At 37.1% G+C, this 144,179-nt stretch overlaps 1 protein-coding gene across 1 annotated transcript; it reads right to left on the reverse strand.

Moving 5' to 3' along the window:
* Positions 1–10,119: 10,119 nt before the first annotated feature.
* LOC131153583 (myosin-1) lies at positions 10,120–111,467 on the reverse strand. Its single transcript, XM_058105993.1, has 23 exons — positions 110,149–111,467; positions 101,919–102,020; positions 101,686–101,829; positions 101,437–101,587; positions 100,770–100,797; positions 76,832–76,997; positions 76,623–76,686; positions 76,492–76,505; positions 76,324–76,408; positions 71,194–71,297; positions 70,930–71,068; positions 60,550–60,668; positions 47,556–47,708; positions 47,381–47,470; positions 32,054–32,131; positions 20,150–20,308; positions 19,525–19,731; positions 14,355–14,560; positions 14,104–14,239; positions 12,964–13,093; positions 12,700–12,846; positions 12,221–12,288; positions 10,120–11,062 (listed from the first exon to the last, which is right to left on the reverse strand). The coding sequence occupies exons 1-23, from the start codon at positions 110,518–110,520 to the stop codon at positions 10,403–10,405; spliced, it is 3,522 nt and encodes a 1,173-aa protein (XP_057961976.1). The 5' UTR covers positions 110,521–111,467; the 3' UTR covers positions 10,120–10,402.
* Positions 111,468–144,179: the final 32,712 nt, after the last annotated feature.

Consider the following 144,179-nt stretch of genomic DNA (forward strand, 5'->3'; position numbering starts at 1 on the left):
ATTTCTTAAATTGGTTCCACTTGTTCTTGAAACAAAAAAGCCAAAGGGTTTATATTATAATTAGTATTTATTCATTGATTGTAATTGGGTTGTAGAAAAGTTTGAATTTAAAAAATTAGTCATAAATCAAAAACAAAAATTGAGGGAAAACGTGTTTAATGACTTGTATTCTTTATGTGTATATTTTAAGAAATTTTGTAACAGCCTGTATTCCTAGAATTAGGGTGATTTAGTTAGTTTCTTATTATGTTAGAATATCCGATAAATCATGGGATCTGATATAACCTAGTTAATTTTCCGCTGCTAGGGTTGATGTATATAGCTAACATTTTGTGTATTATTTGAATTAGTGAAGAAAATTCTTCCACGAAGTGTTTCTTAGTTTGTGTCATGGTATCAGAGCCTAAAGCTCTTTTCTAGAATTAAAAACCTCTTCACACGAGCCTTCATTGCCGAGACCATACTGTTGCTTCTTTGTACCTATTTTTTAGTTCAAAAACAAAGCATTTTTGCACTTTTTCTGTTCAACCTTCATTGTTGAAATTTCTTAGAGCAGTTTCTGCTCTTATTTCTACCTTTGCCAACCTTCATTTCTAGTGGTTTCTATTTTAAGTGATTGGCTTTAATCACCAGAAGATCATTGTTTGTGAAAAATGTCAGAGATTGTAGAGATGACCGCTACAACACAATCCAAGGAGATTGTTTGATCCCAACAACCCAGGGAATTGCAAAATATCGAGGCAGCATATAGGCTGAATGGAAAAAACTGCCTCAAATGGTCTCAACTTGTTCGTGTCGTGCTGAAGGGAAAGGGAAAGATAAGCCATCTCATGGGTACGAGGCCAAAACCAAGAGAATCTCATTTTGAAGCATGGGATGAAGAAGATTCCATGATTATGGTGTGGTTGTGGAATTCTATGATTCTTGAGATTAGTGACGCATGTATGTTCTTGGCTACTGCCAAGGATATTTGGATGCGATTCAATAGATAATGAAGTTTCTTAGAGCACAGTTAGTGGTTTCTATTTCGAGTGATTGGCCTTAATTGCCAAAAGATCATTGTTCGTGAAGAATTTCAGAGGTTGTAGATACAACCACTACAAGACAATCGAAGGAGATTGTTCGATCCCAACAACTTGGGGAATTGCAAAATATCCAGGTAGCATATAGGTTGAATGGAAAAATCTACCTCAATTGGTCTCAACTTGTTCTCGTCGTTCTGAAGGGAAAGGGAAAGATCAGCCATCTTATGGGTATGGGGCCAAAACCAGGGGATCCTCGTTTTGAAGCATGGGATGAAGAAGATTCCGTGATTATGGCATGGCTGTGGAGTTCTATGATTCTTAAGATTAGTGACACATGTATGTTCTTGGCCACTGCCAAGGATATTTGGGATGTGATTCAACAAACATACTCAAAAGCTAGAGATGTGGCTCAAGTATATGAGGTGAAGGTGAAGACGATTGTAACAAAATAAGGGAGTAAATATGTTATTGAATATGCCAACCAATTGAAATCTTTGTGGCAAGAACTTGATCATTATAGTGTGATAAAAACTGAGTGTCCTGAAGATGCCACTATTTTAAAGGATTTCATCGAGCAAGATAGAGTCTGTGATTTTTTTGTTGGACTTAATCCATAATTTGATCAAGTTAGGATTCAAATTCTCAGCAAACGGGAAGTTCCATGTTTTAATGAGGTGGTGGCATTGATTTGAGGCGAGGAAAGCAGAAGAGGTCTGATGCTTGAACCACAGAACATGGACAGCTCGACTATGGTGGGTAGTGGTGGCAATAATTCAGTCACAAATGTGGAATGAGCACTAGTTTTTGAAAATGGGAGACCTGGTTAACCAAAGGCCTAGAATCGTGATTACAAGGACAACTTGTGGTGCAATTATTGTAAGAAGGCACGCCATACTCAAGAATAGTGTTGGAAACTTCATGGAAAACCTCCAAGCTGGGAGTGGTGATAGAAAGGAGAGCAGCCAAGGAACAATGGCCAAGCTCATGTTGTTGCAGTACAACAAAATGAAGCAACACCACAAGAGTTAGGCAGTCTCAACCAAGAAGAGGTCGAGAGGGCGAGATCTCTTATTGGCAATCTTGACAAACCTTCATGTACTTGTTCGTTGGCATATTCAGGTGATTTTCCTACCTCTATTGGATTAAATGTCTCCTGTGAAACCTTTGCCAACTCTTGGGTCATGGACTCAGGAGTTACCAACCATATGACCCACTCACCGAATGGTTTTTCACATATTTGCCATGCCCAAGTAGTAAGAAAATAGCCATAGCTGATGGTTCCTTGACCACTGTAGTAGGTGTAGGAGATGTTAAAATAAGCCCATCACTGATTTTAAAAAATGTTATCCATGTTCCTAGATTATCCACAAACCGTGTCTTTATTCGAAAACTCACTCAAGATTTACGTTGCAATGTGGTTTTTCATCATAATTATTGTGTATTTTAGGACGAGGATTCCGGGAGGATGATTGGACAAGCTAAATTATGGGATGGACTCTACTACCTCGTAGCACCTAGTTAGTCAAGCATTACCAAGGGAAAATTATCTCACTCTTTTGTTTCTGAGCTTTTTTCGTCCAATAAAGAGAAATTTGGCTACACCATCGCTGACTTGGACATCCATTATTTAGAGTCATTAAAATTATGTTTCCTCCTTTATTTAAAGGTTTAAATGTTGAGAATTTTCATTGTAAAGTGTGTGAACTTGCTAAACGCAAATGTGTATCTTTTCCAGTCAGTAATAAAAAGAAGTTTTAATCCTTTTTATCTCATTCACAGTGATATTTGGGGTCCTTCTAATATTCCTAATGTTTCTAGGGCATGATGGTTTGTGTCATTAATTTATGAATGTACTCATATTACTTGTCTTTTCTTGCTCAAACATAAATATGATGTAAATACTGTTCTTCCAAATTTGTGTTCTATGGTTAAAAATCAATTTGGGGTCGATATCAAAAGGTTTAGATCGAATAATACTAAGGATGATTTCAATCAAGTCCTAACTCCATACTTTCATAAGGAAGGGATAGTACACAAGTCATCTTGTGTCAACACCCCATAGAAAAATGGTGTAGCAGAAAGGAAAAATGGTCACCTTCTTGAGTCAACCCAAGCTTTCATGTTCTAGAAAAATATGCCTAAATCCTTTTGGGGGAAGTAGTTCTTATAGTCGCTCATCTTATAAGTAATTTGCCTTACGGAGTCTTGGAATTCAAAAGTCTAATGGAAATGCTCTTAACATTGCAAATAATCTTGTCCCTAGGATATTCGGGTGTGTGTCATTTGTTCATATATATAGTCAAAGTAGGGGAAAGCTAGATCTGAGGGTGTTGAAATGTTTCTTTGTGGGTTATTCTTCAACTAAGAAGGGGTATAAATATTATCATCCTCCATCTAAGAAGTTCTATGTCTCATTGGATGTTACTTTCAATGAACAAGAGTACTATTTCACCACTCCTTTTTCTTCAGGGGGAGAGTTCAACAATGGAAGATAAGAATAAGGAGGATAGGGATGTTTTACTTGATCTGTTGTCACTTCCCATATCTAAACCAGTTTCTTGTTTCCTATGCCAAACCTTGTGTCTGAGTCTGTGTTTAAGTTTGTACCAAATCCTGTGCCAAATCATATGTCCAAACTTGTGCCCAAAATTGCCCAGAAAAAAACTGATTCTGCTCTTGAGAATGTGAGATTTGGCAAAGTGTTTTCAAGGAGGAAGGTGGCTATCCTTGAATCTGTGCAAGTCCAAGACTCCAAATCAATCCTGAGAATAAGGTAACAATTTCTCACCCTTGATTGTAAGCTAAAATCGAACCTCAGATTAATGACCAAGATCTTCCCATTGCTGTTAGAAAAGGAACTAGAAAGTGCACAAAAGGACCTTTATATCCTCTCTCAAATTTCTTGTACTTCAAAAATTTTTCACCATCCCATAGATCATTGCTTGTTAGCTTAAACACCATTGTCAACCCTACCACCTTATATGAGGCTTTATCCAATGAGAAATGGAAACAAGCTATGAATGTGGAGATGGAGGCATTGGAAAAAAAACAAAACATGGGAGTTGGTTAAATTACCGGTAGGAAAGAAACCCTTGGGGTGTAAATGGGTTTACACTGTGAAGTATAGAGCAGGTGGATCAATAGAGAGATACAAGGCAAGGTTAGTGGCGAAGGGTTATACTCAAACCTATGGAATTGACTACTTAGAGACTTTTGCTCCAATTACGAAGATGAACACTATTAGAATCTTATAGTCTCTAACAGCTAATTATGGTTGGGACTTGCAGCAATTTGATGTCAAGAATGCATTTTTGCATGGAGAGCTATAGGAAAATATATACATGGAAGTCCCACCAAGTTATGGGAATAATTTGGCTGCTCATACTGTGTGCAACCTGAAGAAAGCCTTGTATAGTCTTAAACAATCGCCACGGGCATGGTTTAGAAGGTTTGCAAGAGTTAAGATGGCCATGGGACATAGACAGAGCCAAGGGGAAAATACAATGTTCATTAAACACTCACCTTCTTCAGGGGGAGTCATAGCCCTCTTGGTATATGTCGATGATAAAATAGTGACAGAGGATGATGATAAGAAGCGACAGATTTTGAGTCAGTGTTTGGGTAAGGAGTTTAAGATCAATGCGTTAAGGAGGTTGAAATATTTTCTTGGGATCGAGGTGGCTCACTCTAGATAGGGCTTTTTTATATCTCAGCAGAAGTATGTTACGGATCTCCTCAAAGAAACTGGCAAGAAGGTGTGCAAACCAGCAAGTACTCCAAAAGATCCTAACCTTAGACTTGGAAAGGCAGAGGAGGATGCTGCAGTAGATAGAGAAATGTACCAATGCCATGTAGGAAGACTCGTTTATATGTCTCACACACGACTGGATATAGCTTATGTAATGTGTGATTAGTCAATTTATGCATAGCTCGAAGGAAGTCTGTTGATGTTCATTGAACTTGAACACGCGCAGCGGAAGCACACAATCACACATGAACGAATCAACAACCACTAATGCAATCACTCAAGGATGAAATATACTCAAGAAGCAAGCAAACAATAATAATAAGAATAAAAAACACAACTAGAACACATAAGATTTATGTGGTTCGACAATAGCCTACGTCCATGGGAGCAGACCTCAGTTTCGCTATGATCTTTTTTAAAAGTTACAATCTTTGAAGCTTACTTGAAGCTTAATCTATCTAAGGTTACATAATGATGTTTATATAAACATCTAATGCCTATAGAATAGTTCTAGTAAACCTAAACTACATCTATAGTTATCCCCCGGAGGAAAATCCTCTATATAAGCCCAATTTACAAGACCGCGATTTCAAAATACGTGATTTGTGCCGACGAAAAGCGTCAATGGTTTTGTGCCGATCAAAGGTCCTCCTGCATACTTCCTGAAACCTCTTCTCATGCAATTGTCTCTCGCATCACGTTGCTTTCTCTAGCACATGTGATCCACTCTGAATATGAGCCACATCCCCAACAATCTCCACCTCGGCGAATATTCACCACCTTGGAAATCTGAAAGCATAACCGCTGCTCCACTCGGGCCTGTAGATTGCTTCCCCTCTAATACTTGGAGACGAAAACCAAGTCCAAGCCATGCTTGAACTTGACTGTGGTAACAGGAACTTCAGCCTCAGTTAAGTACTCTGATTTAGTTGTAACTAGCGCACCCTGACATTGTACCCCGTACTTGCAAGAATTAGGTCTTCCCACAACATACCCCATTGCAAGGCTCCTATCTTCCAAGCTCCCTGTGCAGTATACATCTGAGAACCTCACAACTGACGGAACTCTCTGTTGTCTGCCAATGTACCCAGCTGTACTGGCGTAGGAAACCTTTGACATGACTCGAACATCACCATTCGTCCTCGAGTACTGAGCGGTAGACTGTTTACTTAGATTTGCCAATGGTGTACCGGTGACAGGTTTAACATCAATCATGCTAAACCTCACCAACACCTGATCCCCAAAACCATCCTAAGATAACCACAATTTCCATGTAGTTTTGTCCATACAGCCACCCTGAGATAACATCAATATCCCCATAGCTACAAAGTCACTCTGAGATAATCCCAATCTCCTATAACTTTAACCTTGCGAATCTCCAACCCAAGAACACTCTTGGCAGCACTCAACACTTTCGTATCTACTTCCTTTCTCAATAGAGTCCCCGACTAATTTACCTCCGTCAGAACCTTTCAAACAATCAGCATGTCACTCACATAAAACCATATAATTATTGCCCACTTGCATACTGTAGAGACTCGAAGAATTATAGTAATTAAATAATAAAAGAAATGGAAGAAAAAAGAATTTTTATAAGAGGGTGCAGTAAGGCCTTGTCGACGAGTGTAGAAGTGCTCGTCGACGAGCAGACTCTTGGGCTCGTCAACAAGAATTTACTGAGAGACCTATTCTAGGGTCTAAAATTCATCGACGAGGAGACGGTGTTTGCCGACGAGATTCCTTCATTGACTCGTTGATGAGTCTATGTGGACATCACTCTATATATATATATATATATATATATATATATATATATATATATATAGCCAAAATGGATTTTCAGCAAAAAAAATTCTCTCTCTCTCTCTCTCTCTCTCTCTCATTTTATCTCTCTGGAAACGAGTTTCTCTCTCTTCTCTTTAGTTTTCCGACTCCATCTCTCCCTGGTTTGACGATCGGAAACTACCACGGTGATCCTAAGGAGATTCTCTACAACATAGGCGAAGCGAAATGTTAATTTGAGAAGTTTGGGAACTATCCCAAAACTAAGATAAGTGGATTATTTGAGTATTTCTAATATTATCAAGTTCATTTGAGCTTAAATTTTGTATTATATGATAATATACTAGAGTTTTGTGAAGTAAAAACAGGATATTATATTTTCAGGAATAGAGTGCTTTGGGACCCTACAGGAATGGGTTGAGGACCCCAGTGAAAATTTCTAGGAGCCCTGGTAAATTATAGATCAAAAAATTACGAGTATGTATGTTCGAAGAAATATAATTGATTTATTGGAAATATGTATATATGTATTATTTTAGGATTTTGGAAATAGTACGTCGTGAGCGTGACGTTAAAATGGGAGGCAAGCCTCCCAGTCAGTAGGTAAGGGAAATATGCTATGCTAGATAAAGTAGAATTTTTATCGGTAAATATAGTATAAGATTATGGGTGTTTTTCCATAGTAGATACTATATAGTTTTACAAATTATATGCAATGAGTTATTAATAGTTGTGTGGCATGAGTAATATGAATACAGTACTAAAGTTATACAATTCTTTCAGAATCATGAATAAGTATATAGTTTTATAAAATCATGGTATACAGAGCATACAACTATTTACTGAGCAGATTATACCGTATTTATTTCAGAGTTATAGCTATCAAGTATTCTACAGAATAATGTATTTACACAGCTTAACACAGTTTAATAGAAAGCATAGTATACAATCTCACAGTGAGCATGTTATATATAGTTTTATAGAAATCAGTTGAATAGTTTTCAAAATATAATGATATACAGATCACAGAGCCATAACAAATAGTTATACAGTGTTACATATCAGTTATTACAGTATATGTTCAAAACAGATAGTACAGTTTATACAGAATAATTATTACAGTGTTATGGCTATTACAGCAGAAACAGAATCATGGTAAACAGTAAAATACATATATATACTAGAGTATTATATATAGTATCAGACCCTGATGGAACATTACAGATCATATTATAGAACATGGTACTGTAGCTATACAGTGGAGAGAGTGCAACCACACATCTTAGGTAAAGTGTGGCATTTTATGGTCGATTGTGCTGATAGAGAGATTGCAGACTCCCTGGTGTGCTGATCCAGGTGGAGGGGAGAGAGTGCAGTGCTCCCTGGACAAACCCAGGTCGAGGGGCCAATCGTACCTTTAGTGGACTTGCCTCCCCCACCATCCCGATTACCCTTCGCCACGAGCCCTTCACCATGTGAACCCTCGTCGCTGGCCTTCTTTCTTTGATGGAACCCTAGCAATGCACTCATGATGTTCTCTAAATCTAGGGTTTCTTTCTCCCAAGTCAATGTTGTAACCAGATTCTCGTATATAGGTGACGTAGGTAGGGAATTCAACAGCATCAACGCTTTTTCCTCCTCCTCGAACTTCACATCAACTTGCCCCAAATCACTAATGATCTTATTAAAAGTGTTGATGTGCTGAGTCAAGTCTGAACCCTCCGTCATCTTAAGCCAATAAAGTTTTTTTCTTAAGACACAATTTGTTTGAAATCGACTTGGACATGTATCGGTGCTCTAGTTTCAACCAAATTGCCACCGGCGAGTCCTCATCCATGACGTGATACAATACGTCATCAGCCAGACGTAACTTGATCACGAAAACCGCCTTTGCTTCAAGCTCCTTCCAACTTGCATCGTTCACGTCATCCGATTTCTTTCTGTATAATGCCTTCACCATCCCTTGCTGCACTAGTAGATCTTTCACCTTTCATTGTTAAAGCCCGAAATTACCAGTTCCATGGAACTTGTTCACATCGAACTTAATCAAAGAGACCCCAGCCATTGTTGAACCAATAGCTCTGATACCACTTGGTGACATTCGTTCAACTTGAACATGCGCAGTGAAAGCACACAATCAAACACGAAACAATCAACAACCACTAATGCACTCACTTGATGATGTAATATACTCAAGAAATAATCAAATAATAATAAGAAAAATTAAAAACACAACTAGAACGCACAAGATTTACGTGGTTTGGCAATAGCCTACGTCCACAGGAGCAGTAACCTCAGTTTAACTATAATCTTTTTTCAAAGTTACAATCTTTGAAGCTTAATCTATCTAAGGCTATATAATGATGTTTATATAACCATCTAATGCTTATAGAAGAGTTCTAATAAACCTAAATTACATCTATAGTTATCCCTCAGAGGAAAATCCTCTCGATAAGCCCAATCTACAAGCCCTCGATTTCAAAATACGTGATCTACGCCAACGGAAGTCGTTGACCATTTGGTCAAACCGTCGACGATTTTGTGCTGATCAAAGGTCCTCCTGCATGCTGTCTGGAACCTCTTCTCATGCAATTGTCCTTCAAATCACATAGCTTTCTCTGGTACATGTGATTCGCTCTAAATATAAGCTACATCCTCAACAAAGTCCAACTACAGGCAAGAAAAGGTATTCTATTTAAAAGGAACGGAAGATTAGTTCTTGAGGCATACACAGAAGTCGATTATGCTAGGTCGATTGTCGATAGGAGGTTGACTTTTGGATATTGCACCTTTCTTGGCGAAAATCTTATGACGTGGAGTAAGAAACAAAATGTGGTGGCTTGGTCTAGTGCGGAGGCAGAATTCCGAGCAATGGCTCAGGATATATGTGAACTACTACTTTGGTTGAAGATTATCTTAGAAGACATGAAGATTAAGTGCAATGGTTCGATGAGATTCTATCGTGATAATAAGTCTGCAATCAGCATAGCTCATAATCCGGTACAACATGACCGAACATAGCACATTGAAATTGATATACACTTCATCAAAGAAAAGTTGGAGAGCAGATTGATTTGTACACCTTATGTGTCTACACGTGACCAACTTGTTGATGTACTTACTAAGGTGTTAAATAGTTCAGTATTTCAATCCAAGCTGGGAAATGGAAAATATCTATTCGTTAGCTTGAGGGGGAGTGAAAAAATGTATTTAATGACTTGCATTCCATACAATTATAGTTATCTATTTTATGAAATTTTGTAATAGTCTGTATTCCTAGAATTAGGCAGATTTGGCTAATTTGTTAAAATATCCCATAAATCAACTGATATAACATAGTTAATTTTCCTTTTCTGTTGTTAGGGTTGATGCATATAGCTGACCCTTTGTGTATTATTCCAATTAATGAAGAAAATTCTTCCCCAAAGTGTTTGTGTCAAAAATAAATAAATAAATAAATAAATAAACATTACAGCTACACATGCTAATCAAATCGGGGCTGGCACATCAAATGAATATTTTGAAGTTAAAATTAAACAAGAAAATAGAAAGATAATATTTTCATTTTCCAGGGAATGGAACAATGGATTGATAGATTTGGTATTTAATGTGATCCTAAAGCACTTCAAGATTTCACCAACATGGAACTTGACCTCTTATCTGAAAAAGGAAATAGAAAAAGAAAGAAAATGATACAACATTTGAGTAGCTGATCTTTGCAATGCACCAAATTGCTCGAAATGAAAGTCTTAAAATTTTCTATATGCCACAATCCTCGCAAAAATATATAGGAAGGGGCTAACAAACAATTGATATGACTATAAACGAAGTAGCATATATTAAATGGTTAATTTATCCTCGAGCTGTTCCGCCTCCCCCACCACTTCTTTCTCACCTTGTCACCAGTCCCATCTTCACTTCCAAGCTTATGCAAAATCACTTTTGTTTCCCGCAATCTTGCATTATAATCTTTCTTCCAAGCTTCAAACATCTGTTTTAACCTTCTAAGCTCCCGATCTGGGTTCAAACTTGCCTCCGCCTGACCTGATTTAACCTCAAGCAAAAACTTGGCATCATCGCCAAACACTTTAGTCCTCTGCTCAAATTCTTCAGCCAACCGGCTAATAACACTCAAACCTGCATTCATTGGTCTCACCCCATTACTCTCTTGACTCTTGAAATTGCTTCCCACTTCCCAGCTGTCGTCTCTATCATCATTTACACTGGCAGATGCATCAGAATTTCTCTCAGAATCATCAATGGCTAGGCTTTTCTTTGCAATGGAGAGGCTGGATTGTAAAGATCTCATTTGTTTCTGCCACACTTCTTCCATGGATTTCATTTTCAGCTCATATTCAGACCACCGACACTCATATTGTTGGAGCCGTTGGTGGAGGATGTCATTCTCCTCTTCTTTCTCTCTCAAAGCAGCTTCAGCTTTAAAAATTCTACGCTGTAATTCAGCAAGAAATGATTGTTTCACCAGCACCTCACCTGACTCTTTACCCTGTTTCAGAATTTGTAGCTGTTAGATTCTCAAACATAGACTCGCAAAACGTGAATGAATATGGAGTATACAACAACGAAACTATTTATCAATTTGTTACTGCATCCTCTGTTATAAAAAAATCATATTGTTGATTCAACAGGCCACTTGTGAGTTAAAGTGTTAAAGCATAAAGTGAGGCATGTGAAACCTTTGTTCCAAAATAAAGGAAAGAGAGGGGTGGGGTTGGGAGGGGGGGTGGGAACAGAATGGAAAAATTAAAAAAGTAAAATAAAAAAAAAAAGTTCTCCTGCAACTCATTCTAATTAACCAATCACTAAAGATAAAGGGCAGACCAGTGCACAAAGCTCCCGCATATGCGGGGTCTAGGGAAGGCGTTGGCCATGATGGTTCTATAGTACAGAGCCTTATCTTGCATTTTCGCAAGAGGCTGTTTCCATGCCTCGAACCCGTGACCTCAAATTTTACTGCTTTCCAAAAATTCTATCATGGCATATGGAGCACATTCTACCAACTAAAGAAACATAATGTGTTGATTGGTTGAATTATGGACAATCCATGAGACCCAAGAGAACTGGGTCTATGCATCCCATAGGTTTAGGGAACTGTACTAGCAGGTTGTCTGGCATCCTCATTGCACACTTAGGTAAGGAACCTTGGCATTAGAAAAATCATATTTGGCTGTCAGTGTTTCCAACTTCATCTGCTTCGATGGAAAATATTTGAATAAATTTTCAAAAGAAATTTCTGAATAAAGGAAAAAATAAGGTGCAAGGACCCTTTTCCTAAAGCAAATTGAAGAGATCAGATAAAATTTTTCCCAAGCTCTAACATATTTTCCTAAATAAGCAGGCATACATGCTTCAGAAAAAAAGTTTTCCTAGTAACATATTTTCACAAAATAAATGAAATAATAATCTAAAATAACAAAAAAAAAAAGGGGTGGAGCTCATGCCTCTAGAGACTCCCAATGTGGCATGTGAGCTTTTGCACAGCACATGTGCCTCATGAACTGGGTTGTAAGTTTTCATTGTTTCGAAAGAGCATGAATCCAGAAATTACAAGATTGAATCATGTGATAGATGACTGATTACATAAGCACAATGAAAATAAGTAAAAGGAGCTAGAGTGGAAACTAGAAAAACAGCCAGCAAATACCTCTCTGTCTCCAGATTTGAATAGTCCTGTGTCTCCTGAACATCTTCTGACTAACCAGCCACGAATAACTGCAGTATAGCTCAGACAAGATCATGAACAATATACTGCAAAAATGGTACTTCTAACTAAATTGAAGCTGGCAGAGTTGGATCTTGGTCTGACAGGATCATATAAATTTTGATTGGGCTCTCAGAATTGTCAAAAATTTAACACAACAAATAACCTTTTTTAACTCTTTTAAGTTCATATAGTTTAAACTTTTAATTAACACTTATTTGTTCTTTTTTTCCCCCCTGATAAACAAATCAAATGGCAGGTTCAGTCCAGGTTGAACGTAAGACCCTGAACTTAACCAGACAAGGAGCTGCCCAATTCCAGCCCTCACCAGTTCAATTTAAACTTATCTCAAGCATGCAATAAGTGGAAAACATTCTTGCTATAAAAGAACCAAAACAGCCATATGAGCATAAACTTTTTACCTGATTGGATCAGTATAGATGCATCATGAATGCTCCTAAATGATTTCTGGGCAATCCTCCTTTTCACATGTTTTTGTATAACCACAGAAGCTCTATGTTTCTGTAGCAAGGCCATGTACTCCTTCCTAGTTTTCTCACCCCGAACAACTGCACAGACAGAATTTTATTTATTTATTTTTTAAATCAAAGCTATTTGAGAAATGATTGTTTTATTTTTAACAAGGTCACAAAATGTTCAAAGTATCAGGCTGTGGAAGGGAATACAAGATTGAAGAGTTGCAATTCCTCTTTGTAGCTCCTTAAGATAACAGCGAGCCTGGTGACCTCTGAAGCAGCTTTGAACGCGTAAAATGCCACGGAGAGTACGGTTTCTAGTATCCTCGAGCACTCCAATCTGAATGTCATCATTGTTAATTAAATGCAACCAGGCATCACAATAAGAAATGAGGCATTTCAAGGCCAACAAAAAATCATGGACAATGCCCAGCATCAATGCACTGAACTGGAATATACCAATGACAGAATCATGAGCATTAGCATTCACTTACCCAAATGTCCATAAACTAGGTTGATAATTACACTTATCAACTTCATTCTAAACATACAAATACAATTCAACCAATCAAATTGCTCACTGCTACTGCACAAGCTTTGGTTTCAACATCATCTTTTTGCCCCCAAAAGGCATCTTAAAAGGTTGAAACTTAATCAGCACTTATATGGCCAAGATCTCCCCTAGTACATGCCCAATATGGGTTCATGACATCTAGCATATAAATATGATCTTACTACTTTTGCTTTCATTACTTTCTGCTTTTCCATACACAAAAAACCAATTTTTATACAGTATAAGCCATGAAGGAGGTTTAGATATTCTTTCTACTATGGAAAGCAGCACTCCCATTGCATGATAGGTGATAGCACCCTATAGTCTTCCCAGCCAGCTAATATATATATATATATGGGTTCATTGGGAGGCCCATTGCCCTAGGCTGCACAACTAAGGAAACTCATCCCAAGTTCCAAATCCCTTCCCCAACCCTTCCTAAGGTTTCAGCCTTAGGCAATATGGCTGTCACATGAGCCATCCTTAAACCATAGGGCTGTTCCTAGGGCACAGGCAGTTGATATGCTTGAAGTAAATGTATATTTGGCCCTTGTCTTATTATAGGATGTCGTAGCTTGGCCAATGAACAACTGAGCAATGCTCAAACCATTGGTGCTGTTCCTTAAGGGACATGGCCAGTTGATATGCATAAAGTAAATGTAGGTTTTGCCCTTTGCTTATAGGATGCAGTAAGTAGCTTGGCCAAAGCATTTGGGACTTCTTTAAACCAGAGGATCCCCGCTTTTCACAAAAGGAAAAGAGCACGATAGAAATTTTTTAATGACAAATTATTTCACCTGTCCAGTCCGGAAAAACAATTTTGTGTATCCAACTTGATACATCTCAGGTAAAATGTTGAACTGATGAAGAATTGCAACTGAAACACTAAGTGGATCTTGAGATGCAACGTCCTCCAGCAGAAGAAAACCATACCTAAGGCAAAGCCCACAGCATGGGGAAAATTCAGATTTTGGAGAAATAAATATAAAATTTGAACCTGCCATTAAAGACAGAATATGGACAAAAAAATATTCATATTTTCCTTTACCTTCTAGCAAACTTTTGGTGAGACATCCTGGTAGGAAAGCCAGACCTTGATATTCGAACAACTTCAAGGACCCCACAACATCTTAGTTGCTGCAGAACAAGTCCTTGTTCATACATTGCAGGAGATTGATAGTTGTTGGGCTTGATGCAACGTATGAAATGTGGTGTTGTGCTCTCTAGGCGTTGCATCAATTGAAACAGTTGACCCTAAGCATCAACATGACAAGTAAGTGAAAGTAGTATATCAGGCAGAACATTGAAAATTTAGTGAAAAATCACTTTAAGATTATATCATATCTCAGATTTGTTCATGAAAAAGTTGAACTTTCCTAAAGGATCTTATCCAATGTCTTTTCATGCTCCATTAGGCCTTAGCCGTTGGTATAACAGGGGAGACTGTCTTACTACTATTAAAGGAAGGAATTTCAGAAGTTCCTGACAAGGCTGTGTGATGCAGGACATGCGGTCAAGAGTTTGTTGGGTTATAGGTTAGGAATGATTTTTAATTAATTAAATTGGGTTATTTTTATGTGATTTTATTTTTAAGTAAAGACCCTGACAGGCTTCTATTTAATTAGTAAGAAGCTTTTTCATAATTTTCTAAATTTTAAGTTCCCCAAGAAATTAGTGTATGTAGTACAGCTGATTAGTTTTAGATTATTTGAACCCAATCAAATTATTGTTTTTCCCCCAATCTCTCTTTCTTTCTTTGCTCTCTCCTTTCTCCGTTGGGAATTTCATGCCACTATGATAGATTTGACATTTACAAACTAATGAATATGTAGAAATGCCAAAACTAATATCCTACACAAGAAAACACATGCATAAATAGGAACATAAAATCTTACAATCTTGCCTGCAAATAACAAGGACACAACAGTTCATACTTCATACTATAAGTAGATTGAACCATGAATCAAATGCCTAAAAGATATTAGAGAAACAGCTACAGATGATGCAGGTATCATGTTTCGGGCAAGAAAAAAGTTAGCCAAGAATTGTTCATCCTTGAATGCCAATAAATTCATGATTTCTTCCATGGAGTTCCTTAGTATCACATCCAAAATTGTGCGACTTCATTTGTAATTTCTACCACATTGAAAATCGATCAAAAGATTCCGTTAGATGGCACCTTTGTCAAGAAACAATAAAATATAGCTGGGAATTGTTAAGCAACCACTTTACCTCAAAGCTTAAGCTATTAGGCTGAGGGCCAACAACGTGTATCAAGCCTTAATACTTCCCCACAAGTGCAGCCCGATAGCATGTGGGAAGATAGACAAACAATAAGTAACACCCATAACAAGGAATACAATAATTTTTAAAGACCACACACACAATAGCAAACTTACGTTAAATGCGGGCAACAAGACTAGAACCCAAGACACCTCCTAGCAACCATGGCTCTGATACCATGCTGAAGTCATTCGGTGAATTGATAGACCTAATATCACAATGATAGGTCTCTCCCTCTAAATAGATGTCAGGTACATAACAATGATCATAATACCCTTACTCAGACTCATTAACATGACACTGACATACTAATAATGCTAAATGACCATTAACACTCCCCTTATTTGTGTACTCAAAAGAGATATCATTGTTATAGTCCTACTTTGTATTGATTTTTCGTCTCTATTGTTACCTTTTTTGAGTCTACACCATACTATTTTCAGTCCTTGAGCTCTTCTGAGCTCAATGAGCCTCTTCCTCTACCTAATCTTCCAAACTTTAGTTTGGTGTCTTTTCCCCAATAATCCACCCATGTCTCCATGTAGTTTGAGTCCTTCTCATCGTCTTGGTTGTTCTAATTTGCAAGTATACTCACAATACAGGGTACAAGGAAGGGAATCCTCTCCAACTTCTATTGCTACACCTTTGGTTTCCTCTAGGTTCTATTATTGTTTTGTCACTACTCTATCCTCTGTTGCTCTTCCTAAATCTGTTTTTAACGCCTTAGCCCACTCTAGCTGGAGGAATGCAATAGCTGAAGAGATGAGTGCATTCCAAGAAAATAATATTTGCAAATTAGTATCTCTTCCTCCTAATAAATCTATGGTTGTTTGTCACTAGTTGTATACTATGAAAGTCAACCCTAATGGTTTTGTGGCTCATCTAAAGACACTTCTTGTTGCTAAGGGATATGCTTAGGTGTATTATTTAGACACATTCTCCCCATTTACCAAACTAAACTTACCTTTGTATGTTTGTTCTTCTCCTTGGCCACTTGTCACTAGCCTCTACATCAATTAGATGTGAAGAATCCCTTCCTACATCGTAATCTTGAGAAGGAGGTCTCTATTGAGCAGCTGCCTAGGTTTGTCAAGGGGGCTCAGGCTTAGTGTGTCAGCTTAAGAAGTCTTTATATGGTTTAAAATAGTCTCCCATATCATGATTTGGTTGCTTCAGTGATGTAGTACTCGAGTTTGGTCTTTGATGATATGCAGTAGATCACTTAGAGTTTTATCATCATACTCCATCAGATAGGATCTTGCATATTGTGTATGTGGATGAATATTATGATTACTGATGATGATGATCAAGGAATTCAGGGCCTAAAATATTTTCTAAAAACTAAGTTTCAAACTAAATATTTGTCGTATATAAGTATCTAGATCTCGTATGAGTACCATTTTGTCAAAGAGAAACTATGTTCTTGATCTTTTGGATGAGAGTAGATCCAAACCCATTGTACACCTATGGATCTTAACGGCGAGTTAATGCCAAAGACCTGTTGTGGAGTTGAAGTATCTCATAGTCACTCAACCGGCTATATTTTTTGCAACAATTAAGTCATTAGGAGGTAATTCACATCTTGAGATCTCTCAAAGGTGCACTTGGGAGATGTCACTTATATTGAGATTTGGGTTACACTTATATACAAGAATATACAAATGCAAATTGAGACAAGTTACCTTCAGACAAAAGGTCCACAACCAGGTATTGTATCTTTGTTTGTAATTTTGTTTACCAAAAGAGTAACAAACAAACAATAGTGGCCAGGTAAAGTGCTGAGTCAAGTATAAGGCCATGGTTGACACTACATGTGAACTTGTTTGATTGAAAAACATGTTGGAAGAACTGAGTTTTCCACATTCTCAGTCTATGGATTTGATTTGTGATAATCAAGTTGCTATTCATATTGACTCCAACCCGGTCTACCATGTGTGGACAAAACACGTTGATGTTGAGAACCAAAAACCAAGCTTGAACTGGAACTGGCCATTACCAAATAACTGGTCCAAATCTAAAATAACAGTAAAACCCAGGGACAGACCCCCATTTTCAACTCCTGGGTTGCCTCTTGCAAAACCCTAGCTGCGTCTATCATAATCTGTTGCCTTCCACTGCAACTCCTCATTATTTCTCACCATCACCAATTGCCATCCACAGCAATTTCTCACTACACTCTGCACAGATTCTGTAGCGACGCCACTTGTTTCAATGTCCAAAATCCCTGCTGCAATGTATCATCATTTCCATTAAAAGGAACTTCCTTGCCTGATTCTTCAATCATCAGTCAAAGCTCTCTCGAAAAACTCCACCAACCATCATCACAGGCACCTCATGGGATAATATGGAAAATCTTTTCCCATTCCACCCCAACCCTAACTCCAAGAATTTACCCTCTTCATGAACCTAATCACCATCTAATAATCAACCCTCCTAAATCTTGTTTTACAAGAAAACATCCCAAACACTAAAGACAAACCATCTGCAGCAAAGAAATAAAACCACCCTTCCCTACTCTCTAATCACATACCAAAGGGAAATCCTTCAGTCTGGACAGGTCTCCAAAGACAACCTTCTCTCATGGTGACCAGAAGCCATGGCCAATAAAACAAAACCAGTAAGGAAGCAAGAGCATCAAAGAGGGAGGGGGGGGGGGGGGGAGAGGAGAGAGAGAGAGGCCTCATGCCCAACCCTTTTACAGAACAATTTTGGGCCTCCTCATTAATGTACTTCATTACTCCCAAATCCTTAAAACTAGTTGTCACTGCCACTCACGTTACCATTCAGTGACAGAATTTAACTTCTTGTCAAATTAAATGAAAATTCTTGCCCTTTCAGGGAAAAAAAATTTAACTAATTAAGTTTTTCAACCATGACGTTCTTGTTATCCCATGACAATCAGCCTCAAACATTTTTTTTTTTAACGTGATGTCTCAGTCCTACATCATCTGTGCTCGAGTCAACTTCTTATGCATATAATATATCCATCTAATGTCAGCATAACAGCGGCATGATAATGGTTGCACTACTATATTATTTTGATATCCTTTTCTTTATGGAGTTTGGTACCATATGCTATGCACGTGATTCTAACATCACTTTATTCATATCTTTTTCAAACTACTTCCCAACATTTTATCCACTTAAATGTTGAATCAGATCAAAACAAATCTCACATTCCAATCCACTTCTTATGAGATTATCCACTTTTCTTTCTCTTAATTTGAATTACTAAAGTTCAAATTCATCCTGTAAGTATTCCAAAAAAGTTGTATAACAACTTTTACAAGCATTTTAGGAAAAAGGAAAAGGTGGGAAAAAAAAGCATAAAAAAAATACGTGTGTTCTATTTAAGTATGTGTTCTACTATCATAACTTTTGAGGCTTCTTAGAAATTAGGATCCATTACCTTGAATGCATAACAGCTATAATTATTCTTGAGCTAAAACCAACAATTTATGAAAAACGTAAGACAATTTTATCCAAGAAATCAAAGGCACAAAGTTGTCCGTATAAATCTGAGTTTCTCTGATAATTTGTCTTACTAATAAGATGCGATGTTTCATAATATGAAGATTAATCATCTTTAAGGCATTTAACATCTAGATCAATATACAATAATAATATGATAGGAAATGATTTGCAAAATTATTATAAAAAACATTGGTGAATTCAACCTTTTTTTCTCACAGAAGAAGCACTCTAAAACTGTATGAAGAAATTTTAGAACACATAAATTAGCAAAATTAGACTACGCAGGAAATAATAAGAGCTTGCGTGTGTGTGTGTGCGGTTGCCTGTGCACCTGCACAAGATGTTTTACCTATAAAATATTCTTATATTAAATAATTTTCTTTTAAATTATTAAGAGCAAAGGACCATGTCAAGTATTGAAGTTATGTTTAGGAAGAATTATAAACTGTAAATATATTTACCTTAAATTTTGTTGCAACACTTAACTTTTGAGAATCCGCTCCACCTGATTTATATGAAGGGCCACCTAAAGGCTTCTCAGACTGAGTAAGCATTTTGGATGCAAATACTTGAGGAAGGTGGCATGTGCAAGAAGACAAAAGTTGAATGGAGTCCAAGTGCAACAAATCTCGGTTTTTCTCAAGGAATCCACTTGTATCATAGATAACCTGAGAGAAGAAATTAGAACCTACCAAATTGTCAGGCCAAAGAAAAAACTGACCCTAGAAAAATATAATTTTAGATTTACGTTTAGATTAGCAGAGATAGCCTCAAGCATTTGAGTTTTTTGAGGTGTAGGTCGTTTTATAACTTTGGTCGAAACTATGAAAATTCAACAAATTGGATGGTGACAAAATTGGCATGGGAAGGAGTACAACAAAGGTTCTCACCAAAATATACACAAAAACATCACATAACTAAATCAATTCATCATATCATGCAGCTGTACACCTACAAGTCTTTCATACAGATACGTATTCTATATTAGTTGAATGGAGTTTTTAGAATCTCCCAGGGATACAAATGACTAATTAAGAAGCAAAAAATGAGAAAAACTGAAAAAAATTTTGTTGCCAATTTGAATACCTCTCCTGCATAGTGGCAAACACTGAAAGCTTTTCCCCGTTCTCCTCTAAAACAAGGATTAGAGTTCAAATGCTGCTTAAGCTTGTTTGCAAATGTCAAATCTGTGCCATTTGGAAACGTGGACTCCTCGTCTAGCAGAGATAATAACCCCAATGGTTTCTGCAGAAAAGACAATATTTAAGGTTCAAGAAATGCATTCAAATATATACAAAATATCCAAAATATAAATCCCATTGGGTTTAGGTAGGGATGAACATTGATTTGGGTTTTTAATAAACAAACCAAAAAGATTCCTTTTATATATATAAATATATATTGATTGATTTTCATTCAATTTTCAGTAATTAACTTAGCCAAATCAATTATTTTTAACTTAGGCCTACGCATTTTATGCCATCACACAGCCCAAACAGGCTCATAATAAAAATGGCCAACAGAACAAGACAAACTGAAACTTTTTGGTCCAACAACAATGAAAGTATTGAAACTTGATGTGAATGACATATTAAGCCATAAATCCATGTCTCTCCCTCCTTGCCACATGATTTAATAAAAAAAGGCATGTAGGACAAAAATACCCTTGCTGACACCATGATAGTTAAGGTAATTCTATAAAAAGAATTAAAAGCTTGGCTTTGATAGTTAAGGTAATTCTTCTATTTTACCACGTTTAATCATCATACTGTAGACAAAGGAGAAGAAGATGCAAAAGGAATTGACAAACATCAACCATATACCATAGACATGTAGAAGTCCATGCCATATCAGACTACAATATGCTTGCTTTCAATCTACACTAATTTTAGAGCCTCGTGTAAAAGTTGGAGGCATGGTTAGCCAGCCAGTAGCACTTACGCTATCATAAGGGTTTCCTACCATCATGTTTATATTGAACACCAAAATCCTTCGACATTCCCTTGAAGTTATTGAACACTTCATAAATGTGTGAACAATTTTAAGATGTACTTCTTAAACATTAGGCAGATCACTGACATTTGACACTCTTTTGATACCTCTTTAACATATGCTTCAGACATATAATAACTCATTCTAATATGATTTATTTTTTATATTATTCAATAGAAATCACAATTATAAAAAAAAAACAACCACAATGTTGAGTTTTTAAAAATATTAATAATGAAACAAACTTGTCAACATTTATAATGTAATTTTTTATAAAACACAAAGAAAAAGGAAGAGACGTAAAAGTATATATTGGATCTTTTAAAATAGATTGTCATATATGTAATATTTTTATTTTTAATTATATGTGTCTATATTCATCTTCATGGCCAAGAACGCTGTCTCATTGCCTCTATAGAGAGAACCAAGGTCTCAAATTTCGATTTTGACTCAAATTTCGAAGCTCCAAAAGTACAGAAATTTCGACTGAAATTTCGAATTCGATTTCGATTTCAATTCGAAAAAATAACAGAAATTAGTAGCAAAGCATGGAATTTTTTGTAAAACTTTAGAAATGGTTAACAAACATAATAATATAAGTTTTAGGGCTAATATATTACAAATTAAATACATCTATGTTTTGAATGAGGTGGAAAAGTTGTAAAATAGTATATGTATCAAACATATTTGTAAGATAATGTACATTAAACATATTCAGTTAATACAAATGAAATTCATAAATCATTTAAATATTATTTATTATACAAATAATGATAATTTACACATGAATGGTTAAATAAAATGTTACTATAAGTTTATTTCTTCAAATAATTTCAAAAGCACTTATAATAATCTTTTGTTTTGATAAAATAAATTAAGATAGAAATTTCACTTCACTCCTAAATTTCTCATTTGAATTTCGACGAAATTTCATCATATAGTTAAAAGTTCGACAAGTTTCGCTAAAATTTCGAAATTTCGACAAATTTAGGAAGATTCGCTGAGATTTCAACGGAAATTATGCAAGACGGAAACTGACTGCCATTTCGATTTCGAGGGTGACAGAAATCGAAAATTTCGACAGATATTTCGTGGAAATTTAAGACCACGGAGAGAACAAGACAAGGGAAATTTGAAGCACTCCACAAATATTTTTGAGTTTAGATCAATTGTATAAGCTTTACTGTTGAGTTTAGAAAGGGGACAGCTCGCTTGAATTGCAATAAATAAACAACTAAAGATTCGATCTTGTAAGGAGATTTTCTTGTAACTGTTGATCTACCATCTATGATGATCTCTCTCCCCCCCCATGTAAATAGACCATAAAGCTTCCTATTTCACCGATCTCTATTCAAAGACAGAGGCACTCAAACCCATTTAAATAAGATACAGTTACAAATGCCAAGGTCATTTTTGGAGATATCTTTGGAAAAGGTTTAGGATAATTGGTTTGCCTACCACAATAACTGGATGCTAAAATTGATGCCATGAACTATTGTAGCATCAAGTAAAGGACTCAGCCATATGATTTGTGTTGAGAATGTTTAGTAAATTGGAAAACCTAAACACAACAAATAGGTCTCCTCTCCATTTATAATGTCTGCCATGTACACTACAAAGACAATTATGTTGTTACTCAAACTTACAAATACAACAAAAACACGTCAATAATTTAGAATTACTAAATACTCCCCTAAAGCTCGAGTATAGATATTATATGGTCCTATTTGTTACACATGGATTTAACGTGAGCATCCCCCAAAACTTTAGTGAATAAATTACCAAAGTCGGAGTTCAGATTTCACATCAGTGGTTGTATTAGGCTTTAGCACAAGCTTCCCCAAACAAAGTGACAATCAACTACAATGTTCTTCATTAGCTAATGGAAGACTCAGTCAGAGGCAATACAAACAGCAACTTGATTATCACGCATAAACTCCATACCGTGAAAAACCAATTTCTTCCAACATGTTAATTAGCCAATCCAACTCACATGTAGGGTGGGGGGCATGGCCTGATACTTTGACTCAGTACTTGACTGTACCACAACATTTTATTCCTTACAATCTTGTTCTCCAAATCCCAGGATACAAAGACACACCAACAAAAACACAACTTTTATTGGAGGGTGACCAACCCTTCTGCATCTTATACCCTAAACATGAGAGTGACTTGAATCCTCATATAAGAGATCTTTCTCAAGTGTACCTTTGAGGATCAAGATATGAATAGTTGCATTCCACTGACTTGTTTTAGGAAAATCAAGAAATTGGCTCACAATACCAGTTGACAAAAGTTATATATAGTCGAGTGGCCATTAGAAAGTATAAATTTCTAACAAATCTCCAATATCGTCAACGATTAGCAAAAAAATCGCCCAATATGAAATTAATTTGCTGTTAGGATCCATGGGTGTATCAATAGGTTTGGATTCCAAGTTCCAACAACCCAATCTGATCTAAAAGGTCTAGAACACACTTCCTTTATCACAAAACAGTCTCCATATAAGATATTGATACTCACCTACCCAATAAGTTTTTTAACAGCAATAATATCTTTGGTTTGAAATTTAGAGAGTAGAATCCAGGCACAGGATACTTTGATCATCATCAACAGTGATCACAATAAAACACTGTGATATAGAACAAAGAGTGATCAACTGCACATTGCTGAGCTGACCAAACTATGCTCTGGCCGACTGCTTGAGACCATGCAAGGATTTCTCAAGCTGACAAACTCGGCTAACTTCCCTTGAGCAACAATTGGCTACTTCATGTAGACCTCTTCCTCAAGGTCACCATGTAAGAAGACATTCTTTACATTTAATTGATGCAAAGGCCAATGAAAAGAGGTAGTCAGCGAGATAAAACACCAAACTCCAACTAGAGAAAATGCATCAAAATGATCCAACACATGCACCAAAGAATATCCTTTGACAACAAGATAGACCTTGAGGCGAGTCACACAACCATTAGGATTAACATTCACAACCCAATGGCATCCAACCACAGACTTATTAATAGGAAGAAGTATCAGTCTCCAAGTACCATTGTCCTACAAGGCAAATCTCTTTAATCATTGCAGTCCTCCCCTCAAAAGGATAAAGAGACAAAAATATGAGGGTGACAAAAAATCATAACAGAAAAAATTAGAGATTGGGTGTTGTGTACACGTGCTTCTACCTTTCCAGACAGCAATAGGAAGGATAGAATGATGGGAAGCAGGATAGGCATAGAGCAAAAGAAGTGGTGGGGCTCTCTTCCCCTTACTCATTGTTGTGCGTACACCTGCAGATGAGGATGGCCCAAGTAACTAAAAGGATTAGACAGAGATGACGTAGGAGGACTCGGATAAATAGTAGATTAGAGTCCAAAAAATTAGGCAAAGAAAAGACCTCATTAAGGTCAGTAGGACTCACAAAATTGGAATAACAATATATTCAAAGAAGGTAACATCAGCAAAGACAAAATAAATAACGTAAATTAGGGCTATGACATTTATATCCCTTTTGAGTATAAAAGTAGCCCAGAAAAATACATTTAATAACATGGGGATCCAACTTATCCACTCCCGAACTTAACTGATGAGCAAAGGACAACACCCAAATATATGAGAGAAAGTGAGAATGAAGAAGCATTGGAGGAGAATAGTATAAGGTATTTTACCACCAAGGATAGGACAACATTGTATTAATGTAAGAGCAAGCAATGAACCGGCAAGCAATGAGTGCAGCATCACTCCAAAATACTCAGGGAACATTCATCTAATACAACAAGGCTCGATTGACTTCAAAGCAATCATACTCTTTCTATGGATCAATTTTGTTGTGGAGTGTAGGAACAAGATGACAAGCGAATCATTCAGCACTAAAGTATGCCTTAGCATTATCACTATGAAGAATCATGACAAGGTGAATCAAGTTCGGTCTTTAATTCAAAATAGAAGGCACGGAATATAGTAGGCAGCTCAAAATGATACAGTAAATAAAGTCGAGCCATCCTTGAGTAATCATTCAAAAGTAATGAAATATCTCAACCTCGACTCTGATGCAGCAAACTAGGGCCCCAAACATCATAATCGACTAACATGAAAGGGCTGACTACCCATTTATTAACTCGGAAAGCACATGGAACACGATGATGCATTTCCAATAGACAAGGCTCAAACTCAAGAATAAAAATAGGACACAAAACAAGAACTCTAGAATGAGAAAGCTTCTTGCGGAAACAATTCTCATTAATCGTAACATAGGTACAGGTCTGTATAAATAGATGTACAGCAGAAGAATAGAAGGAAAGAACCAAAGATGCTAACTTATAAGGAAACTAAATATTCTAGGATATTCACACATTTACAGCCGATATTCTCTTGGAAAAATAGCAAAGTTGACTAAATAGATTTGAAACTTTCCAACACTCCCACTCAAGCTGGCTTGAAGATATCTTCCATGGCTAGCTTGCTAATGAAGTTTTCAAACTGTCTTCGACAATCCCTTTGTCAGTATGTCTGCTACTTGCTCAGTTGTCGAGATATATGGCAGACTAATTTACTCACTAATCTATTTTCTCCTTGATAAAATGCTTGTCTATCTCCAAATGTTTAGTTCTATCATGAAGAACTGAATTGTGAGCGATAGCTATTGCATCTTTATTGTCACAATACAGTTTCATTGGTAGTGAATTAGTAACCTTTAATTCTTCCAGCAACCTTTAGATCCATAGTGTTTCACAAATTCCATGAGCAACGGCCCTAAATTCTGCCTTTGCACTACTCCTTGCCACCACATTTTGTTTCTTGCTGCGCCATGATACTAGGTTTCCTCCAACAAAGATGCAATAGCCAGAAGTTGATCTTCTATCAGTGATACATCCAACCCAATCTACATCAGTGTATACTTCAACCTATAAATTCTCATGTCCTCCAAATAATAAACCTTTACTTGGAGTCCCTTTTAGGTACCTTAGAATCCTGTACACAACATCAAAATGCTCGAGCCCTAGTAAGTGCATAAATTGACTTACCACGCTTGCTGCAAAGGCTATGTCAAGACGTGTATGAGAGAGATAAAAGAGTTTCCCTACCAATCTTTGGTATTGCTCTCAGTTGATCACTTCTTTAGCCTTAGCTAGTTGGAGTTTTATGTTCAGCTCTATAGGTGTTTCTACTACTTTGCACCCTAGCAAACCTATTTCTCCAAGCAAATCAAGAACATACTTGCGTTGGGAAACAAAAATTCCTTTCTTTGACCTTGCAAATTCCGTACCAAGAAAATACTACAAGTTGCCTAAGTCTTTGATCTCAAATTCCTGAGCAAGGATCTTCTTTAACCTCTCTAGCTCATTGCTATCATCACTTGTCAGAATTATATCATCTACATAGACAATAAGGATAACCATTTTACCTTCACTCGTGTGTCTATAGAACATAGTATGATCGGCTTGACCTTGGCTGTAGCCATGACTCTTTACTACCTTCCCAAAGCATTCAAACCAAGCTCTAGGAGATTGTTTGAGTCCATACAATGATTTCCTCAATCTGCACACCTTGCCTTTAACACCTTTCCCTTCAAATCCTGGCGATAGATCCATAAAGGCTTCCTCCTTTAAGTCTCCAATTAAGAAGGCATTCTTCACATCTAGTTGATATAAGGGCCAATTAGAGTGAGCTGCTAGAGAGAGCAACACACGCATTGGGTTCATCTTGGCTACAAGAGCAAAAGTTTCCTGGTAGTCAATTCCATATGTTTGGGTGAACCCCTTTGTCACAAGTCTTGCTTTGTACCTTTCTATACTCCCATCGGCCTCGAATTTTACTGTAAATACCCATTTACAGCCAACAGTTTTCTTCCCCTCCGGTAGGTCACCAATTTCTCAAGTTCCGTTAGCAAATAAGTGAATCCATCTCTTCTTGAACAGCCAATCTCCATTCCGGGTGAACTAGTGCTTCCTGAATGGTTCTTAGAATAAACAGATGAGAAACATTTGAAGTCAAGGCCTTACGAGAATCAGAGAGTCTATGATAGGATAGATGGTTGGAAATAAGATGTGTGGTACAGGTTCTAATTCCTTTCCTAAGGGCAATGGGCAGGTCAAGATCAAAAGAATTATCAAAACAAGGATCTGGAGAAGAAAAAGTACCTGGAGTACGTGAAGGAGGACCAACTTGTGTAGGTGATGACGATTGGCCTTGCTTTGGATTTGAAGAAAGAGCTCTATTATTCTGATGATTTCTTCTTCTGGTATAAACACGAAGCTCAGATGAGGGAATATTTGATAGTACTTCTCCCCCTATTTGTGAATCAGGTCTGCCTTGTATAGGTAGGCTAGGATTTCCATTATTTTCGCCAGTTAAAGTATCGGTTTCCAGACTCTTTAAAGAGTGGATGTCAATATCAAGGAAAACATTTGGAAGAGGCTTAGAGGTTTGCCAGAACTTGCCTTCAGTTTCCTTTTTCTCCCCCTGAAGAGAGTTATGGCCAAAAAAGGGCTGGTTTTCAATAAAAACAACATCCATACTAATATGAATTTTTATGGTCGGAGGATTAAAACATTTGTACCCTTTTTTATTAGGAGCATATCCAAGGAAAACACATTTTTCTGCCTAGGATCCAGCTTGGATCGAAGATTGACATATGAACAAAAACAGTGCATCCAAACACTTTTAGTGGTAGGTCTGATGTTATCCGACATGTAGGAAATAGTTTTTTCAGGCAATCTAAGGGAGTGATGTATTTTAGCACTCGAGTAGACATCCTATTAATGAGGTAACATGCAGTTAAAATAGCATCACCCCATAGAAATTTAGGAACTTACATTGAAAACATTAGGGCCCGTGCAACCTCTAACAAATGGCAATTTTTTCTCTCAACAATGCCATTTTGTTGTGGGGTGTCACGACAAGTAGATTGATGTTGAATATCCTTTGTTGAAAGAAACATTCCTAAACATTTGTTAAAATATTCAGTACCATTATCAAGTCTAAAAAATATTGATTTTCATTTGGAATTGGGTTTCAACCATATTTTTAAAATCCTGAAAAAAAAATTCAACCTCAAATTTGTCACTCAATAAGTACACCCAACACAAACGTGTATGATCATCAATAAACGTAACAAACCATTTCATACCAAAAGTAGTAGTGATTTTTTAGGGACACCAAACATCACTATGAATTAAATAAAATGGTTTGGAAGAATGATAAGCTTTTGATTAATAGGTGCTTCGGTGACTTTTGGATATGTGGCAAACATCAAAATGAAGAGAACAGCAATCCAGTTTTTTAAATAAGCTAGGAAACAAATGTCTTAAATAGAGAAAGCTAGGATGTCCTAGTCCAAGATGCCAAAACATTATTTGTTCACGTATAGAAACAAAACTAATACTACTACTCAAACCCTGAGCTTGTTTATTGTTGAATAAAGTCTTATTAAAGTAGTAGAGTCCATCAATCATCCTAGCACTGCCAATTATCCTCCCCGAGAGTTGGTCCTGAAATTCACAATGATGACACAACAATTAGAATCCCGTGAGAGTTTACTAACAGGCAGCAAGTTACAAGCAAGTTTAGGGACGTGAAGGACAGATTTGAGTTCTATTTTTCTCAAAGATTTGGACACAACCTATTCCAACAATGGATGAAAAACTTTCATCCGCAATTCTAATTTTTTATTACCCGAACAAGGAGAATAAGATTGAAACAATTGTGAGGTATGGGTCATGTAATTAGATGCACCAGAATCAATAATCCATGGTGCAAGATTTAAGCAACAAGGGTAGGCACTAGAGTTATCACCTGTTTGGGCTCCACCTGCTCACGACTTAAGAAATTAGCTTCATTGGCTTTAGGGACTGCATGATTGCTGCCAGAGGGTCCAGATTTGTTGCTCTTCTAGTTCGCTGGCTTTCCATGGAGTTTCCAACAATTTTCTCGAGTGTGGCGTGGATTATTGCAATAGTCACACCATTCTCGAGGCTTATCTTCCAACCTCCTTTGATTAGAGTAAGGCCCCTGGGCAGAAATATCGGCAATAGCCAAATCTGTGTTACCAGCAGCATGAGGAGTAGGATTATGGGCAGCAAGTAGAGCAGAATTTTCCATAATCTCATCCTCCTTTTTCTTCATTATCACACTCCTTCGATAATTTTCTCGTCGTACTTCAGAAAATACTTCCCCGAGTGGGGGTAGAGGCTATCTCACTAGGATTCTTCCCCTTACTTCATCAAACTCATCATTAAGTCCAACCAAGAATTTAAAAATTCGTGCATTCTCCACCATCTTCTTATTGCGATTGCAATCAACAGGATTTTTCCATTCATAATCATTGAATAAATCCAGATCTTGCCATAGGCCCTTAAGAACATTGAAATACCTTGTTCCACTGCCGTCTCCTTGATAAGTATTGCTGATCTTCTACTATAGTTCATAAATCTGAGAGTAATTCCCAAGGTCAGAGTAAATCTGACTCAAATTGTCCCAGAGTTCCTTTGCAGTAGAATAGCACATGTAATTAGCACTAATCTCTTCATCCATAGCATTCACAAGCCATGCCATCACCATGGAATTTTCAGCATCCCATATAGCATAAGATGGGTCTGTCTTTTCGGGCTCCTTAGCTTCACCAGTCAAGTACCATATCTTCCCTCTTCCATGAATATACATCCTGACAAATTGTGACCACCACAGGAAGTTGGCCTCGATCAATCATATATTGGTAATGTGGACAGAGTAAGGTTCAAAATGGGTAGGTCTAGTTTCAGGTTTGGTTTCAGATATAGCTTTGTTTGAAGTTTCAGCCATGGCTACAACAACATAAGAGATTAGGGTAGAGTTGAACAAGGAAGAAAACCCTATAGAGATTAGGGTCAGATTGGGGCCGCCAAGGTAAACTAGGGTTTACACAAGGCCAAAAGCCAGACCTAGCTCTGATACCATCTAGAATGAGATAGCTTCTTGTGGAAATAATTCTCATTAATCGTAACATAGGTACAGGTCTGTATAAATAGATGTACAGTAGAAGAATAGAAGGAAAGAACCAAGAAGGAAAGAACCAAAGATGCTAACTTTTAAGGAAACTAAATATTCTAGGATATTCACACATTTACGACCGAGGTTCTCTTAGGAAAATAGGAAAGTTGACTAAACAGATTTGAAACTTTCCAACAAGAACCAACTGTTTTAAATAGTCCAACAAAGGATGACCAAGGCCACAATGGATTTGAAGATGTGTAACAGCAGCGCAGGCAATAGAAGGAGATATTGACTCAAAGTAGTAAAGCCCATCAGCCCCATGTTGTCCACCAATCATCTTCCTACTCTCTTGGCTGTAATAGTGAATCTATTGGTAAGGGTAGCTGAAGGGAGGTTTCCAGGATATTTGAGAGCAGACAAAAGGTTTGTTATACCTGACATACGGTCAGTGGCAGTAGAATCTATGACCTAAGGATTAAGAGGAGAGATACTGTCACTTGATGACATGAAGACTATAGAATTATCTTTCTGAGCAATATGCAATAAGAAGACATCCTTATCGAGATGCTTGATACTGCAGGAGCTCTGAATGCTCCTGTAAGACAGCTATAGTATGTTGTCTGCCAATGGTTGAACAAGCAGGGATAGAATCTGTGGTGGCTGACAGAGGGAAACATACTTTATTTTGAGGTTCATGAACTCCATCCCAACACCGACAAACAAAAGGTATATAGAAGGACTCAAGACATGTGAGAACAAATTGAATAAAAAATTAGGCTTAACAAAGCCTTACATGCCAGCACTTGCAGCTGGGGGCTATCAACCTTAGGCTGGCACATGAAGGTGCATGACTGGGCTTCTGGGGATGGGATTTCAGGTGGCTACAGGTGTCTGTGAGCAATTATGATACTGGTTTTCCAAGATCTCAAAGGATTCTTATTGTTCTAAACTGGCAGTGTCATCTAGAATTCTTTTTTTTTTTTTTTTTCTGAAGACTACTATGCTTTCCAGGGATTGCTGTAGCTGCTTCAGGCCTACAGTGGTGTGAGCACACACTTACAATGGCAGGCATGCATAAGATTATGAGGTTTAGGACTTCGTTTGGTTGTGGCTGTGGAGGGTTTAGGCATCAAGAACCTGCACCAATACCACGTTAAAAATGTCTACTATATTGGAAAACCTAAACAAAATGAATAGGTCTTCCTCTCTATTTATAATGAGTGCAACGAACACAATGAGCAACGTGCTCTAATGGTACTAACACAGCGTAAAATACAGCAATAATGACTGAAGTAACCAGTAGCAGATTGGATAGGTAAGGGGTTGAGGGTAGCATCAAGGAAAGATAACATAAGAGAAACATGGTAAAATAACTCAGTCACATGCAATAAAGACATTAGAAGCATGAACAACAGCAGGAGAAGAAAAGCTACCAAGCATAAAAGATACCAGTTTTAGAGGGTAGAGGGTACTATAAAAACATAAGGAAAATCACCCTGGACTAAGGCAGTAAAAAAAGGGTGGCTATTGTCAACTATTCTATTAAAAAATGGGGAAAAAGCACAATCTTCGAGAAATATGCCTATGCTATACAATAGGGAAAAAAAACACTCAAGGCTAGTATTTTTTATGGGAATTTATGAGTTATTTCATATTATGTATAACAAATCTAACCACTATAAAAAAAAAAAAAAATACAATCTTTGAGAAATATGCCTATCCCATTCTTCAGAACCAATCTGAAAGTTTTTTTATATCTGCCTTGCTTTCACTGGATTCCTCTAAAGCAAGCAACCATAGAAAACATGGAAAAAAAAAAAGAAGTTATACTCAAAGCTGCATAAAAACTGTATACGATTTATATTAAGTAAAAATGTCAACAGCATCAACAAGTGTTACTATGGCAAGATGAATTCTACCATACCCAATAATGATAATAGTACGGCAGAATTAGCAAGTTCCTACACTATACTTACGGATGAAAGGCAATCAACTAGTACATTAAGGTTGACGCATGATTGAGCTCTATACCTTTTCAAAAAGATTTAGGCAATCCTGATTGTCTTCAAAATCAACTTTTGCCCAGTCAATGCCATCTTGTACATATTCCTGAAAATAAAAAAATGGCATCAAACCTAAAACAACATTTGCAAACAAGTTTTACGATATGCCAATGAATTGTTCAACCTGAAGTTTTTTATATGCTCATAGTTCAACGTCATACAATTCTCATTCGAAACTAAAGTTCAATTTGATTGACTAGCTCATTGATTTTAAATAAGTGGATAAATAAAAATAAGCAACGAATTACCATGCATCTTACAATTCTCAATTCGAATCTTAGAAGTCAGATTTTTTAAGCAGTTAGATCTGACATATCCAACCGGTTTCCAATCAAGCTCAACCATTTAAAAAGTCCAAAAATTCATTATTTTTTAATACAAAAGATCTTTTAGAACCTCTCTCCAAGGGCCTCCAGAATTGGGGAAAAAAAATCAACATTTCTCTCTCTTTTACATTATTTTAAATATTAACGAATGGAAGGCCAAATTGCACAACTCCTTATATTCTGCCTGCCGTCTCCCTCCTCTTTGCTTTGCTAGCATCCTTTGATAAGCAAGTTCAATGAGCCTTCAAAAAGAAGGGCCCATTTGAGATGCATTTGGCATCAAGTACACACCCCCAAACAAGCCTTTTGGACTGGATGACGGAAATAAAGAATCTATTATCGCCTGTCTATACTGCTGTTGCTGGCCTTGCTTTAGAGAATTCGGTTGAGCCTTGAGGTGTTGCATTTCTACTTCTTGTTATTTGAAAGTAGGAGAGAATGCTGAAATGTGCTCAATCATTTGCATAAGTTTCTCATGCAACCTTTGGATGTGATTTTGACATTTATCAATGAGGATGGATGTGATGTCAAACTTGTTCTCAACTTTGTTGGTATGACAAATAATATTGTCCTGACAATGACAATACACTAAAAGCTAATAATAGAGATGAGCTGGTGCGATCGTCCTGATAATATGTATGAAGTAGATTACTATCTTAAATATTTAGGTTTCATAAACTTTTTCTAAAGTGCTTGACAATCCCTTAGTGACAACATTTTAGATTCTCCTCAAGTCATTTGGAAGCTACAAGTGTTTACATATGGAGACCTGTGTTAGCGCTTTAACATTTCAAAGCAAACTACTTTTATTTTTTAAACTTTCCAATAAATAGTATATATTTTTTTTTTGTTGATTATTAATTATTATGGCACAAGGTCATTCAAATTTAAACAATCCATTTAATTTTTAATGTTGTTATAAAGATAGAGATGGGGGAGAGAAGGCAGTTCCCTGGATTCCACTTCAGCTCTAGGTGTGCCCTCATAAATTGTAAGAACCCGAACCGTGAGATGTGGGTTTATATTGTAAAAATGGAAATTCTGCAGACTTCGTAGACGAATGTTGGCTTCGTCGACGAAGATTGAGGCTTTTCGTCAACGAAATTCAAAGGTTCGTTGATGAAGAAAAGCCGAGAGGCGGAAATTGGAAATATCAAGCCTCGTCGACGAAATCTCCGATTGCTCGACGAAATCCCTGACTTTTCGTCAACGAAGGCACCTTTTCGTCGACGAAATTCCTCGGGTCAAAGGTCTATAAAAGGATCTTTTGGGTTTCTTCATTGCTAAGTTAATGGATTATCTCTCTCTCTCTCTCTACATTTCGGAGCTCTCTCTCTCTCTCTCTCTTCGATTCCTTCGTCGTTTGTCGCCGGATTCACAAATCCAAAGTTACTGCAAGGATCAGTGAAGGATTCTCTATGTTTCTAGCGGATCGGAATCTCGTTTGGAGCGATTTCGGATTTCGAGCCAAAATCGAGGTAAAGCTCGATTTTCGTTTCTGATTCAGTATATGTGTAGTAGTACGGATTGTAAGTATGTTTTGTAGTATGATTTGTAGGTTTCCGAGTCTCGATTCGTAGTTTTGAGGACCGTAGAGTTCATAGCTGATTTTCGGGTTAAGGTAAAGGGATTCTGTCTATATCAGTCCATTTTTTAAATCAGGATCGGTAAGCCTGTAGGCTACGATTGTATGTATGTTTTCACTACTTATTTGGGGAAATCTATCGGATAAAAATGAGGGATTTTCGAGTTACAGCTTTCTGGGAAAATTGGGGATTTCGGGTATCATCTCTATTTTGTTTGGAAATATGTTGGTTGTGTTAAAACTGTATTATTGAGGTGACCGTAATCCATATTTGCATAAACTGTATACTTGAATTTGTAAATGATATGATTTGCCGTAAACCAAATAAGTGTGGTATGTATGGATGTATGTATTTGTTCCAGGCATTTGTAAAACAGCTATGTGGTGGCTAATTACCGTACGCTGAAATGTATAGGGACGTGAGTTCCAAAATGATTCCAGGTTTTATGAAATCGGCTAGGGGCAGCTAATTACCGTACGCCGAGAGTGACCGGCTCTATAACCGAGGGTGTGAAATATCACCAATCTAATTCCGGTTGGTCACCGAAGTGGTGTGAGCTATATGCTACATCGTATGTTGCAATGGATTCACAGTGGGCCTAGGTCGTTGCAGCGTAGTTGTGTATATGGCAATGTAATCGTGGTGAGACTAGGTGACCTTTGTGTAGTTGCGTATGTAGCAATGGATTCACTATTGGGCCTGAGTCATGGATCTTCGTAGCTGCATATGACAATGTAATCGCTGTGAGACTAGGTGAGCTTGTGTAGTTGCGTATGAAGTAATGGATTCACCATTGGGCCTTGATCGTCGCAGCGTAGTTGCGTGTGTAGCAATGTAATCGCTGTGAGACGAGGTAACCTGGTGTAGTTGCGAACTAGTGTGACGACATGACCGTATGTATGTATGTATGTATGTATGTTGGGTATCGTATGAGCTGGAATGGTTTTCCGAAAATACTGGAACTGTATGTATTTGTATGAAACTATACGAATTGTTTCAAACTGTATCGTATGTATAGTGTTATGAAGTATGTAAAATGACACTGGTATGTCACACACTGATATAAACTGTTTTCTTCCTTACTGAGAGGTGTCTCACCCCGAATGTACGTACAATATTTTTCAGGGCCTTCAGGTAGCGATAAGTAGCATCCTAGCGTCTGGGAGCAGGGGTGTCGTAGCTACTACTAGTACCTTTTAGGTACGAGTTTTGGTATCCAAGTTGTCGGGTTGGTTTTTGTAGACACCTGGGGTATATTTGTATTATGGGAATGTATATCCTAGCACGTGTAGACCCTGGTATGGTACCGTTTATGTATAAAAGACTGTATTCCGCTGCGTGTTTTGATGAGTATGGACGTTTATATGTACGTATATAGGGCATCCGTTTACCCCACGGGGTCGGACCCTCTTTGTATGTTGTATCATGTATGTTTAAATTGATACAGATACAGGTAAGGTTATTTAAATTCACCCTCGGGTCCCATTTCCAAGTTTGGGGCGTGACAGCTTGGCATCAGAGCTAACCAGGTTGTTAGATCTTGCAGATTGGTTAGGAGTATTGATGTGTACATACCAGAGTATAGGATGTAGGAAATGGGTAGTGTTGTTCTGTTACTAGACCGAGATTTTTCGGCGGTATTCCGTGTTTTTCCTAGGATGACGATTCCAGTAAAGGCAGGGCACACCATTGATGGATTTGTGTCGGTGTGACGGGGCAAGCTTAGACCTGTGAGAGTAATAGATGACATGATTAGGTCTATGATTGTGTTAACTGTGTACGATGTAAGAATTCTAACTGATTCCTATTCTGTTTTCAGAATGGAAGTCAAGGATAATAACTTGGAAAGTGGCTCCGAAGAGGCGCCAAGCGATGAGTCTCCTTCTGTGTCTCATGGTTTGGCGAGACAGGTGGTTCAAGAGATAGGATGGAGTGTTAGGAGACGTGAGAGTTCTCCTACTGATGCAGGGTGTACCATCGAGAGGTTCACACGCATGCACCCTCCGACATTTACGGGAGGACGGGATCCGATTGTGGCGGAGGACTAGGTCGAGAAGACCGAGAGGATTTTGGAAGTCCTCCACTGCACTGAGAAGCAAAAGGTTTTGTACGCTACCTTCCATCTGATTGGGGAAGCTGGGCGATGGTGGACAGCAGTGAGCTTGCTAGAGAGGCAGAGGGCTGGTCCATCTAGTATGATGTGGGCCGTTTCAAGGAGGTATTTTTTGAGAGATACTTTCCGGTCTCCACTTGGGATGCGAAGGCCGATGAGTTTTCAGGCCTGGTACAGGGTACCTTGACGGTGCAGAGGTATGCTTCCAGATATATCGAGTTATCTCGATTTGCACCGTACTTGGTTCCGAATGAGCACGAGAAGGCTCGAAAGTTTGAGAGGGGTCTGCGGAAAGACATCCGCCGTCTTGTGGAGATGCTGCAGATCCGTGAGTTCTCTGTCCTGGTGGATAAAGCCACCATAGTTAAGACCGACCTTCGGGGAGATGAGGTAGTGCAGGTTCAGGGGAAGAGGCCAATACCTTCTGGTCCTCAGAGTGGTCCTTGATAAGGTCCGTGGAAGAAGAAGAAGAGTTACAGCTATGGTTATCGGCAGAACACCGAGCGGCTGAATGCTCAGGGGAATCCATCCTCCGCACCATGCGCCAAGGGCCATAAATGGCATTATGGCGAGTGTTCGCCATTTTGGGGTGTCTGCTACATCTGTGGCCAGTCGGGCCACATGGTGAAGAATTGCCAGGAACCGAGGAGGATTATGCCTGCACCGAGTCAGAGCAGTGGAAGTAACCAGGTTCCGCAGGTGAATTTCTAGGCAACCACGACTCTGGCGAGAGTATATTCACTTACTCTAGCAGATGCGGAACACGCTGGGAACGTGGTGACAGGTACCTTGATATTGCTTTCAAATAGAGCTGTTGTTTTATTTGATTCGGGGGCAACCCATTCGTTCATATCTGCTAGTTTTGTGAAGTTGGGTGAGGTGGAAACCTGTGTGATGAATGAAATATTGTCTATGTCTACACCGACCGGGAGTGTAACGATTTGTAATAAGTTGTTAGGAAACTGCCCAGTGGTGATTCAGGAGAGACTATTACCGGCAAACCTTGTAGTATACGACATATCAGGTTTTGATGTCATATGGGGAATGGATTGGTTGTTTTCCAGCTATGCAGTGATTGACTGTCGAAAGAAGGTAGTAGTGTTCAGACCTCCTAGGAAGCAAGAGTAGAGTTCGTGGGATCATGTGTGCGTTCAACACCACATATTCTATCAGCTTTATAGGCGAGGAGGTTACTCTTGGATGGTTGTCAGGGGTACCTACCTTGTGTGAAGGAACTGCCGCGGGATGAGTTGAGACTCAAGGACATTCGGGTGGTCAACGAGTTTCCGGATGTGTTTCCAGACAACTTACCCAGTTTACCTCGGGATCGTGAGGTGGAGTTTACGACTGAGTTGCTGCCTGGTAGGGCACCGATCTCTAAAGCTCTGTACCGGATGGCTCTAGCAAAACTTCGAGAGTTGAAGGAGCAGTTGCAGGAATTACTGGATAGGGGATTCATTCGACCTAGTGTTTCGCCCTAAGGAGCTCCAGTACTATTTGTGAAGAAGAAGGATGGGTCGATGCGTATGTGCATTGATTACCGTGAGATCAATCTACGGTCAGGGTATCATCAGGTGAAGATTAGATCTAAGGATGTAGCGAAGACTGCTTTCCGAACCAAATATGGCCACTTTGAGTTCTTGGTCATGCCTTTTGAGTTGACAAATGCACCGGTAGTGTTCATGGATTTGATGAACAGGATTTTCCATGAGTACCTAGATCGATTCGTAGTGGTATTCATTGACGACATTCTGGTATACTCGAAGAGTACGGAAGAGCATGTGGAACATTTGAAGTTAGTGTTACAGATTTTGCAGGAGAAGAAGTTGTATGCTAAACTAAAGAAATGTGAGTTTTGGTTGAATCAGGTTGCGTTCTTAGGCCATGTGCTGTCTGAGGGCGGTATCTCTGTTGATCCTAGCAAGATTGAAGCTGTGGTCGACTGGGCTAGACCGAAGAGTGTACAGGAGGTTCAGAGTTTTCTGGGACTGGCAGGATACTATCGTCGGTTTGTGGAAGGTTTCTCTAAATTGTCTGCACCTCTGACACGATTGACGAAGAAAGGGGTGAAGTTTGACTGGACTAGTGATTGTGAGCAGTGCTTTCTCGAGTTGAAGCACCGGCTGGTTACTGCTCCGGTATTGACCATTACTTCGGGGAATGGGGATTTTGTGATTTATAGCGACGCGTTTCTAAAAGGTTTGGGATGTGTGCTTATGCAACAAGGTAAGGTGATAGCTTATGCTTCTCGACAACTTAAGGAATATGAGAAGAATTACCCTACGCATGATCTGGAATTGGCTGCTGTAGTTTATGCACTAAAGATCTGGCGACACTACCTGTACGGTGTTCAGTGTGAGATTTTCACTAACCACAAAAGCCTCAGGTACTTTTTCATGCAGAAGGAGCTGAACATGAGGCAGAGGCGGTGGCTAGAATTGATCAAGGACTACGATTGCATGATTAGTTACCATCCGGGAAAGGCTAATGTGGTAGCAGATGCGTTGAGTCGAAAGTCAGAACATGCAGCAGTATCTGCAGTTGTAGCTCAGCATCATGTTAGGCGAAATCTGGAAAGCCTGGGTGTGGAGTTGGTGGTTGGCAATCATCAGGCTTTTGTTGCTAGCTTGGTGATCCAGCCGACTTTGTTTGATCATACTAAAGTCGTGCAAGCTAATGATGCAGAGTTGGTTGAGATTTTGGAGAAAGTGCAGTGGGGTTTGCTGCGGATTTTAACATCTCTAACAGAGGTGTGTTGAGATTTGGGATCAGGATATATGTTCCAAGCAACGATGAAATCAAAAGGACGATTCTGGAAGAAGCGCGCCGTTCTATGTATATGGTACATCTTGGTAGTACAAAGATGTATCAGAACTTGCGCGAGACCTTCTGGTGGTCTGGTATGAAGAGGCAGATTGCTCAGTTCGTGGAGCAGTGTTTAACATGTCAGCAGGTGAAAACTAAACATCAGAGGCCGGCAGGGCCGTTGCAGCCTTTGCCTATTCTGGTATGAAAATGGGAACATATTTTCATGGACTTTGTTACTGGATTTCCGCCAACGCTTCACGGGCAGAATACTATTTGGGTAATTGTGGACAAGTTGACGAAATCTGCTCACTTATACCGATGAAGGTTAGCTACCCTTTGAGTAAGCTAGCTGATATGTATGTGCATAAGATTGTGAGAATGCACGGGGTAACAGTGTCCATTGTTTCAGATCGGGATTCGAGGTTTACTTCTTGATTTTGGAAGAGCTTGTAGGAAGCATTGGGGACGAAGCTTACATTTAGTACAGCGTTCCACCCCCAGACTGATGGACAGTCGGAGAAGACGATACAGATCTTGGAAGATATGTTACGGGCTTGTATATTAGACTTCGGTGGTAGTTGGATTCGATTTCTGCCACTAGTGGAGTTTGCCTATAACAATAGCTTCCAGGCTAGTATAGGGATGGTACCATTAGAGGCCTTGTATAGTCGGAGGTGTCGATCTCCTTTGTATTGGGATGAGGTCGGTGATCGTCAGGTTTTAGGACCTGAACTCGTGCAGCAGGCGTCTGAGAAGGTAGGTTTGATCTGGGAGAGGATTAGATCGGCTCAGAGTCGGCAGAAGAGTTACGCGAATGTTCGCCGCCGTGAGTTGGAGTTCGAAGTGTGGGGTAAGGTATTCCTTAGAATCGCTCCGATGAAGGGAGTGATGAGATTCGAAAGGAAAGGCAAGTTGAGCCTGAGGTATATCGGACCATTCGAGGTCATTGAGCGAGTGGGTCCGATAGACTACAGAGTTGCACTACCCCCAGCACTCTCGAGGGTCCATGATGTGTTTCACGTATCCATGTTAAGGAGGTACGTGTTGGATCCCTCACATGTTCTTAGTTATGATGAATTGGAAATTGGGAATACTTTAGTGTATGAGGAGATACCTGTTCAGATTCTGGACCGTAAACTTCAGAAGCTTCGTACCAAAGAAATACCATTGGTGAAGGTATTATGGGGAAACCACAAGGTTGAGGAAACTTCTTGGAAACTAGAGGCGGAAATACGCCGGAAGTATCCACAGTTGTTTGAGTAGTATTCGGATAGCAAGGTGGTATGAGTATGTATGTATGTAATCATCTGTTATTGTATTGTATTTAGTGGTTAGTCTTAGGGAGAGTCCTGTAGTTTTGTGAGCTCCTGAGACCGTGTATGTATGTGACCACGGTATTCCTCCACCATAAGTGAGGGCATGTATGTATGTATTGTAACGGGGCTGCGTATAAATGGCCGTCGTATTCTCTAGAGCATGTATGTATGTATCGTAGAGGGACTGCGTATAGATAGTCACCGTTTCACTTCAAAGTATGTATGTAGTAGTATGAATGTGATTGTAAAGAGAGATTGCAAATTTCGAGGACAAAATTTTTGTCAGGAGGGGAGATTGTAAGAACCCGAACCATGAGATGTGGCTTTATATTGTAAAATAGGGGTAAAAATGGAAATTCTGCAGACTTCGTCGATGAAGCCAACATTCGTCGACGAAGATTGAGGCTTTTTGTCGACAAAATTCAGAGGTTCGTCGACGAAGAAAAGTCGAGAGACGGAAATTGGAAATATAAGGCCTTGTCGACGAAATCTCCGATTGCTCGACGAAATCCCTGACTTTTCGTCGATGAAGGCACCTTTTCGTCGACGAAATCCCTCAGGTCAAAGGTCTATAAAAGGATCTTTTGGGTTTCTTCATTGCTAAGTTAATGGATTATCTCTCTCTCTCTCTCTCTCTACATTTCGGAGCTCTCTCTCTCTCTCTTCGATTCCTTCTCCGTTTGTCGCCGGATTCACAAATCCAAAGTTACTGCGAGGATCAGTGAAGGATTCTCTAAGTTTCTAGCAGATCGGAATCTCGTTTGGAGCGATTTCGGATTTCGAGCCAAAATCGAGATAAGGCTCGGTTTTCGTTTCTAATTCAATATATGAGTAGAAGTACGGATTGTAAGTATGTTTTGTACTATGGTTTGTAGGTTTCAGAGTCTCGGTTCGTAGTTTTGAGGACCATAGAGTTCGTAGTTGATTTTCGGGTTAAGGTAAAGGGATTCTGTTTATATCAGTCCATTTTTTAAATCAGGATCGGTAAGCATGTAGGCTACGATCGTATGTATGTTTTGACTACTTATTTGGGGAAATCTATCGGGTAAAAATGCAGAATTTTCAAGTTACAGTTTTTCGGGAAAATTGGGGATTTCGGGTATCATCTCTATTTTGTTTGGAAATCTGTTGGTTGTATTAAAACTGTATTATTGAGGTGACCGTAATCTATATTTGCATAAACTGTATACTTGAATTTGTAAATGATATAATTTGCCGTAAACCAAATAAGTGTGGTATGTATGGATGTATGTATTTGTTCCAGGCATTTGTAAAACAGCTATGTGGCGGCTAATTACCGTACGCTAAAATGTATAGGGACGTGAGTTCCAAAATGATTCCAAGTTTTATGAAATCAGCTAGAGGCGGCTAATTACCGTACGCCGAGAGTGACCGGCTCTATATCCGAGGGTGTGAAATATCACCAGTCTAATTCCGGTTGGTCACCAAAGTGGTGTGAGCTATATGCTACATCGTATGTTGCAATGTATTCACAGTGGGCCTAGGTCGTCGCAGCGGAGGTTGTGTATATGGCAATTGTAATCGTGGTGAGACCAGGTGACCTTTGTGTAGTTGCGTATGTAGCAATGGATTCACTATTGGGCCTGAGTCGTGGATCTTCGTAGTTGCATATGACAATATAATCGCTATAAGACTAGGTGACCTTGTGTAGTTGCGTATGAAGCAATGGATTCACCATTGGGCCTTGATCGTCGCAGCGTAGTTGCGCGTGTAGCAATGTAATTGCTGTGAGACGAGGTGACCTGGTGTAGTTGCGAACTAGTGTGACGACACTGACCGTATGAATGTATGTATGTATGTATGTTGGGTATCGTATGAACTGGAATGGTTTTCTGAAAATACTGGAACTCTATGTATTTGTATAAAACTGTACGAATTGTTTCAAATTGTATCGTATGTATAGTGTTATGAAGTATGTAAAATGACACTGATATGCCACACACTGATATAATCTGTTTTCTTCCTTACTGAGAGGTGTCTCACCCCGAATGTACGTACAATATTTTTCAGGACCTTCAGGTAGCGGTAAGTAGCATCCTAGCGTCTGGGAGCAGGGGTGTCGTAACTACTGCTAGTACCTTTTAGTATGAGTTTTGGTATCCAGGTTGTCGGGTTGATTTTTGTAGACACCTGGGGTATATTTGTATTGTGGGAATGTATATCCTAGCACGTGTAGACCCTGGTATGGTACCGTTTATGTATAAAAGACTGTATTTCGCTACGTGTTTTGATGAGTATGGACGTTTGTATGTATGTATATAGGGCATCCGTTTACCCCACGGGGTCAAACCCTCTTTGTAAGTTGTATCATGTATGTTTAAATTGATACAGAGACAGGTTAGGTTATTTAAATTCACCCCTGGGTCCCATTTCTGGGTTTGAGGTGTGACATAAATATTACTAATAATAATGGTCTTAAAGAAAAAAATACCCCCATTAACACAATCTAATTACTAAATTAACATATTCTCTCCAAAGACTCCCCCTCAAGCTATGGGCGTACAAATATCACCTAACCCCAGCTTGCAAGAAACATTAGACAAAGAGGGCAAAAATAAAGGCTTCGTTTCACAAAGGGAGTCCTCACGACCTTTTCCAACACAGCATCCCACACAAAATGATAGCCAACTTCTATGTGCTTTGTCCTAACATGAAATACTAGATTGCTAGCAATATAAATGGCAACTTGATCATCACAAAACATATCTATTGGCTTCATTACCAAGAATCCCATCTCTGATGTAAGAGACTTCAGCACATAAGCGTATGAGCCATAGCTCGATATTCTGCTTCAGCACTAGATCTTGCTACAATAGTCTGTTCCTTGCTACACCAACTCGCCAAGTAACAAGATTACCTCCCAGAAATGTACAATATCCAGTAGTATATCTTCGATCATCAACACATCTAGCCCAATTTCCATTAGAGTATCTCACTATCTCACATTTCTATTACATTTATAAATCAAACCTTTTCCAGGAGAGGCTTTGAGATACTGCAAAATCCTACAAACAGCATCCCTATGTGATTGTTTGGGATTTTCATAAACTAACTCACCACCCCACTGCAAAAGATATATTAGGTCTAATGACAGCCAAGTACCACACTTGTCTCCATTCAGTGGGCAAAATCCGAGTGACCAGAGTAGCACTGGATAAAGCCAAATGCAGAGATTACAACACTAAATTTATCAAACTAGGCTCAAGAAGGCTGCTTAAGACCATAAATGGCCTAATGCAACCTGCATACTTTACCATCCTCTTGCTAAGCAACATACCTGGGAGGTTGCTCCAAAAATACCTCTTTCTACAAATCTCCGTACAAGAAGGCATTCTTCACATCCAACTACTATGAGGGTCAATCAAATTAACTACCAATGAGATCAAGACACAAACAGAATTTAGTCGTGCAACAGGAGATAAGGTTTCAAAATAATCAATATCATATGTTTGGCTATACCCTTATGCAACCAACCGACCTTAAGCCATTCCATAGAGCTGTCAGGAAGATATTTGATGGTACGGACCCAATAACACCTAAGCACTCTTCAACAAAAAAGATCCACCAAGTCCATGTCCCTTGAGTGGTCGAGGAAACCATTTCTACATCCATTACACACTTCCACCCACAGTTAGCAAGAGCTTCAACATGTGAGGAAGGGATAGAAAATGAGGAAAAAGAACACATAGCAGTCATAGGATTAGGGAGGTGAAGAATTGAAATATAATGAACAATAGGATAAGCAACTAAGTATTACTAAGTTCTCAAGAACTCAACAAAGACACATTTAATAGCATGAGGAGAGAACTTATCCTGTCTAGTATATGTAACATGAACAGAACATATGCACCCAAAGACACGAAGCATAATAGAGAACATGGATGTTTTAGGGTATATGATAAAGAAAGGAATTAATCCCCTTAGAACACTTAAGGGTGCTATTGAGTGGAAAATCGGCTGTAAAAAAAGCGTTAGTCCAAAAGGTTATAGGAACATGTATATGAAGGAGTAAAGATCATGCTATGTCAAGTAAATGTCTATTTTTTAATTTAGCTACTCCATTCTACTGATGGGTGCGTATACATGATGTTTGATGAATAATCCCTATGGCCAAGCAAAAAGACTAAATCTTATTTTTAACAAATTCAAGTGCATTATCAAATTGAAAATTTTGAATACGAATGCCAAATTGAGTTTTTATTTCCTAGTAGAATGAGTAAATACATTCAAAAATTCAGACCTATGGTCATACACAAAAAAATCATTCACAAAGGACACAAAATATTGGTGACTAGTCAAATTCTTGAGTCTACATGAACCCTAAATATTTGAATGAATGAGAAAACAATCATTTACAATGAAGCTCGAATCTAGAAGGAAAAGATGTCCTAATATACTTTCCCAACTGACATACAAAACACTCAAGATGAGAAACAGACTTGAACATAGTAAAAACTTGTTACAGTTTTTGAAGGGACTGACAACCCAAACAAGCATGCCACTAATCAAGAGAAGCACCATGAGTAGAAATTGAGGAAGCCGTATGACAAGAACTGGACCCACAAATGAAAGAGGAATAAAAGGAAATAAGAGAATATTGCCAGAACTAGAAATCGGTGTAACCAAACCATCAGCAAGAGTAACCTTAGAGTGTAAGGTAGTGGGGTTCAAGTCTCAAACAAATTTGGACTACCTGTCAAATGGGAAGAGGCACCAAGGTCTATATCACCCAAGGTGAGGAGGACGAAGAGGCAAGCAGCCCGATTATACCTAAATGGGCCACAGTAGCACAAGATGTAAAAGACTAAGTTTGGAGTTGTTCAACCATACAAAAAAGGATTGTTAAACTCTGCTCTAGACACAATGGATGATGTACTCTATTATCAAATGGAGTGGCTAGGTGTGTTTGAGGTCTCAATAGTAGAATTTCCCCTCGCAAGAGACTTCTTGGCTTGAGGTGGTTACCCAAGGAGATCCCAACAGCGATCAATGATATGATTTCCCTTGGCACAATGTGTGCAACTACGACAATTGCCATGACAAACTCCTCTTTGTAATACACAACCACTACCACGACCACAATCCAAACCTTGTCCTCGTCTTCCAATACATCCTCTACTACGGTTAGAGGTAGTATCCATGGCTGACTTATAGTGAGAAGGAGCTTGAGAAGTCAGGAAGCACACACTAGCACAAACAGCACTTTCAAGACTTCAAAAAATCAGAACTAACAACACTTTGAACTCCCAAAAACAGAACTTCAATTGGCAGCTATGACTACAAAACTGAGCTTACAATATCATAGGAGGAATTACTTAGCCAGCAAGAGCAGGGCAGAAAACAGCAAACTACTGCGAGCCAAGGTGGTTAGAATCTTCCAATTCCTGATTCGATTCATACGATTCGTATCAATTCCACACTAAATTGATTTGAATCTTTACTAGTTAATCTAAAACAACTGAACTGCTGCCTAATCTGTTCATTCATCTCATGAATCTAATGAATTGATCAGAATCTAGAGATTAGCACAATTCTGGATCTATCATATCCTGATAGACCTGACTAGTTTAAAACCCTCAAAATAACATTTCCTCTTTTTATTTCTTTTATTTTTACCTGATTACCTTCCATTCCTTGTCTACCTTAGTTTAGTGCTAAAAAAGGGAGAAAAATATAGCTTTAAGTCTTATGCTGCCTTCACAGAATCATTCATCACTCTTGGAGTATAGTGTTCAGCCATTGAGAAGACGTGGTAGGACACTCATCAGCAAAAGTGGTATTCATGTTCCGTTGTGTTGTTAAGATTCAAAAGTTGGTTTTTTAGTAGCGTTCAACTAATATCTTTTTTTGAGGTTAATTTTTTTAATCTGAGAAAAAATTTGCATGATTTTTTTTCTAATTTTTTATGAACACCAAAAGTTCAGTTTTTTATCATTTTTTCTTGATTTTTTCCCTTAATAAGCATAAAGTTCATTTTTTTATTAGTATTTCTTGACTCATTCCCTTACTTTACAATTTTTTAGGGAAAGCACATGCATGAAATATGACTTTTTATCTCAAAATTTAAATGTATTTTACTATCTTCTGCTTTGTTCATATATCCATGTTGTTGCTTGTACTACATTATCCAATCCACCATACACTTACATTAATTATATGGAAGGTTATTTATATGAAATGGATAAATAGCCAGAGATTTATAGTAATGTATGAAAATCATATGCAGAGTACTGGTGCATTAGTGCATATGAAATTATGCATCTGAAATACAGACCCTTTAATTTCCTAATGTTGTAGAGAAAGGAGAGGGGATCAAAACCTCAACGACTCTAAGCTTCAACTATATTAATGATGGCAAGAAAAGTATATTAAGAGAAAGAAGATTTTGAAGACAACGAATATAGCAATTCAGCATCTTATCGCTCTCAATCGCTCTCTCTCTCTCTGCATGTTGATTAGAATCAATAAATGCTCCCAAGTTAGCACATGCCTTTCCTAAAGGAGGGCTATATCCAACAACTCAAATTTGTTCATCAGGGCATAATTATCAACAGTGCTAATATTTATCCTGATTGTAGCTATGCTAGGCTTACATTTAAATGAGTGGAACAGTGTGGAGTATTGGAGCTGCAATGAGTTGATTGGTAACTAAGGCATCATGAAAACAATGAAGCCCGCATTTTGTAAATAAATGTCATCAGGACTTGCCTAAAAACTTTGTTGTTGGTTGAATTTCTGCTTATTATTATTAAGTAATGTATACGCCTATATGATTGACTTTTTAAAATTGTTATTTTCTGTCCCAGTAATGTTGTTAGAACATTGGTTGGAAGCATTTTTCCATGCTTACAATTGAGCACTTTCGGGATGAATAAAAAAAATCAAAACAAAAAATTCATTCCTGGGAATAAGATTTTCATGATTTCATGAGTAGGTATGGTGCACATATTAGCAGTTTAGCTTGAATTAGTGAACATGATTGGATTTTTAAAAAATTCTTCCAGGTTACTTAACCTGTAAACTTGCAAAAATCTAAGTCATTAATCTAGCATCTACTGAAACTCCATGGAAGCAAGAACTTTCAAACATCTAGTTAGTCATAACAGAAATATACAAGATAGTTACCTCCTGCTCTAACTTGAACAAATGACGATTAAAATGTTGTTGCAATCTTTCATTTGCATAATTTATGCAGAACTGCTCAAAACTGTTCCTCTGCAAGAATAGATTGTGCAGAAAAACAATCTTGAAGTGAAGTAGAAAGAAACAACCTAAGTAAAAGCAGAATAAGAAAACATACATCAAATGATTCAAATCCATAAATATCAAGAATGCTGATGGCTCTGCCAGTACGCCGCTTTCCTACAGCAAGAGACTTGTTGATTTTTTCGACCAGCCAGTCAAACAAACAAGCATAAATTGATTTTGCGAGAGCATCTCTCGTGTCAGTGGCCTGAAAGATGGAAGACAAAACTTTATCAACATCAAACAAGAAAACTATTGCAACTGTAATTTCTGCAGGAATACAATTTGGGTTATTGAAACTGGATGGGTCTTAGAAACATGAACCCTATTCATAAATTGGATTTGTGGAAGTGAGACTCCAATTTAACTTTTACGACGTAATACATGAACTAAACAGAAAGATATAACACAAACTTCAAATTTTCTAAACCTAGAATGATTTTCCAATATTAATTTCAAGTGGTAGCCCAAGTTTGGTCCAGTGGGAAGGTGTAAAGGAGAGAATTCATCAAAAGATGACATGGAGGCGCCACGCCAACTACAAACAAAGAAGAAGCCTGAAATACAATGTGTAAAAAAAGTAAAGGATTATGACTAATATCTACAAACCACTATACTAACTAGTGAGTGTGGTAATCCATTTTTTATAATAGTGACGAGAGCTACATAACAAATCCTTCAATAGCTTTTCTGGTCCTCTCCCTCCACACTATCCAAAAGAAATGGTATGAGGAATCAGATTCAAGCACTTTCCACTTTCCTTGCTTGAGTGTTTGCCGCCCTGGGCCCAGATTTCATTCTCCACAGTCCTAGCGGACAGTCAGTAACACTAAAACAGTGGCCAGATCTTAAGAGGTTTTTGGTCGAAGAGTAGAGGACATGTTCAATGGATTCAACATCTTCACAAAATAAACATATGTTAACAATAGGGATACCCCTTTTTTAGGTCGTGAATCATAAGAATCTTACTTAGAGTTGTCTACCACAAAAAAAAAAAAAAAAAAAAGAGCAACTTTTGCAGGGGCTAGTGATTTCAAAAGCAATAGCTTTTGCATGGTTTTAAATAGCAATAGCAAGTAGCATAACATAACAATATTGGACCTAGCCAAAAGTGAGAGTAGCAAACGTTACATAGCAGCATACAACGGCCATGAACTTTTTTGTTTCAATCATGCACAACCTTGTCTGTATTAGTTTGCATGTTTTAAGCCCTTAGTTATTATTAAAAGCATTTTTTTCCTGAATTTTGATGCTTTTGTTCAACTTACTAACCCTATTTTATTAAGGGTAATAGATTTTATATTGGTTTTTGAAAAATTATAAACCAATGGAGACGAATGTCTGGCACCAATCCCAATCTTTGACAAGGTCTTGAATGACAACCCTGAAGGTCCTCTGCAGGAATTGAGGGGCTCAATGAACTGGAAATCGATAGCATTCATTCAAGGAGCAGGTCCACTATAAATGTGCTTGTCTCCCTATTTAAAATTGTTTTGTGGTTGGTTCCATCGTTTAATTTTCTTAATCATAAAAGTAGGAATTTGCTTACCAACCCAATTCACCCCTCCCCATCATGTGCTCCTTGAGCCAACAGTACAAATAGAGACCTCAAAAGACTGGAATTGTCTGTTACCTATAGGTCTATAACAAGAATGGACGAGCTTCAGATATGGACGGTGCTGGTAGCAAACAGGGATATCTTGATTTAATGACAGATAAAAAAGGGCAATAGTTAAATGCTTTCTTGAAGATTGAAAAAAAAATAATTAAATTTGTTACAAGACTCAGACATCTCTTTTCTAGGAAGGAGTCATTTGTTCTAACTTCGGCACTGAGGCCTTGGGATATATTTTTATCCTAAAGCTCCCTGAGATTGCTAAGGATCACATCTTTTTTCAAGTGAGCATTTCCGAAAGTGTTTTTATTCCAACATTTCAGCCTTTTCCTTTAATCCCTTCAATTTAGAAGCAACCACAAAGCCTGCTTTTCCCATCAAAATGGAGAGCAGAGCACCTTAACTTAACCTGTGGCTTTTAAGCAACGAATTTTCAGAATGGAAGGGAGTTGGACACTGTTCCCCCTTTGTCTAATAAGATAGGGACATGGTTAGAAAGAGGCTACGGGAGAACCTTTTGAAATAGATTGGGAAAATATTCTTCCCATGCTGTTGAGATCAGAAATTTATCAATCATTGAGCATGACAGTTTCGCTCTTGGGTTAGACTAGGAAAAAGAACCATCACAGATGGGAAGGTTAACCAAGGCATTGGACATTTCACATGAATTCCAAAGGTTCCAACATACAAATACTCTCCATATTTGCATAGGACATGATGTTAAAGTTTCCCCAGTAACCAAAGGGGCATCCAACTTTTCCCTGACCTCAAAATGCTCCTTCCACATGAAATGTCCGGAGGACCCTTCACCTGGGCCATAAACTTTAGGAGAAAATCCAAGTAAAGCGATGGTTTTAAATTTCCACGAAATTGTAGAAATTCCACTTTCCATCACCCTCAAAAACAAAATGGCAGTCAATTTTCATCCTACATAATTTCCATAGAAATTTCATTGAATCAAAAATTTATCAAAATCTCCAAATTTTATTGAAACATGTCAAAATTTTAACCATAGAATAAAATTTTCTCAGAATTCAAATGTGATATTAGATGCAAAACGAATTCTCTCTGAATTTATCTCATGTTTTATTGAAACAAAAGATTATTACAAGGGCTTTTGAAGTTATAAGAACGTCTAAATTATCTTTATTTGTAGAATAAATAATATTTAATTGATTTAAGTAGTTTATTTATATTAACCGAATATGTTTAATACACATTAGATTACAGATTATTACAAGGCTTTTGAGATTATATGAAAAATCGAACTTACAACGACATTGTATTTAGCCATTCACGTCTAAATTATCTTTATTTGTATAATAAATAATATTTAATTGATTTAGGAAATATTAACCAAATACGTTTAATACACATATTATATTACAACTACTGCACCTCACACAACATAGACGTATTTTTTTAATTTGTAATTTATTAGTCCTAAAACTTACATTCACGGTCCTAAATTTCCACGAAATTGTCGATTAGACATATTTTATTAATTTGTAATATATTAGTCCTAAAACTTACATAAGTTACATTATAATGACTATAAAATTTTCTAAAGTTTCATAAAAGATTTCCACACTTTACTATTAATTTCCATTGTTCCTTCAAATAAAAATCGAAATTGACATCGAAACTGAAATTTCCATCGAAATTTTCATGCTTTCAGACTTTCAAAATTTTAGTCAAAATCAAAATTTAAGACCTTGAGTAAAGCTATGTTTGAGATTCTGGAAAAAACACACGAGCAATATAGAATTTAAAATAAGTTGAAGTGTAGTTGTTTATGAGCCCAGAAAATGACTGCACAATGATACATTAATCCATTTGGACTATAAATCCCCGGAGGCCATTCTTTTGAGGATGTAGAGAAGAAAGTCCCAATATACATGATGAAAGGCTTGTTCCACATCTAGTTAGCAAACTACCCCTCTTAATAAGGGCTGCACCCATAATCTGTCTACCCACTTCAAAGGCATGTTGGTGTTGGCCAATAACTTGTGGGAACGTTTCCTTGAGTTTTGAGGCAAGTAAATAAATCAAATAAATTAAAAAATTTACTAAAATTATATCAAAAAGTAATATTATATAACCTAGGATTAATGTCTCTGTAGTAACCCAAACAAAAATAAAATAAAATAAAATAAAATAATAAATAAGTAAGTATAATAATAAATATCTTGGAGAAGATATTTTTAGATATTTATATATAAATATCTTGGAGGAGATATTTTAGTTACTTAAGAACTAAGTCATGTATTTTTTTTTATATAACTCTCTCTCTCTCTCTCTCTAGAACCCACGCCCACTCTCTCTCTCTCTCACTTCGATCTTTCGCCGATCGTTGCCCGTTTCAATGATCGGAAGTTACCACGAGGATCAGGGAGTGAATATCTACAAGTCTAGCGAAGTGGATTCTCGAACTCAGGAAAAAGCAAGGGTTCAATTTTCGAGCGTCTCAGGTTGTTTTTCAGGAAATAGGTTAGGGGATCTAGTTAAGTTAGCTTTTGAATGATTTTGAACCATATGAAATGTTTATGGAGTAAGTGTATTTATGTTTTCAGTTGAGGTTTCAAAAACCGACCATTCAAAAGATCATTTTTCAAACCTAGGATATATGGTATCCTACTTAGTACAAATGAACGGTGGGAAGGCCAGTTTTATGTTTTTAAACCATAAATACTATGTTTTCATGGTTACCTACGGGTTATGTTTAAAGTACAGGAGATTGTGTGGCAGGTGAATAGTATGTACGTATTATGTTATAACCGAAATGATGAATGTTTATGAAATACTAAACTGTTTGCAAAATATACTGGAACTGCTTGTGAAAATGCAGGATGATGTTTACGGCCGTGAGGGTCAGGTATATGTTTAACGGCTGTGAGTCGGGTATGATATGACGGCCGAGGGCCAGAAGTTACATGTCAGGTTTTATATGAAATGATTATGAAATATGGTTTTATTACTTAAATTACACGATATGCTTTAGGAACCTGGATGGACCATTATGTCAGGAGCATGGTACCGTTGCTAGGATTTATATATGTCACCATGTGCGCCACACTGTATTTTAACTATATATGTCACCATGTAAAACAGTAAGTGTATCAAACATATTTGTAAGATAATGTACATTAAACATATTCAGTTAATACAAATGAAATTCATAAATCATTTAAATATTATTTATTATACAAATAATGATAATTTAGACATGAATGGTTAAATAAAATGTTACTGTAAGTTTATTTTTTCATATAATTTCAAAAGCACTTGTAATAATCTTTTGTTTCGAAAAAGTAAATAAAATAAATTAAGATAGAAATTTCACTTCACTCCTAAATTTCTCATTTGAATTCTGACGAAATTTCATCGTATAGTTAAAATTTCAACAAGTTTCGCTAAAATTTCAAGATTTCGATAAATTTCGAATGATTCGTTGAAATTTCGACGGAAATTATGCAAGACGGAAATCGACTACCACTTCGATTTCGAGGGTGATGGAAATCGGAAATTTCGACAATTTCGTGGAAATTTAAGACCATGCTTAGAAGGTTAAAAAACAAAAAACAAAAAATAACAAAACAGCACAGCCAGCCAACGACGCTGTAAATTAGAAAAAGAAACTCTTGATAGATCCCCAACAAAGAGGCCATACACTGAATCCTATCCCAAAGCATAGTCAAAGGCATCCTCTTTCCTTTAAGAACTCAAGCATTCAATTCCAACCAAAACCCACACAAACACCAAACCATCTTCACCCCTCCCAAAACCCAAAAATAATATGGCCAAAAAATCCTCCAACTCCAAACAACCCAACTCTCCAAATAAGCATACTGAATAATTGGGTAAAATGGAAGCCCTAATCATAGTGATAGATCTCTCCCTTATTATAATATATATATCAAGTACATAGCAATGACCATAATACCCTTACTAACTCATGTAATTAACATAACACCAGGACATACTAATAATATCCCTACCATGTTACAAATGAATTTGACACAACCATCCCTCAAAGCTTTAGTGAATAAATCAAGAAGCTGCAAATTAGGCCAAATGAGTTTATATGATCTTTTGCACTGGTTTCTCCTAAACAAAGTGGATATCAACTTCAATGTGTTTTGTCCGCTCATGGAACAGGGTTGGAGGCAATATGATAGCAGCTTGGTTATCATACATCACCTCCATAGACTAAGAATATGGAAAACCCAGTTCTTCACATCTTCTTTATTTTTTTATAACAAAAGAAGATTTCATTAATGGAAAGAGAATTTACAAGAGGGAGAATAAGAAATTTCCAGACAAATTGAGACATTCCAAGGCTAAACAAAAAACATAAAAAAATTCTAAAGAAAAAATTCATCCAGTCAACGTGTTCCTCCAATCTCTTCAAAACTCCTGAAAGCTTGCCTCTTTAAAAATTCCATACCCAACACACCAGGGCCAAATACTTTATTTTTTCCCAAACCAGCATCTATTTTATTTTTCCCCAGAAAATATTTGGGTATTACGTTCCATCCATAAACCCCATAATGCTGAGAAAATGCCACACTTCTATAAAGTTGCCCTGTCCTTTCTTCTACCAAAGCCTGCAAAGGATATTTCTAAAAAGTATTCCACCAAGGGAGGACAAACGCAGCTTTCTCCCATAACGCCAAAAAACATATTCCAAATACTCCAAGCAAATTCGCATTGCAAAAGAAGGTGAGAAGTTGTCTCAGAGTTCTTGTAACAAAGCACACATAAATTGGGAGAGAGAGCCTTCATAGGTCCTCTAATTTGCAATAAGTTATTAGTATTTATCTCATTAAGCACAAATAACCAAGTGAAAGCCTTTATTTTATGGGGGAAATGAGGACAAACAAAAGAGGGGATAAAGGGTCTCCTTGTCTAATACCCCTCAAAGCACCAAACCAAGATTTAGGCTTACCATTCACAATGACTGAAAACCACACATTAGACAAACAACCCCTGATCCAACGGTGCCAATGCACACCAAAACCCTTACTCATAAAAAATCTATCCAAGAAACTCCACTCACTCTATCGTAGACTCTCTCAAAATCTATTTAAATGTGAACCCCCTCTTCTTACTCCTGCAAATATCCTCCACCACCTCATTGGCAACTAAAATAGCATCCACTATTTGCCTCCCCCCCCCCCCCCACCTTTTTAGCACTGCACTCAACCTATTAGCTAAGACTTAAGTAATAAAATGTTATACACACTAGAGAACAAGACTAATAGTCTAAAGTCCTCCACATTAATAGAAATAGATTTCTTCAAAACCAAAGCTATAAAGGAGAAATTAATACTCTTAACTAAGGACTCCATTTTCAAAGAACTGGCTGAAAACTCTCAGCAAATCCTCCTTTACTATATTCCAACATGCTTGAAAGAAAGCAATAATATTAAAACCATCCAGACCTGGACCCTTATCCCTTTCCATCCCAAAAACCACCCCCCTAACTTCCACTTCATCAAAAGGTCTCTCTAACCAATGCATCTGATCAGCAGATATATTCCAATTTAATCCCTCTATCATCAACCTACAGTGATCCTCCAAATACAAGTTTTGGAAGAAATTGGTTATAGCAGAAGCAGTATGACATTGATTATTAGACACTATAACATCCGCCACATCTAACTCCCTAATCAAATTCTCACTTCTCTTCCCATTAGCTAGTCTATGAAAGAAAGAAAAGTTGCAGTCACTATCCTTAACACATTTGAATTTGGTCTTTTGTCTCCAACTCCTCATTCCTGAAAAATCACCTCTTCTAGCTCGTTTTTCAAGGAAACTCTCCTAATCTCCTCATAATCTGTAAGATTTCGTTTTTCAAGGAAACACTCCTAATCTCCTCATAATCTGCAAGATTAATCCTGCTCCTTCCTATCCAGTGAAATTAACTAGCTCAAGATGTTAGATTTTCTAATAAACTTTGAACTTCTCCTTCAAGCATTTCAACTTTCTCATAAAACAGAATCCACCCCAATCCCTTTCCGAATCCTCTCCCCAAGAGTCCCTAACCAAAGGCTTGAAGGTTGCATGATCCAGCCACATATTCTCAAATCTGTACGGCGTAGGACCCCAAGACACCTTTCTGGATTCCAACAGGATTGGAAGATAGCCAGATGTAGTCCTAGGAAGAACAAAGTGAGAAAGGTTTGGAAATTCATCCTCCCACTCGCTGCAAAACAAAAACTTATCAAGTCTGCTAGCCACCACTCTAGCCCCCCGTATAGACCAAATAAACGAAGCTTTTTCTGAGGGAATATCTCTTAAACCAGTCCCCGATAAGCAAATCAAAATTCTGCAAGCTAGCTATTACTCTACCACCTCCTTTCTTCTTGTTGGGAAATCTCACCGCATAAAAATCACCTCCCACGATCCACCTAAGGGAACAAAAATCAAACACATAATACAACTTTTCCCAAAAAGAACTCCTAAGAGTTGGTCTAGTAGGCCCATACACAAGAGGAAACCCACCATTGACCCCTCCTTTTCACTTCTAATAACACAAAAAAGGGAAAAAAAAGGCTGGACAAAGTGTCCAACTTGGAAACATCATAAGAATCTCATATAATTAGGATGCCACTAGAAGCACCGCACAAGGATAAAAATTCCCACTCCTTACTACGCCCCTGTACACCAACACCCCCCCCCCCCCCCGGGGCCACCCCCAAAAAAAAAAAAAATCAACCTCTTACAATCTAGTCTCCAAGATAAGGACAATATCCGAAGAGTATTTGTCCGGGACTTGCTTTAGAACTCCTCTCCATAAACCCCCCTAGTCCTCTTACGTTCCAACTAACAAGCTTCATAATTTGACTCGCTTACCCCACTTGCCAACCCCTTTTTCTGTCCTCATAATTAATAGAAGAAACCAAATTTTTAAGCTTTTTTTGGACTTTCTTTTTCCTTCCTTCATAAGTCCTAGGACTTAGGCCCACCCTTCACCGGGTTTCCATCATGATCTAAAAGCTACAACCCTAGATCCCCTAGGAGTTTAAGCAGGTCTAGATTGTCTCTCTCACCACCCTCACAACTAACCCACAACCCTTCCTTCTATTGGTCTTCCTTAAGGCATAAATTTTCTGAAGAAAGAATGGGTTGAGTAGGAACAGGTAGAATACCTTTGCTAATTCTAGATGGGCGAGGGTCCTCCATAAGAAGATCTTCCTTCCCAAAAGAAACCCCCTCAACATCACAAGAAGGATTAATGAATTATCCGCAAGAGAACAAAGGAACCCAAGGCCAATATTAGAAGGCACAGGCCCCTCAACATTTAAGACTTTCAAATGATCAAAATTGTAATTAATTAGATTAATACCTGCTTGAGCATTTTCAGGAGGCAGTTGAAGGCAATCTTTGTCTAACTACTGTGATACCAGTACTGACTTGACACCCTTAGCCAACTCTTCCCCCTCATTTCTCTTTACTATAACTTTCCAATTGTCCTAAATAGATAAAACCATTCTTTGTTTCCTAAGAGGGTGTCTCCTGCCTCGTGATTTTTCTACCACCCCTTACCAAACATTCAAAATTCTCTGATTTATCAAAAGCTTTCAACTTAGAAGAGCTCATACACATGTCCTCAAAATCCCAAATCTGCCCAAGGATCGTAGACCAAAGAACGACTCTGGGTAGACAATGTCCAACCCACAATCCTGCAACTAATTTGTAGTGACGAAGAAGCGTCGCAACAATGGAGGAGTCATTGTCACGAGAAGGAGTAGTTCGCGAGAACTGAATTGGTGGAACAAAGTCTCTTCCAAATGTTGTTGCAAGCAAATAGAGTTCGAGTTCTAGTGCTCAAGGTCTTAAATTTCGATCTCGACTCAAATTTTGAAGCTCGAAAAGAACAGAAATTTCGACGGACATTTCAATTTAGATGTCAATTTCGATTTCGATATCAACTTCGATTTTGATTTGAAAAAATAACATAAATTAGTAGTAAGGCATGGAATTCTTTGTGAAACTTTAGAAATGGTTAACAAACATAACAATATAAGTTTTAGGACTAATATATTACAAATTAAATAAATCTATGTTTTGTATGAGGTGGAAAAGTTGTAAAATAGACGTATGTGTATCAAACATATTTGTAAGATAATGTAAATTAAACATATTCAATTAAAACAAATAAAATTCATAAAACATTTAAATATTATTTATTATACAAATAATGATAATTTAGACATGAATGGTTAAATAAAATGTTACTGTAAGTTTATTTTTTCATATAATTTCAAAAGCACTTGCAATGATCTTTTGTTTCCATAAAATAAATTAAGGGAGAAATTTCCCTTCACTCCTAAATCTCCCATTTGAATTCCAACAAAATTTCATTGTATAGTTGAAATTTCAACAAGTTTCATTAAAATTTCGAGATTTCAATATATTTCGAATGATTCGTTGAGATTTTGATGGAAATTATGCAAGGCAGAAATTGACTGCCATTTCTATTTCAAGGGTGGCGGAAATCAGAAATCTCGACAATTTCGTGGAAATTTAAGACCATGCTAGTGCTTGACCCTTCGATAGAGAGGAGGCTTTAATTTCTAGTGTTTGATCCTCCTTCAGAGAAGAGGCTTCGAGCCTATAAAGAATCTAAGACTATCGTCGAACTAGGATGAGGTGTTTGATGATTAGAGGTTGGTAGGATGAGTCACCGAAACTAGGGTCCATCATTGAGTATTGCAAGCAAGAAGAGGCTTCAAGCCTACAATTTTTTGCAAGGTGCTGCAATCTCCCATGGCAGTCATCCAAATTTTTTCTCCATGAAAAAATTTGTGCATTATATGCTCCAACCATAATCCCCACGACATTGCAAAAATACTGCATTTCCAAAGGGCAACCCTGTCCTTCCTTTTCCCAAAGTCCTCAAAAGAAATAGACAACAATTCCTCCACTGATGCCACGCAAACCAAGATTCTTCCATCACACCAAATAATTTATTCCAAATTCTCCAAGCATAATCAGTGTAAAATAGATGAAAGTTAACTCAATACGTATACCCAAAATCCCTTTAAAAAATAAATCAATCAATCAATAATTTAAAAAAAAAAAAAACAAACCATTGAAGATCTTTATTAAATCCCCTCTAGCCACATCCCAATAGTTCTAAAAGAGAGCCATACAAAAACTATCTCGAACCAAGCCTTATCCCTCTCCATCTTAAACACAACCGCCTTAACCTCACTTTCTACAAAAGGTTGCTCCAGGAAGCTCATTTGGATGCTACAAATAGAACTCCACTCTAATCCCTCACAAATAGGCCTACAAACATCCTTCTCAGTAAACAAATTAGCAAAAAAAAAAACATGTAATCTCATCAGAAACCACACAAGAATTGGTACTCCTCCTCCCATCAATTCCAATTCCATCATCATATCCTTCTCCTCTTACCAATAACCAACATATGGAAAATTTTGACTTACAATCACCTTCCTTGACTCATTTAAACTTTGTCTTCTACGAACTCCTCAATTCCCTAAGTACCACCTACTCTAACTCATTAATCAGCTTAACCTTCTTACCCTTATCTGACTCAAGAAGAAACCCCCCACCCCAAAAAAAAAAAATCTTCTTCTTTCCTATCCATCATATTAAGCTCACTAAATGCTGCTTTTCTCAGCCCTAAAATCCCTAAATACTTCCATATTCAAAATTCCAGTTTTTTTCATAAACCTAAACCCTTCCCAATCCTTCTCAACATTCTTGCTCAAAACATTACCGACCTTGGAAGGACTTATGACCAAGCCACATATTTTCAAATTTAATAGAGTCGGACACTACTTGACCTTGCTAGATTCTAATAAAATAAGGAAATGATCCAACACTGGCCTAGACAAGACCACTTCAAAAAGGTTTGGAAACCACCCCCCCCCCCCTCCCCCGCCAAAAAAAAAAAAATCCCACCCACTAACCAGGAAAATAAAGCATTACCCAAACTCCCAAAGACGATACCTCAACCCACAAGCTCCAATAAACCTATCAAAATTCTTCATACTCAAGGTAATCCTACCTCCTTTTTCCCAAGGAAAACTCACCACATTAAAGTCTCCCACTAAATCCCATCTAGGATAGCAAAAACCGTATACAAAAAATAAATGATCCCAAAAATAAGGCCTAATAGCATATCCAGAAGGGCCATTGACCGAGGAAAACAATTATTGACCCATTCCTTTCACTTCCAACAACACAAGACTATCAATTTTAACAATTGAATGAGTATCCTACAAGATAAGGATTTACCAGCTGCCGCTAAGAGGGAACAACCTACCACTCCTCACACCTTCCCTCCCAAATACTACAATTCACCCCCTATTCACCTCAATTTTATTTTCTTGGATAAAAATAAAATTAGGAGAACTCCTATTCAAAATTTACCTATTAAGGTGTTTCGTAATGTTAAGTGTTAAGTGTTAAACATTGAATTCAAATATGATTTTGAGAACTAGTTTCAAATTTAACTTGAAGAAGTCACAGAAACTAATAATGACACGAAGTACTTAATTTAAGTACTTTTCATAATAAGTACTCATTTGTTAAAATGTTCCAAATGGGGACTAAATTGATTTATTGTTTGATATCTAGTATTTGAATATGCATTCTTTTTCAGTTTTAACCTTTTCAACTATCGATCATAACTATTCGGTAAAATTAACAAGCAACTACATAAATCAAAGTTTTCAATTTAATCAAAATATTATTTTCTAGTCATATATTTAATTAATAATTGTAAATAAAAATAATATAATTTATTATTAGAACAAATTAAAATTTATTATTTAATATTAACCACCTGGGTTTAGGGTTTCTGTCATTTTCATTTTTCATAAGGGTTATATATGGAAGAGACAACGAATTTCTCACTTACTGAGACATATTTCCATGTTTGATTTGGTCAAACAAATTTTAAGAAAATTAAGAGCTGCCACCAAATGACCGGTTCATTTTTTTAGTTAATCAATTTAGACGTAGCCTCTTATTCAAAGGTCATTCAGATCAAACAAATGACCCTTCAAGTGCCCTCTTTTTCACATTCCCTAGGCCCCTTACATTCCAACAAATGATCTTCATAATTTTAACCACTCCCCCCCCCCCCCCAAAAAAAAAAATTACCTCTTCCTCTAAATATTTTTTTAACTTCGAATTTCAGCTTGGTGAGGTACTTAGACCATCAAATGTGTGAAAAAAATCTTTACATGATTAAGAAGAACATGAAGTACAGTCACAAGCCAGAGAATAAAATAGGGTAAAGTATTATGCATAATTAATTAAATTCAATAGCATCAAATGCTAGTTAGAAGGACTACTCAAGATGGATCCATATCGTAAAGGTCCAATCCACCCACATTATAATGCAATATGATCATTTAACCAACAAAATGCACCTTAATTTCCTTACCTGTGACAGTGTTAGCTTTTGGACAATATTATCATTTCCAACTCTCATTTTGCGAGTTGATAAAGCCAGCTTAAGCTCCTCAACATTACATCTAATTAATTCAGCAACACTGATTAGGCCTGAAAATGAAGATGTAAGCTTGCATGATATCTTGAAAGGTTTAAGCAATAAATAATAATGAAAATAAAATTAACCATTACCTTAAAATAGAATATGTAATTATAATATGCAATATATAAGATCATTGCAGTATTCCTAAAAAAAGAAGGAAGAAAACAGCAAGAGCAAAGCTCCATTTGAATGTTGGAAAGCTAGAAAAAGATAAATCTGCAAACCGATCTACCAAGATAACCAAGTTCAGTTCAGTTTGTATCAAGAAAACTACGTTTTCTGCTTGGCATTTTGCAGAAGATAAATAGAAGCAAAGTCCAATTCCTTCCAAGTTCCCACCTCACCATTAAGAACTCAACTATCAACTATCAAGGACTCAATATGGCAAAACTAGCATATTAACCATCAATCTAAAAGAAAGCAGCTCATTCTAGGTTAATTTCACATATAAAAACATGGTTTAAGGCTTCATAGATTCCTTGCAGTGAGGCAAAATTAGCAACATATAAAACACTCGTCGGCAAAAGGAACCACGCACCCTGCCCTCACTGGCACGCACACTATAGAGGGTTGGGTGGGGCTAACAAGATGACTCCATGGAAATTCAAGCTCTCCATCTAATACAACTAGCACTCAACCAGTGTTTTAAAAAGCATTCTTGAGGCGCGCTTCAATGCATTTCCAAGGCAAAACACCTCAAGGCATAAAAGTACCCAAATGCGTATGCCTTTTGGGCATACACCACACCCATGCCAAAAAATAGTACCTTTAACGCATCAAAATCTACAGAGTACTTCTAGTCCCCACCCATTAATCTGATTTCTTTTCTCGCTCTTCTTGATCAATACGACAACACCTTCTACCGCAATCCTCTCTAGGGGGAAATCAAAGGTCCCTTTGGTATGTACTAATCACCGGTGATTGTTCTCTATCATGACTGTCAATCAATATCATGATAGATGAACAAATAGGATAGCATCATGTGCTATTCACATCAATGAGAGTGATATTGAGAATGTCAAAATAATAAAGAGGGATACTACAATACAAGTCAGGCCTAGATGAGAGTGATATGACCATCTAGAGAAAATAATGCACCCTTACACCCATCCAAACACAATGACGCCTTCTCCACCACTTCTCCCCCAATGGATGTCATAAACCAACCGAGCTAGGATCATTACCCCAAATAATGCCCTAAATAAGTCAAAAATCCACTCTAAAATACAACACCCAGCTAAAGAAGCCAACTCAAAAAGATTTATTAGAACTAAGATTAGTAGTAGCAAACCCACCCTTGCCCAATTACCCCAAATAATGCCCTAAATAAGTCAAAAATCCACTCTAAAATACAACACAAAGCTAAAGAAGCCAACTCGAAAAGATTTATTAGAACTAAGATTAGTAGTAGCAAACCCACCCTTGCCCAAATTTATTTTTTAAACCAAAAACCATCTCAAAAAGTCGGAGGATTGCAACAGCAATCAAAAGAGTAAAGGGCTTTCTATGATCATCTAAGAAAAGAAAAATATTATGAGATGAGACAACTACCCCCTCACAAACCACTCCAATGCCCTTCAAAAAACCTCTATCCACAGCCATATCTACCAATCTACTCAAGCTATCAACAACAAGAACAGATAAAATAGAAGATAGCAGATCCCTTGCCTAATGCATCTCGAGGCCCTAAACCACTCCTTAGATTGACCCTTTATAATGATAGAAAATAATGGATTAGACAAGCAGCCCCTTGTCCAAGCTTGCCACCTCTTCCCAAAACCATTCTACCAAAGTCCTTATCTAAAACATCCAACTAACCCAATCATGAGGCCTTTCAAAATCCTGTTTAAAAATGACCCCTTCTCTTTCCACCAAAGAACATCTTCCTCAACCCATTTGCTACAAAAATAACATTCACAATCTGTCTATACCCCAAACAAAGAACTTTGGGCATGAGAAATACCATATCCTATCCAAAATTCAGCCAATTTGCATGAACTTTAGCAACAGTTTTGTACTAAGTAGTTTGCTTCAAGTAATTAGTTACCAAAATGCAAAAAACAATGGGGTACTAAAAAGATGGCATATCTGAGGGTTTAAGGGAAGAAGAACCAAATAAATAAATGAAACAAAATCTTTTGCTTTGTCTACTAGAAGAACCCTACTAACTAGTTTGCTTCAAGTAATTAGTTACCAAAATGCAAAAATCAAAGGGGTACTAAAAAGAGGGCATATCTTAGGGTTTATGGGAAGAAGAACCAAATAAATAAGTGAAACAAAATCTTTTGCTTTGTCTACTAGAAGAACCCTACAATTTGGGCACTAGAGAGCGTGTGGGAAGAAGTTGAGGGGTTGCAAAAGGTAATTGCATGTACATCATCCTACTATGAAGCTTTTGGAATTTGGTGTTTTCTTCTTCAACTTAACGTGAGTATCATTAACTTGAAAGTTGAAACCCATCTCCTTTCCTTCAAAACATACAATATTCAACATCTTCATGCTGAACTAAAGGGAAACAACATGCCAAAGGTGTTTCAAAGTGCATTTTGTTGGCCTCTCCTATTTTAAGATGCAAAGCTGCATGTTTCTCCAATGTCACTCCAATGCAGCTATGTAGTGGTTCGATGCCGGCGACTAGCTTGACCTTGCTGGTTCGAGCCACTTCAAGGATTCTTTGCCACTTCAAAGCCCTAGCCTGCTTGATCATCCAGCCTCCCATCTTCATTCAATTGATCTTCTAGAATTTGAGGCTTTGTCTTCAAGTTGCAATAAATCTTTGATCAATCATGGGGGACAAAAGAGAAAACGCGATTTTGATCAATAGGAAGCAATTCACCTTAAAGAGAGAGGTAGGTCTTGGGAATCACAGAGAGAATAAAACACAGAAAACTCTTCATTTCTCTTTCAAGGGAAGAGATAAGGTGGCCAAAAACGAAACTAAGAAGCTTCTTGTTCTAGAAAACCTCAAATCCTTGGGTGAAAATGTTCAATGCATCTAATAATATCATCATGCTTGAATTGAAGGCTAACATCTTTGGACAATTCATCATGATGGAGAAGATTCTGCACAAGGGGGGCATGCAATGGATCTTTATGCCAAATGGCGAGGAGGCTACCAGTCAAAAGAATTTCTAGGAAGCATCTAAGAATTTCTACTATCATTGGTTGCCAATCTTGACTGGCCTCTTCACCAACTTGATATTAAGAACACCTTTCTCAATGGAGACCTTACAGAAGAAGTCTGCATGGGCATTCCTCTTGGCCTTAAAACACAGGCAACTATAAATAAGGTATGTAAGCTCAAGAAATCCCTTTATGGACTGAAGCAATCCCCAAGAGCTTGGTTTGACAGGTTCAACAAAACAGTGAAGTATGGGTATTCTCAATGTCAAGCAAATCACACTTTGTTTATCAAGCACTCAACCGAAGGAAAATTGACGATTCTCATTGTGCATGTAGATGACATCATCTAAATAGGTGATCATGAAGACAAACTGATCAAGCTCAAAACCTTGCCAAAGAATTCGAAACCAAGGATCTTGGGAGCTTAAAATACTTCCTTGAAATGGAAGTAGCCCGGTCAAGAAAGGGAATTTCAGTGTCACAACGGAAGTATGTACTAGATCTTCTTAAAGAGATAGGAATGTTTGGGTGCAAACCGGCTGAAACACCCATGGACTCAAGTACTAAGCTCGGAGCTAATAAGGACAGTGTTCTAGTGGACAAAGGCAGATATCAAAGACTTGTTGGGAAGCTGATTTATCTCTCGCACACCAAACCTGATATTGGGTTCTCGATTAGTGTAGTCAGTCAATTCATGAATGATCCAAGTGAAGAACGTATGGAAGTTGTCAACCGATTACTGAGGTACCTTAAAATGACACCAGGTAAAGGCTTCTACTTTAGGAAAAACACAAGGAAAGATATTAAGTGTTCACTGATGGTGACTGGGCCGGATCAATAACTGACCGAATGTCAACATCTAGTTATTGTACGTATCTGTGGGGAAACCTAGTAACATGCTGAAGTAAGAAACAACTAGTAGTTTCTTGGAGTAGTGCAGAAGCAGAGTTCAGAACTATGGCACTCGGAATTTGTGAGGGAATATGGCTGGAAAGACTAATGAGGGAACTAGGAATCATCACTTCTGAACCAATGAAGGTATTTTGTGACAATAAGTCAGCTATTAACATTGCAAAGAAGTCGGTGCATCACAACAGGACAAAACATGTAGAGATAGATTGCCACTTCATAAAGGAGAAGATAGAAAATGGGACAATTAGTCTGCTATAGACGCCAACAAGTCAGCAAATAGCATATATCCTCACTAAAGCTCTACTAAAAAAGAATTTTTAAGATTTGAGTTCCAAGCTTGGCTTGATTAACATCTGCGCCTAGCTTTAGGGGGAGTGTGGAAATACCTGATCCCTGATTTTCAGGGATACCGTTGTAGCAATTCTGATTTTATTATTAGTTTACTACGTTAATTTAGGAATAAGGAGATTCTAGAAAATTCTTGATATCTCTATTAGTTTGTTTCCTATTTTGTAGTTTCCTATATTTGGCTAGTTTCCTGATTTTGTGGTAATTAGTATCTAGTTACTGAATATAGTGAAAGGAACTTTTCTTCCTTCCATTATATACAGGCTATACATTTATCATTAAGAAATAAGAGAATTATTTTCTTCTCTAAAATCAACATAAGGTAGCATCGAACCTCTTACACAAGTGAAGCTTGAGTGAAACCTCAGCATGTGCGAGACTTCTAGCTAGTAAAACATGGGGCTTTGGCTCTAGTAAAAAGGGAGGTCCTTTACGGAGCAGAGCAATTTTCGCTACCTTGTGGACCCTTTGGATTGAGAGGAACACAAGAACCTTTAAGGGCTGCAAATCTTGCCCTAATCTACTATAGGATATAGGTGTTTTTGGCTTTGTTATTGGCCCACTCTTTTAGGGTTTTTGGGTGTTATTGCTATCATATATTCAAGGGGATTGGTTGACAGCACTCGTGTAACTTTTCTTGTTGTAGCTTGTTAAAATATTAGGTAAAACAGAAGACCTAATTATAATGATAGGCCCCTACCTCTATTTATAATATATGTCAAGTACATACCAACGACCATAATACCTTTACTACCTCTCACTTATTAACATAACACTAACACACTAATAATGCTAAATGATCAAAATAACCATCAACACTCCCCCTAGAGCTGGAGTATACATATCATTTGCTCCTAGCTTGTTACAAATGAATTTAACACAAGCACTCCCCACGGCCTTAGTAAATAAACCAACAAGCTGCAAATCAGACTTCACATGAGTGGTGGTAATGAGCTTCTACATAAGTTTCTTTAAAACAAAGCGGTACTCAGCTTCAATGTGTTTTGTCCACTATGGAAGACCGAGTTGTAGGTTGTTAAAGCTTGATATACATTGTTAGCCCACATCCCAACATCTTAAGCTTTTAGGTAAAGTGGTAGTCTAACATCATGTCAAAGTTGGTTACCAAGAGGTTTTGGGTTCTAGTTTTATTGCACATGTTCATTGTGCAGTGTTAACAAAATTATTGCCTTCCTATAATTGTTGTTATCTATCATGTGTTTATCATTCCACATGTTGCTATGTTGCACGCGCGGGGGAGTGTTAAAGCTTGATATACATTCATACTTCCTCTATGGCAAGATGGTTCCGTATGAGATCTCAATACTTATATACCCAAGAAGTACTTCAACGGTCCCAAATCCTTAGTCTAAAACTTAGTTGACAAGAAATGCTTTGGGCTCTGGATACCTTGACGATCATCACTAGTAATCACAATATCATCCACAAACACAATAAGCATCCTATTGGATGGAGTATGGCAAAAAAATACAGAATGATAGTATAAAATACAAAATGATCGACTGCACACTACAGAAGGCTATACTCAACTACTACAACACTGAATTGACCAAACCATGCCTCGGGAGATCATTTTAAACCATGTAATGGCTTCTTGAGCCGACACACCAAGTCTGACTCCTCCTAAGCAATAAACCTAGGTTGTCGCTCCAGACAAACCTCCTCCTAAAGATCAACATATAGGAAAGCATTCTTCACATCCAACTAATGTAAATGCTAGTGATGGGTGGCTACTAAGGAGATGAATAAACGTACTAAGGCAAGTTTGGAGACAGGGGAGAATGTGTCTGAATAGTCCAAACCATACACATAAATATATCCCTTAGCAACAAGGCATGCCTTCAATCAAGCCAAAAAACCATCTAGATTGACCTTCACGATGTACACCCAACAACAGCCAACCAAAGACTTAATAGGAGGAAGAGGTACTAACTCCCAATTATCCTTATCTTGTAGTGCATGCTCTCTTTTATCATTGCATTTCTCCACCTAGAAAGGGATGGTCGTAGAAATAGACTTAAAAAGAGCAACCGAAGGCAGTGCGCTAACAAAACAGTAATGTGAGGGTGACAAGAAATCATAACAAACAAAATTAGACAATGGATGTTGGATACAAGCATGTTTACCTATTCGAACAGCAGTAAGAGGGTCTACCACTTGGGAAATAGGATCATTTGACGAGGGAACTAGAGGCGTGAAAGTTGAAGCCGGAGAAGACTCTCTTTCCTTGAGCCATCATGTGTACAATTGCACATTAGGACAATCCAATGGACAAGAAGGACTCAAACTGGATGAAGTTGTAGGAGGACTAGGCAGAGAAAATAGATTAGGATAAAAAAGGCTAGGTAAAGGAAGGGACTCATCAAAGTCAATAGAACTCAAGGAATCATAATAGTATGGTGTAGACTCAAAAAAGGGGACTTCAACTACAAAGAATCGATGCAGAGCAGGGCTATAACATTGATATCCTTTTTTAGTATAGGAATAGCCAGAAAAATACATTTGATAGCACAAGGATCCAACTTATCCCTTTCTAGATTTAAATGATGAACGAAGGGCGAATGAAGGACACAAAAGGGCTTCATTACCATGTTAGATTACCACTTTACATAAAAGCTTAAGCTATTAGGTTGTAGGCCAAAAATGTACATCAAGCTTTAACGCTCCCCTACAAGTGCAGCAGAACTAAACATAGAGAGAAAAAAACAAATGATAGATATCACCCATTACTGAGAATACAATAATTTTTTTTTTTTTTTTAAAAAGCACCACATAATAAATACAAGCAACAAGGCTAGAACAAGACCTCTTGGTAACCAGCTCTCATACCATGTTAAGATATTAGGTAAAACGAAAGACTTAATGACAATGATAGGTCTCTCCTCTATTTATAATATATGTCGAGTACATTCCAATGACCATAATACCCTTACTAACTCACTTATTTTTTTATAGAAAAGGAAGACAATTTTATTAAACCTAAGAAATGAAGTACATGATTGGAGGACTAGGAGTCCTCCACAAACTAGAAAATCTGAGAAAAAAAATGCAGCGGAAAATACCAAAGAAAATAAAAACAAAATACAGTCCAAAACTTCATTACAACAACGCTGCCTTCCAATCTCTAATAAGGTCAGACAGTGAAAGACCTAAAGAAACTGAAAGAGTGAACCCACAAGGAGGCAAGGAAAATTGCCCAATCCCACAAATTCTGTTAGTAGGTGGATCAACTTCTGAAAATCTTAGCCTTCCTGTCAATCTGCACAATCAAAGGATAGAAAAAACAGTCGCACACCATAGAGCTCTGCCATTCCTATTCCTTCCAACACCCCTGAAATTAACCAAAAACAAGTCTTTCACCTTTCCTGGAGCCACCCATTCTTCCCCTGCCAGAGAGAGAAGGGCATTCCAAAGCTGCAATGCCACCTTGCAATGCACAAAGAGATGGGCACTTGACTCATTATTTTCACAACACATGAAACGCATATCAGGACATTTTGTCCTCTTACATTCTATATTTTTTTATTCTTAATACAATTTGGTCTTGTCCAAACACAAATTTGTACACACCAGTTACTAACTAATAGTTCGAAAATCAGCAACCTTTTCAGAACAAACATTCTTAGGGACCAAAGTGATGAAAGATAGAATTGATGTTTTTGCCCAAAATCCCATTAAAGTAAAACTCATTAAAATATCTTCATCATATTCATCCTAACCACATCCCAACAATCCTGAAAGAGAGTCATATTAAAGCAATCTGAACCTGGAGCCTTATCCACATTCCCATCCCAAGCACAACAGCCCTTGCTTTATTGTCTTCAAAAGGCCTTTCCACATTCCCACTCCAAACCCCTTAATAGAAGCCTACCATCATCCTCCTAGTCCTAAACAAATAATGGGAAAAAATTCTGTAATTCATAGCAATCAAATTGGGATCAGATTGAACTTCCCTAATCAAATTTCTCCACATCTTGATATTGGCCAACCTGTGGAAGAAATTAAATTGCTATCACCCACATAATGTTCGAGATGGTGATCCAAGGATAAGAGTTTTGTTAGGCACATGCACCTCATCAAAAAAGGTGTAGGAGGCATGTCTTTGTGAGGTGGCATATGCCTAACGGTGGCAAAACGGGCTCACGGGCCGGGTCCGGATGGGTTGTAAATGGGTCGAGTCGTAAACGAGTCGATGTTAAACGGGTCCCAATCATGTAAACCCTAACCCACCCATTTAATAAACGGGCGAGTCACGGGTTACCCATTTAAAAAATAATTATATATTTAAATTTATTTTTTTAAAAAATACTCATTATATTTATTAAATCTTAAAAAAATAAAAAATGCTTGGACTAACTACTAAGAGAGCTGAGATTCAAATGCACTTGGCATCTAGGACTACTTTTTTAGGACAAATATTATAAAATTCCAGATTTTTTGTAAAAAAAACATATGCATCTTTAGATGATAGTTACACATCATTACTAACCATTACTGACTAACAACAAATTAAAAGATTGCATATAAAATTAGACAAATCAAATAAGAATTAAATTTAAAGATTGCAATGACAATTTAAAAGCCTAAAAATCAAATTAAAAGATGTATATAAAATTAGACAATACATTATATAAAATAATAATTATATTGATGCAGCAAGAAACAAGCCTAAGGCCAATCACTAAAATTTATATCCACAAAAAGACCCCTGAATGGACAAATTCTTGAATCCAAAAAGTATATAAACACATTAATTTCTCTTGAAAAACAGCCGAAGCTGCGGAACCCCCCATATTCAGTGAAAGCAAGAATGTCATGAGCCACACAAAACAAGCTACTCAACAACAACAATCAGAGAAATGAGGAAAGGGAAAAAAAAGAAAGAAGGAAATGATCCTTGCAATTTTTGCAAAAGTGAGAAAATGAAGCAGGCACACTTGGGTATACTCGCTAAAAGCAATATGAAAGAACATTCAAAACTTTCAAGCAGCAAACGGAATTGAAACGACCACAGCCAAAATCGCAGGGGAGAGAGGGAGAGGGAGAGGGAGATTTGAGATCTGAGAGTGAGCCGAGCCGAGGGAGATTGAGGTCCGAGAGTGAGAGAGGATGAAGTGAGATCGTGAGAGAGCATGAGCTGAGCCACTAAGGGAGACGAGAGAGAGAGAGGGAGTGAGGGTGACGAGAGTGAGAGGGAGACGAGAGTGAGAGGGAGCGGGACTGAGGGAGACGAGAGTGACACCTAGCCTAAGAGTGAGAGCACTGAGAGGGAGTGAGAGGGAGACAAACAGAGGCGACAGCATGCGGCAAGAGGATATGCGGCAACGGCATGAGGTGATAGCGTGAGGCAATGGCATGCGGCAATGGTGGGCAGAGCTAGGCAAAGCGCCAGAGCCGCAGAGGGCAGTGCCACTGTGGGTCTATGGCTGTGGATGATGGCTGGTGTGGGTAAGAAATTAGGATTATTGGGTTTATTTGGGTTAAAGGTGTATATATTGGTAAATAAACGAGCCACCTGGCGGGTGACCCGACCCGAACTCAGGTTGACCCGTTTATAAACGAGTGGATCACAGGTTGACCCGTTTATAAATGGGTTGATTTTCATAAACCCGGACCCATTTTAATTGGGCGGGTCATGGGTGACCCATCGAGTCTGGACCCATTTTTCCAGGCCTACATATGCCTTATCCACGAAGGCATTTTCCCTTTGAAAATTAGGCATTTCAAATTAAGCCACAGTGCCTCTAGGTTTGTCTTGAGGACAGCTAATTGTGCCTTTTAAAACATCGAATTGGAGTAAAGCAATTAAAGAGCATCAAAAATTTTGAAGAAATGTATAGAATCTATCATAATTCAGAGAATTACCTTCGTCTTCGACTGCTTCAACATGATTTTCACTATCAATAACAGTAAATGAGACATTTCCCAACCACAAAACTGCAGCAAGCATTGCAAACACACTCTCTTGGTCCTCTTTGCTGACGTGAACAATATCCAGAGCTTCCTGAAAAATAGAAACAGAAACAAAGAGGTTCATTTGCATTTAGCCCATACATTATTAAAAGGAGGAAATTGGAAGATTAAGATGGTAACTACAAGGAATTTAATTCATAAAGAGGAGAAAAGTACCACAACAATGTGAAATAGTTCAGCATCATCAACGCCATTTATAGAAAAACAATTGCTCTGTCTCAAATACTTATATTCATTTGCACCCTTCAGATTCAATTTCTCTGTGTTTCAAACAAAGAGGAGAAGGAAAAATAAAGAAAAACTACATAATTTCATAAACATAAAAATGTAGAGCATGAAATTTCAGATATTCACAAGAGAACTGTTTCATGGTAGTCAGTTTGTACTGTTATATTTGACTGCAAGGTTTAATTCAACATGCCAATTTTATTTCTCCATTCAAATCTCTCTAGGTGCCTGCACAATCTTCTAGGTATTTCTCTCATTCTGTCAATGACTACAAGAAAAAAGCATAAACTCTTTCTATGAAATTCCAATTGTAAATACAGCACAAGAATTCAGCCTATTAAGCCACGGATCCCACAAAACATCCACTGCAAAACCTTCACCACTACTTATCTTCGTGCATGGCCATAACCTCCATTGCTTTCCAACATGGTGAATGAATTATAGCCATCCACTTGAGAACACCCCATTTGGTCCACACCACCCCAGACCATGAACCCACATTGACAATAACTAATTTATGCACTAAAATTAATTAAAACTCAAATTTCTTTAATTAATTGGACCTTACAAGGTTATTTTGGATCTAAAAATCAAGGAATGAGTGGATTTTTTACCTCAAACAAAGTTTTTACCCTTACAAATCCAAAAAGGTTTTGAAATGGAAAGACGTGGCATGCAGTGCTGTCCTCCTTAAATTGTAACTCTATTCACCTTAATATAATTCTTTTCCATATCCAGCAAAAAAATTGGATAAGTTTAATATGATTACTATATTACAATTATTGCACATAATGCACCACACACCTATCATTTATAAATTTTATTTGCAATATGTAATTATAAATCTTGCATCATAATGTCTATTAACAGCTTCAACAGTTTCATTAAAAAATCCCATGCTTTACCGCTAATTTCAATCATTTTAAAGAAACTGGTCGATATTGTCATTGGCATCAAAATTTCCGTACTTTTGATGCCTCAAAATATTGGTGAAAACAAAAATTTAAAATTTTGAAATAAATAAGACCCTAGGGTGCTTCTGTTGAGAAGGAGAGCAGGAGGATGCTATGGTGAAGATTCGAAGAATATAAGAAATAATCAATAGGAGCATACATTGGAGTTGTCTTGATGATTATTATGATCTGAACATTATTTTCTTTATCTTTTATTTATGATGGGACAACGAATTAGATGACTAGAGTAAAACGATTTTATAAATACTGTGAATAATGAAAGCATGCTTTTCAATTGAGATATATGTCTTCCTTTTGATGATTCTCACTCCATCTTAATAGAGACCTTTGAACTACTAAAGAATTGATTCCCCATTTGATAAGTAGACAACTTGGGATTAACAAAAGTAGAAACCCAAAGCCAAAAAAATTTTGTTTGATTTATATTAATGCTCCAAGTCCTTTTTTTTCCTTTTGATTATCACAAAAAATTCCTTATAGTTTCCTCACCATAAGCCTTCCACAGGCATAGGAATTGAATCATCACCCAAAGATTTTTTTTATTTTTTTTCTTTTGCTTGTTAGTTTGATCAGTTTAAGCCTTCAACATAGACTTAGGCATCAAGTAATGGTCCTATAGCAAGAAATGTGTTGAATTTGTTCAAAGGTGTCTCTTTTATCAATTTTTTTTTTATCAAGTATTGGTTGGCAGCATTTGTATGCTTAATAATTACATGGTTACATGATAATTTGTTGGTGGTTTTTGTTTTATACTCTAATTGAATGTGTGTGTGCATGCGTGATTTCAATTGATTATTTGGTTTTTTTATTTTCATTAGAGGGTTCAAAATATTATTTTGCCCAAAAGAAAACCAAAAGGAAAAATTGAGGTGCTCGAAGGGCCTTATCCATGGTTCATTGCCCTTCTCAATTTGAAACTCAATTCCAAACCTTAAACTTCATTCCTTTCCGCATATTGGGGCCAAAATTGAGTATTTTGCTTATTTTTCCAAAAAAACAATAGGACTGGAAAGTCTATTTTTAAATAGGTATCCATATTACCCATAGTCATGCAAGTTTGGGACAATGGCAACTACCAAGACTCCTATCATCAACTTAAATTTTTGAGTCACAATGGTCTATTAGGATATCTATCACTTTGGCAGATAGTAACTAGAGGTAGTGGTCAAAATTCACAAATTGACTTTCATAACCTAGAGGTGGTGATCCTCCATGTGGTTAAAGTCTCTATGTTAGATGGAATTCTTGGTAACAAAGCCTGTAGATATGTTTTGTGATGATCAAGCTGCCATTGTTCCTCATCAATGTTGACTGTCATTATGTGATGGATGTTGTATTAAAGATGGTTGACTCCATTTGTGAAATTTATGAATATGTTTTCAAGAAGGCATTATTTAAACCTATGTGGTCTAGTGGTCATAACAAGCTGGGCTCAGGTTGATATTTAGAAACCTCTAGATTGAGTAGGGGAATGTTTGAAGAGAATATGCTATTTTAGTAATTATGTGGTGAGTGAGGGTATTTTTGTCTTTCGTGTTTTTTTTAATTATTGTTTTTTGCATTAGTGATTGATGAACTAACTAGGAGTACACAAAATGAGATTCCATGGTTTTTTTTTTTTTTTTTTTGGGTAGATGATATTGTCTTGATTGATGAAACTATGGCTGGAGGAGAATCTAAGTTAAAATTATAGAGAGAAGCTTTAGAATCTAGAGGTTTCAAAATAAGAAGAAATAAGATATAAATTATTAATTTCAGTCATGGTAGGAGGAATATCAAATAAAAGATCAAACTTGATGGTCAAGAAATTAATAGCACTAATAGGTTTTGATACCTTGTATCAATTTTGCAGGTTGTAGGAGAAATCGAACAAGATGTAATACATGGAGTTAAAGCAGCTTGGGTAAAATGAAGAGGTGCTTCAAGCATGTTGTGTGATAGTAGAATACCCTCATAATTAAAAGAAAGTTTCATAAGACAACTATAAGATCAATCATGCTATGTGGATCAAAATGTTGGGTAACCAAGGAACAACCATGGTCTTAAATTTCCACGAAATTGTCAAAATTTCCATCAAAATTTTTGGTTTCCATCGCCCTTGAAATTGAAATAGAAATTGATTTCTGTCTTGCATAATTTCTGTTGAAACCTCAACGAATCATCTGAAATTTGTCGAAATCTCGAAATTTTAGCAAAACTTGTCAAATCTTGAAATTTTAGAAAATTTTGTTGAAATTTTAACTACACAATGAAATTTCCCTGGAATTCAAATGAGAGATTTAGGAGTTAAGTGAAATTTCTCTCTTAATTTATTTCATTTATTTTTATTGAAACAAAAGATTATTACAAGTGCTTTTGAAATTATATGAAAAACTAAACATGCAGCAACATTTTATTTAAGCATTCATGTCTAAACTATCTTTATTTGTATAATAAATAATATTTAAATGGTTTATGAATTTCATTTGTATTAATTGAATATATTTAATGTACATTATCTTACAAGCTTGTTTGATACAATACTATATTACAACTTTCAACCTCATACACAATATAGATGTATTTAACTTGTAATATATTAGTCCTAAAACTTACATTATTCTGTCTATTAACCATTTCTAAAGTTTCACAAAAAATTCCATGCTTTACTACTGAAACCTGTTATTTTTTCAAATCAAAATCATAATTGACATCGAAATTGAAATTTTCATGCTTCTGGGGCTTCAAAATTTTAGTTGAAATTGAAATTTACGACCTTGGGAACAACATATCCAAAAAAAAAAAAAGTTTCCAAAATGAAAATGCTAGCAATAAGTTACACAATGCTCCTAAAGAAGATAAGACGGATGACCAACTCAAATGGTTTGGGCATCTGCAACATAGGCCAAATAGTGCACAGGTGAGGTGTTAGTAGTGCTATAAAGGGTAGGGGTAGACCTAAAATAATGTGCAATGAGATAATAAATAAGGATTTAATAGCCCTTAACTCGTTTGAGGAAATTTCCCTCAATCGTGTTAATTGGAAGAAAGAGATTCATGTAGTCAACCCCACCTAATGGGACTTAAGGCTTGGTTTGTTGTTGTTATTATTGTTATGTTTTTTTTCAGTTATTAATATATAAAATGGCATATGTGGAGCTGTACGTAAGGCTTGAGGAAACTGCCACTAGATTTTTTCTCTCCTCTTCTTCTTCTATTCTCCATCTCTAACTTTACAACAGGGTTCTTACGGGGCTATTTTGATCACTCTTTGTTTGTGAAAAGGGGTGATGCTTCTTGGCAGTTTATGGCTAAGTCCATGTTTAGGCTTGTTTATGCACCCCCAGCTTCAGAGGAAGTGTTAGCAATAGTCTCTTTGTTTTCGAATTTTATTCTTTTATTTGCTCAGGGTTATTCGTTTCACCAAAATATTTAAAAAGAATTGCAGCTAACCGGTGGGGATTATTCCAGCAATCTGTAATCTCTCTCAGCTGTCCTACCTCACTTCTTCTAGTTTCTAACACTAGACCTTGTTCTCCCATTAGCATTTTATTCAACTGTGGATTATCAGGTTTACAGCATAGACAGCAGGGATAACTTGTATTACATATTGTTTCCTCCACCAAAATGGCTCTTTCTGCTCCATTCTTTTCCTAGATGAGAAATGCATGAACAAATGATGCTAATTACCTCCCACCTTCAAATAAAATTACTAAGGGTTAAAGGAGACAACTTCACTTATAATTTCTAAACAGGAGGAGGAATTTACATAAGGCCAAATGATACAAAAATTATACTATTTGGATTTAATTTCTTGTATGCCTTGGGCATTCTGCAAGCTTAGCAGGTTAAAGGAGGAACAGAATTTTGTAAAATTTTATTGTTAGAGAAACTTCTTTCAGACTGTTTATACAATAACTGCATACCTGAAGTATCTTAAGTACAGAATACAGAAGATGATAATGATAGAGATGATAATTATCATTATACATGCACATGCACATGCACAAACATAGCATGTTTACATTCAATAGTGAATTATTTCCTCTAATATAGGGGAAAGAATACCTTAAAAAGAAATATTTCAAGAATGGACAAAGAGTACCTCTAAGAGAGGCTGGAGCTCCAGCACACAGCTGATAAAATATATGATATGACCTTTCTCCCTCCATACATTGGACCACTCTAGACTGCAAAAAAAATGATTTAGTCAATGAGTTGCAATAGAATATTCTAACAAGAAACAATCGAAAACAAGGAGTATAAAAATTACCTTCTCAAGGAGAACTGTGCAGAAGTCATGCAGGGGAAAAATTCAGATCCAAAAGATTAAGGTCAGTTGTAAATTTCATACAAAAATAAATGACACTTCCCTGTAAGCCTCAGTAGTACAAGAAATCTTACAAGTTTGTATCTTGGCACCCGATATTTTTCCAGTTTCGCTAAAATGAATTTCAATCAGCTTTCCCTGAGACAGAGTCACTCGGATTATCCTACTTGCATAGAACACTTTTGCAACTTCACTTCCAAAAAACAATAGCTGTTGCTAACCTTCAACATAAACACATTAACATAAAGAACTAAAATGTTGATGCAAAGAGCGAGCAGCTTACAAAGCGACTTGAGTTGTCATTTCTAGCTGTTTTTGCATTTCCAAAAGCTTCAAGGATCGGATTTGTTTTCAATATTTCATATTCTATTCCACTGCCGCCACCAAGTGCAGCCAAATATTGCATTGCTATTTTAGCTGTCTCAGTTTTTCCTGCTCCGCTTTCACCACTGGACAAGTAGCCAAAGTGGCATTATCAAGACATTCATGTGTTAGTGCCCAAATTAGAAGACGTATGGAATAATTAATGATGTTCAGGTTTTCAGCATAACAAATGCCTCTCAATCTTCTAAAAACAATTATCCTTAACACTCACCTACGCCAAAAATAAATAAATAAATAAAAGCATTGTGAATGCTACAAAAGGTAACTCCCATTGATTATGGTCATTATTTATATCCTGATCAGTTTATAAATTTTAGGTAATACTGAAATAAAATTAGGGCTTGATTTCCAGATTAGAATATGTACCAAGCCAAACAAAGCTCAATTCTTCAAATAGGATAGAAGTCCAGCCACCAAAAGAAAGTAAGTGCACCACAAGGGTTGCCAAAGTGGAGAAGCTGATAGCATTGGCTATTTTCAAATTTTAGAAAAAACTAACCATGTCTCCCATTATCCCTCATAAATATCAATCCAACTCTAATCTTCATATATTTAGTTCACATATAAGAATTCTATAGTTCTATTATTGTATGCACACGTGCATAATTAAAACAGAAGTGCACAGGATGTATAACATTGGCTGTTGGGATAGGAAAAAAAGAACAAGGAAAAGTAAAAACAATAACAGAAATGGCCATGTCTCCTACCTGAAGCATCAACCAAACTGAATATTACAGCTATATATCAAAGAATCATGACTTCAAAGCATTATGCAATGACAACTTTTTTCTAGCCATTAACAATATAGAAATAATCAGACTGTCCTAGCCATATATAATTTACTGAACTGATTTATAAAGAAGAGATGAGGTAATACCAATGCTCCTTTTTCTCTGGATAGACAAAGAATTGTATTGTAAAGAGAGAAGAAATAACACAAGTGGGACAACAAGGCATCCACTGAAACGAAGGAAACATGATAAAAAGAAACAAAAGCAAAAAACAAAAAAAAATCCCGGAATAGCTAATGAAGAACTGCAAACCAGCCCCTTTACAGACAAGTCAATGGAATTGCCTATAATAAGTTAATAACTAATATTTGTTGAAGCCCAAAGTGACAACAAAAACACCATTCTACAGCATAAAATATTCCCAAAAAGAGCAGAATTTTCAAAATTCTAGCATTGAGCTCTAACCAAATGTACCAAATCACTACAAACTGAAGGATAGACATCTACTCTCATCCTCTCATAATTTGTAGATGTCTCAATATTTTTTTTCGACTCTTTTTCCTCTCATACAAGTTAAGAGGCACAGAAACTGTGACCTCCTGCACTAAAGGACTAAGCTTTATACCATTCCCTCCAGGAGTGCTTGGGGATCTTGCTTCTCTCAGGAGCTAACCCCTCCCTCCCCCCACCCATTAGTAATCTCCTTTTGGAACAAAGGTATATTTGATGCCTTTATGGAGCTTAGAACTTCCCTGATCTTTCTTAGGAGTTTCAACCACGCGTACCCTGCATTTTTATTATGACACACACCAACAATAGAAGTAGACAAAACCAAGAAGACACCATTATACCAGGTGACAGCGAAAGTTCCTTCCTCAAATAAAGCATCATGTGGCAAACACCAACCTGTACATTATTTGATGTCCTTCTCAGGTTCAATGGTCCATAGTTCCCCTCTCCTTTTGCTTAAAAATGAAACATTCCCCTAAATTTACTGAGCTAAAACATGATGCAGCATTTTCTTTAACATCGTCAGTTGACGTCACTTTGTCTTTAAACCCATTCTCCATCATCAGTTGATCAATTAATAGTCACCTATTCACAGATGCTCAAATACTCATCATCTTCCTCATCATATACTCAACCAATGGAGACTCCTCTCCATTAACCACCAAATATCACAGCCTTCCCTTGTCACAGGCCATCCTACCCAGTCCTCCTGCATATCACCTGAATCAATTAAGCCACCATATTCAACAGCACTACCAACTTCTGTAAAATTTGGATTCTTCCCACAGTTCCCTTTGTCACTCGCAAGTTGTTGTACATCTTTTTCCCCCATAGCAATCTATGTGTAGCTAAAATCAGTGTTTTTATCAGAGTCACCCTCAACAAATACATGCGATTTAACCTTCTTCTGCAAAAGATCCAATATCAAACCAATATCCCTAATCAAGATTCCCCCTTTCTTCACATCATTTCCTTTCTGCTCTTGAGCGTCATCACTCAGCTGTAAAAACCACATAAGCCCTTCGCTAACAGGCTTAGTTACTCCCTTCTGGACCCACAAATGGGCTGTCCTCTTTCTTATTTCCTAATTAACCAGCTTATTAAGGACAACAGGCCCACCCGGAAACACTCCTTTGAACCACTAGGCCCATAGCATAATTTTCATGATTAGAATAAAAGCCTACTCCCGTTCCCCTACTCATTTTATACCCCTATAAACACTAATACCCAACTCTTCATTTTCCACAAGAGATCCTCTCCCAAATTTTGCGGCATTTAAACCCATAGGATATAAACGGCTGAACCATATCCTAGTTTATCTCCAAATCCAGACAATCACACACAACATAAAATTCCAACTCTCATCTGCAGGCTGTTGGAGCACTTCTACAAAGATAACGTCCTTCGACAACCTACTAAATAAACATTTCCTGCTTCTTGAAACTCGAATCTCCTTATCTGATTCAACTACCTTTTGACATTCACCAAACCACCTCACACCCCACCAAACCTCTCCACCAGTCAACAGCCCAGCCTCATCACACCTAGACGAAATCTTTCTCGATGTTTGAAATAACACCCACCACATAGATGCACAATCTCCTTTAGACAAACATATTGATCAACATACCCCAACCTCCTTGATTCTTTTTAAGCATAAAAATCAACATCTTGCCTTTCGTAACCATTTCAAGCAAAGATCAGCCCCTCCCTAGTGACTAAAATAAGCATTTCAAGGGCCATGGCCCTCTTCTGAAGGCCTTGACCAAAAAGAATTAATTTGACATACCAACCAAATGAACTCACCACTATTCAACACCACAAATGAAGATTTAGTTCCCATAGACTCGGACCCATAGACTTGGACAACAAATATGATATGTTAAAGTTCACAATACATTGTTGGCCCACAACATAACAGCTTAAGCTTTCTCCTAGGTTTTAGTCTTGTTGCCCACAACACATTTATTGTGTGATGTTTAAAAATTATTATATTCCCTATAACTAGTGTTATCTAACAGCTTAAGTTTTTTGATAAAGTGGTAATCTAACATGGTATCACAGCTGGTTGCCAAGAGGTTGGTTCTAGTCTTGTTTCCCACGTTTATTGTGTGGTGTTTAAAAATTATTATATTCCCTGGAATGGGTTAAGTTGTTTTTTATCTCTCCACATGCTGTCAGGCTACACATGCAGGAAAGTGTCAAGCAGCTTGACATACATTGTTAGCCCACAACCTAACAGCTTAAGCTTTTAGGTAAAGGTAAAGTAGTAATCCAACATGGTATTAGAGCTGGTTACCAAGTGTTAGATTACCAGTTTATCTAAAAGCTTAAGTTGTTAGGTTGTGGACCAACAATGTATATAAAGCTTTAACACTCTCCCACACATGTAGTCCGACGGCACATGGAGAGATAAACAAATGAGAAGAAACAACCATTATAGGGAATATAATAATTTTTAAAAACCACACACAATAAATGCAGGCAACAAGACTAGAACCCAGGACCTCCCGGTAACCAGCTGTGATACCATGTTAGATAACCACTTTACCTAAAAGCTTAAGCTGTTAGGTTGTGGGCCAACAATGCATACCAAGCTTTAACACCCCCCACACGTGCAGCCCAACAGCATGTGGAGAGACACACGATAGATAACACCCATTACAAGGACTATAATAATTTTTAAACACCACAAAATAAACGCAGCCAACAATACTAGAACCCAAGACCTCCTGGTAACCAGCTCTAATACCACGTTAGATTACCACTTCACCTAAAAGCTTAAGTTGTTTGGTTGTGGGCCAACAACATATATATCAAGCTTTAACATGATCTAAAACCATTTTAAATTATTGTGTTTATTTCTTCTCAACTTTAAATGAAAATTGAAAATCGTCATTAACCAACTAAAATCAGCGATTAAGCTCCACCATGCATTCTAGATCATCTTCATCAAAGCTAATATGTGCAGGCTACTCAAATTGGAATTCAGTCTTGTTGTTATTGGTTATTTAGTATTAATACCTATGTCAGCAACTAAGAGTTAGTGAGAGTATTATGGTCATTTTAATGTAGATGGGCTAGCCCTCCTGCATCTTTGACTCCTTGTTGCTTGGCTCATCCTAATACGTAGGTGTATACCTCCACAGCAACTTAAGGAAGGAGAGCCTCTTCCAACTTTTGTTTCTACACCTCCAGTTTCTTCATATGACCCGTTTCCCAAGACATTGAGCCTTCTATTATTGTCTAGAAAGGTAAATGAACTTGTAGCCAACATCCAATCTCTAATTAGTTTGTTATGATTTTTTGTCTTCTTCATATTACAATTATGTTAGTAATCCATCAACTATTGCACTTCCTAAGACTATATTCGGCCTCAACCATTCTCGGTGGAGGATTGCAGCGGTCGAAGGGTTGCACGCTAGTACCTCTTCTAGCCAATAAGTTTCTGGTTGGCTTTAACTGGGCGGATACTGTTAAGATCAACCCAGATGTTTCAATGGCTCATCTAGAGGCCCATCTTGTTGCTACAAGATATACACAAGTGTATGATTTGGATTATCCTGACACATTCTCCCTAGTCACCAAACCTATCTCATTTAGCTAGTTCATATCCTTCGCCGCCGCATGTCATTGACTTCTACATCAATTAGATATAAAAAATGCCTTTCTACATGGTCATGTTTAGGAGGTCTATATGGCTCACTTAGCCACCACATGTCATTGACTTCTACATCAATTAGATATAAAAAAATTTCTTCCTACATGGTCATGTTTAGGATGTATATATGGATCAACCACCACAGATTGTTGCTCAGGGGGAATCATCAACATTGGTGTATTGTATGAAAAAAGCCTCATAGGGTCTAAGTCTTTGACCATCTGAATCAATCTCAAACAGCATAGTTTGGTAGGTTCAATACAGTTGCGCTTGAATTTTTCCTTTAGTGACATGCAGTAGATCACTTTGGAGTATCCGCACACTGTTACTAGTAGGATTTTGCTAATTATATATGGAGATGACATTGTGATTACTAGTAATGATGTTTAAAGAATCTAAAATTTTGGGTTTGTTAAGGTCTAGACCTGTCCAGATCTAATTTAAGGACAGCCTTATCATAGAGAAGATTTGATGTGGGGGACCATCTTGTCACAAAAGGACCGTCTTGTCAAAGAGTACACAATCCAAACAATAAATTATGAGCAGAAGTGGGTGATTTGTTGGCTAACCCTAGACAGTATCAAAAACTTGTTGAGAAGTTAAATTGCCTCACAATTAGACAACTATGTAACAAGGTTGTGAGCGAATTCCTAGATTCTCCTCGAATGAGCCATTGAATGTTCTCATTCATATCTTGTGATACCTCAAAGGTGCACCACAAAGAGTTCTCTTGTATTAAAATCAAGATCACACTCGTATTCAGGGTTATAAAAAAGGGGCAGCTCAGTGCAAAAAGCTCCCGTGTATTTCGGGTTATATAGATGCAAATTAGGCCAAGTCATCCACTAACTATTATGTGGTTGTTAGTGGTAAACTAGTATCTTGGAAGAATTTAAAAATAAAAATAAAAAAGGGTCATACCCAGTGCACAAGGCTCCCACTTTGAGTGGGGTCTGGGAGAGGTGGATGTTGGCAAGCCTTACCCCCATTTTTGGAGAGGCCGCTCCCAAGTTTCGAACCCGAGACCACCCGTACTGAGGCGGAGGCACTTGCCATCGCACCAAGGCACGACCTCTCAAGTGTTGAGTCTAAATATAGGGCCATGGCACGCACTACATGTGAATTAGTTTGGCTAAAGAACATGTTGGAAGAGTCTTAACTTATGGAGTTGATGTGTGATAATTTGCTACTCAAATTGCCTTCAATACAGTCTTCTGTGAGAGAACGAAGAATATCTAAGTTGACTATGATTTTGTCCAAAGAAAGTTGTGCAAAAGCTCATTGAAACTACTCATTTTAAGTCCGAACACCAACTCATTGATCAATTAACTAAAGATTTAGGAGATGTTTGGGTTAAATTGATTTGTAACAAGCTAGGCCATATGATATCCACTCTAGCTAGAGGCAGAGTATTATTGGTTATTTAGTATGACAGCCTATCTTAGTGACAAAGAGTTAGTGAGGATATGATGGTCACTATGATGCACTCAGCATATAATATAAAAAGAGACAAAGACCATCATAGTGTTAATGTCTTCCAATTTACACGACACTATGACACTGTCACACCCTTTTTATCTTCCTCACTCACAAGAAACACCTTAACAATGTATTTCAGATGTCAGAAATTTAATATACAATGCAAATTCAGATCCAAAGACCATTATTCATTCCTAGAAATGGAATACCCCTTCATTATATTCTCTATGTTTAGCTTCACTAACAACATCTTTTGCATCTTTTCTTCCCTCTTTATAATATCAAAATTTCCACGTTTCTAAATTTTTGCCATGTCTTGAACCACATTTTTTTGTCTTGACTGTTTTTTGAACATCTTGATTCCACCACCAACTCTCTTTACTAGTCAAGCATCTTAACCTCTATTACTATCTCTTTAATAGAATTAGCCATCCTACTCCAAAGAGTGTTAGTGTGAACATCATCTCCTATTGTCCAATGACTCCAATTACCATCTTTTATCATTTTATCTTTAAAACTTTATTACATCTTCTCCCTTTAGGTTACACCAATTAATTATCTTACATTGAACTATGCTAGCCTTTCTTGCCCATTTTTTATGCATGTATCTAACACTAATACCCTATGATGTGTAGCTAAACCTTCACCTTGAATAACTTTAATCCTTACATTATAAAGGATCTACCCTCCGAGGTAAGAAAAATCTATTTGACTTTTATTTTGACCACTCTCTTCTTTCTTTCTAAAGCAAGTATTCATTGTTTAAGATAATATGACATGCCAAAGTATATGATCAAACTTCTGGACTTATTTTTATCTTGTTTTTTAAGTATGTTTCATTGTCATAAGATTATATGATATGATGAAGTCAGAACTGCCAAATTCATTTTTATCCACAGATCCATGTCCTCCATGTATCCTCAAGTAACCATTATTGCCCTTTCCAATACCATTCAAAAATCCACTCCAATGAATATCATTTTTATCCACAGATCCATGTCCTCCATGTATCCTCACGTAACCATTATTGCCCTTTCCAATACCATTCAAAAATCCACTCCAATGAATAGTTTCTCACTTCCCGACATCCCTTAAAAAATATTATGCATGTCATCTTTAAAGTGTATTTTACAAAGTTTCACAAAGCCTACTTTAGGAACATGAGAACTAATACATTTATTATCTCGTCTTCAATACTATCTTTTAGGCCTTTGTCTAAAATAATTCCTACCCATTCACATGTTTTTCTTTCCTAGTGCAACAAAGGTTTTTATTTTTTTATTTTTTTAAAAAAAAAGAGAGATCTTACTAAGGAGAAGAAAAAGTAAAACAAGGAGCATTAGAAATCCTCCTTAAAAGATAAAAGAACAAAAAATTTAAAATAAAAAAAAACAGAATAAATTCCCAGTGATGCAAATTTCAAATACTTATTTTTCAATTTCTTTAGCTTTTTCCCCTACCCATTTTGTTTGTTGGATGCAAAATATGCAAACTTTTTTTTTAAAGTTATTGTGTTAGCTAAGAGCACCTATGAGGAGAGTGAATCAGTTATTGTTTCTAGCATGAAAAGGGGTAGGGGTAGGCCTAAAATAACTTGGAATGAGGTAGTGAGGAAGGATTTAATAGCCCTTAATCTAATAGAGGAAAATGCTTTGGATTGGATAAATTGGCGGAAAAAGATTCATGCAGCCAACCCCACCTAGTGGGACTCAAGGCTTGTTGTTGTTGTTGCTGTTGTTGTTGTGTTAACTGCCTCCATGTCCATATGTTCCAAGTTTATTTATACCCACTCATACCCAATGATGGAACCTTGGCATAGTTGAGGTTGTAGCCAAGCACCAACATTGCATGTGGCTTCAATACGATGAGCTCAACCTCACCCATTTTTCACTACATCCAGGTGGTAAACAAAGTGCAGAGCATTGCTCGTAGGCTACACCCCCAATGAATACTTGGCAAGGATTCATTACATTTCCAAGTTTTATGCTAGCTATTAACTACAACACAACCCTCCAAGCTTTGGACTAGTTGTGTCTGGAAAATACTAAGATATTTAGTGCATTTTTAAAATTATTATTTCCATTTTTACTTTTTATATTTTATGCAATATTTTTTATTTCTGTTTTGTTTATTTGTGTAGAAAGCATTTTAGGTTTTCAGGTTTGTCCAATAACCAGTGAAAAAAAAAATAGTTTACCTAAAACCTTAAGCCGTTGGGTCATGGGCCTATTTTTATCTAACTCCTCAACAAGGTTGACTCGAGTATACTCAAGTAGTTGTTTAGTTCCAAGATGTCTAAGCTTATAAATTCCGCTTGTACTGAAATTTGGAGTATTTTCAGGAAATTGCAAATTATGATTTTTGAGAAATTGTGCTTTGCCCATAATGTCAAGCATCAGGACCTCCAAGTGGCATGCAGTCACATACATGGCACATCACACGGCCCTCAAAAGCAGCACAAGATTCGAGAAGTGATCCCCTTTCCTAACATTGGATTTGACCATGCCAATACAAAAGGATCATTCAACATGCAATTTTATTCCATGCATATTTAGTTCACATGATGATTGCATTCTAGCACAGCATGCCATTGTTTACAAATGGAACTCCGAACAGATGTGACGTGCTTACAGACAGATGGCGCATTATATATTTGGCCAAGCTACATGAATCTTGAAAGGTGACCCACATTCCTAGAAGTGGTTCCATGGTAGTGTAGTCACTGTAGTGTGGTGCCTTTTTTCTGATGAGTCAAGTAGCATAATGCAGAGCCTCTATGCTCACCTGACGCACCAGCCCCAGGGTTCACATTGGGTGGTTGCAGCAGCTGCAACACAGCGTAGTTGAGCTATGACACCTGGGATATTAAATTTCCCAAGTGGGTAGTGTGATGTGCCCAAGGCCTTAATTTTGATCTTAACTAAAATTTTAAAGGGTTCAAAAGTACATAAATTTCTATCAAAATTTCCTATATCAATGTCAAATTCGATTTTGATTTTTAAAAATTCTGGATATATGCAGTGTTAGAAAAGAATATGTTATTTTAATAACTAGGTTGTGTTGATGGGGGTATTTTTGTCCTTAAGACTATTATTATTATTAATATATAAGAGAGCAGATCTGGAGCTGTACGTAGACTCCAGGAAACTGCCGCTCAGTTCCTCTCTTTTCCTCTTTTTCTCCTCTTCTCTATCTCCTCTTCTTCTCTCCTCCATCTCTAACTTTACATGGTATCAAAGCATTGATCTTCTTCAAATCTGATTTCTCTGAATAGGTTTTGATACTCAGTTTTTCATTTTTTTTTCCATATCCTACCCTAATCAGTTCTCAAATCTGTTTTTTCAGTTGGTTTGGAAGGTCATTTAAGGACACACTTCCTATGGGTTAGGATATGCAGCATCCTTGGCAGGAAGCTGTGTGCTTTAATGTTGATTTGCTTATGTGAACTCAGTTACACACTGTTTCTTGTATGATGCTGCTGCTGTTACTCTGTCATTCTGGGGTTTGCTGATGATGCTGTTTTGACAACATGTACCCATGATTGATTGCTCGCAAGTCTTGTACAAATTGCTGGTTGGTTTCAATTGGCGTTCAAATAGTTATTTCTTGCTCCTGTGCATTCATTTCCAGTTGCTGCCAGCCGTAATGCCTGGAGCTGCTGTCAGGTTGTTTATTAAATGCCTGCAATACTTTGCTGTGGTCTGCCATGTTCCTGGTGGTTAAGTAATTCCTCCTAGGATACTGTAAGTTCAGTTCTGTAGTCATAGCTGCCTGCTGAAGTTTTGGATTTTCTGAATTTTGGAGAGTTTGAAGTGTTGTAAGTTCTTTTTTTTTTCCTTCTTTTTTATTTTTGGAAGTCCTGAGAGTGCTGTTTTTGTTAGTGTGTGCTGCCTGACTCAAGCTCCTTCCTGCAATAAAGTCAGCCATGGATACAATGTCTAACTGTAGAAGGGAAAATTTTGGAGGACAAGAACGAGATTTGGATTGTGGTTGTGGCAGCGGTTGTGTAATACAGCGAGGAGTTCATCGTGGAAATTCTCACTTTTGCACACATTGTGGCAAGGAAAATCATACCATTAATTGCAGTGGGCTCTCCTTGGGAAATCAGCCTACGCCAATAAGTCTCTTGTGAGAGGCAATTCTACTATTGACACTTCAAATGCACCTAGCCACTCCACTAGGGAGTTAGAGTACATCATCCACCGTGTCTCGAGAGGAGTTTAGCAATCATTTTTGCATGATTCAACTACTCCAAACTCGGTCTTATATTTAGTGCTACTGTGGTCCATTCAAGTGCAACTGAGCTTTTTGCCTCTTCATCCTCACCTTGGGTTATAGATTCTGGTGCCACCTCTCGTATGACAAGTTGTCCTAATTTGTTTGAGTCCTTGAACCCCACTACTTTACACTAAAGTTGCATGAACTGATGGTTCAGTGACACCAGTTTCTGGTTCTGCAATATTCTCTCAATTCCTTGTATTCCTCTTTCATCCGTATTATATGTGCCTAAATTTCCCTTGAACCTGCTATCAGTTAGTCAATTTACTAAGTCTCATAATTGTTCTATGACCTTCTTTCCTTCTCGCTGTGTTATTCAAGATCTCCAAATGAAGAAGAGGATTAGTGAAGGGCTTGAGAAGGATGGCCTATACTATTTCAACCGTAGTCATGGTAGGTCCAATTCTTGTCAAACGGCTTCCTCATTTTCTACTCATGGTGTTTATCTTGATCAGTGGCATACTTGTTTGGGTCATCCATCCCTTCAAAAAATGCAACAAGTTTTTCCTATGTCCAAATTTGTTTCTCGTTTTTAGTGTTCTATGTCTCAATTGGGAAAGTATATTAGGACATCTTTTTTTGTCTAGAATCGAGTCTCATAGTAAATCATTGGTTTCTCTTATTCATTTAGATATTTGCGGTTCATGTAGAGTCAAGAATTTGACTAGTCATCAGTATTTGGGGTCCTTTGTGGTTTTTCGCATATGACCTAGATCTATTTATTAAAAAGATAACTCTGAATTTTTTAATGTATTTACTCAATTCTACTAGGAAATAAAAACTCAATTTGGCATTGGTACTCAAATTTTTCGATCTAATAATGCGCTTGAATTTGTTCAAAATGAGTTTGCCTTTTTGCTCGGCCGAAGCGATTATTCATCAAACATCATGTATACATACCCCACAGAAAAATGGGGTAGCTGAAAAGCGATTATTCATCAAACATCATGTATACTTACCCCACAGCAAAATGGGGTAGCTGAATGAAAAAATAGACAATTACTAGACATAGCAATCTCTACTCCTTTTTTGGACCGATTGCTCTTCTTACAACCAGATTTCGCCCAATATGATGCCCTCAAGTGTTCTAGGGGGACAAATTCCCTTCTCCATCATGTACCTAGAAACATCCACGTTCTCTGTTGTGCCTCATGTCTTTGGGTGCACATGTTTTGTTCATGTTCCACATATTGGTTAGGACAAGTTCTCCTCATGCTATTAAATGTGTCTTCCTTGAATACTCAAGAACTCAAAAAGGATATACGCTATGACCCCCACTCATAGGAAATATGTTAGTGTTGAAGTCACCCTTTTTTAGGACACACACTATTTTTTTAGTGTTGAATCCTCCTTGGATGACTCTATTGTGATTCCATCAATGTTTTATGGTCCCCCTCTTGTGTTGATCCTCCTGTTCCTACCCTTATCAATCTCAAGAAATCTTCTACTCCTCTTCCAAATCCACCCGTCATTAATCCAGAGAAACAATTGAAGGTTTATGAACGATGGAAAACAAGCACAGACATCACTACCACTATGCAAGCACCTCCTCTACCGATCACTATTTCCACTTCTTGTTCTAGAGATCCATCCCAATGTGACAAGGATTTTCCCATTGCTCATCGGAAAGGTACTCAAACATATGCTTAGCAATCCTTAGTTGCTTATCCTATCGCTTATTTTGTTTCAAATCTTCAACTTACTAGTCCTATGGGTTTTTCTACCATGTCTATTTCCTCAGTTTCTAACCCTTCCACGCCCGTCGAAGCACTTGCTAACCGTAGGTTGAAGCATGCAATGGATGTAGAAATGGATGCATTGACCACTCGAGGAACATGGAACTTGGTGGATCTTCCTCTTGGTAAAGAGTTGGTTAGGTGTCATTGGGTCTACATCATCAAATATCTTCCTAACGGCTTTATCGAGTGACTTAAGGCACGTTTGGTAGCCAAGGGGCACCCAAACATATGGTATTGATTATTTTGAGACCTTCTATCCAGCTGCTCAATTAAATTGTGTTTGTGTAGTGATCCCATTTGCAGTCAATTTTTTTTGTCCCTTATATCAATTGGATGTGAAGAATGCCTTCTTGTCCAAAGATTTGTAGGAGGAGGCATGGTCTTAAATTTTCACGAAATTGTCGAAATTTCCGATTTTCGTCACCCTCGAAATTGAAATGGCAGTTGATTTTCATCTTGCATAATTTCCATTGAAATCTCAACGAATCTTCCGAAATTTGTCAAAATTTTGAAATTTTAGCAAAACTTGTCAAAATTTTAACCATACGATGAAGTTTCATCAGAATTCAAATGAGAAATTTAGGAGTACAGTAAAATTTCTATCTTAATTTATTTTATCGAAACAAAATATCATTATAAGTGTTTTTGAAATTATATAAAAAAATAAACTTACAGTAACATTTTATTTAACCATTCATATATAAATTATCATTATTTGTATAATAAATAATATTTAAATGATTTATGAAATTCATTTGTATTAACTGAATATGTTTAATGTACATTATCTTACAAATATGTTTGATACACATACTATTTTACAACTTTTTCACCTCATACAAAACATAGATGTATTTAATTTGTAATATATTAGTCCTAAAACTTATATTATTATGTTTGTTAACCATTTCTAAAGTTTCACAAAGAATTTCATGCTTTACTACCAATTTCCGTTATTTTTTCAAATTGAAATCGAAATTGACATTGAAATCGAAATTTTAGTCGAAATTTCCATACTTTTGGAGATTCGAAATTTGAGTCGAAATCGAAATTTAAGACCTTGAGAGGAGATATACATGGAGCAACCTCATTGGTATGTTGCTTATGGGAAGGATGGTAAAGTATATAGGTTGCATAAGGCCATTTATGGTCTTAAACAATCTCCTTGAACCTGGTTTGACAAATTTGGTGTCGTAGTTTCAGCATTTGGCACTATCCAGTGCTACTTTGATCATTCGATTTTTGTTCGCAAAATAGAGACAAGTGTGGTACTTCTAGTAGTTTATGTTGATGATATCATCATCACTAGTAGCGATCATAGTGGGTTTGCAGATGTCAAGCAAAGGATTCAAGAAAAATTTCAAATCAAGGACTTGGATATTCTACTTTACTTTCTTGGTATTTAGATTGTACAGTGTAAGAAAGGGTTGAATCTACCTCAATCGAAATACACATTGGACTTTCTAAATGAGACTAGTTTGTTGGGAGCTAAATAGGTTGGTACTCCTGTTGATACCAATGTGAAGTTGTCTAGGGATGTTGGATCAGACTTCGAAGACAAACGTCAACATAGGTAGCTGGTTCGCAAGTTGATCTACTTGACTGTCACTAGAATTGACATATCTTTTGTAGTAGGGGTGGTGAGTCGGTTTATGAAAAATCCTAAACAACCACATTGGGATGTTGTTTGTAAAATTTCGCGGAATTTCAAATGCTCTCCTGGCAAAGGTTTGATATATAAATATAGAAATCGTGCGAATATGGGATACTCTGATCCAGATTGGGTTGGATCTGTTCATGATTAAAGGTCTACTACTAGATATTGTACATTGGTGGGAGGTAATCTTCTTACTTGGCATAGCAAGAAACAAACTATTATAGAAAGATCTATTTCTGACAATATCAAGCTACGGCTCATACTGTGAAATTCCCCTTATGTTGATGATGTCTCTTCTGTCAGAGGTAGGATTCTTGGGAACAAAGCCAATAGATGTATTTTGTGATAATCAAGCTGCCATTTATATTGCTAGCAATCCAATGTTTCATGAGAGGACAAAGCACATAGAAATTGATTGTCATTTTGTGAAGCATGTTGTGTTGAAGAAAGTCGTGAGGACTCTTTTTGTGAAATGTGTTGATCAGTTAGGCAGTTTTTTTAGAAAGCATTTATTTAAGCCCGCCTTGTATAATGTTTGTTACAAGCTAGGGTTAAGTGATATTTATACACCTCTAGCTTGAGGGGGAGTGTAAGAAGAGAATCTGTTATTTTAATAATTAGGTTGTGTTAATGGGGGTATTTTTGTCCTTGAGACTTTATTATTATTAATATATAACAGAGCAGACCTGGAGCTGTTCTTCCCTCTCTTTTTCTATTGTTCTCCTCTTCTCTTCTCTCCTTATCTTCTTCTCTCCTCTCCTTCTCTTCTTCTCTCCTCCATCTCTAACTTCGCAACATGCAGTAAAACATGGAATTCTTTTATGAAACTCTACAAATTTTCAGAAGACATAATACTGTGAGATTATAAGTAAAGTATTAAAAATAAAATACATCAAGGACAGGTATGTTTTGTGTAAGTTGCAATAATAATGATGTTAAACATATTAAGTTTCTGATGAAAAATATTAAATTAACATAAAGTCATAAATCAGTTAAATATTATTTATTATAAAAATACAGGGATTTAGACATAAACTAAATGGTTAAATAAAACACTGTTGCTAATACCTAAGTGTATTTTTTCATACAATCGCAAAAGTCTAAAAGCTATTTATATCCTTCTTGTAATATTCTTAGTTTCACTAAGACACAAAAAAAGAAAATAAATTAAGACAAATTTCAATTTGGATTTTGAATCTCATATTTGAATTTCAAGGAAATTTTATTCTTGTTAGAGGTTATTTATGTCTTTTAGTATTCTTATTATTAAGTGTATTAGTATGTTAATTAGTGAGTTAGTAAGGGTATTATTGTCATTAGAATGTACTTAATTTAAATTATAAATAGAGGGAGAGACCTATCTTCAAGTTGGGTAATTCATTTTAATCAAAATCTAACATGGTATCAGAGTGTAATCCAACCTAAACCCTATTCTTCTCAGTCGTCGCCGAAAAAGCCATTCCCGCCACTGTCCTTCTCAGATCCACCTCCACCCCTCATTATTTCACAAAACCAACCATATACCCAAACACAAAATCCTCCAAAGCCTAACCCCACAAAACCTCATCACCAGCACATGAGTGAGTTTCCAGCCACCTTTTTCTTTTTCTTTTTTTTCCTCTGCCATATTCTGATTCCTTCTCTAGACAACATTATCAAGCTGTTCGGCCTGATTTTTACTCACAAATCCAACCTTTTTTCAACCATGCACTCGCGGTACTCCGTTAATCTCTGTCTGTTCGGGGTTTGTGAAGGCTTCTTTGTGAGTATCTTGGAGTAGTGGCAGTGTTTGTATGTCCAGTTGTGTGGCTGTGGCAGTGCTATATCAGTCAATGAGTTGTTCACCTCGTCCGTGTTTGTGTTTGTGCTTCACATAGTTTGTGATTGTCCTGATTAGTTTTGCTTGTTCTTCTTGTTAAATATTGGAATGGCTGCTGGTTTGTGGGTGTTGGGACGGAATCTATGAATCCCAAAAATCTGTTTCCTACATCGCTGCCACAGATAACAACTCAAAAGTTGTATGGAAAGAACTATGTTCAATGGTCTAAATTTGTTCAGGTTTATTTAGCAGGATTAGGAAATCTGACCACTTGCTCCAATCTAATCCTTCTGATGAGAAGAGAAAAGACGTGTAGGCTCAAGAAGATGCCTTGATTGTTTCCCTATTATGGAATTTGATGGAGCCACAGATTGCACATATGTGTATGCATCAAGATACGTACAAGGAGATTTGGGAACATTACGTGTATGTATGAATTATCTTAGGAGTACTTTCAGTTACAAAAAGGAGATAGGATTATTTTGGAGAGATGAAGCATATTCATGAGGAGATTAACGCCGTGCAACCTATAACTGCAGACATTCACGAGATGCAGAAGCAAAGGGAGCAGATGACAGTCCTTCGTGTTCCAGCGAGCTTGAGATCCGAGTTTGAGGCAGTCCAGTCCCAGATACTCAGTAGTGCTGAGCTGCCATTTTTTTTCGGATATTTATTCTTGTATCCTTCCTGCTTCCTTTAGCACGCATTCTCCTGCTCTTGCATCTGACTCTGAAAGGACACCCTTTGCTACACAGGTGATTCTAGTTCTCTACCAAACAACCGCAAAAGCTATCGAGGTGGTTCGAGTGGTCGTGGTGGTAAAGACAGACAAGGTAGATGTACTCCTCGCAAGTGCACTCATTCTGGATGGAGTAATCATACTATTGAGCAGTGTTGCGATCTCCACAGCAGACCTTCACGTGTTGCCACAGCAGCCACCACCAACTTCACAGCTTTGGGAGCAGCCAATGCAGCCACCACCGACTCCTCACCATTGGCGCCGAATGGCAGGCAGCGTACTGTATCCATGTCAGAGGAAAGAGTATTCCAAGTTCCAGCAGTATCAAGCATCGCAACAAGATTCTCTTTCCATTGCAACTTTTGCCCAACTAGGTAATCCCACAATATTCCTGTCATCTGATACTTCTCGTCCTAGTCCTTGGGTCATAAACTCTGCTGCCATTGATCATATCACAGGTATACCTAACTTCTCTTCCACTCTTCAATATCCTGCAAATTTACCTTGTGTTACTCTTGCTGACGGATCCACCACTGCAGTTAAGGGAATTGGGACTGTAAATCCCACTTCTTCTATTTCTCTTCTTTCGGTTTTGTATATTCCTGAATTTCCTTTCAATCTTATGTCCATTAGCAAGATTACCAAATCCATGAATTGTTCAATGTGAATTCTTCCCTAATTCTGTAGTTATTCAAGATTTGAAGACGAGGAAAACAATTGGCAAAGGATGTAAAGCTGGTGAACTCTATCACTTTGAGTCGCCATCTCCTTCTACTGCCTACAATGTTGCTGCCACACCTTTCCCAATTCATGGTCACCTTGGTCATCCTTCACTAGAAAAGTTAAAATATCTTGTTTCTAGTTTGAGTTATGTGTCTAGTCTTCATTGTGAGTCTTGTCAATTGGGAAAGCACCATCATGTCCCTTTCGCTTCCCGAGTCAATAATTGGGCTGCAACCCTTTTATGTTCATTCATTCTGATGTTTGAGGTCCTACTAGAGTTGTGTCCAAGTTGGGTTTCCAGTACTTTGTAACCTTTGTGGATGATTATGCATGAATGACTTGGTCATATTTAATTAAAGATCGTTCCATGTTATTTCATGTATTCAGTGCCTTTCATTCTGAAATAAAGACTCAATTTGGCTTGCCAATTCAAATAATTCGAAGCGATAATGCTAAAGAGTATTTCATTGCACAATCACTACTTATACGACTCAGTTTGGTATTGTCCATCAACCATCCTATGCCCACACTCCTCAACAAAATGGGGTTGCAGAGAGGAAAAATAGACATGCTCTTGAAATCACTCGTAATTTACTTTATCAAATGCATGTACCTAAAGTGTTTTGGAGTGATGTTGTACTTACTGCTTGTTATATGATCAACAAGATGCCATCCTCTGCTCTTAGCGGTAAAATTCCCTACTCCATTTTCTTTCCTAATTCAAATTATTCTCTCTCGGTGTATGTCCTTTGTTCATCAACTAACTCCTCGGGTGGATAAGTTGGATCCTCATGCTACAAATTGTGTCTTTTGGGCTACTCATATACTCAAAGCAGCGTTTTAAAAGGCAAAGGTGTAAGGCAAGGCGTTTTACCCTCCACGAGGCAAGACGTAAGCCTTTTGGGACTGTATTCTTTAAAATAATTCATAAATAAAATAAATTTATATATCGTATAAAAATTAGAAAATTTTTAGAATAATGGAAAAATAGAAGCATTATTCTTAAGTATCATATAGGCCAAATTTAGCTAACAAACTAAAAAACTACATGCTAAAAGATAAGCATAAGCCATAACATCACAAACTGGACACCGTTTTCATGCTTCAAAGTTTAAACTCTTAAATAGAAATTTTTTTTAAAATAAAAAAGAGAAAATGCCAAATTAAAGCATCACAATCTCTCATCATCCAAGATTCTAAGGATCTAAATGTAAATTAACAAAATTCAAAGGGGGTCACAAAGAGGACGAGAGGTTGTAGGGGGTTGTTGAGAGACGAGAGACTGTAGGGGGTCGCTGAGAGAGATGAGAGGCTATAGGGAGTCGCCGGAGAGAGACGAGAGGTTGGACGGGGTCATCAGAGAGAGACAAAAGGCTAAAGAGAGTCATCGATGACAGACCATAGGCTGTACGAGAGAACACCTCTGTGCAATTCGAGACTCTATAAGGGGTCGCCAAAGAGAGACGAGAGGTTGGAAGGGGTCGTCGAAGAGGGACGAAAAGTCAGAAGGGGCGTCAGAGCGAGAAGAAAGGCTAGAGGGAGTCATCGAAGGCAGACAAAAGGCTAGAAGAGAGAATAACTGCGCAACACCTTCAGTCGTCGCGAGGGGGAGTTGACGCTTGTCTTGCCCTAATAGACCTCCTTAATTTTCTTCTTGAATATTTTAAACATTATTATGTCCAACCCTCTAAGGAGTACGCTTCCAATTTAAGGCCTAAAAGTTGCACATTTTCAACTAAAGGCATACGCCTCAGCCCCAAAGGCAAACGCATTTTGGGATTTTCGCATTTTAAGTTACGCCTTAGGGCATTTTATGTCCAAAACGCATCAAGACGCGCCTTGATGCACGCCTCAGGAACGCCTTTTAAAACATTGCTCAAAAGGGATATCATTGTTATAAAACTGTGTTGCATCGCTTCTTTGTTTCTACCAACGTTACCTTCTTTGAGTCTACACCTTACTACACCCAGTCTCTGAGTGCTTCTGAGCTCAATGATTCTCTTCCTTTGCCTAATCTTCCAAATTCTACTTTGTTGTCCTTGCCCAATCAACAAACTGAGTCTCCATGTAGTTCGAATCCTTCTCATCATCTTGATCATCCTAATTTGTAGGTGTATTCACGACAGAGGCTCCAAGGAAGAGAGCCCCCTTTAGCTTCTACTACCACGCCTTTGGTTTCCTCATCTGGTGATCATATTTCCCATGATGTTGATCCTCCCATTGCTGTTCGGAAAGGTAAATGCACATGTACTCAACAAACCATTACCAACTATATTTGTTATGACTTCTTATCACCCTCCTATTATTATTTTGCTACTACTATATCATCTAATACCCTTCCTAAATCTGTTTCAGAAGCCTTAGCCCACTCTGGGTGGAGGAATGTTGTGGTTGAAAAGATGAATGCTTTACATGACAATGGCACTTGGGACTTGGTACCTCTTTCTCCTAACAAGTCTGTGATTGGTTGCCGCTGTGTTTACACTATGAAAGTCAACCTTGATGGTTTTGTGGCTCATCTAAAGGCCCGTCTTATTGCTAAGGGGTATACTCAAGTGTATGGTTTGGATTATTCTGATACTTTTTCTCCAGTTTCCAAACTTACACCAATACGTTTGTTCATCTCCTTGGCTACTACTCGTCACTAGCCTCTACATTACTTAGATGTGAAGAATGCCTTCTCGCATGTTGACCTTGACGAGGAGGTTTATATGGAGCAACCACTTGGGTTTGTTGCTCAAAGGGAGTTAGGCTTAGTGTGTCGGCTCAAGAAGGCTTTATATGGTTTAAAACAGTCCCCGAGAGCATGGTTTGGTCGTTCTAGTGTTGTAGTATTTGAATTTGGTCTTCGAAGTGTGCAGTGGATCACTTCGTGTTTTATAGTCAAACTTCACTTTATAGACTAAGTTTCAAACCAAAGATTTGGTACTATTGAAATACTTCTTGGGTATAAAAGTATCTAGATATCGTATGGGAACTGTTTTGTCATAGAGGAAGTATGTTCTTGATTTATTGGATGAAATTGGATTGTTGCAATCTAAACTAGTCGATACAGCCATGGATCCTAACAGCAAGTTAGCGTTGAGTATGGGTGATTTGCTACCTAATCCTAGATACCTGAGTATAGTTGGAAAGTTGAATTATCTCACAGTCACTCGACCGGATATGTATTTTGCAACAAGTGTTATGAGCCAATTTCTAGATTCTCTGAGGACAAGTCATTGGGATGTAGTAATTCGCATCTTGAGGTAACTAAAAGGTCCACCTGGGAGAGGTCTTTCATATTGTGATTAGGGTCACACTTATATACATGGATATACAGATGCAAATTGGGTTGGGCCACCTTCTGACTGGAGATCCACCACCAGATACTGTATCTTGGTTGGTGATAATTTGGTTTCTTGGAGAGTAAGAAACAAACTGGGGTGGCCAAATCAAGTGCAGAATTAGAATATAGAGCTATGGCTCACACTACTTGTGAACTTGTCCGGTTGAAGAAAATGTAGGAAGAATTGGGTATTTCGCATTCTCAGACTATGAAGTTGATGTGTGACAATCAAGTTGCTCTTTATATTGCCTCCAACCCGGTCTTTCATGAGCAGACAAAGCACATTGAAGTTGATTGTCACTTTTTCAAGACAAACTTGTGCAGAAGCTCATTTCTACCACTTATGTAAAGTATGATATGCAGCTTGCTGATTTGTTTATCAAAGCATTGGGGGGGGTGCTCGTGTTAAATTTATTTTTGACAAGCTAGGAGCATATGACATTTATGCTCCAACTTGAGGAGGAATGTTAGAGGTCATTTATGTCTTTTAGTATTATTATTATTGTGTTAGTACATTAATTAGTAAGAGTTAGTAAGCGTATTATTGTTATTAGAATGTATTTAATTTGTATTATAAATAGAGGGAGAAACCTATCTTCAAGTTAGGTCATTCATTTTAATCAAAATCGCAACAATTCTATAGTTAAATTTAGAGAAAGTTCACTAAAATTTCGATATTTCATTAAATTTCAGGTGATTTTTGGCAATTTCAACAGATATTTTGTGAAACAAATATTGATCGCCATTTTGATTTCGATGGTGGCAAAAAGAAAAAATTTCAATAGAAATTTTGACAATTTTGCAGAATTTTAAGATTATGGATGTGCCTATAAGATTGTACTGACCAAGCTCCTAATGGCAGTTTCCCTCTTTGGATGAACCAGGCCCGTAACAGCTAGACCCTCCATGACAACTTCCGCATATATGCTGTGTCTGACACACTGACGCATAAACATTTAACACATCTTTCAGACATCAAACTCTAGCTTTAGTAACAGCACAGAAAACTATGGAAACAACAATGAACTGAAGAGTGACAATGATGATGACCATGACAGTGACTTGCATTGATGTAGTGACAACATTGATGAAGATAGATGATACTGGGCAGTGGTAATAAAACATGACCTTTTAGACTAAGAATTAGAATATTTGTTCTCCTCTTTAAACGAGTGAACAATTTCATTCTTAGAAAATCTGTTACATCAAACACAATGAATTAACAAATGATATTCTTAGGACAACTTCATCATATTGCTTCCAGATAGCAGGCCATTTTTGCTTAAAAAAAACTTTTTTGAGAACACTTTTCTCACTATCTAATCCACAAAATAATTAAGATAAAATAGAACACTTGAAAATCAATATGTAATAAGGGAAGAAGATATGGAATGTGGACAAAGGAACTGCAATGCCCATATTGAGGCCCATGCTAATGCCAACCTGTGTCTGACATGACAAATAATGATTAAATTGAACTGTCCCAACCCCCCTTTCCCTCTAAAGTTTTGAATGAAGAATGCTTTAGAAAAAAGTACTAAAAAAAATCACATAGTGCCCCTTAAAAAACATATAATATATATTATATTGTTTTAGAATTTGCAAAAGAATCTTGTCGTGGAGCCTAGCTGATCCCCTAAAATCCTTAAAATTTGTTTATGTATTTATAAATATTGATAAATTTTAAAATATTAATATGATGGTCCATGTGATTTTAGCATTGGATATACATTTTGCTATATCCATTGGAGGTTTACTGGCTGTAAGCTACACAACAGGAGGTAGCCCATCTCATGCCCCATATCTCTTCTCGCTCTCTAGAACCTGAAACCTCCAACATGAAAGTCCCATGCTCTACCATTGGTTTCCCATAAGAAACACATTACATAAGCAAACTGACAGTGACATAAATGATTGTAGATATTCTCTTGGTCTTATTTTAGTGTTTTTCATTTCTCTTATTGAAAATTTTTTCTTCATTTTTTCTTTTTTTCTAATATAATGAACTTGTTCTATCTATTTTCAAACTACCAAAAAAATTAAATCAATCTTTGAATTTTTACTTTGTATTTCAGAATTTTTTTTTTTTGACATCTATTACTATTAACATGAATACTAAATTTTAGTTTTTTTTTCATTTTCTTTTTGTATTTTCTCATGGCCCCTCCACCCATAAAATCCTAGCTTCATCCCTTGCCAAAGAGATTGGCATCACTACCAAGTACTGAACAAGAATATGCGAAATTCAACGATCCTATAGACTCAAGGACATCTACACTATAATAACAAACTCATTGGCATTCATATGCCCAAGACTACAACTATAACATACTTCAATATAAGAACGAAGAATGAACTGCTATATCAGGACTTTTATCTTACGAAATAGAAATACACACTTGCTAAAGCTTGATATACATTCTTGACCCACAACCTAAAAGATTTAAGCCTTTAGGTTGTTAAATTACCACTTTACCTAAAAGCATAAGTTATTAGGTTGTGGGCTAACAATGTATATCAAGTTTTAACACTCCCCCACACGTGCAGCCCAACAGCATGTGGAAAGATAAACACACGATAAATAATATCCATGATAGGGAACACAATATTTTTTTAAACGCACACAATAAACACGGGCAATAAGACTAGAACCTAGGACCTCCTGGTAACCAGCTCTAATACCATGTTAAATTACCACTTTACCTAAAAGCTTAAGCTATTAGGTTGTGGGCTAACAATGTATATCAAGCTTTAACATAGGTAAAGTGGGAATCTAACATGATATCAAAGCTGGTTAACAAGAGGTCCTGGGCTCCAGTCTTGTTGCCTGTGTGTTTATTCTTTGGTGTTTAAAATTTATTACATTCCCTGTAATGCGTGTTACTTCTCATTTTTCTATCTCTCCACATGCTGTCAGGCTACACTTGAAGGGGAGTGTTAAAGCTTGATATACATTGTTGGCCCACAACCTAACAGCTTACGCTTTTAGGTAAAGAGGGAATCTAACAAAATTGAACAATAAACTCTTGAGGAAAATGTGTGGCAGAGCATAGCAGAAGTTGATGGGGAAACAAATGTTAATGTCTCATGAGAGAAAATCGATAGCAGAATTAGATGGGACAAGAATTGTAACAGCCAAACAAAAAACCGCAAGTCATTAATAGTACACAAACCTTATGATGATGGACTGATTTACTTCATCTGGAAGAAAAAAATAAATAAATAACCAGAATAAGAGATCATGGGACTAGGTAGTTAGAGCCAGGGAATACAAAAGGTAATAATACTCCACCTCACCAAGTTAGGCCCAAAGGATCTTTTGTTACATGAACTTTCGGGCAAATATCATTCTAGGATTCATAGTATTTGAATTTTCAATTAAAGGCCAACATAGAATTGCATTCATATCAAGGAAAAATCACTAACACCATTAGTGCTTGGGAAATCAAAATCACATTATCTAAATAGGGATTCAAAGTGCCATCACAATGGCTGCACATTAATGCCTTTGCAGCTCTAGGTCATGCCAGTGTCATCCTTTCATACTCCTCTTCCTCCTTATCATCTTCTTCTACCTTCTTCCTTTTTTTTTTTCTCCCAAGTCTCTCTCAATCCATTAAACCTCACAGTAACCATCGCCCCCAGTATCATCGTTAGCCTTATTGTAACTGAATAATAATTTTCCTTGATAAGAAAGCATTCAATGTTCAAGACTTGAATACAAAAGTTCATATATGAATCTAAAATGAATATTGCCCAAAGTTTAGGTCCCAAAAGGTCATTTTGGCCTACAAAATTATTTCAAGGAAAAAAAAAATTAAATAAGAAATTTTGAATCACCTCTTATCATTTCCCGTATGGCTGTATCTGCAATTGCATAAACATGTGGGCTCTCAATAGATTTACGCTTGTATGCTTCAATAAAATCATTCCCGTACAAAGGGACATTTTTGAAGGGATTAACTGCGACCAACACTGGCCCTGCTTTTGTCTACAATGCACCCAAATATAATCCAACAAAAAATATTAGAAAGAGTAGCACATTTATGGAGCTTATTGAAACAAAGTTAGCATCAATGTAACACTCACATATATCATATTTTGATTGTATCTGTACTGAAGATTGTATAATACCGATGGTTCATTCAAATAACTAAGTTGCATGAGATCATCAACACCATCAAGGATGTCAGGGTTTGCTGGTAACAGAGTATCAGCGTTCACCTTTAAAACCTAAAAATTGATATAGAAGGCAAGGAGTAATGATAAATTTTAACTGAAAGACAAACATCTATATTCATTATTTTCCATAACATGCTTACTTTTCCTTCAGGGAGCAAAACAACAGATTCTGTCCCAGAACTTGACAATATCTTCCCCAGCTCCCAGTCCCCATCCAGAAGTTGCAACCAAGATAGATGCTTCTGAAACAATGTACTTTAAAAACTAGGTACCATGCTCAATAAATAGCATGTTGATTACACTAACCAGAACAGGAAAAATATGAATGCCTACAAATGTTACTCAAACAAAATTTTGCAATTCCCATATTAAGAATCTGCAAAAATTGCCATTAGCAGAACAGTTTCAAGATTCCTCCTCGGGAAGGTGAGATATTCAAATTAATTTATTATTGGCAAGCTGCCAACTTAAGTTAACTTTTCAACCCGCATTATTTGCAAATTAGGAGTAAACGTACAAATTCAGCGTGAAGGCATCGAACCAATTTTAACATTTGATTTTATGAATATATAGATGAAGTAGCATTGCTAGCAACCTAGCAAGGGAACAATATTATCAGAAAATCTAGCACAAAAATATTTACCCAAAACTACACCCAGAAAAAAGAGGAGAAAAAAATGATCATGCCTGATCTCCTATTATTTTACCTATAATGACTGTCAAAGTACTTAATATTTGGAATATATTACAGTATTCTGTAATGCCTTGGAAATATTACAACAGTCTGAAACATCTATAATGATAAGCTATGTTTAACTCAAGATATACCTTGTGGGTTATGACAAAAGTGCAAATTTATGACTGCCCTCTTGTAACAAGTTTTAGTTCTTGATTTCAAAATTTTGGATTTTATATTGATTTTAATTTTTAAAGTTACATGCCAATTAACAATACAAAGCAATACATAAAGTCTGAAATCATAATATAAAACCTCACTTAGAGATCCCCAGAAACGCTCCAAATAAACGATTGACAATCTTACTTGAACCTATTAAACATATAATATTTCTGGAATCAAGTTCAAATGATCATCCCTCTCTATGGGGCTCTTTAAGCAAGGCTTCGTATTATGGTTTCATCAGTGCTTTGTATTGGCATGAAATTTAAAATCGCACAACTTTAACATCAAGAAACTTTGCGTTAGTAAGTCTCAAGGCATACTTTAATTAAACTAAACATAGGTTTTCATCATAAACATCAGAGATTATTGTACTATTTCAATGATCAATATTAAAAATTTGGGCTGTTTTCATTGTTTAAAAAAACATACAAATTTATTTTTTTTATGACTTTTTTCCTTCTAGTTGTGTATGTGTGGAGTCTAGTGCACATAATCTCATGTTAGACTTTCATTGTATTAGCTATAACATGGTCACTTTGTAGTTAGCTGGAAACATGTATACACGCACAAATAGATGAAACAAGTTATTCTTACATCCAATATATGACTTTCACTCTGCACCATTTTTTTATTTTTTTTGGCACTTGTATTAACTATTATATTGTCACTTTGTAATTAGCTGGAAACATGTACATACTACATTCGCACACATGCAGCAAGTTATTCTTACACCCAGAATATGATTTTTAATCTTTCAACATTTTTTGTGGAGCCTATTTGAACCACAAAAAGGGATCTCTAAGCATATATTTAGTCAAACACAGTTTATCATCATAAACATCACAAGTTATTGTAATATTTACAAAGATCAATAATAAAAAATTGGACTATCTTCACCTTTTAAAATTTGTGCCAATGTGCTTCTTCTGTTTCTTTTACCCTTTGGTGTGAAGGCATGGGGTTTGGCCAAACACTTTTATGCAATTTTATGTTAGACTTATAGTATACCATAACAATAACAACAACAACAACAAGCCTTTAGTCCCATTAGGAGGGGTCAGCTACATGAATCCTTTTCAGCCAATTCACCCTATGGAGAGTTTTTCCTCTATTAGATTAAGGGCTATTAAAACCTTCCTCACTACCTCATTCCAAGTTATTTTAGGCCTACCTCTACCCCTTTTCATGTCAAAAACAATAACCAACCCACTCCTCCTCACAGGTGTTGTACTAGGCCTGCATTTCAAAAGCCCAAACCATCTAAGCCGCCCCTGCCATAGACTTTCATAGTATCAACTATTATACTGTTCTTTTGTAGTTAGCTGGGAAGATGTACACACATGCCCTCAAAGCAAATTTGTTACAGCCAATGTGTGACTTTTTACTCTTGCACCATTTTTTCTTCCAGCTACATGAACCACAAAAGGGATCTCCACAGTTGGATTGAAAATTGACTTCATAAGCTATTAAGCATGAATCCATGATAATTAAATTTGGGATCCAACTTATAACAACAGGTCTCTTAAGTGGTAAAATTTTCGATTCTTAAGGGCCTGTTTGGTTATGGATCCAGAAACAAGTTTCCATATTGTTGTTTTTTAAAATAAAAACATGGGATTCTATCACATATTTTTTATACTCAATCACACATTTGGTTAGCTATTTTCAGAATTGTACCCAGAAATGAAAACAGTGCAACTGCGTTTGGTTAAGGTTGATCAAAGTGGTAATTCATTAATAAAATAATAATAGTAATAATAATAAATAATATTAGTATTATCATTATTATTGAAAGTCGGTTATGCCCCATGACCATACCCAATATTTTCATTGATTAGGAGAATTGTATCCGAAAACACGTGAAACGCATTAAAATTGTTTTCTGAAAACCTGTACTTTTTAGTTTCTAGGAAACATTTAATCAAATGTGAATTTGTGTATTCTTTGTGATTGAATTTATTAATTCATCCCAGTCTGTCCCCACGTTTCTGGATACTGTATCCAAAACCTTAACCAAACAGACCCTAAAATAAATCTTTTAAAAAAGGAACTCGTCAATAATTGTGGAGGCGTAGGCACTACTACTGCCCTACTGAGAGGCGGAATTGATTGGACAAATTCCCTCAATGACAGCATATACCTCACCATTTCAGATCCATCATTTATTGTGCAGTGCCATTAATTCTTTTAAAAGGCAGCCTGGTACACAAAGTTCCCGCAAATGCAGGGTCTGGGAAAAAGCTGACCACAATGGATCTATAGTATGCAGCCTTACGTCGCATTTTTGCAAAAGGCTGTTTCCACTCCTCGGACTCGTGACCACCAGGTCACACAGCAACAACTCTACCATTGCGCCAAGGCTACTCTTCCAGTCCCATTAAGTCTTTTGATAGGTTTTCTTATTCCCTTATAATTCTGCTTAGCTTGCTACAGTTTGTTTTCGCTGTTTCTGCTGTTTAGCTTTCTCTGTGTTGTTTCTTTTTTCTGTATCATTTCTCTTGTTTTGTTACTCTCCTTCAGCATTCTCCAGTAATACATTCCTTACTTTTTCCCAAAGAAAAATAACTTTTGATTGTCTCGACATGACATATGGAAACTTTTTCAGTCCAACTGTGGATGTCTTTCTGTATTCCCATATGGACCCCAGCAAAAAAAAATGTATATTCATAAATTTTCCCCAAATGTAATCCAACTTCGACTCTTTTGCCAGAATGACAACTGAGATCAAATTAGACCCAAATTTGATCACTAGGCATAGCATAACGTAAACTTTTGGTAAATTGTGGATGTGTAGTATTTTGTTCCCATATGGACCCCAATGAAGAAGGTGAATGACTGCCAAACATAAGTATAACCTACCTACCTATGTATGCATAGGATTGACAGTAATAAAATCCTATTGATGTAAGTCAGCACAAGGAAAGAGAAGGGAGGGGGAATAGAATAGATTAAAGGAATAAAATGGGAAAGAAGAAGAAGAAGAAGAAGAAGAAATTAAAAGAATAAAATAGGGAAAGAGATTGGGAGGAAGCAAAAATTAAATTGAAAAGCATTTGTTAGCCATAAGAAATCTATAGTTGTTGTGTGCTCTAACATTGTGTTGGGAAAGAGAGAGAGAGATCCACACATGCTTTGTATCTCCAAACAACTATCAACCTTTTATATTAGAAGCATTTTCATTAAAATAATAATAATAATTAAGTTCCTTATTTTAGGAAATTTATGGGGTGAATTCCTCTGGCGGTCACTTAAGTATTGACTAAATTCATTGACAGAACTTTCAACTGTTGCAATTAAGCCACTAAACTTCACAAAGTATTGAAATGTACATAATTCCATCTAAGGAAAATGCCCCTCTGTTGAAATTGCTTACGCGGAAGCTCTGGAACCCATGCATGCCTCATTTTTTCTACTTTTTATTTTTTATCTAGAATAACAATAATGATTAGAATACATGAGGGTTCATCCCCTTCCTCCCATAAACATGCAAGGGGCGTTTCCAGCAACAGAAAAACTAAGCTGAAGAAAAGAGCCAGAGATGCAGGGGGATCCCTAGGCAAGCGTTAAGGCACTAACAACAAGAAGCCCACTTCTAGACACCAGATACCATCTCTGCACAAGCATCAACTTCTCAGTGCTGAAGCATAACTGCATCGGCAGCAGCGTCAAAGGCATAAGGTCCAGCACCATCCATCCAGAATCTTCTATGCCCTCAAAAGTCATATAGGGCAACCATGAGGACAACATCTGACAGTAGATCTGTCGCAAGATCTTCCACAACATTGACCATCCAAAGATTGTCAAGTTCCACTAGACGTTTGACCATAGCCTGAAATTCAAGCCCTCCTCGAGTAATGGATCATGGATCTCTCGAAGGCATCTCTTGTGAACAAATCTGACTTCACTGCCTCTGGCCCTCTCTGGCCTCACCTACCTCCAGGACCACAAGATTATGCACAAAGACATCAAACCCTCAAATCTCATTTGAAACACGTGAGGACAAGTAAAGATCAAAGACTTCAAAGACTTTGGTGTGGATTGGATCCCAACCAAACCATTTATCCCAAAAAGTTAATCAATGGAGATAACCACATATGCGAGCTTGACAAGGATCAGCACAAATCTAAATGACAGGAGGTATGACGGGTGCGCTGGCAGCACACCAAGCTTCAAGGTCAACATTTTGGAATTCTACTTGGGGAAGAATTGGTCCATGATAGTGGGGGAGGGGGATTGAGTGAGCTTCATGTACGCAATCTGCATGTCACATCCCCATTAGCGCCACCACCCACAGCATTGAGGCAGCTACAAGACTTCATCTTGTGCTGCTTGCAAAGGGAGCCAACAGGAGATGGTCAGCAGCGCAATTACTGCAGCATCCATTTAGATTGAGGAAAGCCAGACTCAAAGCCAGGTGCCCAGGTTGTTTCTTGCCTCCCTGCATATTGAATCATCCTTCTTCTTGTTTCCAGTGGTGCCTTCATGCTCACTTAGGGACTCTTATGCCTCCCTCCATTTTTTCCAACAAGGATACACCATCCACTATATTTTCCGGTTCTTTTCTTCAGCCCAGTTCCACTGTTGACAGAAAAGCCCCTAGCCATGGTTGCAACGATCCAAGGAAGGGGATGACACCCTACTGTTTTCAAATTATAATAATAATAATAATAATTATTATTATTATTATTATGGATAAAATATTCACATAAAATAGAAAAGAGGCGTGCATTAGTCCCAGAGTTACCAGTATGCAATTTTAACAAATTGGCATTTCCCTTGGATGGAACAATGGGCATTGCAACACTTTGGGAAGTTAACTGACTTAATTGGAACAACTGAAAATTCATTGACCTCAATTAATTTAGTCAATATTTATCCTACATGCCTCAATGTTTGGTGCCTTTGACTAAAACGTTCATACCTCAGTTGTCCTAGAGTGAAGGCACCTTACCTAAACCTTAACAAGCATACGCCCACTTGCCAAGTGCCCAATGACTTAATTGGAAAAATTAAAAATTCATTGACCTCAATGAATTTAGTCAATATTTATCCTACATGCCTCAATGTTTAGTGCCTTTGACTAAACATTCGTACCTCAGTTGTCCTAGAGTAAGGCACCTTACCTAAACCTTAACAAGCATACGCCCACTTGCCAAGCGCCCATTAATGACATGGGAGAAATCAAGACAAGTGCAATCCATTACCAAAATACTTTCCTAAATATTTTGTGGACCTTGTTATTTATAACACAATCATTGTTGGAGAAGTCAAAATAACTGCTTGAATCCATTTTATTGTGGCAAAGGACATAATTGTAAAACAGATTGGCCACTTTAAACAAATAAGCCAAGTCATTTATGCATCCAACCATGTAGAGAAAATCACCAGATAGGTGCAGCCTTCATGCTCAAAGAATACCTTTACCATTAGCAGCCATTTTGTTTTTTTAAATAAAAATGTGCAGATCAACTTTATAACCTCCAATATATGTCCATTAATGCCCACTATTCTCGAAGGTGCTCTTAAGAGAACTGTAATTCATTCAAGCCAACATACTCCCCGTATTCTTAAGCTTCATCAAAGTTTCCAATTAAACATTAGACTATTACTGTTTCTATCAAAGCAATACACATTGACTAAGCCACTGCAGAAGCACCTTTTTTCCAATTTTCTTCCTTTCAAGCTATAGGCAATTAGGCACATTGTTTTACATTAACAGTATGACATCTTGTTGAGAATTTCACTTGTGAGTTTGTCTCCCATCAAAAAATTTGAGCGGATGATGGGTGCTTATATGCATGATTGGGCTCAAGACCTAATAGGCTTAAACTTTTGGGTCAAGTTGGTGCTCACCCATATATATCGAGTCCATGCGAGGATTCCCTAATTTTAATAAGTGGTATTAGAGTCAATAATTCATAACTATGGGCCAGGCAACATCGTAAAGTCAAGGCGTAAAGCTAATTCTCCTAAAATGCTAATAGTTGGAGGACCAAGTATCCGACTGAGGCCAATAAGGATCCTCTAGGTTTGGTAAATGGACCCGAATAGGATCATGACAAGGGAAATAGGATTGATTTGAAGACACGTAAAATGCAATCCAAGGCACGTAAAACGTAGGGTTAAGGTCACTTGAGCAACTGTTGGATAAAGTGGGCTTGCTCCCACGAGAGAGACAGTTTCTGCACAAGGGGGAGATGGTTCAAATTGGGATCTAAGTGTTTATGCATGTATTCTTGCGAATGTAGACACGTGGAAGACGAGCGGTGATGAGTAGACTCCCATGGTTTCACGCCCTTTCCCATGGTTAAGTAATGGCTCTTGGTCAATTGCATGACATTAAGTGATCAAGAATGGCTTCCATTCAAGGGGGAGTAGTTGGAAGTCACAAGTGAGGGGGAGATTGTTGAGAATTTCACTCGTAAGCTTGCCCCACATAGAAAAGTTTGAATGGAATATGGGTGCTTATATGCACAGTTAGGCCTAAGACCTAATAGGCTTAAGTTTTTTGGTCAAGTTGGTGCTCATTGATGTATATCAAGCCCGTGCGAGGACTCCCTGATTTTAACACATCTATTACCAATGACATTTGTTTGCCACAAGCCATGATAAGCTTTATCTCTCTAACAAATACACAGTACAATAATACCCACTTAACTTCGTAAGAAGGCTACATCTACTGCCTCTCCAATGAATCTTATACTTGGAAGCACCAACACTTAGTCCCTTTGAAAGTCATTTGCCCACATAGCACACCACACAAGACTACAAGTAGATGTCTACTTGTTTAGTTGCCCTATTCTTCAAAATAAACATGAAAAGCCCCCATATCACATGCTTTAAAATGATTAAAATCTGATTTCTATGCTTTACTCCCTTGAAGAATTTCAATCATGCCCATGCCTACTTTAAATTAGCACCAGATTCCATGTAATTTTAACAGCAAGCATATAATTTGTAACAAAAACTTAATTGATTTTATCTACACATTAGTTGTCAATTTCATAACATCAAAATTTGCATTTCCAATTCATTAACAACAGAATCTAGACATTTGCCAGCTATTATTTCCAAACAACCAGTAAAAAAATAAATAAAAAATAAATAATTTGCTTTGGCTTTACAATATGCTAAATAGCCATAGATTTAATCAATTATTAATCATTAAATGATTTATTTCATGTTGCTCTCTACCAACACGATTCCAGTTACCCTTTGTCAGAAATATTCCCCTAGAGAATAACTATGGATTGTCATGATATAGTAAAATGGAAATACCCTGCATTTGAAAAATAATTATTTATGTAAATATTTTCCATATTGCAAGAATGAAACATGCCATTCAAAATAGAAGCGTCAACATCATGCAACTATGTACATAAATAACATAATAATGTTTGCACTAAGATGCGTGAGCATGCACCAATCTGTATCTTGACAAGAAAACTAAATGAAGGACTAGAAACTACCTTCTTAGCAGCATAAGAACTGGTATCATCCCACTTGCTTTCAGTACTGCCTATGGATAATGAAGGCGAAGGAGAAGCAACAAAATCAAAGTCCTCTGCATTTAAAGAAGGTGCTTCTCCAACTGATATGGGTTTCCTACTGTAGGGAGATTCATCATTAACCTGATCCATGGTGCTAATAGCGTCCTCAACAATCTCATCACCTAAATCGACATTTTCAGGTATAGTGGAAGGCATTGTACCACTATTTTCTGCATTTAAAACAGTAGACTTGTCTTCATGATGATCAGACGGTGAACCTGTAAACCTGAAGTCATCAGGCAAAGATTTGATCAACTGAAGGGAAGGTGGAACCTGAGATTTCTGCAGCATGTTCTTGGAAGTGTTTACCGGTCCAGAATTATGAGTGTCGGCTGATGCTATTAGATAAGACCGAGATCAAAAAAGCTACCTTTTCTTTTTCCTTCTAAAAGGTCCCTAACACTTTAACAATGACCCCACTCAGCAAATTATCTGCTTAACAATTCAATGACGGGTACCATAATTTGAGACCCGTATCACAGTGCCCTTCGTTCTTCAGTCGCCGTTATCAATTTCAACACCAAAATATTCCTTCTAATCCTAAAATATCTCAAACTAATACAAATATTTGGCAAAAAATAATAACAAGAGCAAAACCCTCCAATGCTATAGAAAACAGAATCAGTGCTTTAATTTCTCAATCTTTCACTGATATTAAGAAATCATTCGACTCTTTAAGCCGGTCTTCAAAATTCAATACACGCAACAGTGTTATTCCACTAGCAGATCTTTGCTTTAAAGACAACAAAACACAAAACCGACCAAATTTCAGCCGATCTACCAGCACAATCCCGTCCTTAATACTCCCACGGAGCAAAAATGCCAACACAAACCACTCAGAACAAATCGAAGGACAAAAAAAAAAAAATTCAGAATCCCAGCGAACTTCTTCAAATGTCCGATCGGTCTCAAAAAAAATAAAATAAATAAACCGGAAAGAATGCTCAGAACTACAGTAAGACGTTGGAGACAACGATGAGAAACGCAGAGACTGAGGATGGAGCACAGAGAGCAGGATCTAGTGAAATGGCGCTCAGCATGAACCCTAGAAACATCCAGCGGTTTATGGAGGAGGAAGTAAGTCTTCTCAGAAAGAGAGAGGGGTGGAAAATGGAAAAAGTACAAGGCGTTAGGCGTGTGTAGACGAAGCAGCTTTCGCTTTTCTTTTCTGTGCTCTCTCTGCTTCACAAAATTAAAGTCTTTCTTTTTCTGTGAGATTTAAAAATTTTTTCAGGTTTTCAGGAGGCACCCACCAATTCTCAAAATGACAGTAACCTCTCCGTTAGAGCTTCAAGACGACATTACCCCTACGTATACCTAAAATCACTTCCGAGGCCCCCATGGCATGATGCTAGATCACCGTCGTGTGCTGTACGTGTGAAAGTGGGCTGGCTGTCACAAATTTAATAAGAAAAATTTTAATTTAGTATTACCCTTAGTCTAAATTTTTAATTTTTTTAAAAAAATTTTTGATTAACACTAGTATCCCAGCATTTTTTGCCCAAACTAATCTGTTGTCTACAGTGTCAACAACCAACATGTTGGAGGTAAATAGCGAATGTACAACGCAAGCGATAGGAATCAAACCTGGACCACTAAGATTACCAGCATATTCAAAGGCTCCCCTTACCACCTGGCCATATGCCCGAGACAATAAAAAATATTTTTTGACATTTATGGTTAGGACTAAAATAATTTTTCTCATAAATTAAGAGCTCATTAATGTAAAAAATAATTTTTATTTTCACTTTAGTGTTCTCCAAAAAATATATAAGAGTTAGTTAATTTTTCATTGTGCAACATTTATATGATATAAGTGAACAGTAACAAAAATTTTAATACTATTTACTTATAAAAATAGTTTTATTTTCTATTTCTAATTTTTAAATTTATATAAAAAAAAAGTTGAAGAACATGTTTTTTTATTATTTTTTTTAGTTTTTTAATTGTTTGTTTGTGGGAATAGTTTTATATTCCATTTATAATTTTTCAAATAGTTACAAAAATGTCAACTTACTTTTTTATTTTCTAAGGCCCTTATGGATATTGTTTGGAGAAAGGAAAGGGAAAAAATTAAAAGGAAATGCATTTTTTTTTATATTTTCTCTCTACGTGAAATAGCATTAAAAATAAAATTTTGTTCTAATATGATTAAAAATTAATAAAAATTAAATTATAATCTAATGTAAAATTAAATTTTTATTCATTAATTTGTTATATTTTATTTTCCTTCTCATTTTCCTCAATGACTAGACATGAAAAATTAAATTCTTTGATATTTTCTTTTCCTCTCTCTTTGAATCAAGGATTTTGTTTGGTAAAAGAAAATAAAAATAAGAAGGAAATTTATTTTTTTGCTAGATTTTCTATCTATATCAAATATCATTTATGATAAAATATTAAGAAAAATTAAATGTTAATGATGTTAAAATTAAATTTTTGCTTAAATGATTTAGTATTTTTTTAATTTTCGTTCTTACTTTTCTTCTTAATCAAAAATAAAAAGTTAAAATTCTTTTGAATTTTTCTTTCATTCCCTATCGTTTTCCACTTCCAAATAGACCTTCATTTCCTTCATTTTTTCCAAGTTCCAAACAGTGGCCTAAATTTGTGTAGAAAGATTGGAAAAAAGATATTATTTTCTGGATTCCTAACTTCTTACTTTGTGCGTGTGAGCACAAAATTTAAAATCATGCACTTTGATTTTTGTGAATCATGTATTGAATTTTCAAAATCTACGCAAACTCAAATCAAGTCCAAAAGTTCATGAACCCAAATACTAAAAAACAAGTTGTGTTTTTTTGTAGCTATTTTGAAATATATAAATAAAAATGAAAACATATTTTGCACAATTGAACAAACTCTTTATTTTCTACTTTTTAAATACAAATCTTTAAATTTTAAAAAATATGTTAATTTTTATAATTTTTTTAAAAAATGAAAAATATTTTACAAGCCTAAATTTTACACACACACACATTGTGATATATTGCCTACAATTTTAATTATTTATCTATTTGATCAAAAATCAAATACATTTTGAAATGATGATATGATTGAGACAAGGACATGGTAGATTAGTTATGTAAATGGACTCGTTAGATCAATCCTATTGAAAGGTGTAAGGATAAGGATAATAAATGAGTCGAAAAAGTCGTAAAAGTCGTAGACATTGTAGAAAGAGGATCGAAAAAGTCGTAGAAATTGTAGAAAGAGGAAAGAAAACGAAGGAGATGACTGGAACTATATTAGAAGAGAAAAGGCAATAAGAGATAGAAATAGAGGGATAAAGTAGCATGGAGGCCTAAATTGATAGTTGTTTGTCACATTGCGTAGACTAAGTTGAATGTATTGAAGGTTCATTGCAACTAAAATTAATCACATATTTATACCCTCCCCAACTCAAAATTGGAGTTACAACCTCAAATTATCACAAAAACATAACAATGGTTACAAGTCATTAATTCAAAGCACTTAAAGGCTTAGTCATATTTTAGTCGTTTTTAAGCATTAATGGTCTAATTATTATAATTGACACTCATGCCTGATGATTGCTTGCCATGTCATTAATAATTGGGCAACCTTCATCTGATGACTAGGCAACCTCTATGATGCGAATTCCTGCCAAAATAATGAGATCCAACAACAACAACAAAAAAAAAAAAAGGAACCCAAGATCGTTCTACTTTCATAATTGAATGATAGACCTCGACCTGTTGTTTACAATAAACAAGAACCTTGGTATATACGACCTCAACTCGTTGTTTATTGCAAAACAAAAACCTCGGTATAAGGAAGACACCACAAACGGTGGTAGAAAACCGTTTGATAAGTCGTTGGTGAACGTCACGGGAAATCCCGATAAGTTTGAATAGTTCTTCAAAGAACCGCAGAGAAAATACTCTCACAATTTTATCAATGATGCTTTGTTCTTAATATAAGAATGTTTTTATAGGCATAGTCTGGAAGACAAAGCATTAAAGATTTCAAACCACTCTCAACAACTCTCAACAACTTATTAAGACTTCTTGCAAGATTACAAATTAGGCTCAACAACTTACTAAGACTTCTTGCAAGATTACAAATTAAATATAACACAAAAGTCAAGGGTAGGCTCAACAACTCAATAACTTACTAAGACCATGCAAGCAAACAAGTTGTCTTGTATGATTACAAATATAATACAAAAGTCAAAGAGTCAAATCTCATATTTGAATAGCACACCATTATTACAACATCTAAACATGCCAATTTAAGCTTGGCCTTGACCAGATTCTTCTAGAGATTCAATTATGTTGATGAATCTTTGTTGCTCATGTGGGTCATGCTCAATGGGCCTCCACGAATTTGCTTGAGTCCATGCCTCTTAAATCAGTCTGTTGAGTGCAGCTTTAAATGTCCTTGCTCATGCTCTCGTAACCGGCCCAATTGGCACTTGGACAAGTTCTTTTGAAGTTGTGTTATGATTTGCATCATTCCCCTCCTCTTTCAAAGGATTTGCCCTTAAATCATCACCTACATCAAAAGGACTCAAATCAATAACATTAAAAGTGGCACTTACATTGTACTCACCAGGTAAATCTAGCTTGTAAGTGTTGTCATTGATGCACTCTAGGACTTGGAAAGGTCCATATCCTCTTGGAAGCAATTTGGAACGTCTTTGCACCGGAAATCTCTCTTTTCTCATATGCAACCAAACCCAATCTCCGAGTTCAAAAAGCAGCTTGTGACACCCCTTGTTGGCTTGTTTTGCATACTACTCCGTTCTTCGCTCAATGTTGAGTCGTGCTTTCTCATGAATCTGCTTGACAAAGTTAACTTTCTTTTTGCCATCTAAATTAACATACCCAGTCAAAGGTAAAGGAGATAAATCCTATAGAGTTAAAGGATTAAATTCATACACAATTTCAAATGGTGAAAATTTAGTAGCAGAATGAACAGATCTGTTATAAGCAAACTCAACATGTGGTAAACATTCTTCCCATGTTTTGATGTTCTTTTTAATAATTGCCCTCAATAAAGTAGACAAAGTCATATTTACTACTTCAGTTTGACCATTACTTTGTGGATGACAAGTAGTAGAAAACAATAGCTTAGTACCTAACTTACACCACAAAGTCTTCCAAAAATAGCTCAAGAACTTAGCATCTCTATCCAAAACAATTGTTCTAGGCATGTCATGTAATCTCACAATCTCTCTAAAGAACAAATTAGCAACATGCGAGGCATCATCCGTTTTGTGACATGGAATAAAGTGTACCATCTTATAAAATCTATCCATAACCACAAAAATTGAATTTATCCCACGTTTCGTCTTAGGCAATCCTAACACAAAGTCCACGGAAATATCAATCCAAGGCTCACTAGGAATTGGTAAAAGGGCATACAAACCGTTGGACCTCACTCTGGATTTGGCTTGCCTACATGTGACACATCTACCACAAATTTTCATGTGAGGCCAATAGAAGTGTTCTTGCAAAATAGCTAAAGTCTTTGCAACTCCAAAATGTCCCATTAATCCCCCACCATGAGATTCCTGCACTAACAACTCCCTCAAGGAACAATTTGGTACACATAACTTATTCTCTCGAAACAGGAATCCATTAAGCCTAAAGAACTTACCACAAGCAGTTTTCTTACAAGCCCGGTATGCTTCACAGATTTCCTGGTCATCAGCGTATAAGTTTTTAATGTGCTTAAAACCAAGCAATTTTGCATCAAAGTGTGGAGATTAATGCATACCTACGAGAAAGTGTATCGGCGACCACATTCTCCTTGCCTTGCTTATACCAAATGATGTATGGAAATGTCTCAATGAACTTCACCCAATGCGCATGCCTTTTGTTTAGCTTGTGTTGTCCCTTCAAGTGTTTCAAGGACTTATGATCAGTGTGAATCAAGAATTCCTTAGGCCATAGGTAGTACTGCCACGTCTCTAAAGCTCGAACCAATGCATACAACTCCTTATCATAAGTTGAGTACTTTAAGGTTGCCCCACTTAGTTTCTCACTGAAGTAAGCAGCTGGTCATCCTTCCTACATAAGAACTGTGCCTATGCCAATACCTGAAGCATCACATTCAATCTCAAACATTTTCGAAAAATTAGGTAAAGACAATAAGGGGGCGTTGGTTAGCTTCTCTTTGATTAATTGGAACACCTTCTCTTGTTCTTCTCCCCATCTAAATCCAACGTTCTTCTTGATCACTTTGGTAATTGGTGCGGCTATGCTACTAAATTCCTTCACGAACCGCCGGTAGAAACTAGCAAGTCCATGAAAACTACGAACGTTACCTACACTTGTGGGACTCGGCCACTCTTGGATTGCACATACCTTCTCTTCATCAACATGTATGCCTTGTGTACTAACAAAAAATCCCAAAAATACAAGCTTATCGGTGTAAAAAGTACACTTCTTCAGATTAGAAAACAACTTTTCTTTCCTAAGAACATCTAAAATAGATTTCAAATGTACTACATGATCGTCTGCATTTTTGCTATAAATGAGAATATCATCAAAGTAGACAACTACAAATCTGCCTATAAATACATGCAAAACATGATTCATAAGTCTCATAAAGGTGCTCAGAGCATTAGTCAATCCAAAAGGCATGACTAACCATTCATACAAACTATACTTTATTTTAAAGGCAATTTTCTATTCATCTCCTTCTTTTATTCTAATATGATGATAACCACTATTTAAATCAATCTTAGAAAATACACAAGAACTATGCAGTTCATCTAACATATCATCTAAGCGAGGAATAGGATGACAATACTTAACCGTTATGTTGTTGATGGCTCGACAATCAACGCACATTCTCCACGTCCCATCCTTCTTAGGTACAAGTAAGATCGGAATGGCGCATAGACTCATGCTCTCCCTCACGTGCCCTTTTTCCAACAACTCACTTACCTGCCATTGAAGCTCCTTTGTCTCCTCGGGATTGCTCCTATAGGCTAGTTGGTTTGAAATTGTCGCACCAGGAACAAAATCAATTTGATGTTCAATCCCTCGGATTGGAGGTAACCCATGTGGTGTTTCCTCAAGAAAGACATTCTCATACTCCTGCAAAAGAGAAACAACAGAACTAGGCAAAGCAAGATCAAGTTCATTAGTATTTAGACACGCCTCTTTGTACAAAAGTACAATCATTAGCTGATTTGGAAACATTGCTTGCTTAATTTCACTCACTTTTGCATAGAAATTCTTTTGTTTTCTCTCTGATTTTCTCTTAATGGCCGAATTTTGATTTTCTTTTTCTCTCTCATTTTTCTTAAGCTCTCTCTCATTTTCACTCCTTTTCTTTTGTTCACTCTCTTTTTGCAATCTAACTTAACCCTCATATACTTGCTGCGGACTCAATGGTACAAGAGTGATTGATCGTTGATTAAGTACAAAGGAGTATTTGTTCATAAAGCCATTGTGCTTCACACTCCTATCAAACTACCATGGACGCCCTAACAATAAGTGTCCAACTTGCATCGGTACTACATCACACAACACTTCATCTTCGTATTTACCGATTCAAAATGCGACTAACACCTACTTGTTCACCCTTATCTCACCACTATCATTTAACCATTGCAACTTGTACGGTCTAGGGTGCTTCAACACGGGTAGTCCCAATTTTTTCCACCATAATTGTGCTTGCAACATTAGTACAACTACCACCGTCAATAATCACACTACAAACCTTGTCTTTGACGTAGCACCTAGTGTAAAAGATGTTCTCCCGCTGCACTTCATCAACTCCTTTTGCTTGCAAGCTCAATGCTCTCCTTGCCACCAATGTCAATGCATCAGGGGCTAAATATTCCTCCTCGGAAACGTCCTCTAATGGTGGCATGTCGTCATTGTCGAAATCTTCATTGTCGGTCACAATTTCACCATTGTCTTGCAACACCATGACCTGCTTGTGTGGACATTGACTTGCTATATGTCACCTGCCTTGACATTTAAAACATTTAATGTCACGATTTCTAGAGGTAGAAGTGTCAATTTTACCTTGAGGAATGTGGTGGGTGTTCGCGGACTTGGGCTCGACTTTGGACATTTGTGACTTGTCCATCTGCTTGGTATAACTCAGTTTCCAAGAGGTAGAACTAGAGTTATGGGCTGCACGAGACACACCCCCCTTCTTGAGTTGTTGTTACACTTTGATGGCCATGTGCACCATATCTTCCAACTCCACATAATGCTACATGTCTACCTTATCTTGGATTTCCTGGTTTAATCCAACTAAAAACCTAGCCATTGTAGCATCTCGATCTTCCTCTACATTAGCCCGAATCATAACAATCTCCATCTCCTTGTAGTAATCCTCTATGCTCCAGCTTCCCTGTCTAAGACCTTGTAGTTTTTTGTACAACTCTCAGTAGTAGTAACTTGGAACGAACCACTTTCTCATCACTATTTTCATCTCCTCCCATGTTTCTATTGGTCGTTCTCTATTCCGCCTCCTATTTATAACAAGTTGATCCCACCAAGAAATAGCATAGTCAGAAATTCAATCACAACTAATTTTACCTTCTTTATTTTAGAATAGTTGTGGCAGTCAAATACGAAATCCATCTTCTTCTCCTACTCAAGGTATGCTTCAGGGTCGAATCTACCTTGAAATGATGGAATCTTCATCTTAATACTACCCAAGTTGTTATCTTCCCGATTCCTAACTTCTCTAAACTGCCCTCCATGTCTCCTATTACTAACAATAGAATCTCGATCATCTTCTTCATCAAAACCAAACCCATAAGGCTCTTCATCTTCAACCCTCACTACCCTCGGTTGAACTCTTTCCCTTCTACGCACATTAGGGGCCTTTTGTGGCTGCTTCTCACGTGTATTCTCCATTTGATCAATTCGTTCGTGAACCTGCTCCAGTTCCAACCTCATCACATGCCTCATCTCACTCATTATGGCCTCCATAAACACTTTCAGATCAGCCAGTTCCGTAGCATCTTCGGCAACGCTCTTAGCACTATTGTGAGACATGATTGCTACAGGGCAAAGTTAGAAAGGAACAAAAAAAGAAAAGGACCTCACAATTCTCTCCCTTACATGTTTACACTCAAGAAGGTGAATCACTCTACACTCGTGTTTCACTTAAAAAAATATGTGGCTTTTAACCCTCTAATGTTCTCACCACTCTTGCCTTTTTTTCACTTGATAATTCTCTTCCAGTTCTTTTGAAACTAAATAATACTTCAAAATTTCCAGCGACGATTCACCAAGAACTCATCAAGGAATTTTAGATAGCAGAAATACAAGGAACACGACTGATTAGATTTTCGAAAGCACAAAATAGCAAAACTTCCATGGAAAAAAAAATATTTGATTTTGGGGTGAGGTGATTTCCAAACTTATTGGAATCCAAAAAAAAAAAAAAGAATGAAAACAATGAATTTTTTTTTCCTTTTTTTTCTTCTTCTTCTTCTTCTTTTTTTTTTTTTAATGATCAGCAATTGGCTTTTGACAATAACAGAATAAGATTTCTAAATAAACTATAACAAAAAAAATATAGGGGAATGGGGTAGAGGAAATTCGTCTAAACTAGGGTATGTGAACCAAATTTGGAAACTACAAGAACACAAAATAAAGAAACAAAAGAAAGGTTTTAAGGGATAGGCAAACCTAAACTAGAACTTGTGCTCTGATACTAAATGATCAGAATTCCCGCCAAAATAACGAGATCCGACAACGAAAAAAAGAAGGAACCCAAGATCATTCTACGTTCAGAATTGAATGATAGACCTCGACCCGTTGTTTACGATAAACAAGAACCTTGGTATATACGACCTCAACCCATTGTTTATTGTGACACAAGAACCTCGATATAAGGAAGAAGCCACAAATGGTGGTGGAAAACCATTTGATAAGTCGTTGGTGAACACCACGAAAAATCCCGATAAGGTCGAATAGTTATTCAAAGAACCACAGAGAAAATACTCTCACAATTTTATCAATGATGCTTTGTTCTTACAATAAGAATGCTTTTAACACTTCAAACCACTCTCAACAACTCTTAACAACTTACTAAGACTTCTTACAAGATTACAAATTAGGCTCAACAACTTATTAAGACCATGCAAGAAAACAAGTTGTCTTGCATGATTACAAATATAACACAAAAGTCGAAGAGTCAAATCTCATATTTGAATAGCACACCATTATTACAGCATTTAAACATGCCAATTTAAGCTTGGCCTTGACCAGATTTTTCTAGAGCTTCAATCATGTTGATGAATCTTTGTTGCTCACGTGGGTCATGCTCAATGGGCCTCCACGAGTTTACTTGAGTCCATGCCTCTTGAATCAGTCCGTTGAGTGCAGTTTTAAATTTCCTTACTCGTGCTCTCATAACTGGCCCAATTGGCACTTGGACAAGTTCTTTTGAAGTTGTGTTATGATTTGCATCATTTCATTTGGATTGGCAATTAATTATTTGTCTCATATGGTGAGCACATGAATTTGGATGGATAGGTGATCTTCCTTATGGTTCCCTAAATGGTTTTGAGATGAATGGTTCATGTCACATGGGCTATTACAATATGTTCAAGTAACACTTAACATATATGTCGCCTAAGTGACTTGTTATTGTAGTTCTTATGATGACGTTGAGATAAGTGACTCACCTTTATTTGCCACGTGCATAGGTAATTGTCATAGCCAAGCGACCATTACCATATCCTAGGAGGTGCACAAAGATGGCACAAACAACATCCCCTATGGTTGCTCCATTTAGTTACTCATGTAACACCCCAAAAATTCACATAACATAACAACAATAATACATATAATCACATAATATCTCTGATACCACATCTGTAACAACCCGAACCCAAAAGGGGGTTCCTAGGTGCATCCTTTCCGTAACAGAATTTATAAACAACCAACAGCCAGCGGAAGCAAAATAAACCTCCCAAAATCATATATACCAGAGTATTATCTCACAACCATTATGATAAAATTTCCCAAAACAATACTGTAACCCAAAAATTACCAAAAACATATATACACAACTCCATACCAGCACTTACCCTAACTATATTATCTACACTCCGCCCCGAAGCTCCTAGGCTTGATTTCCTGGCGGTCCTAAAAAGTTGAAATATTTATTAGGGTGAGACACCTCTCAGTAAGACGGAATAGATTATTATCAGTGTGTGACTAACATGAGTTTTAGTGTAATCAGAACACATTCATTAATTTAACTTTAACTGAAAATGACATTATAAAAAAAAACTGTACTCACACTTATACAATTAAAAATACATATTTCTTTTCAGAACATAATTCGGCTCAATAGCCCTATTACATAAATTCACATATATGCGTAAAAACACCCCCTTGAATAGACTAACATCATGTATAACCCCCATGATCAGGTTGTGCGATCCAAAGACTGGACTTAGCCTTGGCTGACCTACCATCAATATTAAGTCAAGTTAATGCATCTGTAAGTACGATTTGCCTCCCCATCCTAGTCCGAAAATAGGTGGGCACTACCCTTCTTAGGCCAAATCGACTATCCATACACCAACACTCTCAGAACAGTATGGCTGCACTAACACATTCACTAGCTACGGTACCGAGCTTTCCATACAACTAGTCCTTCATGGTGTGTAAACCATATATTGCAATTTAATCATAAAACTAATAGCATGATCATAATTCTCAACATATAATTCACAATAATCTTTCCAAAATTTTCCAACCCTCCACGTGATTGGTATTAAAACATCAAATTCACAATATCCGCATTATTCCCAAAAATTCTAGAAATTAGTATAATACCACAACTCTTGCCATATAATACCATAAAAATTCCAATAAGTTTAATTATACAATAAAACCAAATAAATCATTCTCACGCCACACAATTTATATAATAATTATAATTTCATAAAGTACCTGAGAAATTTTCACAAACGTATATTCAGTAAATTTAAATAAAAACTTGGGTATGATTAATTTTACCTATTTAATTTAATTCCATAATATTCCACAAAACCCCAATATAATCAAATCCCTGCAATTTGATTTAATTCCAAAATATTTCCAAAAATCTGATATAATCAAATCCCTGCAATTTAATTTAATTCTAAAATATTCCCAAAAATCTGATATAATCAAATCCTTGCGGTTTAATTTAACTTAAGCATATTTTTAAAGTAAAATGTAAACATAGATATAATTAATTTCACTTACTCAATTTAAATCGGGTATATTTTAATTAACATAAATCTAATTCAAATCACATATTTAAATTTAATCAGGAATATTTTAAAATAAACCTAACATAATCTATTCCCCTTACCTTAGCCCTAGAGTAGTGCCTACGACGTCCAAACGGCGAAATCATTCCCGTTAAAATGTTAAGGAGCAGAGTTAGGACCTGAAAATGATGTTCATTTTTCAATTCGACCAAAAAATAGCCAAGAAATTTAGAAAGAGAGAGAAAGGGAGAGAGAGAAAACAACATGGCTAGGGGGGCAATTGCTTAATCCTGATTCACCTTTATATATATATATATATATATATATATATATATATGTAAATTATATTATAATATTATAATATAGTATAATATTATATTGTATTATATTAATATATTATAATATAATATTCTATTATATTAATATATAATGTTATATTAATATATTATGTTATGTTATAATATTTAATTAATTAATTATATTTAATTTTAATTTTAATTTTAATTAATTTTTTTTTATCATTACATCCTCCCCTTCTTATAAAAATTTCATCCTTGAAATTTGCTAACCAACACTTATCACAACCTTTGAAATTTTGAAACGATCACCTAACTCTGGAAAGAGCTAGCAGCCACATAGCAGCCCCATCCCAAATTTATTAATAACCCTCACTTATGGCGAAGGAATACCGTGGTTACATAAACGGCCTCTGGGAGATTACAAGTAATCAATTAAAAACTCTCCCAAAACCACTCAAAGCTTAAAACCAAAATGTATAGATTACCACCAAACAAACCTATCTAGACAACCTACACAAAACAAGTTTACATTCAAAAACCAAACGCTTACCTGGATAGTCACACTTACCTGACTAGTGTTGGGCCTCGTTGAATAACTGTGCATACCTTTGGCGTATTTCCTCTTCTAATTCCCATAAGGCTTCCTCAATTGCATGATTATGTTAGAGTACTTTTACCAGCGAGATTTTCTTAGTACGCAACTCTTGCTTCTTTCGGTCTAGGATCCGAATTGGCACTTCATCATATGATAAGATGTCACTCACTTCCAATGACTTGTAGCTTGTTGACCTTATAGGTCACGCCCAGTTTTGATTATAACAAATACTCATTATATTTAATGGGGGTTTGAGATTATGTGCAGGAACTTAAGCTGTCAGATCTTAATGCACGTAGAGCAAGTGAAGATTGAAGACCTAATTACTCTACATTGTAATATACTTAATTCATTTATGTAATTGGTTTGTAATAGTAATTCGGGATCTTACATGTAATAATCATCACACACATCACATGCATGGTCTAATAGGTAAGCTCAGATTAACATTGAATCATAACTAAAATTGAACCTAGAAAAGACCTTAGGACACTCACCATTGCACTTGTATGTGTTAGGCACTTTAATATGGTGATTGTGTATTGAAACGGGACTGAAATGCACAAGTTATGCACTTTTGGTCGACCAACCTATATAGGTCATTTTACCCCCGGTCGACCGAATTCGGTCTAGGTCAACCGGTTGACCACAGCCCAGTCGACTGAGATATAATAGTTCATTTGACCCTAGTCGATCGAAACCCATTGAAGTCAATAGTTTGACTTCCTGGTCAACCGAGATAGTTTTGTATTGCACCAACCTGGTCGATCGAGTTCCCACGTGTGGGAACCCAACGGTTTGGTCGACTGACCAATTAGTTCATTTTCACCTTGGTCGACCGAATCACGTTGATTTTGAAAAATCGGCTTAGACACACCATCCCGATCGACCGACCCTAAAGTTCAAAATTAGTCCGATCGATCGAGCCATAAGAATTTCGGTCGACCGAAAGTCTTCTGGTCGACCGGTGCTCTCGGGTTGCCCTGTATATTTTATCGTGGTTAAATATTTTTAATAGGGTTAAAATCACTAAACATCATTAAATCTTTTCTAATAATATCAACCTCGTCTCCAACGGTCATAATTCATGGGGTGTCTATAAATACCCCTTCATTTGGGAAAATTATGAGAAGATTAGTGAACTCAATTAAAAATTCTCTCTTAAGCAAAATATTTTCTACTACTCATTCTCTTGCTCCTTTCACTCATATTTATCATCTCCTATTGCTTATACTCGCTGTAAGTTGATTGAGTGATTGTTCTTAAAGTTTTGCTCTCCTATCCTTGATTGATTGACTCAATTTTTACGAGAGCAAAATCTAAGTGTTCTTAGGGGGCTTTGCTCATAAGCCTATCTTAAGAAGACTTGCCTAAACTTCTGAGTATTGCATTCGTGTTGCAATATCTTAGGAAGCTTGTATTTGTTTTTGGGTTGCAAAAACGTTTTCAAAACCATTCCCAAATATCTTGTGTGATTTATGTCAACATATTTTTTGAAAAGATATTTGTGTTTGTGATATTGATCTTTTGTTGCAATATTTATTCACTTACATATCATTTACTGAATACAAAGATTAAATATCTTTTGCAAACCAAGCATATACACTATATTCGTGATTGAGATATTCTTCTGATTAACATCCTTGAGACTTGCTTGACATCTTTGTGTGAACACGTTTGATTGAATATCTTGAGATACAAAGATTGTTTGTTAATACTCTCACGCACTCATTACACTGATAGTAAATATATATTTGAGAAGTTGAAATATTAGACCTCACTGAGCTTACAAATTAAATCATCCTGTGTGTATGTGACTGAGCGCATTTGGGTATATATCTGCCTTACACGAAGGCACAATCACTGTACCGTTGTTTCCAGGGGTGGTCTGAGGGGGCAGCAATCCAGCCTAGTAATGATTGGTTGTATCAGCTCTGTGCTAATTGACCTAGTTTTTTAGGAACCGCTCCACCCATTTAACGGAGCAAGTTATAATGGTAATCCTTGTGCTTTTTAGCCAAGGCAGGGACGTAGGCAATTGGGCGAACCTCGATAGCATTTCTACGTGTCACCCCTACTATACTACTTTCTGGTGCATGGGTGTTTGATTAAATTGCTTTATTTACTTTTTGGTATACATTTACATTACTTGCATTAGATTGACCATAGGGTTGTGAACTTAGTGGTGTTAGGAGATTGACCTAGGGCTTAAATTTTAGAAATACTAATTCACCCCCCTCTTAGGATCACAGTAAAACTAACAATTGGTATCAGAGCCACGTAGCATAGACTAGTTGTTATTTTGCAAAAGATCACATATGGCTCATAGCTCCGTGACCCCTTTCCCTTAGGAACCATCTTCCACACGACCTCCTGTTTTTAGTGGTGTTAATTACACATTCTGGAAACAGAGGCTACACATCTACCTTCATAATACTGATTAGAAGGTGTGGAGGATTGTCTTTAAGGGAAATTATGTCCCTATGAAAACTGAGGGTACAACTAGGGTTCCTAAGATTGAAGAAGAATATAAGGATGATGATGATATGAAAGCTGTTAGTTTAAACTGCCATGAATATTTTGTACTGTAGTCTTGATGTAAATGAATTTAATAGAATTATGGCATGCTTTACTGCTAAAAAAATATGGGATAAGTTAGAAGTCACATATGAGGGTACTAGGGATGTGAAAGACAGTAGGATAGACATGTTAACCAGTGAGTATGAGGCCTTTAGGATGAAGGTAGGTGAGTCCATTTAGAGCATGTACACTAGATTCACACACATCATAAACACACTGCATGCATTAGGAAAGACCTATCCCACATATGAGATGATTAGGAAGATCCTTATAGGCTTAGCACCTGTTTGGGAAGCTAAGGCTACGACCATTGCTAAGGGTAGAGACCTTAAGGCCATGACCCTAGATGAATTGATAAGTTCCCTGATCACTTATGAATTAGCCATAAGAGACTTAATGAGCATAATAGGGCTAAGAAAGTGACTACATTGAAAACTTCCACTAACACATCTAGTGAGTGCAGTGAATCTGACACTGATGATGAAATGGCCATGCTAATGAAAAAATTTAGCAGATTCTTCAGAAATAACAGGAAGCCATATAAAAAAATATAGAGAGTCCACTATTGAGAAGGGAGAGCCCAGTAGAAGAAAAGAAAAATCAAATGCTCCTACGTGCTATAACTGCAACAAGGTCGGGCACATCAAACCAGACTGTCCACTACTGAAAAAGGAGGCTAAGAAAAAGAAGAAAGCTATGAAGGCTTAAATATCATGGGACAAACCTAGCAGCAGCGACTTAGAATTAGACCACAGCGACTCATAGGCCGCTAATTTGTACTTGATGATGGCATATGAGGATGAGGTATCTTCTTCTAGCTCATTATCTTTCTATTATTCATTTGATGATTGTGATTCTGATTGCATGCCTACATTTAGAGAGTTGCAATTTAAATATATTCATGTATCTAAACTGTTAGGCAAAATGACCATATAAAATAATAATTTGAAAAAGAAATGTGAAAATTGGTCAAAGTTGTTTAATATGGCAAAAATGTAACAACCTCAAAATTCTTACCATTTTTTTTTATATAAAAATATATCTGTGTATCAACATTCATACCTAAGCAGCGGGAACACAAATCATACAATCATTTACATATATACAAAACAACACCAGAATCCAGTGTCTACAAACCATAGCCATACAAAAATGCCCTTCTATCATCATCTGCTAAAAAATATACCCAATTATGTCAAAACCCACCCCAAACCAGGGTGATCAAACACTCTCTTTATCAACGAGCCTGATCTGCTTGCCTAATTGGCTCACCTGAAAAATGTTAGAGTAAAGGGGCGAGTCGACGCTCAGTAAGTGGAAATATGCTATTACTAGTGTATGACAGCTAAGTTAAGAATACTTTTAAAAATAGAAACTAAATTGTAATGCAACAATCTGTAAAATACATCTTTCAAGCATGTCTATCTTTCTCAATTTAAATTATATTGTATCATCTATATTTTCTACTTTTCATACTAATAATATCAAACTATACTCATCATATACTATAAAACTGTATACATATATATAAATGTACTTATTCCGTGGGACTCTGTACGTCATGATTTGACCCCTCATGACAGGGTTGTGCGGCTCGTAGGCAGGACTTCATCTGGTCGGCCCTCTAGATAAGTCAATATACTCTACTCTACCTCAGCCCGGCCAAACTGCATCCTCTCCTAGGCGAGGGATTGACTGCTGCCTCGTCTAACTGGCCCCCTCTACCCAGCATACTGGGGAGCTACATCCTCTCCGAACACAGTTAGACGATACCCACACACTATCTAAGATATGTGGTTGCACTCTATCTGTATATAGCAACAGTCTCGTGCTCTATAATCTATATCTGTACTGTATTTGTCTAAAATCTTTCCACAGGGATCTGATACTATATACATATATACATATATACTCTTTTACTGTTTCCGTCATGTTTCCAAAATTACCATAACTCTATCTTTCTATACTGTATATTCTGTAATTTCTGTATATTGTATCTGTAGCATCTTAATGCTACCTCTATATATATATATTTGTCTGTATCTCTGTCTATATACTCTGTCTGTATATTCTGTATGTTATGGTAATAGGAAGCATGACATGCTATAACTTTGTATTACTGTTCTGTGTAAAGCTGTAATATAAATACTGATTTGAGTAACTGTATACCTATGTATGTATATATGTACATATCTGTTTCATGAAACTATTCATATAAAAACTGTATATGCATGTACTTTCTCTGTATAATCTCTGTGAATATATATATATATATATATCTATATCTGGGTATTCTGTATAATCTCATATACTGGAAAAACTATATAAATTGCATATACTATCAACAATTGTGTATTCGGTATAGTATGATACATTATAAAAGCTATGCAAATTCCTTCATCTCATGAAAATCACTTAGGCCACACAATCATTTAAACTCATATTGATAAAACTGTATAATAAACTGGCATAAACATACATCTATAAAATCGCTGTTAGCTTTATTAAAACTCCTAGCATAGCATATTTCCCTTACCTTAACTTTGAAAAGCCCCTATATAATTTTGGCTCTATACCGGCCGGATTCCTAGCTCAACATCTTGAAAACACAATCCCTTAGAACAAAAAATTAGTATTTCGTCACCTACATCATTTCTTATAACTACCATAAAGCCAAAAATAGGCTAAAAGGTCTTACCCTGAATTTGGGATGAAATCCGACTTTGTTTTCCCGACGATCCGCTTTCGGTAGACTTGTAGAGAACTCCGCCAGGAGCGTCGTGGTAGCTTTGGATCGTCGATCCGACGACTGGTGGGGCCAAAGTCGAAGAGAGAAGGGAGAGGATTTGTAGAGAGAGAGAGAGGAGAGAGAGAGAGAGAGAGAGGCGCTGGTAAATGGATAAAAATCCCAGTTTTCAAATATTTATACTGCCAGATTCGTCGACGAGACACGTCACCTCGTCGACGAGTCACGTCACCTTGTCAACGAGTCTTTCATTAAATTCATCGACGAGTCCCTGTATTCGTCGATGAAATCCAGGCTGCTCCATACCCCCCTCTCGGTATTTTCTCATCGACGAAGCCATGTGTTCGTCGATGAAATCCTTTATGCACTCATCGACGAACTCCCTGTGTTTGTCGACAAAGCCCTGTGTGCAACTATAAGCTTATTCTATTTTTTCTTCCCTTTTCCTCTCTTTTTAATATTTAAATATCGTTATTTTTTTTCCAGGTTGTTACAAAAAACCTCTCATGCCTCTATTTTAAAATAAAAGGATGGTACTATTGTTGAGATTGAGAGAAAATTGGAGGATAGCTCTAAAATCATTTTCAAATTCATCGAGGGCAAATTTTTTTTTGAAAAACTACTTGGTGCCCAAAGAAACTCCTTAAGTAAAGAAGGTATTGGTTTTAATGGTATTGAAAATGTTAAACGACCTGATCTTTACTTAGGACATTTTACACATAAATCAAAATCTCATATTCTCCTATAGAACCTAAGTGTAGAATAAGATGTTTTAAATGTAAACAAATTGGTCACATTCAATTTGATTGTCCACTTAGGAATAAATGTGCTAGAATTAGGAAAGTATGGGTAGTTAAGGGAGATCATGCCACTAACCCCCGTGGACCCAACAAAATTTGGGGGCCAACATCAGTTACTTAGCTTATTTTGCAGGTATGCCTAAGATTGTCCTCTTCTAAGGACCGGTGGTACTTGGATAGCAGGTGCTCTCAGCACATGAGCGACGACAAGGGAAAATTCACTTCAATTGTTACCAAGGATGGAGGCTATGTAACATTTGGTGACAATGCAAAAGGACGCATCATTGGGGTAGGTAAGGTTGGTAAGGATTCCTCCCTTACTATTGATAATGTCTTACTGGTTGATGGGCTGAAACATAACCTACTTTGCATAAGTCAGTTATACCTAGGGCTTAACTTACCTTTCCTCCCAAATCTTATAACCCCCTTCATTGGAGCAATCCTTAGAAATATCTTATCCTTTACATCAAGCTCTAGTTCTCGTTGGCGAGTATTAGCATAACTCTTCTGCCGACTTTAAGCGATTTTGATTCTATCCTGTATGAGTTTGATTTTCACAGAAATTTGATGTATAATTTCTGGCCCCAGAATTTGCCGTTCACCTACCTCATCCCAATACAGTGGTATGCGGCACCTTCGAACATACAACGCTTGATACGATGTCATCCTAATACTAGCTTGATAGCTATTGTTGTAGGGAAACTCAATTAATGGCATATATTGAATCTGACTTCCTCCGAAATCTAGCACATATGCCCGAAACATATCTTCCAAGATATAGATTGTTTTCTTTGATTGTCCATCAGTCTGGGGGTGAAATGTTGTACTGAAGGTAAGCTGAGATCCCAAGGCCCTCTACAACCTCTTCCATAACTAGAAGGCATATTGTGGGTCTCGATTTGATACAATGGACACTGGTACACCATGGAGTCTAACTATCTCCTGCACATACAACTTTGCCAATCTATTCATGGAGTAGCTAACCTTGATTGGAACAAAATGGGCATTTTTTGTCGAACAATCAACAACTACCCAAATGGCATTTTGCCCATGTAGTATTGATGGTAACCCCGTTACAAAATTCATGGAGATGTGCTCTCACTTCCATTTAGGAATGTGAAGTGCTTGCAATGGCCCTGCTAGTCTCTGGTGTTTAACTTTCACCTACTGACAGGTAAGGCACTACTCCACGAATCGGGCAATTTTCCTCTTCATATTATTCCACCAAAAGGATTCTCGCAAATTCTAATACATTTTAGTGCTTCTTAGATGCACTGTGTAAAGAAAGCGATGAGCCTCCTCCAAAATTACCCTTTTAATCTTTGTATCATCAAGTACATATAATCGTGCGTGAAACCTTAAAACTCCATCATCTAAGATATTAAAATCCGCCCCCAGTCCACTCTGTACCTTACCCATAATTTTCACCAACTCTACGTCTTTCTTCTGTGTGGCCTTAATCCGTTCCAACAAGGTTGGTTGGAGCACCAGATTAGCAATAAAAGCTTGATGATTCCCTTCCACTATTTTCGCACCAACTTTTTTCCCATCCATCCTGATTTGATGTTGAGCTACCATTTTCGGGACCAACGCATTCCCTGACATAACGCATCAGCTAATTCCAAATCGAGCGTCAGATTATTCTTCTCGTGCTCCTTGAGTTGTTGAGAAGCGTACGCAATAACCTTTCCACATCATTAGCAGACCTTCTTCCTTGCTCGACATTCTCTTATATGTATTTTCCAACATGTCTGGCAAACAGGATAGGTCTGCCTGCCCTGAACCTTACAGCTCCCTGTCTCCTGCCACTGACCACCGCTAGGTCCACCTCTCCTTCTTGGACCTTAGCTGGGTCCCGCCTGAAACCCAAGAGGCGTAGGCCTCTTCTTCTGATTCAATTCCATAAACTCCTATGCCCGAGCATCTTGAATAGAATGGAAATGTATTGCTCACAGAAAATTTCTTTAAAACGATTCCACGTTAAGGTCATTGATGCCAGCTTTTGCTCCTCAAGTATCTTCGCTGACATCCACCAACGTTTGGCCTTCCCAGTCATCTTAAAAATAACATACAACACATTCTATTTGTCTATACAGTGAAGACTTGCCAATATATCTTCCATCTCTTGGATCCACTCGTTCGCAATAATTGCATCAACCCTTCCCATAAAAGTCGGAGAATTCATAAAAGTAAACTGCTCGATAGAGCAACCCTAATCAGTTGGTGACCAATACTGTCCCCCAAGATTTCGCATAATTTCAGTCATATCCTATTGACCTATACTATGCAACATCTGTTCAGAGTAGCCGCCACCAATGCTGAAAGCCCCTACGTTGCCACTACCTCTAACATTCATGTTGCTGCTACCAGGGTCCATCTTGAAAAGACAATAAACATGACTTAGGGACCTTATCCCTATAATTTACGTATCTAATAAAAACTAATATTTTTCCTCTAACTTGACATTCTTATCCTAATTTAAGATTCAGTCCCACACTTTAGAAACACAACCCGACAATAGTTTACTATGACTTTTTTGAAATCATCATCCCAAGAAAAACACAGAAACTACCACGGAAGTCTTGCCTATAAATTGCAGAAAAAAACATCAAATCCTTTTTCCTATACTTTGGTATTTTTTTCGTTGCACTCTAGAGTCTACAGAACATAGTAACCTAGGCTTTGATACCAAACTATAGTACCCTGCCTAATTTACCATATATTTTTTTTCCACATAATAACATTTATAATAATTCTAATAACCTGCTAAATTGCCAAAGTCATGATCAACCTGAACCCATGAGTACCAGGGATATACCTATCATACAACTCTAATACCTAAGCAGCGGAAAACATGAAATTACATACATGCCATAAAATACTAGAAATCATACCAGAATTCTACTAAATATGTCATATACATTTACATACAGTCATCCACAAAAAGACCAAAAGGTATTCCTAGGATCTCAACCCAAAAATCCATTTGACCCTAGCTCATCCACTCACCCTATAGATAGGGTAGCTCAAACCACTTCTACTATTGTGAGGCTCTATCCGCCCTCCTACTTGGATTTCCTGAAATGTTTGTAATGCTGGTGTGAGACATCTCTCAGTAAGGGAGACAAATTAATATCAGTGTGTAGCAATATGAGTATTTTTCGTGATATACATATAAACAGTACATAATTCATAACTGGTATAAACAGTAGTATCATATCTGAATAAAACATGATTTATCATAACATAGCTTAATATACTAAATTTTTGTACAATAAAATCATCTTATATAACCATATTATACTTGAATTATTACCCAAGATAGATAGTTAGTTAGCTATTGTCATGTCTTACCCCCACATGATAGGGTTGTGCGGCCCAAAGGCTGGACCTAGCAATGGTTGGCCGACCATGACCATGCTAAGTCAATATCGGTTACAATGTAAGTACGATGGGCCTGTTTCACTTGTGCCGGACTACCAGGGGAACTACGACACTCCCATAAAGCCACATTGACTGCCATCTCCCACACTCTACATAAGATGTGTGATAGCAATAACATAAATGTAAACATAAACATACAGCTACGGTACCATGTTTCATAAAACAAAACAAAACTAAGCTATCCGGGTTGTGATGACATATAATATATTTCATGATATTGAACATAGCAGTTTCATATTTCATGGTAAACATAACATAAACATATTTCATAATTTCTTATATATCATACATAATCACAACGTCAACGTCGACATAATTCATAACGTACAAATCACGGCATTTACGCCAATATAATTCATAACATAAAAATCATGGCATTTACAGTAGTATAATTCATAACATAAAAATCACGGCATTTACGCCGGCATAATTCATAACATAATAATCATAAATTCTTGCACTGTTTATCATAGTTTTTAAAACCATAGTTCTAGTACTATTTTTAGGATTTTCCTGAAACTGTCTTGACATACTTATCTTGGAAAAATCATAATATTTCAATATATCATAATTTCATGAAAATGTAATACTCCTGCCACACAAATGTACATTATAAACTTATAATTTACTCTAAATCATATTTCCATATAAAATGTGTTAAAATAATTTCCTTATTCAACAACAGTGTTCCCAAAGATTTCTAAATCATACATATTTTCCTAAAAATAAATGTTGTATAATAATAAATAATTTCTTGAAAAGGCTGACTTAATTTATCCCAGTAGAGACCCGAACTCGTAAATAAGGAAAATAAATAAGAAAAGGGTAAAAAGGGAATTTCAGTAGGATTCGTCGACGAAGCCAGTATATTCGTTGACGAAGTCCCTTCAATTCTTCGTCTTCGAAATTCAGAGCATCGTCGACAAAGAAATACAAAGCAAACCAAGAAAATATCTGGATAGAGTTCGTCGATGAAGGAAGAGCTTCATCCACGAACAGTCTAGGTGGTTCGTCGATGAAGGCGCCGCTTCGTCGATAAATTTGACTCGGTCAAAGGCTCTATAAATATTATTTTTGGTTGCTTAAGGGGTAAGAAAACTCAAAAGCTCTCCCTCTCTCTCTTGAACCAACGAGTTCTCTCTCTCTCTCTCTCTCTCTCTCTCTCTCTCTCTATTATCCTTCGCCGTTCGTCGTCTGTTCTACGATCGAAAGTTTTTGCGTGGATTAGAGGAGGAAACTCTACAGTTATAGTGGATCAGATCATCGTTTTAAGGATTTTCGGGATTTTCCCTAAAATCGAGGTAAGAATCTGAATTCATTTTCGATTCGGTAGATTTGTAATAAATAGGATTATATTGAAGTATTTTTCTTCGATTTTTAGGTTTTGAGGTTTCCGTGTCGATATTTTGGATCGATTCATTCGTGTTTTGGTTTTCGAGATTAAGGTAAGGGGATTTGTTTACATCAGTATTTTTAGGAAAAGAAACTATAGGATATGTAGCTTATATTTATATGTACTTATTGACTGCTCATTTGTAAAGTTTTTATTGGGTATAAATGTCGATTCTTACGGTTTTCACGATTTTACGATTTTGGTAAAAATGGTGTTTTTGGCATATGATCTCCAAATTTCTTAAACTACTTTATATGCACTAAAACTAAAGTAGGAGATGCTTGAAACTCTTAATAGCAGCAGAAATGATATTTTACGAACCAATTTAAATGAAATGTATATATATGATCAAATAAGTGTGACATATGATATGAATTGAATCTATACTGATTTAAGATGTATGTATATGAACTATGGGGACTAAGCTTCCAAGTGATTATTAGAAAATGTAGAAAATAAGTGCCGGTTAGATACCGTGCCAAGTATGAGAAAAGGGTAAAACTGAGAGGTTACGAGCTGGTTTTTACCATAGTATGAATGAAAGTATACATAAATGAGATTGTGAAAATACTGGAATTGCACAGGTTATTATGTATTAATGTAAATTATATATATATGATATTGGGACTGTAGCTTGTCTCAATAGTGTATGAAGCCTTAAAAAACTTATATTATGTAGGCTTAGTACCGTTGCCAAAATAGAGGTACAGTGCAATCACACATAGTTATTGTTTAGTGTGGGTACCTAGTAGTAGGCTTGGTAAGAAGGGCCACTGGTCAAAAGGGATCAGGGTGGTGATGGTCAAGTCGGACTGCGGTATGTTATGATGCCTGACAATGCTTGCATGAACATGGCTCGGTCAGTGCTTTCTTATCACACAACCCTTGCCACGGGGAGTTACTGCCATAGTTATGATAATTTCAAGCTGGACGGTGTTCTAAATATGCATATACATGATTTAAAAGATTTACTCAGCAAAGTCACAGGTCTGAGTACCGGGCGGAGGGATCGAACATTGTATGTACGGATGAATGTATGTAAGGAACAATTAGATACTCTGGTACGTCTATTAGAATTCATATGAATGTTTATGTTTTCTGCAATATGTGAGAGTACAAATCATTATGAAATATCCGTATGTCCCTGTTTAGGGCGTGTAGATATGTATGTTATCAGGATTTGTACAGATTATGTATGTATAGTAGTACTTTGGGGCCGTATAAAGGGCTGGGGCATTACAATCCCCTTACCTAGCTTACTGAGAAGCCCACGTGTCTCTCTCGATTTTTTTCTGTCGACGAGACACGTGGCTTCGTTGACGAAATAAAGAAGGTGGTTCATCGACGAAGAGAACAAATTCATCGACGAACCCTACTTAATCTCCTTTAAATTCATCCTTCTTCTCAATTATTTAATTCTTAAAACTTTTGGGTCTTTACAAATAGGGCTGTGCGGCCCGAAGGCTAGACCTAACCACGGTTGGCCAACCCAGTTAGGTCAAATGTCATCATATATCTCATGTCTGTAGTACGACTAGCTGGCCAAAGCCCTGATCCAGACTTAGGGGGCACAACAACTCTACTATACGACTCAGCCTATTATCACACCACAAGCTCGTGTGGTTGCACTAACTCCACTAGCAACGGAACCGTGCTCTCAATATCACAACCCATCATTAGGGTTTCTTTATCCATCCATTAAGGTTTTCACTACCACATACGAGCAATCATTATGTGGTATTGGCATTTCAACACTCACATGTCTGTATTCCTCTTTCGGAATTTCACATTTTATTTCTCACAATTTAATATTCATTTTGCAGAATTAACAATGCAATATTCACATTTCACATATTCGCATTTCCCGTAATCATATTTCACAAATTCACATTTCTAATATTCATATTTCAATATAGTATTGCAAAATTTTCCATTGCAATACTTACATTTCACATAATCACGTTTCTCATGATTATATTTCTTATATTTACATTTTCTTATTTTCATATTGCAGAATTAACATTGCAATATTTTCATCGTTTCAATAATATTTTCTCAATTCATGATTCATCTCATCTCATACTATCATATACATATCTCTTTTCACAATTACACAATATTTCTCAAAACACATTTTCATATTTTACCTTTCCTCATTTTCTCAGAAAATACATTCCCTGCATATTTCTCTTTCATCATTTTCCCACAGTTCAATTCTCATATCATAACGCATTTCGTTATCACATAATTCATAGGGTAATTCATCTAACCCAGTTTAAACATTTCACAATATAATTCATATGCCACACAAATTTCATTTGATATTTATATCATAAATAAATTTCATGTAAAATATCTTACACCATTTTCACATATTTCTCAACCCATAATTTCCATAAAAAAACTGCCATAATTTATTCCCCTTGCCTGCCTTACTGAGATTCTCATTAATACCCTAACTTTGCCCCTTCTCGACGTTGTAGTAACTTGAACCCGGAAAATAAAATAAAAATGAATAAAGTGAAAAGGGAGAATAAAAGAAAAGGAAAGGAAAAATTTTGAAAGGGCATTAAGCTAGGATTCGTTGACGAGGTAGTAATACTCGTCAATGAACGACCTACACAGTCTCGTCGATGGATATGCATGTCTCATCGACGAAGAGATGCCAAGAGAGGTTTTAGATATTCTGAATTTCTTCGACGAACTCTTAGCCTCGTCAATGAACGATCTTCTTGGGCTCGTCGACGAATCCACGTGTCTCGTTGATGGGGCCACGTGGCAAGTCACCTATATATAGGTACAAATTGGGATTTTAGCAAAGAATTTCGTCCCTTTCCTATTTCTCTCTCTAGAAAACGGACCTCCCACCTTCTGTCTAAGATTTTGGCTTTGTTTTTGCCCGGTTCAACAATCAGAACCAGGAAGATTCTCTACAACTTAGCAGGAACATAATTTCAGTTTGAGGAGTTTGGGAACCATCCCAAAATCAGGGTAAGTAGGATATTTTAAGTTATATTATTAATATGGAATATATAGGGCCTAGGGAGTGATAAAATAGCTTTTTTTTTTTGAAGTTTGGGTTGCTAAACTCGGGTTTTTGAATTAGGGTTCGGGTGAGTACCATCAGTGTCATTTCAGGGTTTTCGCTGGCATAATTTAGAAGAACAGGTAAGGGGAATTAATTATAGTAAGATTTTTATTAAAGTTTAAACTGATTAATTTGGGAATATAATATATATATGGAAAAGAAATTGTGTGGCAAGAATACAACTTTCATAATTTTAACTGGCTAATGTGAGTACAAAATGATGATATTATTGTTGATTTGTGAACTATTAGTTAGCTGTGAGTACATTTTATGGTGGATATTGATTGTTGTGAATACTGGCTGCTTGAGATTGCTATGTGATCAATAATGTGACTTGTGTGTATAGATTTATGTGTGGTTATTCATATGTATCACAATATAACGTTGGCAGGCCTGAGGAGTTCGTTATATTGCGTTGATGTAATCACGATATATGTTGGCAGGCTTGAGGAGTTCGTATATTGTCATTATATATTGGGGTAGAGCATTAGCAGGCATGGGGAGGTTGTTCCACTAATATACTACGGGTAGGTCATGGGGATTTATACTGGTGGTTAGTGGTGCCTGTGAGGGCCACGATGTGTTTTGTGTTGATGTTTGTCCTGTGTGGACCAATCCTATGTGGACCATGTGTTGATAATTGTCTGGTGTGGACTAGTCCTATCTGGACCATGTATGTTATAAAGATATTAGTCCTGTGTGGACGGTGTTGTTTATGATTAATTTTTATGTGAAATATGATCTGATAAGATGAATGATATAATAATTTAATTATATGTATATATATGGCAAGGTAAAAATTTTTGCCTAGAGCTTGTTGAGTAAGGCGAGTGCCTTGGTATTTTCAGTTTGATGCTAGAGCAGAGGGAAGCTACTTATATGGGTGGGTAATCTTCCCTATTCTTGGAGACTTTGCCTATATACATAGCCCGAGGGCTTAGTGAGTAAGGTGAGTGTCCTAATCTTGGCATTAGAGTAGAGGGAAGCTACTTGTATGGGTAGGTAATCTTTCTTATTCTTAGGAATTATTATAAAAAATAATTATGAATGTGAGTATGGAATCGAAGGTCAGAACTTATGTATATTAAATGTGAGTATGAACTGAGAGATTTATGTTGATATTAATGATGTGTTTTCTTAGCTGGGGTTGATGATGATTGGCAAAAGATTGTATATTTTGTAATATTTAAACACTTTGCCACATACTATTATTCTTCCTTACTGAGATGTGTCTCACCCTAGTGGATGATTATATTTTCAGGTCCATCAAAAGATCGAGTTTGGGCTCCAAGGCAGGGTAGTATTTTGTGGTAAACTTCAGAGTGCTTGTAATGGTAGTTAGTATAAAGTTATGTTTTTAAATATTGGGATGTAATATAAACAGTTGTTGTAAATGTTTTGGGCTTTATAAATAGACTCTGGTATTTATATTGAGGTTACTTATTTTACTTATGCTGCATGATTGTGGTATATGGTGTTATAAATGGGTGAATGTAACACGTGACCTTCGGGCCCCACTTGGCGGGTTCGGGGCGTTACAGTTGGTATTAGAGCATAATGGTCTTGTGGACTTTAAGGATAATGAATACCAGAGCATAGGCCCGAGTTAGGATAAGGATAAGAGTGGGTAGGTTAGGATGAATAGTGGTCTGGAAACTTGGTGGTAGAGATCCTTTGATGGTCTTTTGTATTTTTCCAGGGGTGACAATTTCTGGAAAACTATGGCAAATCCATTAGTGGTTTCTTTTTGGAGTTGAGAGACTGGAATTTGGGTACGTAAGTTGGAACGTTAGGTTGGTTGAGCACATAGTTGTGTTGGTGTTATGATTTTGTAGTAAGATGGTATGAATAAATTGTAAATTAGAACTTATGTGTTATAGTAACTTTTTGCATTGAAACTTGTTTCAGATAAGATAAATGAGGGATTATAAACTTTTTTTTTTGTATTTAGGATGGATCGTAGAGGGAAAGATGTTGATACTGGAGGAGATATACACATGGATACCTTCAGTGAGGATGACGTTGATGTTTCAGCGGTTCTGCGTAGTATAACATGTCATACTAGGAAGGAAGCTTAGAGAGAGTAGGGTCAGCCACTGGCAGTTGGGGGCTGCACATTTCAGCAGTTCACCCTGACAAGTCCGTAGGCTTTTGAAGGAGGTGCAAACCCAATTGTAGTTGTGGACTAGATTTAGGAGATGGAGGAACTCCTGATTATTTTACACTATACTGAGGAGTGGAAGGTACAATACGCAAAGCACGCTAGCAACATGGTGACAGGTACCATGTTACTGCTTTCAAATAAAACTGTTATCTTATTTGATTCAGGAGTAGCCCACTCCTTTATATCTGCAAACTTTGTGAAACTATATAAGGTTAAAATCCAAGTGATGAATAAAGGGTTTTCTGTGGCTACACCGTCTGGGAGTTTGATGATCTGTAGGAAGATGTTAGGGAGTTGTCTAGTGGTAATTCAGGGAAGGCCACTACTGGTGAATCTGGTAGTATTCGATATGTTCGGGTTTGACATCGTACTGGGGATGGATTGGTTATCCTCTAGCTTTGCTGTGATTGACAGTTGTAGGAAACAAGTGGTGTTTAGACCACCTGGGGAGCAGGAGTATAAGTTCGTAGGATCGTGTATGCATTCGACGTCACCGATTTTGTCGAAAATACAGGCGACAAGGTTACTCTTGGACGGGTGTCAAGGGTACCTAGGTTGTGTAAAGGAACCACCTTTGGATGATCTGAAGCTCGAGGATATCTGAGTGGTTAACGAATTTTTGGATGTATTCCTGGAGGGCTTACCCGATTTACCTCCCAATCGGGAAGTGGAGTTTACTATTGAATTGTTGCCAGGTCGAGCACCATACTGGATGACTCCAGCAGAACTTAAAGAGTTGAAGGAGGAGTTGCAGGAACTACTAGATAAAGGCTTTGTCAGACCCAGCATTTTGCCTTGGGGAGCTCCAGTATTGTTTGTGAAGAAGAAAGACAAGTCAATGAGGATGTGCATTGATTACTGTGAGATTAACAAGGTAACAGTGAAGAACAGATACCCGTTACCTCGTATAGATAATCTGTTTGACCAGCTGTAGGGAGCGCAGGTCTTTTCGAAGATTGACTTACGGTCAAGGTATCATCAGGTGAAATTTAAGACTAAGGATGTTGTAAGGACTACTTTTCGAACCAGATATGGTGACTACAAGTTTCTGGTCATGCCATTCAGGTTGACTAATGCTCCAGTGGTATTTATAGACCTATTGAATAGGGTTTTCCATGAATACCTAGACCACTTCGTGGTGGTATTTATTGACGATATTCTAGTTTACTCTAGGAGTTCGGAAGAGCATGAAAACCATTTGAGATTGGTGCTTCAAATACTGCGGGAAAGGAAGTTGTATGCTAAGCTGAAGAAATGCGAGTTTTGGTTGAACCAGGTTGCATTTCTTGGTCATATCGTGTCAGGAGGTGGTGTCTCAGTTGATCGAGGTAAGATTGAAGCAGTGGTTGACTGGGTGAAATAGAAGTGCGTGTAGGAAGTTCGAAGTTTATTTGGATTGGCAGGGTATTATCGTCGGTTCATGGAGGGATTCTCTAAGTTGTTTGGCCCTCTGACAAGATTAACGAGGAAGGGTATGAAATTTTTTTTGGACCGATGATTGTGAGTAGAGTTTCCAAGAGTTGAAACATTAACTGGTCACTGCTTTAGTTTTAACCATCCCATATGGGGACGGTGGTTTTGTGATTTATAGCGAAGTGTCTCTGAAGGGTTTGGGACGTGTGATGATGCAACAGGAGAAAGTAATTGCTTATGCTTCTCAGCAACTCAAGGAGTACAAGAAGAATTACCCTACGCATGACCTTGAGTTAGCGGCAATGATGTATGCATTGAAGATCTGGAGACACTACTTGTACGGTGAACAGTGTGAGATCTTCACGGACCACAAGAGCCTCAAGTACTTATTCACACAGAAGGAGTTGAACATGAGGTAGAGGAGGTGCCTTGAATTGATCAAGGACTACAATTGCACGATCAATTATCACCCAGGAAAGGCTAATGTGGTAACTGATGCATTGAGTAAGAAGTTTGAGCATGCGTCAGTATCCACAGTCGTATATTAGCATCATATTAGGAGGTACCTGGAGGGTCTTGGTGTGGAATTGGTTGATGGAAATTACCAGGCTTTCATTGTTAGCTTGGTGATCCAGCCAACATTGTTTGAGAGGATTAAAGCTGCACAGGAAAATGATGTGGAGTTAGTGGAGACTGTGGATAAAGTACAACAGGGGTTGGCTGCAGATTTTAGTATCTCCGATGGTGGTGTATTGAGGTTTGGAACCAGGCTGTGTGTTCCAAACGACAAGGAGATAAAGAGGACTATTATGGAGGAGGCGCATCGTTCTTTGTATACGGTACATCTAGGTAGCACGAAGATGTATCAGGATCTGCGCGAATCCTTCTGGTGGAGTGGCATGAAAAGAGAGATTGCTCGATTTGTGGAGCAATGTCTGATTTGTCAGCAGGTAAAGACTAAACATCAGAGGTTGGCAGCGCCGTTGCTTCCATTGAGCATTCTAGAGTGGAAATGGAAGCATATCTCTATAGACTTCATTACTGGGTTGCCACTAGCGCTTCACGGGCAAAATGAGATCTAGGTGATTGTTGACAGGTTGTCTAAGACTGCTCACTTTGTGCCGATCAAGGTTAGCTACTCCTTGAGTAGGCTAGCAGACCTATACGTGTAGGAGATAGTTAGAATGCATGGGGTATTAGTATCTATTGTTTCATATCAAGATCCAAGATTCACTTCTTGGTTCTATAAGAGCTTACAAGAAGCATTGGGGATGAAGCTTACTTTCATTACAGCGTTCCACCCCCATACTAACGGACAGTCAGAGAGGACGATACAGATCTTGGACGATATGTTACAGGCTTGTGTGTTAGACTTCGACGGCAGTTGGATGCGATTTCTACCGTTGGTGGAGTTCGCCTATAATAATTGCAACAACCCGGAAAATTTTAACTATTTAAACTAATAAGAAAGATAATAAAAGGAATAGGGGAAATAGAAGAAAGGGAAAAGAAATTTTAAAGGGTAATAAGCAGGTGCTTGTCGACGAACTTGATTTTCTTGTCAACGAGTGATCTTCTGAGCCTCGTTGCCGAGTATGCATGTATCAACGACGAGGAGTTACCAGGAGGGTTTGAGGTGTTCTAAAACTTATTGATGAACTCACGATCCCATCGATGAGTATTCTTCATGGGATCGTCAATGAATCCACATGTCTCGTCGACGAGTCCTTACCTATAAATAGCGACTCCTTTCATTTTCAGCGAGAAAATTCTGTATGTTGCCTCTCTTTCTCTAGAAAAACGGCCCTCTCACCTTCTCTCAAGGTTTCTAGTCTCCTTTCTCCTCGGTTCAATGATCGGAAGCTACCACGAAACTCCTGGGAAGTTTCTCTGCAATATAGGCGGAGCAAAATTTTGATTTGAGAAGTTTGGGAAACATCCCAAAATCAGGGTAAGTGAGATATTTTAAGATTTTTTTATTATTTTAAAATATATGGAACCTAAAAAGCATTAAATGAGTGTTGTTTTGAGATTTGAGTAAGTTGGGATTTTTGGAATACAGGGTCTCGTGTTTGTTTGATTTTAGGCAGAATCTTGAGGAGCAGGTAAGGGGAAATACTTTATAACAACTTTTTGTTAATTTTAAACCGGGTAGTTTTTGGATATAAAATTATATATATATTTTGGTATAATTTTCTAAACGGTGCAGGTATTGAAAATATTGTTTATTATTATAAATTATATTGGAAAAAATCGTGTGGCATGAAAACAACTTTAACAATCAAATGGTTGCGACTGCTGCAGAATTATGTTTTATTGTGTGATTGTGAATACTGTTTGGGCTGCAAATTCCATTTGGTTGAAAATACTGGTTGGTTGTGGATACTGTTTGATTGTGTATACTGTGGTAGATGAGTGGATGTGTTTGAGTGGTTGGATTTGCTATTGATTTGTGCTGTGGTTCATGTAAATTATGATATAACGTTGGCAGTGGTATGAGGAGGCCGTTATATGGGTGTTTATATTGGGGGGTAAAACATTGGCAGTGGTATGAGGAGTGTGTTTTACCTATTTACCATGAATAGGGTGGTATGTGTTGTAATGTGTGTGATGATTAGTGCTGTGTGGACCCTATAACCTGTGTGGTTGATTAGTCCTGTGTGGACCAGTCCTGTGTGGACATGTATGTTGTATGTATGATAGTCTTGTATGGACCAGTCTTGTGTGGATGTGTATATTGTATGTATGAAAGTCCCGTGTGGACCACTCCTGTGTGGACGTTGCATTCTGTGTGGATATGAATCCTATGTGGGTGTGAATGAAAACTATACAAATTATCCTGTGTGGATTGGTTGTGGTATGTATATATGTGTGGAACTTTGTGAAATGACAACATTGGATATGTGTAACGTTAATTACATAAGTATTTATGATAAAGTTGAACTCTCCACCCAAGGGCTTATTGAGGAAGGCAAGTGCTCTGGTAATTATTTGTGGATACCAGGGCAAAGGGAAATCACTTGTATGGGCGGGTGACCCTTCGTATTTTCAGAGACTTTACCTACATACATAATCCGAGCGCTTACTGAGAAAGGTGAGTGTCCTGGTGTTAGCACTAAAGCAGAGGTAATCTACTTGTATAGGTAGGTAGACTTCCCTATTCTCGGGAATTATTAGTAAAAATAATTATGTATGTGCGTATATGATT

The sequence above is a fragment of the Malania oleifera genome, chromosome 4, assembly GCF_029873635.1.
Source record: "Malania oleifera isolate guangnan ecotype guangnan chromosome 4, ASM2987363v1, whole genome shotgun sequence".
Taxonomy (NCBI): Eukaryota; Viridiplantae; Streptophyta; class Magnoliopsida; order Santalales; family Ximeniaceae; genus Malania; species Malania oleifera.

Coding starts and splice junctions, on each gene's coding strand:
- LOC131153583 (XM_058105993.1), bottom strand. CDS start 110,520: ATGCTGCAGAAATCTCAGGTTCCACCTTCCCTTCAGTTGATCAAATCT. Junction 14,561..19,524: donor GTGTTGCAACAAAATTTAAG/GTAAATATATTT, acceptor GTTGATGCTTAG/GGTCAACTGTTTCAATTGAT. Junction 12,847..12,963: donor AATTGCAACTCTTCAATCTT/GTATTCCCTTCC, acceptor CTGTCTGTGCAG/TTGTTCGGGGTGAGAAAACT.